The sequence below is a fragment of the Hippoglossus hippoglossus genome, chromosome 19 (genome assembly GCF_009819705.1).
Source record: "Hippoglossus hippoglossus isolate fHipHip1 chromosome 19, fHipHip1.pri, whole genome shotgun sequence".
Classification (NCBI taxonomy): Eukaryota; Metazoa; Chordata; class Actinopteri; order Pleuronectiformes; family Pleuronectidae; genus Hippoglossus; species Hippoglossus hippoglossus.
In genome coordinates this window covers 18172424-18316602 of record NC_047169.1, presented here as the reverse complement: position 1 = coordinate 18316602, position 144179 = coordinate 18172424, and the positions used below count along the sequence as shown (strand labels likewise).

At 40.5% G+C, this 144179-nt stretch overlaps 5 protein-coding genes and 1 long non-coding RNA gene across 12 annotated transcripts in view; 3 read left to right on the top strand and 3 right to left on the bottom strand.

The window, feature by feature from the left end:
* The first annotated feature begins 36351 nt into the window (after nt 1-36351).
* LOC117752506 lies at nt 36352-53753 on the top strand. Its single transcript, XR_004612094.1, has 3 exons — nt 36352-36361; nt 36600-36602; nt 53563-53753. It is a non-coding gene; the product is annotated as an uncharacterized LOC117752506 (long non-coding RNA).
* Nucleotides 40501-47822, bottom strand: dcxr (dicarbonyl/L-xylulose reductase). Its single transcript, XM_034569855.1, has 9 exons — nt 47738-47822; nt 47473-47563; nt 45094-45191; nt 44190-44344; nt 44017-44059; nt 43047-43146; nt 42867-42931; nt 41507-41624; nt 40501-40695 (listed from the first exon to the last, which is right to left on the bottom strand). Exons 2-9 carry the CDS (start codon nt 47522-47524, stop codon nt 40592-40594), a joined length of 735 nt encoding a protein of 244 aa, XP_034425746.1. The 5' UTR covers nt 47525-47563; nt 47738-47822; the 3' UTR covers nt 40501-40591.
* rfng (RFNG O-fucosylpeptide 3-beta-N-acetylglucosaminyltransferase) lies at nt 48712-62035 on the bottom strand. The gene is made up of 9 exons (XM_034569853.1): nt 61654-62035; nt 59103-59675; nt 55059-55107; nt 54434-54536; nt 53651-53804; nt 53418-53503; nt 52795-52960; nt 51867-51952; nt 48712-51448 (listed from the first exon to the last, which is right to left on the bottom strand). Exons 2-9 carry the CDS (start codon nt 59607-59609, stop codon nt 51373-51375), a joined length of 1227 nt encoding a protein of 408 aa, XP_034425744.1. The 5' UTR covers nt 59610-59675; nt 61654-62035; the 3' UTR covers nt 48712-51372.
* A 7440-nt stretch (nt 62036-69475) lies between these two features.
* LOC117752502 (V-type proton ATPase 116 kDa subunit a-like) lies at nt 69476-98915 on the bottom strand. 6 transcript variants are annotated; one of them, XR_004612093.1, is made up of 23 exons: nt 98818-98915; nt 96051-96207; nt 95731-95809; nt 95386-95483; nt 95122-95250; nt 94681-94763; nt 93890-94016; nt 93622-93704; nt 92158-92251; nt 90734-90946; nt 89821-89971; nt 89007-89146; nt 88731-88894; nt 88281-88371; nt 87733-87851; nt 86695-86911; nt 85158-85265; nt 84065-84265; nt 82667-82684; nt 77293-77410; nt 76964-77135; nt 70365-70555; nt 70217-70286 (listed from the first exon to the last, which is right to left on the bottom strand). XR_004612093.1 is itself a non-coding variant. In XM_034569847.1 (22 exons), the coding sequence occupies exons 2-22, from the start codon at nt 96165-96167 to the stop codon at nt 70462-70464; spliced, it is 2616 nt and encodes an 871-aa protein (XP_034425738.1). In that variant the 5' UTR covers nt 96168-96207; nt 98818-98915; the 3' UTR covers nt 69476-70461. The 6 variants fall into 6 exon arrangements, 5 of the variants coding, with proteins under 5 accessions (XP_034425738.1, XP_034425742.1, XP_034425739.1 ...); XM_034569847.1 differs by having other exon boundaries at nt 69476-70555; XM_034569851.1 differs by having other exon boundaries at nt 69476-70555; nt 84065-84172; nt 98818-98860.
* A 3108-nt stretch (nt 98916-102023) lies between these two features.
* On the top strand, nt 102024-121636 carry cavin1b (caveolae associated protein 1b). The gene is made up of 2 exons (XM_034569706.1): nt 102024-102551; nt 120247-121636. The coding sequence occupies exons 1-2, from the start codon at nt 102024-102026 to the stop codon at nt 121111-121113; spliced, it is 1395 nt and encodes a 464-aa protein (XP_034425597.1). The 3' UTR covers nt 121114-121636.
* A 6958-nt stretch (nt 121637-128594) lies between these two features.
* LOC117752427 (signal transducer and activator of transcription 5B-like) overlaps nt 128595-144179 on the top strand; it is a 19565-nt gene continuing 3980 nt past the window's right edge. For both annotated transcript variants that reach the window (XM_034569705.1, XM_034569704.1), the window contains exons 1-17: nt 128595-128793; nt 129712-129846; nt 130482-130638; nt 131123-131212; nt 131413-131590; nt 133961-134091; nt 137141-137292; nt 137550-137705; nt 138657-138836; nt 139096-139183; nt 140602-140724; nt 140967-141059; nt 141386-141592; nt 141736-141830; nt 142876-143018; nt 143297-143452; nt 143660-143711. In XM_034569705.1, the coding sequence (XP_034425596.1) occupies nt 129719-129846; nt 130482-130638; nt 131123-131212; nt 131413-131590; nt 133961-134091; nt 137141-137292; nt 137550-137705; nt 138657-138836; nt 139096-139183; nt 140602-140724; nt 140967-141059; nt 141386-141592; nt 141736-141830; nt 142876-143018; nt 143297-143452; nt 143660-143711 (2129 nt within the window). In that variant the 5' untranslated portion in view covers nt 128595-128793; nt 129712-129718. The remainder of the gene's footprint in view (nt 128794-129711; nt 129847-130481; nt 130639-131122; nt 131213-131412; nt 131591-133960; nt 134092-137140; nt 137293-137549; nt 137706-138656; nt 138837-139095; nt 139184-140601; nt 140725-140966; nt 141060-141385; nt 141593-141735; nt 141831-142875; nt 143019-143296; nt 143453-143659; nt 143712-144179) is intronic.

The window sequence follows — 144179 nt, the reverse complement described above, 5'->3', positions numbered from 1 at the left end:
CAAGTATAAACTCAACAAAAGCGATAAAACTGAAACTTATTAGTGTCATGATTCTGGGCCCTGAAGTCTATGAACTACTGAAAGACTATTGGACCTGAGCTTCTGTTGTTTGGGCTTTTTGGTTTGTGGACGCTATCTTGTTTTCCTTGTGTTCTGGATTCGTGTTGTGTATGTGGTTGAACGTTTCCTGTTTTATTTTGAAGTTTAGTGTCTCTTTATGTAAATAGTAGTTTTGCATTTTGATGTAAGTTCTGTCTCAATGTTATTTTTTAGTTTGTGTTACTCTCTCAAGATGATAGCCATATGTATTTATTGTAAAACCACTAAAACAATTATCCCAGTAAGTAAAAGACCTGTTGATTTCATAAGATATCAGCTGCTCCTAAATGTTTTAGGAGGATAATGAGCTATATTGTGTTTACTTTGACTTGATACCATCATATCACATTAGTGTGATCTGCAATATTGTGATCTAAAGGACTGAAATACTCAATACATTTAGTTGTTTGCATCTGAGAGGGGAAAAAAAACCTTCAACACCTGACACTACTGTCTGTTTTGTTTGTTTTACTATAGAAAAAAAAACTAATTTGTACTAACCCCTACAGCCTAAGCTTTGTTCAGTCCCTAGGAAGAGAAAAGCAGCACAAGGGAATACCTGGGAGCTGAACTGACCAAGAAGGAGACAAGTGAGGCAGGGATGGTTGCACTCAATGACAGGATATAAAACAGCCAACAGACACATGGGGCAAGTGATATCAATATATAACAGGAAATGATAAGACTCTCATTTACTATTATACTGAAAAGAAAAAGTGCTGCCCATAGATGCACTGTATGAATGTGTCTGTGAGTGGGTGAATGGCAATAACCTGTACTGTAAAGCACTTTGAGTGGTCATCTAGAATAGAAAAGCTCTCTATATATACAGACCATTGACCAATTGCAGGGTGCAAAGTGTTTGTTGGTGGTAAGCATGGACAATGTAAATGAAACAACTGACAGACATGTTGTGTATACTGTACACTAGTTTTAATGTAATGGCTTACTGGGATATCATTTACATTCTGATTCATTGTCCACAACTTGAATGAAACAGCTCAACTCAACTGACCATTGCTGAACTGCAGAGGGAGCCAAAGAGAGAGTTTAGAGCCTGTAGGCATGGTAATCACCAAACATTTCAACTATCTGCATCTGTACCTATGATCTGTACAGTGCTTTTAGTAAATATTAATTTAAAAACACACTACAATAAACTCCCAGCATGCAGAGTTCCATGTGTGTGCCAGCCTTTGGAACTTAACACTCTTTTTCTCCATCCCTCCAATAGACTGACTCTAATTTATTTGGTATAAGGGGTGCTATAAGGGGTTAGTGTATCGGGATACGAAATACACTAACATTAAATCATGATGCATTTTTCTTAAAACTGCACTATCTAAAGGCAAAGAGGAAGGCTAGAACCAGCAGTATAGCACAAATATAATTGATTGAGTACACTAACCAATCAGAGGGAAGGGGCACTGAGGGGCTGACCAACAATGAAAACTAAACTTTGAGTGACAAATTAGTTTTGTCAGTAAGAACAGAAGACAAGAAATTGGGCTGAATTTGTGTTTCCTGTTCTATAACCAAAATTGTAAAAAGGTAAAACAAGGCCTGGATTTGTGTCATCTGTACCGAAAACAAATGTTAGAACATTACTTTGTCTGTCCGGATCCTGAAACCTGTATTAATTCTGGACTTCAAAATGATGGGTTTAGGGTCTGGCTATAGGCAGGTGAGAGAGAGGATGACATTCAGCCTTTTGCAGCAAGATTCTTTGAGCATCCACTCTCAGCAGGACTGGGTTGCACCGCCTGGTAAGCAGCAGAAAAGGCTGTTTATTTGGAGAGGCAAGCGAGGAAGATGATCTGTGATCACTGCTAACATCTGTGTAAAATTATTTACCATCTGTCAACATTTAAAAAAGTCAGTAATGCTTTCATTCTCTGAACATTAATCAGTGTGTTAACAGTGTTTTTTGCATAAGTTTTCCTATCCGCTCTCTTTTCCTGCACATGCTCACGTGCAAAAAGTTGTCCAGAAACGTGTGTAATGGTTTCCATGAGCCGCTTGTTGTTCTTGAGGAAATCGACCTGCACGCTGCCTCACTTAATCCCTTAAACTAACTATGGATATAATTTTCCTTATTTTCATGACATTGCACACATTTAACTGAATACAACATTTAAGTGAGACAAGATGGAAAAACATAAATCTTTCTTATAAATATAGAAGCGTGTGCAAGGATGTCAATCATGGGGGTGCTTGGAAATTCAGCGGAATCATTTCATCTTTATTATGGTAATAGTCTATAAGGTTGTATCCTTTGCTTAGAATTCTATTGAAGTATGAACTAAAATTGTGATTGACCTAAATTTCCAGAATTACTGGTGTGTGTTAGTTTATATTAAGATGAGATGGAGGCGATTGAGTATTTTTATGGGGCCCTACAGTGACATCGAATGAGTGGAACACCTGGGACTGTGTCAAAGTGATGGGCTCTACTAAATCATGTATTAGTGCTGATGAAATAGAAGAAACAATTGCTCAGCAACAATCACATACAGCAATGCAATAAACGTTCAGTTTTGCGTGTGGATCAAATTGTGGCAAATGATGATGTAGGATGTAAGTCCATACAATTTATTTACTCTGTAATAACTAAGCTCAAAATGATTTTGGCAGAATTTACATTATTTTTCAATTCTGTTTTGGTTAAACTTTTGAACCACTTGGGGACAGCAGAACACCATGTAAACACAATTTACACCAACTGTATATGTTATTGTAAGTTTATATGAATGATTAGGCAAACATGTCAGCCAAGTGCGCACTAAGATTAAAGATTAGGATTCATTTGGAGTTGTGTTTTCATCCTGTTAATAGGTTCTCCTGAGAAAAATACCAGGCTGTTTAGCTAAATGCTTCATGTTTGTTAGTCTGCCATTCTCAAGTACAGTTGGAGTGAAGCCACTTTGCTTATAACAGTTGAGGGAAGCTGATGAGTAAAGTGAGAATCAGACAAACAGTGAACTGAATCATTAAAACCATAATCTGTACAGCATTAAAAGACGTGGAATAGAAAGTGGATTTTATAACAATGTTGATTATGTCTACTAAAATGCAACTTTATATTTTTTTCATATGATATGTGAAGGCTACATAGGGATTTCCTCTGCAGATAAATGGAAGGATCTATCCGTTTGACATTGACGTGTGTTGTTACAGTCTGCAGCAGCGTGATCTAATTCTAAAACTCAGCACCAAACAACTGGAGGCCCCGGGGCAAGATGACAGCACTGAGGTTACATCATGCATGAATCGGACTACTTTTTCCAAATCTGTGTGGCAAATTTGTGTGGGCTGTGGTTTTGGCATGAGGTTTAGTTTGCGTGCAGGGGATCAGGCTGCTAATTAGGGCCGGTGGGAGGCCCTATTGAAATTGTAAGGATTTTTCGTAAGGATTTTTCGTATTATTATTTCCCTTTTTTGGCTTTTTCAGGGCCTAGACATGCTAAAATCCTCACCAAAGTTTGCAGGAAGTACAAAGCCCAAAAAAGTAATTGTATTCTGGAGTAATTTGAAATGGGCGTGGCAAAATGGCTCAACAGCGCCACCTACGGAAAAGCCCCTCAATTAGCTTTCACTGATCTTCACAAAAATCGTAGCCCAGGTGTATCATGACCAGACAAACAAAACATGTCAGAGGTGCAATTGGAAAAAAGCAACAGGAAGCCCGCCATTTTGACTTTAGTGGCTATATTGGCCATTTTCCACAATTTTACTTTGATGTACTTGTCCCAGGGCTTTCATCAGATCAACTTCATATGGACATGCGTGTCATCACAAAAAGATGGAGATGAAAACTACCTCAAAGATCGATTTTTCGTCACACGGTGTGACCGTGGCGTGGCGTCAAAGTTTGATTACACGCCATCAAAACACGAGGTTCTGTATCTCGGACATACAAGGTCCAATCGAGTCCAAACTAGACATGTAAGACAAGATTCCCGGCCTGATGACATCTACACAGAAATTATGAATTGAAATCACAGCGCCCCCTGGTGGCAATAGGAAATGTCTTGTTTTTGGAACGTCTTACACTTGGAAGTATTCCTCCTCATCCACTGACCACAACCATGTCAAACTATGTCAAATGGGTCTCAAGACATTGATAATGTAGGCATAAGATTACTGTGACTTTTCTTCAAACGCCATAATAGTGGCGTGGCGTCAAAGTTCATCAACTCGCCGTGACACACGAAATTACTATAACTTCGGTGTTGGAGGTTCAACCTCCCTCAAACTACATTTGTGTAACAACAGCCCCCCCTGCAGACATTCAGATGGTTTTAAGGAATGGGCGTGGCAAAATAACTGACTAGCGCCCCCTCAGGCTGCACCACTGCTGGCTGTGGTTGTTCCCTTGGTGGAGCTGAGTCCAGATCAGGGTGTAGTCGGAGACACTGAGACTTGGAGATTAGTTCAGTCCCTGATATTCACTTCAGTTAAACAACATTCACACGCTCCCCAATCCGGAACATTGCAGTTTAGTTTTGAGTTGCTAAAACTGATTTAAACTCAGACTTCCCATGCTCGGAAAAACCCCAGTCATCCTCTCTATTCTTAAACCTATTTTCTCAAATAGGTTGTCTCAGCAGTTGTGAACCTGACTCTTATTTTTTATCAATTTAAACTCTGGTAATGTAATTATTTTTACATCTTTAAATCTAAATGTGGATGCTTAGGATACTGAATACCTGGCCAATAGAATGTAGAAACCTTAAAGGTTTAGTTTGTAGAATGTACGGGCAGCATAATGTTCCCCATGTGTTCAGTGTGAACCTGCTCTTCAGCTTTTAGTTAGTTACTGATTGGTACATATGCCACTACTGATATTTCTGTGAAGAGCTCGTATTGTTCAGGTTTTAACTTCTTGGCTTGTGTGATGCTGCGCTAAATCAAAATAAGAAGTGAAGAATCAGTCTGCACTAACCAGCGAATTGGTAGAACAAAGAAGATAAGCGATTTTTCATGAGAATTTGGAAAACACATCTTGAACAGCGAAAATAACAATTCGTAACACACATTGAAACAAACAACAGTCGCAATGGAGATCACTCAGAGAGTGAAACAAATGGATATAGAGGTAGAGACTGTCCGCCCGTACTGCGATTCCTTTTTTACGAAGATCAGTGCAGAGCAGTGGGAGCTGTTGAAGTCATGCAAACCGGATGAAGCTACAACATTTATGTTGGCAGATCTTCTGCTGAAGTTAATGACGACCGTTTCAAATGCCATTGCAAAGCGATGTCCCCTTGCACCCATGTCTGAGGAAGAAGTTCGGTCCATTCTGGGCGACACTCTCAACGACAGTCTTTCACCAGGCACAACAAAGTCTACGAGTTTGGATAAGCTCACAGACTTGGTTGTAGAGGAGGTGACGAAGACTGTCAACTCCACCTTGTCTGCAAGCTCCACCTGTGTGAGCTCTGAGAAGCCTATACCAACCCGCCTCATTAACCCCGCTAAAGTCCAGAAGATGATCTGTTATGCCTGCGAGACGTTAAAGGAAGATGCAAAAATCAAACTCTTGCTCGAGTGTCAATCGCGCAGGCGAAGTCAGGCCATTTCCTCAGAGGAACAGGACGCTTCATATGATCCCATTCGGATGTGTAGGACCTCTTCAAGCTCCCCCTCTTCAGGAGTCAGCTACAAGTCAGGTAGTTCCTCAGAGGGAGGTTCAACAACAAGCAGTATGGACAGTGGGAAGATGCTTGTCCAGGAAGCAATCAACAATAGTTTGACTGACATCACAGACTTCTTTAATGAGTTCCATGACAGCCTCTTTCTCAATTCATCGTTTTCTCCAGAGATTGATATGGCTTTAGATGAAATTATTGAGTCAATCAATAAGGAAAGCAAAAATGGAAAGGAATCTCCACAGCCAAACCTCTCAATCAGTAAAGGAATGAGGACGATCAATAGTCTTTTCATAAAGACTTTTGCCACAGCAGGGACGCTTCAAATACTGACAGGGGTCGCGAAAAAATTCAAGGAGGAGACCAAAGTCAATAGGAGGCTGACGATACAGTCATTGATGGCTAATATTGACGCTGTGCTTCTGGAGAAGGAGAAGCCGGGAGGTGGAAATGAAAGTTCTGCATTCCCAACACTGAAAAAGCTTCCATCTGAAAAGGTTCTTGTATTCACAGAACAGCTTTCAGATCTCATCTATGCGTACATCACACCTGGAAGGAATTCAGACATTAGTTCGGGTCCAGCGAAAAAGGTGGCTGTTCCTATGGCACACAGGGGCATATATGCAGAAATTCAGACCAGGGTGTTTTGTTTTCTGTCCTTGATAAGCTGGTGGCTGAACAACCAAGTTAACTGCCACACAAAAAGGGTGTCAGAGGCTTTCATGGCCATCGACTCACTGGAAACAAACAAGCAGTCATCATCATTAGAGGTCAACAGCATTGAGGAGAAAGGATCGAAGCAGACTTCATCATCAGAGGTCAGCAGCAGTGAGAATAAAAGATTGAAGCAGTCAACACCAGCAGTGGTCAGCAGCATTGAGGGGAAAAGATCGAAGCAGTCATCATCATCAGAGGTCAGCAGCGGAGGGAAGAAAAGATCTAAGCAGTCATCATCATCAGAGTCCAACAGCATTGAGGAGAAAACATCGAAGCAGTCAACACCAGCAGTGGTCAGCAGCATTGAGGAGAAAAGATCGATGCAGTCATCATCATCAGAGGTCAGCAAAGATCAGGAGAACTCAGCATCATCAGACAGGAACTCCAGGGAGGAGATTGCAAAGATGCTGGCAGTAGACAGATATAAAATGTATGTCAGTGTTCTCTTGGACCAGCTCATATCACAAATCTATAATAAGGCAAAGGTGACCAGGACTGATGTCGACATAACAGACACAAGTCATCATCTGCTGGAGAGAATATGGGCCGAGGTCAAAGACATTGACTCAACTTTCATCCCCAAAACAATCTTTGACGAGGTCATTTTCAAGGAGATTGAGGAGTCCTTTCTTTTAAGAGATCCAGAACTTGAGATATCAATTTGCTCCTCTTTGAAAAGACACCTGTGCAAAAAGCCTGGCTTCTTCTCCTCTTTCAGAGCAAGGTTCTCTTCCTTCTTCTGGAGATAAAAGGTGGATGAGGTTATTCCGATAGCTTCACTTTCAAATTTAAATATTTTCTGAACAGTAACGGTGCACCAACACAGTAGATGCACCTAAAAGTTATTTATCATGCTGTGACATTACTGTACTGGTACAACCCTAAGCCTAACCCTAACCTTCATTGTTTGACTGATGAGGTTTTTGATTTTCTTTTCTCTCTCCTAATCACCTGTTCTACGAAATGAAGGGGCAAAGCATTTTCTTTTATTATCAATATTCTTCGATTTTAATTACCTTTTACTAAGTCTAAAGTTTTGTGATGGGTTTTCTCCAGGTGCTCTGGTATCCCCACATTTATAATGAATAAAATGTATGAAATGGAATTATTTGCTCTCTTGTTGTGGCTTTCCTCCAGGTGCTCCGGTTCCCTCCCATATTTAAAACAGTTATTAAAAGATTCAAAATGGAATAATTTGTTCTCAGGATTTATTCCACTGAGACTAAAGTTTTGCTGTTTTACAAGCTGAAAATTCACTGTTTCACAGGTGCAAGTTTAGTTTCTTCCTTTAATTCATCAGCCATCAGCTCCTTCACCTGAACTTAGCTCCAACAAGCTGTATAAGGCAGAGTAGAGTGACCTCATTATGGCTGGTGATCAAATAGCGATAGTAAGCATCTAACTGTCAGATATTTTCAGAATAAGACAGTTGCTGCTGACTATCACCGTAAATCGATACAGTGTTACTTGATAGTGTTTGTCTTAATTTTGAAGGAAATTTGAGATCTCAACTAATTCAATTTTAGAGTTAAATTTCTGCAGGAAGATGGAAATATTACAACTGCAACATATTTTTTATATCTCACCTATGTAAAAAGCAACAAGAGTTTATATGATTCAATATATAGGATAAGATGTAGAATATCCCTTGTACGTCTGAAGGTCTTCTGCACAAATTACCACAAAAAAAACATTAGATGTTAGCAGGTGTTAGGGGCCACCAGCAGATGTTAGGGACATAACTTCAGTTGTGCACCTCAGCGTCATCAAGTGTTTTGACCTTCTGATCAATGATACAGGCCGAACTTGAGGGTACGCTGAGGATAAAGGTAAATCTGACTGGCTGCTGGGTATTATGGCAGTACTATGAAATCCATGTGGCTGCTCAGTAGATCAGACATCATTACCTCTTTAGCCTTTTTAAACTAAACTCTGTAGCATTTTAGAACATAGGACAAGATGGAGAATATTCCTTGTACGTTCGACCGCAGCAATTAATGCCTATTGCCAGTTGATGTTAGCGGATGTTAGTGACCACCAGCGGATGTTAGGGACATATCTTCAGTTGTGTACCTTAGCGTCATCAGGTGTTTAGGCCTTTTAATCACAAGACATCCTCTTTTAAGGCAGGCCCCCCACAGGTTGATCAGACCTGGGTGCATGTCCCTAGCATATTGGGGCCCAGTTGGGATCTTTCCTCCTGATCCAGAGCCATTGGCTGCAGCATTCTGCAGTGTGTGATGTTTCTTTCATGGTCCGGCACAGGGCTTGTCGATGGATCTCCAGATCTTTGTGCAACCTAATGGTGCAGCCAACCTCCACAGGGCAAGCTATTGCTTTCCAGCCACATTGCTGTGCCTCAAATGCAAGGTCTGCATACCACAGCCTTTTCCTCTCATTTGCTTCATCAACATTATCCACCTAGGGTACTGTCAATTCTAAAAAGTAGACGATGCACAGGGTATTAGACCAGATTATCAGGTCAGGTCTTAGGGTGGTAGTGACAATATGTGATGGGACTGTAAGTCGCTGGCCCACATCCACCAGCATCTCCCAGTCTCGGACTTGCTCCAACTGACCACTACTGGCCAGTGGAGGAGGCCCTCTCTTTCCCTGTTCCCTCTCGTGGATAAATGTTGTCCTTTAAACTGCATTCAATGTTTTGGATGGCAAGGCATTGGTAGCAGTTCACTTAGTTTCTAGTGTTGCTGCAAGGCATTATCTGGTTGTGTATCAACGTATACCTACCTTAGGAGATACTTATTTTACAACCAGTGAGGATGTGCCTGACCCTAGCGTAATAATGTTAGTTAGTTGTCTCTATATGAATCCATTCATGACACAAAATGACTCGAGTGAAACTGATCTGACTTAAATGATCTGATTATTTTACAACCGTAGACCATACAACAATTGACAGTCTGAAATAAAAGATATCAAACTGAACAAATTTAACTTTTAACATTCTTTAGTTTTCAACATGATTCTAAGCTGACTTCATGTTATCATTTGATGCAGTGTTAACCTTTAAACTCTGATGTTGGACAACATACTGCAAATGTGAAGAGGAAAAATCGGACATTAGCTTTAGAGAACAAACAAATTCAGATTAAATCCTGTAATTCCACAGGCAGACACTGGTTATTTCGTTGATGTACATTCACAAAAAGAGCCAATGAAATACATCGTTTATTTACATGGAAACATAACATTTTATAAGTTTTAGATCTTTTTCAGAAAGGCACTTTCCCAACTTTGGTGCTGACACAGATCAGACAGTGACATTCATCACTTCTCCAAATGAAAAATATGTGAATTTTATTCACAATTTATCTGAAGTCATTTGTTTTTCAACTGCAGAACAAATCCCTGACAAGGCACAAAGTATTATACAATGGACATGAAGGGTAACGTATTGCATAAGGAACTAAGTGAAGCAGTTTATTAGGTACACCAAGCTAAAACTAATACAATCCAACACCAACAGCCCTAAAACATGTCCTACCTTCATGAAATGTACAATATTTATATAATATATGGCATTTTGTATGGGACTGCATTAGTTCCACTCAGTGTACCTAGGCATTGGTTATTAAATTAGGCATTGCTGTATTTCAAATAAACACATTTTCAAGGTACAACTGGAATTGAAGATCTCTCACCTAAGATGGAGCACAAAAATAAGGGAGCATAAAAACTCTATGATTATATTTATATACATTTCCAAAGTTGGAGGACCTTAAAATATGTTGGGAAAGGGACTTTGATCATGTGATCCCAGAAGATTACTGTAAAAAAACTTCTTTGTGTCATGGTATTGTCATAGATTAAACAGAGTATTTTGGACTGATTACCGCCATCTACTGAGTTGGTGAACCGTTCCTAGAGGTACTGCAATACAAGGTCGATCCAAATGGATTCAAGATTCAAGAGTTTATAGTCAAATGCACAACAATTACATTAAGCAGTCGCTGGCAATGAAATGCGTGGGTCACAGGCTCTCTTATAGCAATGCTCCGAATATTACAAGCAAAAAAATATTGAATAAAATAATATAAAATAGAATATCAAAAATTTAAAATAGAAAATAAAATATATATATCTAAATATATATACACCTAAAGAAAAAAAACAATAGTGCAATTATGTGCAATAGTGCAAATATGCTAAGGTGCTGGTTTAGTGGAGTTATTGCAGATTGGAGGAGTTTAAAAGTCTTATGGCCTGGGGGATGAAACTGTCTCTGAGCCTGGTGGTGCGGGCCCGGATGCTGCGGTACCGTCGGCCAGACGGCAGCAGGCAAAACAGTTTATGGCTGGGGTGATATGGGTCTGTGATAATCCTGTTGGCCTTCTTCCTACACCGCTGGGTGTAGAGGTCCTCCATGGATGGTAGCTCCGTCCTGGTGATGTGTTGGGCAGATTTCACCACCCTCTGTAAAGCCTTACGGTTCAGGGCGGTGCAGCTGCCATACCAGGCGGTGATGCAGCCAGTCAGGATACTCTCTATGGTGCACCTGTAGAAATTGCAGAGAATCCTGGCATCCATGTTGAGCCTCCGCAGCCTGCGGAGGAAGAAGAGCCGCTGTCTGGCTGTCTTCCTGATGGAGTCTGTGTGGTGGGTCCAGGTCAGGTCATCAATGATGTGGACCCCAAGGAACCTGAAGCTGCTGACTCGCTCCACCGTAGTCGGTAAGCGCAAGCGTGTACGTGTATTGTCTGAGAAACAAAATGGATATAATAGTTCAATGAATGATTACCTTTTTGTCTGCCTACCAACTAACTATGTTACAGTCAAAGTTGAGGGGTGTGGCTTATTGTTACATCAGAGTTTCCTTTGATCTATTAGTCACATCATAGTCCTTTAACCCCCTTTGTTTGAATTTCTTAAACCCCCTTTGCTTCAATTCCTTTAACCCCCTTTGCTTCAATTCCTTTAACCCCCTTTGCTTCAAATCATTTAACCCCCTTTGCTTCAATTCCTTTAAACTCCTTTGCTTCAATTCCTTTAAACTCCCTTGATTCTTTTTCCCTTCCTATTATTTAAAGAGGCTCTTTATCTCAGAAAATTAACTAGTGAAGAGTCAGTCTGCACTAACCAGCGAATTGGTAGAACAAAGAAGATAAGAGATTTTTCATGAGAATTTGGAAAACACATCTTGAACAGCGAAAATAACACATTGAAACAAACAACAGTCGCAATGGAGATCACTCAGAGAGTGAAACAAATGGATATAGAGGTAGAGACTGTCCGCCCGTACTTCGATTCCTTTTTTACGAAGATCAGTGCAGAGCAGTGGGAGCTGTTGAAGTCATGCAAACCGGATGAAGCTACAACATTTATGTTGGCAGATCTTCTGCTGAAGTTAATGACGACCGTTTCAAATGCCATTGCAAAGCGATGTCCCCTTGCACCCATGTCTGAGGAAGAAGTTCGGTCCATTCTGGGCGACACTCTCAACGACAGTCTTTCACCAGGCATAACAAAGTCTACGAGTTTGGATAAGCTCACAGACTTGGTTGTAGAGGAGGTGACGAAGACTGTCAACTCCACCTTGTCTGCAAGCTCCACCTGTGTGAGCTCTGAGAAGCCTATACCAACCCGCCTCATTAACCCCGCTAAAGTCCAGAAGATGATCTGTTATGCCTGCGAGACGTTAAAGGAAGATGCAAAAATCAAACTCTTGCTCGAGTGTCAATCGCGCAGGCGAAGTCAGGCCATTTCCTCAGAGGAACAGGACGCTTCATATGATCCCATTCGGATGTGTAGGACCTCTTCAAGCTCCCCCTCTTCAGGAGTCAGCTACAAGTCAGGTAGTTCCTCAGAGGGAGGTTCAACAACAAGCAGTATGGACAGTGGGAAGATGCTTGTCCAGGAAGCAATCAACAATAGTTTGACTGACATCACAGACTTCTTTAATGAGTTCAATGACAGCCTCTTTCTCAATTCATCGTTTTCTCCAGAGATTGATATGGCTTTAGATGAAATTATTGAGTCAATCAATAAGGAAAGCAAAAATGGAAAGGAATCTCCACAGCCAAACCTCTCAATCAGTAAAGGAATGAGGACGATCAATAGTCTTTTCATAAAGACTTTTGCCACAGCAGGGACGCTTCAAATACTGACAGGGGTCGCGAAAAAATTCAAGGAGGAGACCAAAGTCAATAGGAGGCTGACGATACAGTCATTGATGGCTAATATTGACGCTGTGCTTCTGGAGAAGGAGAAGCCGGGAGGTGGAAATGAAAGTTCTGCATTACAAACACTGAAAAAGCTTCCATCTGAAAAGGTTCTTGTATTCACAGAACAGCTTTCAGATCTCATCTATGCATACATCACACCTGGAAGGAATTCAGACATTAGTTCAGGTCCAGCGAAAAAGGTGGCTGTTCCTATGGCACACAGGGGCATATATGCAGAAATTCAGACCAGGGTGTTTTGTTTTCTGTCCTTGATAAGCTGGTGGCTGAACAACCAAGTTAACTGCCACACAAAAAGGGTGTCAGAGGCTTTCATGGCCATCGACTCACTGGAAACAAACAAGCAGTCATCATCATTAGAGGTCAACAGCATTGAGGAGAAAGGATCGAAGCAGACTTCATCATCAGAGGTCAGCAGCAGTGAGAATACAAGATCGAAGCGGTCAACACCAGCAGTGTTCACCAGCATTGAGGGGAAAAGATCAAAGCAGTCATCATCATCAGAGGTCAGCAGCGGAGGGAAGAAAAGACCGAAGAAGTCAACACCAGCAGTGTTCAGCAGCATTGAGGGGAAAAGATCGAAGCAGACTTCATCATCAGAGGTCAGCAGCAGTGAGAATAAAAGATTGAAGCAGTCAACACCAGCAGTGGTCAGCAGCGGAGGGAAGAAAAGATCTAAGCAGTCATCATCATCAGAGTCCAACAGCATTGAGGAGAAAACATCGAAGCAGTCAACACCAGCAGTGGTCAGCAGCATTGAGGAGAAAAGATCGAAGCAGTCATCATCATCAGAGGTCAGCAAAGATCAGGAGAACTCAGCATCATCAGACAGGAACTACAGGGAGGAGATTGCAAAGATGCTGGCAGTAGACAGATATAAAATGTATGTCAGTGTTCTCTTGGACCAGCTCATATCACAAATCTATAATAAGGCAAAGGTGACCAGGACTGATGTCGACATAACAGACACAAGTCATCATCTGCTGGAGAGAATATGGGCCGAGGTCAAAGACGTTGACTCAACTTTCATCCCCAAAACAATCTTTGACGAGGTCATTTTCAAGGAGTTGTGTAAGAAGTGGCCTTGTCAAGAGATGCTAATGGTTTCCTTTCTTTTAAGAGATCCAGAACTTGAGATATCAATTTGCTCCTCTTTGAAAAGACACCTGTGCAAAAAGCCTGGCTTCTTCTCCTCTTTCAGAGCAAGGTTCTCTTCCTTCTTCTGGAGATAAAAGGTGGATGATGTTATTCCGATAGCTTCACTTTCAAATTTAAATATTTTCTGAACAGTAACGGTGCACCAACACAGTAGATGCACCTAAAAGTTATTTATCATGCTGTGACATTACTGTACTGGTACAACCCTAAGCCTAACCCTAACCTTCATTGTTTGACTGATGAGGTTTTTGATTTTCTTTTCTCTCTCCTAATCACCTGTTCTACGAAATGAAGGGGCAAAGCATTTTCTTTTATTATCAATATTCTTCGATTATAATTACCTTTTACTAAGTCTAAAGTTTTGTGATGGGTTTTCTCCAGGTGCTCTGGTATCCCCACATTTATAATGAATAAAATGTATGAAATGGAATTATTTGCTCTCTTGTTGTGGCTTTCCTCCAGGTGCTCCGGTTCCCTCCCATATTTAAAACAGTTATTAAAAGATTCAAAATGGAATAATTTGTTCTCAGGATTTATTCCACTGAGACTAAAGTTTTGCTGTTTTACAAGCTGAAAATTCACTGTTTCACAGGTGCAAGTTTAGTTTCTTCCTTTAATTCATCAGCCATCAGCACCTTCACCTGAACTTAGCTCCAACAAGCTGTATAAGGCAGAGTAGAGTGACCTCATTATGGCTGGTGATCAAATAGCGATAGTAAGCATCTAACTGTCAGATATTTTCAGAATAAGACAGTTGCTGCTGACTATCACCGTAAATCGATACAGTGTTACTTGATTGTGTTTGTCTTAATTTTGAAGGAAATTTGAGATCTCAACTAATTAAATTTTGGAGTTAAATTTCTGCAGGAAGATGGAAATATTACAACTGCAACATATTTTGTATATCTCACTTATGTAAAAAGCATCAAGAGTTTATATGATTTAATATATAGGATAAGATGTAGAATATCCCTTGTACGTCTGAAGGTCTTCTGCACAAATTACCACAAACAAAACATTAGATGTTAGCAGGTGTTAGGGGCCACCAGCGGATGTTAGGGACATAACTTCAGTTGTGCACCTTAGCGTCATCAAGTGTTTTGACCTTCTGATCAATGATACAGGCCGAACTTGAGGGTATTCTATGAAAATTCTATGATTATATTTATATACATTTCCAAAGTTGGAGGACCTTAAAATATGTTGGGAAAGGGACTTTGATCATGTGATCCCAGAAGATAACTGTAAAAAAACTTCTTTGTGTCATGGTATTGTCATAGATTAAACAGAGTATTTTGGACTGATTACCGCCATCTACTGAGTTGGTGAACCGTTCCTAGAGGTACTGCAATACAAGGTCGATCCAAATGGATTCAAGATTCAAGATTCAAGAGTTTATAGTCAAATGCACAACAATTACATTAAGCAGTCGCTGGCAATGAAATGCGTGGGTCACAGGCTCTCTTATAGCAATGCTCCGAATATTACAAGCAAAAAAATATTGAATAAAATAATATAAAATAGAATATCAAAAATTTAAAATAGAAAATAAAATATATATATCTAAATATATATACACCTAAAGAAAAAAAACAATAGTGCAATTATGTGCAATAGTGCAAATATGCTAAGGTGCTGGTTTAGTGGAGTTATTGCAGATTGGAGGAGTTTAAAAGTCTTATGGCCTGGGGGATGAAACTGTCTCTGAGCCTGGTGGTGCGGGCCCGGATGCTGCGGTACCGTCGGCCAGACGGCAGCAGGCAAAACAGTTTATGGCTGGGGTGATATGGGTCTGTGATAATCCTGTTGGCCTTCTTCCTACACCGCTGGGTGTAGAGGTCCTCCATGGATGGTAGCTCCGTCCTGGTGATGTGTTGGGCAGACTTCACCACCCTCTGTAAAGCCTTACGGTTCAGGGCGGTGCAGCTGCCATACCAGGCGGTGATGCAGCCAGTCAGGATACTCTCTATGGTGCACCTGTAGAAATTGCAGAGAATCCTGGCATCCATGTTGAGCCTCCGCAGCCTGCGGAGGAAGAAGAGCCGCTGTCTGGCCGTCTTCCTGATGGAGTCTGTGTGGTGGGTCCAGGTCAGGTCATCAATGATGTGGACCCCAAGGAACCTGAAGCTGCTGACTCGCTCCACCGTAGTCGGTAAGCGCAAGCGTGTACGTGTATTGTCTGAGAAACAAAATGGATATAATAGTTCAATGAATGATTACCTTTTTGTCTGCCTACCAACTAACTATGTTACAGTCAAAGTTGAGGGGTGTGGCTTATTGTTACATCAGAGTTTCCTTTGATATATTAGTCACATCATAGTCCTTTAACCCCCTTTGTTTGAATTTCTTAAACCCCCTTTGCTTCAATTCCTTTAAACTCCCTTGCTTCTTTTTCCCTTCCTATTATTTAAAGAGGCTCTTTATCTCAGAAAATTAACTAGTGAAGAGTCAGTCTGCACTAACCAGCGAATTGGTAGAACAAAGAAGATAAGAGATTTTTCATGAGAATTTGGAAAACACATCTTGAACAGCGAAAATAACACATTGAAACAAACAACAGTCGCAATGGAGATCACTCAGAGAGTGAAACAAATGGATATAGAGGTAGAGACTGTCCGCCCGTACTTTGATTCCTTTTTTACGAAGATCAGTGCAGAGCAGTGGGAGCTGTTGAAGTCATGCAAACCGGATGAAGCTACAACATTTATGTTGGCAGATCTTCTGCTGAAGTTAATGACGACCGTTTCAAATGCCATTGCAAAGCGATGTCCCCTTGCACCCATGTCTGAGGAAGAAGTTCGGTCCATTCTGGGCGACACTCTCAACGACAGTCTTTCACCAGGCACAACAAAGTCTACGAGTTTGGATAAGCTCACAGACTTGGTTGTAGAGGAGGTGACGAAGACTGTCAACTCCACCTTGTCTGCAAGCTCCACCTGTGTGAGCTCTGAGAAGCCTATACCAACCCGCCTCATTAACCCCGCTAAAGTCCAGAAGATGATCTGTTATGCCTGCGAGACGTTAAAGGAAGATGCAAAAATCAAACTCTTGCTCGAGTGTCAATCGCGCAGGCGAAGTCAGGCCATTTCCTCAGAGGAACAGGACGCTTCATATGATCCCATTCGGATGTGTAGGACCTCTTCAAGCTCCCCCTCTTCAGGAGTCAGCTACAAGTCAGGTAGTTCCTCAGAGGGAGGTTCAACAACAAGCAGTATGGACAGTGGGAAGATGCTTGTCCAGGAAACAATCAACAATAGTTTGACTGACATCACAGACTTCTTTGATGAGTTCCATGACAGCCTCTTTCTCAATTCATCGTTTTCTCCAGAGATTGATATAGCTTTAGATGAAATTATTGAGTCAATCAATAAGGAAAGCAAAAATGGAAAGGAATCTCCACAGCCAAACCTCTCAATCAGTAAAGGAATGAGGACGATCAATAGTCTTTTCATAAAGACTTTTGCCACAGCAGGGACGCTTCAAATACTGACAGGGGTCGCGAAAAAATTCAAGGAGGAGACCAAAGTCAATAGGAGGCTGACGATACAGTCATTGATGGCTAATATTGACGCTGTGCTTCTGGAGAAGGAGAAGCCGGGAGGTGGAAATGAAAGTTCTGCATTACAAACACTGAAAAAGCTTCCATCTGAAAAGGTTCTTGTATTCACAGAACAGCTTTCAGATCTCATCTATGCATACATCACACCTGGAAGGAATTCAGACATTAGTTCAGGTCCAGCGAAAAAGGTGGCTGTTCCTATGGCACACAGGGGCATATATGCAGAAATTCAGACCAGGGTGTTTTGTTTTCTGTCCTTGATAAGCTGGTGGCTGAACAACCAAGTTAACTGCCACACAAAAAGGGTGTCAGAGGCTTTCATGGCCATCGACTCACTGGAAACAAACAAGCAGTCATCATCATTAGAGGTCAACAGCATTGAGGAGAAAGGATCGAAGCAGACTTCATCATCAGAGGTCAGCAGCAGTGAGAATACAAGATCGAAGCGGTCAACACCAGCAGTGTTCACCAGCATTGAGGGGAAAAGATCAAAGCAGTCATCATCATCAGAGGTCAGCAGCGGAGGGAAGAAAAGACCGAAGAAGTCAACACCAGCAGTGTTCAGCAGCATTGAGGGGAAAAGATCGAAGCAGACTTCATCATCAGAGGTCAGCAGCAGTGAGAATAAAAGATTGAAGCAGTCAACACCAGCAGTGGTCAGCAGCGGAGGGAAGAAAAGATCTAAGCAGTCATCATCATCAGAGTCCAAAAGCATTGAGGAGAAAACATCGAAGCAGTCAACACCAGCAGTGGTCAGCAGCATTGAGGAGAAAAGATCGAAGCAGTCATCATCATCAGAGGTCAGCAAAGATCAGGAGAACTCAGCATCATCAGACAGGAACTCCAGGGAGGAGATTGCAAAGATGCTGGCAGTAGACAGATATAAAATGTATGTCAGTGTTCTCTTGGACCAGCTCATATCACAAATCTATAATAAGGCAAAGGTGACCAGGACTGATGTCGACATAACAGACACAAGTCATCATCTGCTGGAGAGAATATGGGCCGAGGTCAAAGACGTTGACTCAACTTTCATCCCCAAAACAATCTTTGACGAGGTCATTTTCAAGGAGTTGTGTAAGAAGTGGCCTTGTCAAGAGATGCTAATGGTTTCCTTTCTTTTAAGAGATCCAGAACTTGAGATATCAATTTGCTCCTCTTTGAAAAGACACCTGTGCAAAAAGCCTGGCTTCTTCTCCTCTTTCAGAGCAAGGTTCTCTTCCTTCTTCTGGAGATAAAAGGTGGATGATGTTATTCCGATAGCTTCACTTTCAAATTTAAATATTTTCTGAACAGTAACGGTGCACCAACACAGTAGATGCACCTAAAAGTTATTTATCATGCTGTGACATTACTGTACTGGTACAACCCTAAGCCTAACCCTAACCTTCATTGTTTGACTGATGAGGTTTTTGATTTTCTTTTCTCTCTCCTAATCACCTGTTCTACGAAATGAAGGGGCAAAGCATTTTCTTTTATTATCAATATTCTTCGATTATAATTACCTTTTACTAAGTCTAAAGTTTTGTGATGGGTTTTCTCCAGGTGCTCTGGTATCCCCACATTTATAATGAATAAAATGTATGAAATGGAATTATTTGCTCTCTTGTTGTGGCTTTCCTCCAGGTGCTCCGGTTCCCTCCCATATTTAAAACAGTTATTAAAAGATTCAAAATGGAATAATTTGTTCTCAGGATTTATTCCACTGAGACTAAAGTTTTGCTGTTTTACAAGCTGAAAATTCACTGTTTCACAGGTGCAAGTTTAGTTTCTTCCTTTAATTCATCAGCCATCAGCACCTTCACCTGAACTTAGCTCCAACAAGCTGTATAAGGCAGAGTAGAGTGACCTCATTATGGCTGGTGATCAAATAGCGATAGTAAGCATCTAACTGTCAGATATTTTCAGAATAAGACAGTTGCTGCTGACTATCACCGTAAATCGATACAGTGTTACTTGATTGTGTTTGTCTTAATTTTGAAGGAAATTTGAGATCTCAACTAATTCAATTTTGGAGTTAAATTTCTGCAGGAAGATGGAAATATTACAACTGCAACATATTTTGTATATCTCACTTATGTAAAAAGCATCAAGAGTTTATATGATTTAATATATAGGATAAGATGTAGAATATCCCTTGTACGTCTGAAGGTCTTCTGCACAAATTACCACAAACAAAACATTAGATGTTAGCAGGTGTTAGGGGCCACCAGCGGATGTTAGGGACATAACTTCAGTTGTGCACCTTAGCGTCATCAAGTGTTTTGACCTTCTGATCAATGATACAGGCCGAACTTGAGGGTATTCTATGAAAATTCTATGATTATATTTATATACATTTCTAAAGTTGGAGGACCTTAAAATATGTTGGGAAAGGGACTTTGATCATGTGATCCCAGAAGATAACTGTAAAAAAACTTCTTTGTGTCATGGTATTGTCATAGATTAAACAGAGTATTTTGGACTGATTACCGCCATCTACTGAGTTGGTGAACCGTTCCTAGAGGTACTGCAATACAAGGTCGATCCAAATGGATTCAAGATTCAAGATTCAAGAGTTTATAGTCAAATGCACAACAATTACATTAAGCAGTCGCTGGCAATGAAATGCGTGGGTCACAGGCTCTCTTATAGCAATGCTCCGAATATTACAAGCAAAAAAATATTGAATAAAATAATATAAAATAGAATATCAAAAATTTAAAATAGAAAATAAAATATATATATCTAAATATATATACACCTAAAGAAAAAAAACAATAGTGCAATTATGTGCAATAGTGCAAATATGCTAAGGTGCTGGTTTAGTGGAGTTATTGCAGATTGGAGGAGTTTAAAAGTCTTATGGCCTGGGGGATGAAACTGTCTCTGAGCCTGGTGGTGCGGGCCCGGATGCTGCGGTACCGTCGGCCAGACGGCAGCAGGCAAAACAGTTTATGGCTGGGGTGATATGGGTCTGTGATAATCCTGTTGGCCTTCTTCCTACACCGCTGGGTGTAGAGGTCCTCCATGGATGGTAGCTCCGTCCTGGTGATGTGTTGGGCAGACTTCACCACCCTCTGTAAAGCCTTACGGTTCAGGGCGGTGCAGCTGCCATACCAGGCGGTGATGCAGCCAGTCAGGATACTCTCTATGGTGCACCTGTAGAAATTGCAGAGAATCCTGGCATCCATGTTGAGCCTCCGCAGCCTGCGGAGGAAGAAGAGCCGCTGTCTGGCCGTCTTCCTGATGGAGTCTGTGTGGTGGGTCCAGGTCAGGTCATCAATGATGTGGACCCCAAGGAACCTGAAGCTGCTGACTCGCTCCACCGTAGTCGGTAAGCGCAAGCGTGTACGTGTATTGTCTGAGAAACAAAATGGATACAATAGTTCAATGAATGATTACCTTTTTGTCTGCCTACCAACTAACTATGTTACAGTCAAAGTTGAGGGGTGTGGCTTATTGTTACATCAGAGTTTCCTTTGATATATTAGTCACATCATAGTCCTTTAACCCCCTTTGTTTGAATTTCTTAAACCCCCTTTGCTTCAATTCCTTTAAACTCCCTTGCTTCTTTTTCCCTTCCTATTATTTAAAGAGGCTCTTTATCTCAGAAAATTAACTAGTGAAGAGTCAGTCTGCACTAACCAGCGAATTGGTAGAACAAAGAAGATAAGAGATTTTTCATGAGAATTTGGAAAACACATCTTGAACAGCGAAAATAACACATTGAAACAAACAACAGTCGCAATGGAGATCACTCAGAGAGTGAAACAAATGGATATAGAGGTAGAGACTGTCCGCCCGTACTTTGATTCCTTTTTTACGAAGATCAGTGCAGAGCAGTGGGAGCTGTTGAAGTCATGCAAACCGGATGAAGCTACAACATTTATGTTGGCAGATCTTCTGCTGAAGTTAATGACGACCGTTTCAAATGCCATTGCAAAGCGATGTCCCCTTGCACCCATGTCTGAGGAAGAAGTTCGGTCCATTCTGGGCGACACTCTCAACGACAGTCTTTCACCAGGCACAACAAAGTCTACGAGTTTGGATAAGCTCACAGACTTGGTTGTAGAGGAGGTGACGAAGACTGTCAACTCCACCTTGTCTGCAAGCTCCACCTGTGTGAGCTCTGAGAAGCCTATACCAACCCGCCTCATTAACCCCGCTAAAGTCCAGAAGATGATCTGTTATGCCTGCGAGACGTTAAAGGAAGATGCAAAAATCAAACTCTTGCTCGAGTGTCAATCGCGCAGGCGAAGTCAGGCCATTTCCTCAGAGGAACAGGACGCTTCATATGATCCCATTCGGATGTGTAGGACCTCTTCAAGCTCCCCCTCTTCAGGAGTCAGCTACAAGTCAGGTAGTTCCTCAGAGGGAGGTTCAACAACAAGCAGTATGGACAGTGGGAAGATGCTTGTCCAGGAAACAATCAACAATAGTTTGACTGACATCACAGACTTCTTTGATGAGTTCCATGACAGCCTCTTTCTCAATTCATCGTTTTCTCCAGAGATTGATATGGCTTTAGATGAAATTATTGAGTCAATCAATAAGGAAAGCAAAAATGGAAAGGAATCTCCACAGCCAAACCTCTCAATCAGTAAAGGAATGAGGACGATCAATAGTCTTTTCATAAAGACTTTTGCCACAGCAGGGACGCTTCAAATACTGACAGGGGTCGCGAAAAAATTCAAGGAGGAGACCAAAGTCAATAGGAGGCTGACGATACAGTCATTGATGGCTAATATTGACGCTGTGCTTCTGGAGAAGGAGAAGCCGGGAGGTGGAAATGAAAGTTCTGCATTCCCAACACTGAAAAAGCTTCCATCTGAAAAGGTTCTTGTATTCACAGAACAGCTTTCAGATCTCATCTATGCGTACATCACACCTGGAAGGAATTCAGACATTAGTTCAGGTCCAGCGAAAAAGGTGGCTGTTCCTATGGCACACAGGGGCATATATGCAGAAATTCAGACCAGGGTGTTTTGTTTTCTGTCCTTGATAAGCTGGTGGCTGAACAACCAAGTTAACTGCCACACAAAAAGGGTGTCAGAGGCTTTCATGGCCATCGACTCACTGGAAACAAACAAGCAGTCATCATCATTAGAGGTCAACAGCATTGAGGAGAAAGGATCGAAGCAGTCATCATCATCAGAGGTCAGCAGCGGAGGGAAGAAAAGACCGAAGAAGTCAACACCAGCAGTGTTCAGCAGCATTGAGGGGAAAAGATCGAAGCAGTCATCATCATCAGAGGTCAGCAGCAGTGAGAATAAAAGATTGAAGCAGTCAACACCAGCAGTGGTCAGCAGCATTGAGGGGAAAAGATCGAAGCAGACTTCATCATCAGAGGTCAGCAGCAGTGAGAATAAAAGATTGAAGCAGTCAACACCAGCAGTGGTCAGCAGCATTGAGGGGAAAAGATCGAAGCAGTCATCATCATCAGAGGTCAGCAGCGGAGGGAAGAAAAGATCTAAGCAGTCATCATCATCAGAGTCCAACAGCATTGAGGAGAAAACATCGAAGCAGTCAACACCAGCAGTGGTCAGCAGCATTGAGGAGAAAAGATCGATGCAGTCATCATCATCAGAGGTCAGCAAAGATCAGGAGAACTCAGCATCATCAGACAGGAACTCCAGGGAGGAGATTGCAAAGATGCTGGCAGTAGACAGATATAAAATGTATGTCAGTGTTCTCTTGGACCAGCTCATATCACAAATCTATAATAAGGCAAAGGTGACCAGGACTGATGTCGACATAACAGACACAAGTCATCATCTGCTGGAGAGAATATGGGCCGAGGTCAAAGACGTTGACTCAACTTTCATCCCCAAAACAATCTTTGACGAGGTCATTTTCAAGGAGTTGTGTAAGAAGTGGCCTTGTCAAGAGATGCTAATGGTTTCCTTTCTTTTAAGAGATCCAGAACTTGAGATATCAATTTGCTCCTCTTTGAAAAGACACCTGTGCAAAAAGCCTGGCTTCTTCTCCTCTTTCAGAGCAAGGTTCTCTTCCTTCTTCTGGAGATAAAAGGTGGATGATGTTATTCCGATAGCTTCACTTTCAAATTTAAATATTTTCTGAACAGTAACGGTGCACCAACACAGTAGATGCACCTAAAAGTTATTTATCATGCTGTGACATTACTGTACTGGTACAACCCTAAGCCTAACCCTAACCTTCATTGTTTGACTGATGAGGTTTTTGATTTTCTTTTCTCTCTCCTAATCACCTGTTCTACGAAATGAACGGGCAAAGCATTTTCTTTTATTATCAATATTCTTCGATTATAATTACCTTTTACTAAGTCTAAAGTTTTGTGATGGGTTTTCTCCAGGTGCTCTGGTATCCCCACATTTATAATGAATAAAATGTATGAAATGGAATTATTTGCTCTCTTGTTGTGGCTTTCCTCCAGGTGCTCCGGTTCCCTCCCATATTTAAAACAGTTATTAAAAGATTCAAAATGGAATAATTTGTTCTCAGGATTTATTCCACTGAGACTAAAGTTTTGCTGTTTTACAAGCTGAAAATTCACTGTTTCACAGGTGCAAGTTTAGTTTCTTCCTTTAATTCATCAGCACCTTCACCTGAACTTAGCTCCAACAAGCTGTATAAGGCAGAGTAGAGTGACCTCATTATGGCTGGTGATCAAATAGCGATAGTAAGCATCTAACTGTCAGATATTTTCAGAATAAGACAGTTGCTGCTGACTATCACCGTAAATCGATACAGTGTTACTTGATTGTGTTTGTCTTAATTTTGAAGGAAATTTGAGATCTCAACTAATTCAATTTTGGAGTTAAATTTCTGCAGGAAGATGGAAATATTACAACTGCAACATATTTTGTATATCTCACTTATGTAAAAAGCATCAAGAGTTTATATGATTTAATATATAGGATAAGATGTAGAATATCCCTTGTACGTCTGAAGGTCTTCTGCACAAATTACCACAAACAAAACATTAGATGTTAGCAGGTGTTAGGGGCCACCAGCAGATGTTAGGGACATAACTTCAGTTGTGCACCTTAGCGTCATCAAGTGTTTTGACCTTCTGATCAATGATACAGGCCGAATTTGAGGGTATTCTATGAAAATTCTATGATTATATTTATATACATTTCCAAAGTTGGAGGACCTTAAAATATGTTGGGAAAGGGACTTTGATCATGTGATCCCAGAAGATAACTGTAAAAAAACTTCTTTGTGTCATGGTATTGTCATAGATTAAACAGAGTATTTTGGACTGATTACCGCCATCTACTGAGTTGGTGAACCGTTCCTAGAGGTACTGCAATACAAGGTCGATCCAAATGGATTCAAGATTCAAGAGTTTATAGTCAAATGCACAACAATTACATTAAGCAGTCGCTGGCAATGAAATGCGTGGGTCACAGGCTCTCTTATAGCAATGCTCCGAATATTACAAGCAAAAAAATATTGAATAAAATAATATAAAATAGAATATCAAAAATTTAAAATAGAAAATAAAATATATATATCTAAATATATATACACCTAAAGAAAAAAAACAATAGTGCAATTATGTGCAATAGTGCAAATATGCTAAGGTGCTGGTTTAGTGGAGTTATTGCAGATTGGAGGAGTTTAAAAGTCTTATGGCCTGGGGGATGAAACTGTCTCTGAGCCTGGTGGTGCGGGCCCGGATGCTGCGGTACCGTCGGCCAGACGGCAGCAGGCAAAACAGTTTATGGCTGGGGTGATAGGGGTCTGTGATAATCCTGTTGGCCTTCTTCCTACACCGCTGGGTGTAGAGGTCCTCCATGGATGGTAGCTCCGTCCTGGTGATGTGTTGGGCAGACTTCACCACCCTCTGTAAAGCCTTACGGTTCAGGGCGGTGCAGCTGCCATACCAGGCGGTGATGCAGCCAGTCAGGATACTCTCTATGGTGCACCTGTAGAAATTGCAGAGAATCCTGGCATCCATGTTGAGCCTCCGCAGCCTGCGGAGGAAGAAGAGCCGCTGTCTGGCCGTCTTCCTGATGGAGTCTGTGTGGTGGGTCCAGGTCAGGTCATCAATGATGTGGACCCCAAGGAACCTGAAGCTGCTGACTCGCTCCACCGTAGTCGGTAAGCGCAAGCGTGTACGTGTATTGTCTGAGAAACAAAATGGATATAATAGTTCAATGAATGATTACCTTTTTGTCTGCCTACCAACTAACTATGTTACAGTCAAAGTTGAGGGGTGTGGCTTATTGTTACATCAGAGTTTCCTTTGATCTATTAGTCACATCATAGTCCTTTAACCCCCTTTGTTTAAATTTCTTAAACCTCCTTTGCTTCAATTCCTTTAACCCCCTTTGCTTTAATTCCTTTAACCCCCTTTGCTTCAATTCCTTTAATCCCCTTTGCTTCAATTCCTTTAACCCCCTTTGCTTCAAATCATTTAACCCCCTTTGCTTCAATTCCTTTAAACTCCTTTGCTTCAATTCCTTTAAACTCCCTTGCTTCTTTTTCCCTTCCTATTATTTAAAGAGGCTCTTTATCTCAGAAAATTAACTAGTGAAGAGTCAGTCTGCACTAACCAGCGAATTGGTAGAACAAAGAAGATAAGAGATTTTTCATGAGAATTTGGAAAACACATCTTGAACAGCGAAAATAACACATTGAAACAAACAACAGTCGCAATGGAGATCACTCAGAGAGTGAAACAAATGGATATAGAGGTAGAGACTGTCCGCCCGTACTTCGATTCCTTTTTTACGAAGATCAGTGCAGAGCAGTGGGAGCTGTTGAAGTCATGCAAACCGGATGAAGCTACAACATTTATGTTGGCAGATCTTCTGCTGAAGTTAATGACGACCGTTTCAAATGCCATTGCAAAGCGATGTCCCCTTGCACCCATGTCTGAGGAAGAAGTTCGGTCCATTCTGGGCGACACTCTCAACGACAGTCTTTCACCAGGCACAACAAAGTCTACGAGTTTGGATAAGCTCACAGACTTGGTTGTAGAGGAGGTGACGAAGACTGTCAACTCCACCTTGTCTGCAAGCTCCACCTGTGTGAGCTCTGAGAAGCCTATACCAACCCGCCTCATTAACCCCGCTAAAGTCCAGAAGATGATCTGTTATGCCTGCGAGACGTTAAAGGAAGATGCAAAAATCAAACTCTTGCTCGAGTGTCAATCGCGCAGGCGAAGTCAGGCCATTTCCTCAGAGGAACAGGACGCTTCATATGATCCCATTCGGATGTGTAGGACCTCTTCAAGCTCCCCCTCTTCAGGAGTCAGCTACAAGTCAGGTAGTTCCTCAGAGGGAGGTTCAACAACAAGCAGTATGGACAGTGGGAAGATGCTTGTCCAGGAAACAATCAACAATAGTTTGACTGACATCACAGACTTCTTTGATGAGTTCCATGACAGCCTCTTTCTCAATTCATCGTTTTCTCCAGAGATTGATATGGCTTTAGATGAAATTATTGAGTCAATCAATAAGGAAAGCAAAAATGGAAAGGAATCTCCACAGCCAAACCTCTCAATCAGTAAAGGAATGAGGACGATCAATAGTCTTTTCATAAAGACTTTTGCCACAGCAGGGACGCTTCAAATACTGACAGGGGTCGCGAAAAAATTCAAGGAGGAGACCAAAGTCAATAGGAGGCTGACGATACAGTCATTGATGGCTAATATTGACGCTGTGCTTCTGGAGAAGGAGAAGCCGGGAGGTGGAAATGAAAGTTCTGCATTCCCAACACTGAAAAAGCTTCCATCTGAAAAGGTTCTTGTATTCACAGAACAGCTTTCAGATCTCATCTATGCGTACATCACACCTGGAAGGAATTCAGACATTAGTTCAGGTCCAGCGAAAAAGGTGGCTGTTCCTATGGCACACAGGGGCATATATGCAGAAATTCAGACCAGGGTGTTTTGTTTTCTGTCCTTGATAAGCTGGTGGCTGAACAACCAAGTTAACTGCCACACAAAAAGGGTGTCAGAGGCTTTCATGGACATCGACTCACTGGAAACAAACAAGCAGTCATCATCATTAGAGGTCAACAGCATTGAGGAGAAAGGATCGAAGCAGACTTCATCATCAGAGGTCAGCAGCAGCGAGAATAAAAGATTGAAGCAGTCAACACCAGCAGTGGTCAGCAGCATTGAGGGGAAAAGATCGAAGCAGTCATCATCATCAGAGGTCAGCAGCGGAGGGAAGAAAAGATCTAAGCAGTCATCATCATCAGAGTCCAACAGCATTGAGGAGAAAACATCGAAGCAGTCAACACCAGCAGTGGTCAGCAGCATTGAGGAGAAAAGATCGAAGCAGTCATCATCATCAGAGGTCAGCAAAGATCAGGAGAACTCAGCATCATCAGACAGGAACTCCAGGGAGGAGATTGCAAAGATGCTGGCAGTAGACAGATATAAAATGTATGTCAGTGTTCTCTTGGACCAGCTCATATCACAAATCTATAATAAGGCAAAGGTGACCAGGACTGATGTCGACATAACAGACACAAGTCATCATCTGCTGGAGAGAATATGGGCCGAGGTCAAAGACATTGACTCAACTTTCATCCCCAAAACAATCTTTGACGAGGTCATTTTCAAGGAGTTGTGTAAGAAGTGGCCTTGTCAAGAGATGCTAATGGTTTCCTTTCTTTTAAGAGATCCAGAACTTGAGATATCAATTTGCTCCTCTTTGAAAAGACACCTGTGCAAAAAGCCTGGCTTCTTCTCCTCTTTCAGAGCAAGGTTCTCTTCCTTCTTCTGGAGATAAAAGGTGGATGATGTTATTCCGATAGCTTCACTTTCAAATTTAAATATTTTCTGAACAGTAACGGTGCACCAACACAGTAGATGCACCTAAAGGTTATTTATCATGCTGTGACATTACTGTACTGGTACAACCCTAAGCCTAACCCTAACCTTCATTGTTTGACTGATGAGGTTTTTGATTTTCTTTTCTCTCTCCTAATCACCTGTTCTACGAAATGAAGGGGCAAAGCATTTTCTTTTATTATCAATATTCTTCGATTATAATGACCTTTTACTAAGTCTAAAGTTTTGTGATGGGTTTTCTCCAGGTGCTCTGGTATCCCCACATTTATAATGAATAAAATGTATGAAATGGAATTATTTGCTCTCTTGTTGTGGCTTTCCTCCAGGTGCTCCGGTTCCCTCCCATATTTAAAACAGTTATTAAAAGATTCAAAATGGAATAATTTGTTCTCAGGATTTATTCCACTGAGACTAAAGTTTTGCTGTTTTACAAGCTGAAAATTCACTGTTTCACAGGTGCAAGTTTAGTTTCTTCCTTTAATTCATCAGCCATCAGCACCTTCACCTGAACTTAGCTCCAACAAGCTGTATAAGGCAGAGTAGAGTGACCTCATTATGGCTGGTGATCAAATAGCGATAGTAAGCATCTAACTGTCAGATATTTTCAGAATAAGACAGTTGCTGCTGACTATCACCGTAAATCGATACAGTGTTACTTGATTGTGTTTGTCTTAATTTTGAAGGAAATTTGAGATCTCAACTAATTCAATTTTGGAGTTAAATTTCTGCAGGAAGATGGAAATATTACAACTGCAACATATTTTGTATATCTCACTTATGTAAAAAGCATCAAGAGTTTATATGATTTAATATATAGGATAAGATGTAGAATATCCCTTGTACGTCTGAAGGTCTTCTGCACAAATTACCACAAACAAAACATTAGATGTTAGCAGGTGTTAGGGGCCACCAGCGGATGTTAGGGACATAACTTCAGTTGTGCACCTTAGCGTCATCAAGTGTTTTGACCTTCTGATCAATGATACAGGCCGAACTTGAGGGTACGCTGAGGATAAAGGTAAATCTGACTGGCTGCTGGGTATTATGGCAGTACTATGAAATCCATGTGGCTGCTCAGTAGATCAGACATCATTACCTCTTTAGCCTTTTTAAACTAAACTCTGTACCATTTTAGAACATAGGACAAGATGGAGAATATTCCTTGTATGTTCGACCGCAGCAATTAATGCCTATTGCATGATGATGTTAGCGGATGTTAGTGACCACCAGCGGATGTTAGGGACATATCTTCAGTTGTGTACCTTAGCGTCATCAGGTGTTTAGGTCTTTTAATCACAAGACATCCTCTTTTAAGGCAGGCCCCCCACAGGTTGATCAGACCTGGGTGCATGTCCCTAGCATATTGGGGCCCAGTTGGGATCTTTCCTCCTGATCCAGAGCCATTGGCTGCAGCGTTCTGCAGTGTGTGATGTTTCTTTCATGGTCCGGCACAGGGCTTGTCGATGGATCTCCAGATCTTTGTGCAACCTAATGGTGCAGCCAACCTCCACAGGGCAAGCTATTGCTTTCCAGCCACATTGCTGTGCCTCAAATGCAAGGTCTGCATACCACAGCCTTTTCCTCTCATTTGCTTCATCAACATTATCCACCTAGGGTACTGTCAATTCTAAAAAGTAGACGATGCACAGGGTATTAGACCAGATTATCAGGTCAGGTCTTAGGGTGGTAGTGACAATATGTGATGGGACTGTAAGTCGCTGGCCCACATCCACCAGCATCTCCCAGTCTCGGACTTGCTCCAACTGACCACTACTGGCCAGTGGAGGAGGCCCTCTCTTTCCCTGTTCCCTCTCGTGGATAAATGTTGTCCTTTAAACTGCATTCAATGTTTTGGATGGCAAGGCATTGGTAGCAGTTCACTTAGTTTCTAGTGTTGCTGCAAGGCATTATCTGGTTGTGTATCAACGTATACCTACCTTAGGAGATACTTATTTTACAACCAGTGAGGATGTGCCTGACCCTAGCGTAATAATGTTAGTTAGTTGTCTCTATATGAATCCATTCATGACACAAAATGACTCGAGTGAAACTGATCTGACTTAAATGATCTGATTATTTTACAACCGTAGACCAAACAACAATTGACAGTCTGAAATAAAAGATATCAAACTGAACAAATTTAACTTTTAACATTCTTTAGTTTTCAACATGATTCTAAGCTGACTTCATGTTATCATTTGATGCAGTGTTAACCTTTAAACTCTGATGTTGGACAACATACTGCAAATGTGAAGAGGAAAAATCGGACATTAGCTTTAGAGAACAAACAAATTCAGATTAAATCCTGTAATTCCACAGGCAGACGCTGGTTATTTCGTTGATGTACATTCACAAAAAGAGCCAATGAAATACATCGTTTATTTACATGGAAACATAACATTTTATAAGTTTTAGATCTTTTTCAGAAAGGCACTTGATCAAATTCTTGTTGCAAATTTTCAACAAGATTAAGGAAAATTCTGTTTGGTAAAAGGCACATAAAAAAGAAAAACACACGAGGAAACGACATGGAGGGTGTAAACAAACATGAACAGACCATTTTCAAACTTTGAATCACAGACAAAATGGCAATCACGACTCTATCCCAACACAGTGATGAAAAGTTGTATTTCTGATGATGGTTTAAGAACTTCAATGTAAAGTTAAAGGTGTGAGGAGTATTAAAGGGCCCTCGCTCCTTGGGTAGATCAGCACATGTAGGTGAAACAATGGATTCTACTTCTAATCTAGAAAACTTCTGCTTTGTAAATGGAGAACGAGACGGTGTGTAACATTTCAAGTAGAGTGACAACGGAATGGGCAGAAAGAGACAAAGATACTACCAATATGAGAATTCATTAGGGCCCGAGCAACTCCGTTGGGAGGCCCTATTGTATTTCGAAGGATTTGTATTTCCCTTTTGGGGCTTTTTCAGGGCCTAGACATGTTCAAATTGTTACCAAAGTTTGCAGGGAATTCAAAACCCCAAAAAGTAATTGTATTCTGGAGTAATTTGAAATGGGCGTGGAAAAATGGCTCAACAGCGCCATCTAAGGAAAAGCCCCTCAGTTAGCTTTCACCGATCTTCACAAAAATCGTAGCCCAGGTGTATCATGACCAGACAAACAAGGTCAGAGGTGCAATTGGAAAAAAGCAACAGGAAGCCCGCCATTTTGACTTTAGTGGCCATATTGGCCATTTTCCACATTTTTACTTTGATGTACTTGTCCCAGGGCTTTCATCAGATCAACTTCAAATTGAGATGAGTGTCATCTAAACAAGATGGAGATAAAAACTGACTCAAAGATCCATTTTTCGTCACACGGTGTGACCGTGGCGTGGCGTCAAAGTCTGATGAGTCAAATCAAGATGATTGAGCTGCACCTGCATTATTGGTCACTAGAGGGCAGTTTGAGACTATAGTTTGCCCATTGGACAAGGCTTCCTCCTCACCGCTGTAAGGAATTCTTTCACTTTCAATTGTATTTCTTGTTTCAAATGTGTTGACAACTTTATTAAACTTACTGATGTTTGTTAATTAATGTTGAGAGACAACTTTAGTTCACATTTAAGAGTAAAATGAGCTGTGACAGAGTTTATTTTGTGGTCTCAATACTACTTCAAATACCTTATACATTATTAAGTCAGTCAATCACATTTTATTGACATTCAACTAAATCACAAATCCGATTCGTCTCAGTGGTGTTATTTAATGGACAGAAATATTCACAGAATACATCACTCACAACACAAATGTGCATGAAATACATTGTTATTGTGTAGTAGAAAAGCAATATACATTTGACAACATAAATCACAATTGCCTCAGTAAGACTTACAATTGGCACCCTTTGCTATTCAACAAAAGAGCATATTTCTTCCTGCCTCATCTCCTACTGAAGGACTGTAGCTTCACAGTGCAAACAAAACTCAAAGCTTGATCCAAAACAGCTCAATCGACCGGTTCACCCTGCAGGGTCGGTAACACTGTTCACTCACCAATTAGAACCTTTAACACACCCTCTGTCTTTTGATGACTGCAGTTGACAATTTCATTTTCTTCTGGCCAGTAGGTTACACAAAGGATAAATATACATACAAAAACAAGTATAAACAAAGAATAAATGTCATATATAAATGTATCATAATAAATTTAATATATAAATAAATACATACATTAAAGTATAAATACGCATTTATTCAATTGGTGGTTGGCCTTCTTAGGGCTTTCATCAGATCACAAAAGATTCGGAGAGTGTTGCCTCAACACTTAAACTCACTATGCCATTTACCGGAAGGGCAGTTTCTTTGTATCTTTGTCTCACCTCAGTGTAGTGTCCAACCATCCACTAAATTTGTGTTTGGAAACACAGGTAACGAGATATTTATACAACAATTTTGATTTAAATGCAATGCATCATTTATTGGCACTGCATGCTTTCTCTTGCTGAGTAATGAACAAAGTATCCTTCAATTCATATTTGTTGTTGTTAATTCAATAATCACACTCATTCGTATGAATTGGTTTATATGATACATGAAATAATAGTTTGACAACTTCACACATTAGCATTGGAAATACTGCATCAATTATCAAGTCAATCAATCAAATTGTATTTGCATTGCTCAAATTCAAAAATGACATTTATCTCTGTGGGGTTTAAGAATCTTTCTTAAAGGACTAAAATACTCACATAATACACCACTCACAACATAAATTTGGCTGAAAAACCTTCTGACACTTGCCTACTACAAATGCAATATTATCTGAGCAGTCTTGTCCCCAACCAGTTGCCACCAGGATTAGTTGCCATCATGATCAGGATCCACCACCACCACATTCCACAATCCATCGGCATGATCCACTGCCAGCATCAGGGTTCACCATCATGAGGGATGACATACAAAGAACATAGGAGTAAAGACAATGCTGTAATGCTCCTAATGCATAAAAACACTTCATTTGACTATACATTGAATATATGACAGTGCACTCACATTTTATTTACAGTCACCCAAATCACAAATCACATTTGTCTCAATGGTTTATTTTAAAGGAAAAAAATATTCACTTAATACATCACTCACAACACAAATGTGGATGGAAGTCATCCTGACATTTGTATAGTACAAAAGCAATGTACATCTGACTACATAAATCACAACTGCCTAAATAACATTTACAATTGAAATGATAGTACACGATCAGCTGCCGTCACGATCAGGATGCTCCACCACAATCAGATGCCACCATAGTCCACAATCCATCGTTAGATCCACTGTCACCATCAGGATCCACCATCATGAGGGATGACACACAAAGAACATAGGATTACAAAAATGCTCTAATACACTTATTGGACAAAGACACTTCATTTTACAATGCATAGAATATATGACAGTGTACATTGTATTTGTAATTAATTAACTACTTTTACTGCTGAGTGTAGATTGCAAAGAACATACCTTTGTTTCATCAGCTGCCACCACGATCATGATCCACCACCACAATCAGATGCCACCATAGTCCACGATCCATCATGGTTAATGAACTAGTCTCAGATCATAAAATAGATTTATTGTCCCTCACTGAGACGTGGCTGCATCCTGATGAATATGTCAGTCTAAATGAATCTACTCCCCCAAGTCATGTAAATACACACGTTCCCAGAGAATTTGGTCGAGGAGGTGGAGTTGCTGCTATTTTTAACTCCAGTCTATTAATTAATCCTAAACCTAAACTAAGCTACAACTCATTTGAATGTCTTGTTCTTAGTCTTCCACGCCAATCAAAGAAACACCAACAGCCAATCATATTTGCTGTAGTTTACCGTGCCCCTGGGGCTTATACTGAATTTTTAACAGAATTCCCTGAGTTTTTATCAAACCTAGTCCTAAAGACCGATAAAATTATTATTGTTGGTGACTTTAATATTCATGTTGACAATAATAAAGATAGCCTTAGCGTAGCATTTATTTCGCAATTAGACTCAATTGGTTTCAGTCAGTGTGTACACCAACCTACTCATTGTTGTAACCACACACTTGACCTTGTACTATCATACGGTGTCAAAATTGAAAATCTAACAGTACTTCCGCGCAATCCAATTCTATCAGACCATAATTTAATAACCTTCGATTTTTCACTATCAGAATATATGCCACTAATAATGAACTCATTTTCAAGATGTTTACCTGATAGTGCTGTAGCTAAATTTAAGGAAATAATTCCGATTACATTTAAACCCGTACTATCCGTCGATATAAACAACAAATTCATTAAAAACCCTAGCTCCACTGAGATTGACCATCTCGTCGATAGCTCTGTAAGGTCATTACGATTAACATTAGACTCAATAGCGCCTCTAAAAAAGAAACATATAAAACATAGTAAATTAGCTCCGTGGTATAATTCCAAGACACATGAGTTAAAACAAGTATCAAGAAAACTAGAAAGGAAGTGGCGCTCCAGCAACCGTGTTGAAAATCTCCTAGACTGGAAGAATAGTGTTAAAGCATTTAAGAAGGCCCTCCACAAAGCAAGAGCTGCCTACTATTCAAAACTAATAGAAGAGAATAAAAACAACCCCAGGTTTCCCTTCAGCACTGTAGCCAGGCTGACTGAGAGTCACACCTCCACCGAACCCAGTATTCCTCGATCCCTAAATAGCAATATCTTTATGAATTTCTTTAATGATAAAATTCTAACCATTAGAAATCAAATCAACCATCTCCTGCCCTCAATTGGCACTAATACCCCATCAAGAATAGAAAACTCAGAAACGGCCAAGAATCTTACCAATTATTTAGACAGCTTCTCTCTGATCAGCCTCGATCAGCTGACCAAAATAATCTCATCTTCTAAACCAACAACTTGTATCTCAGACCCCATTCCTACAAAATTACTTAAAGAAATTCTGCCCCTAATTGACAGTTCATTACTGAACACAATACATCTGTCATTATCATCAGGATATGTACCACAGTCTTTTAAAATAGCTGTAATCAAACCCCTCCTCAAAAAACCCACCTTAGACCCAGAGGTTTTAGCCAATTATCGTCCGATATCTAATCTCCCCTTCCTGTCTAAAATCCTAGAAAAAGTTGTAGCCAATCAGCTGTGTGAGTTTCTCCAGGAAAATAATATATATGAAGACTTTCAGTCAGGGTTTAGAGCCAATCACAGCACAGAGACAGCCTTGGCAAAAGTCACTAATGATCTTCTAATAGCTTCAGATCAGGGGTTTGTGTCTGTCCTCGTTCTGTTAGATCTTAGTGCAGCATTTGACACAATTGACCATAATATTTTATTACAGAGACTAGAACAGTTAATTAGCATTAAAGGAACCGCCCTAAAATGGTTTAAATCCTATTTTTCAGACCGCTCCCAATTCGTGCAAATTAATGATGAGTCATCTGTGCGCACCAAAGTTAACCATGGTGTTCCACAAGGCTCTGTGCTCGGCCCAATTTTATTCTCATTATATATGCTTCCACTTGGAAACATTATCAGGACACACTCGGTAAATTTCCACTGCTATGCGGATGACACCCAGTTATACTTGTCAATAAAACCTGAACAAAGTAATCAAATAACTAAACTCCAAGCATGTCTCAAGGACATAAAAACCTGGATGACCCGCAATTTTCTCTTATTAAACTCAGATAAAACAGAGGTTCTAATACTTGGCCCTAAACACCTTAGAGATACATTATCTAACGATATAGCTGCACTAGACGACATTGCCCTTGCTTCCAATGAAACAGTCAGGAACTTGGGAGTGATCTTCGATCCTGATTTATCCTTTAATTCTCACTTAAAACAAATTTCTAGGACAGCCTTTTTTCACTTGCGTAATATCTCCAAAATCAGACATGTCCTTTCTCAAAAGGATGCAGAAAAACTAATCCACGCCTTTGTTACATCCAGACTTGATTATTGTAATTCCTTATTATCAGGCTCCAGCAGGAAGTCGTTAAAGACTCTGCAGCTTGTCCAAAATGCCGCAGCACGTGTCCTGACAAGAACCAAGAAAAGAGAGCACATTTCTCCAGTATTAGCTTCGCTACACTGGCTTCCGGTTAAATCTAGAATAGAATTTAAAATTCTCCTCCTCACCTTCAAGGCCCTTAACAATATGGCACCATTATATCTTAAAGAGCTGTTAGTACCATATCAACCCACTAGAGCACTGTGGTCCCAGAATTCAGGCTTACTCCTCGTCCCTAAAGTCTCTAAAAGTAGAGTAGGAGCCAGAGCTTTCAGCTATCAAGCTCCTCTCCTGTGGAATCATCTCCCACTTTCAGTTCGGGAGGCAGACACCATCTGTACGTTTAAGAGTAGGCTTAAAACCTTCCTTTTTGATAAAGCTTATAGTTAGAGCTGGTCCAGGCTTGTCCTAGACCTGCTCTTAGTTAGGCTGCTATAGGTTTAGAAGGTCGGGGGACACATGACACATGGAGCTTCTCTTTCCAGCTTCTCCTTCCTCTTCTCAATCTTTATCACATCAAAGTAATTCATATCCCATCAATACATGTTACTGACTTGACTTCTTCCCCGGAGTCCCTTTGCCTTATCGTCCGCAGATCCAGGGCCGCGGCTGTGGCCACATCATGGATTAGGATCTGTGGATCACGTATCAGAGGTCGTAATGGTGGATCCAGTATGGCGGATTCTGTATCGTGCTGGCTGATCGTGATAACAAAGGCAGATCCTTTATCGTGTTGGCATCAGATACTGGTAGTGGACCACGACCGAGGTGGCAGCTGATGATGGATCCTAATGGCGGCAGTGGACAATGACTGTGGACTATAGTGGCATCCGATCTTGATGGTGGATCATGATCGTGGTGGCTGCTGACCATAGACTATGATTGCAGCAGGACTGCTCGATACATAGTATTTCTCCTCAGATACTTGACCATTAATGACATTAATCCACCAATTCACTGACCTTCAGTTATACTTCAAAATGTTTACCCTAATCAATGCTGCTAAAACCTTTATCTTGATGTTCTCCTTTACACTTGACATCCATTGCACTTCTGTCCGTCCTGGGAGAGGGATCCCTCACATGTGGCTCTCTCTGAGGTTTCTACGTTCTTTTTTCCCTGTTAAAAGGGTTTTTTAGTAGTTTTTCCTTACTCTTGTTGAGGGTTAAGGGCAGAGGATGTCACACCATGTTAAAGCCCTATGAGACAAATTGTGATTTGTGAATATGGGCTATACAAATAAAATTTGATTGATGGATTGATCATCTTGATCCACTGTCACCATCAGGATCCACCATCATGAGGGATGACAGACAAAGAACATAGGAGTAGAAAAATGCTCTAATGCTCTTAATGCACAAAGACGTTTAATTTTACTATGCATTGAATATATTACAGTGGACATTGTATTTAGAACTTATAAAATGCCTTTACTGCTGAATGTAGTTTGTAAAATATATACTTTAGTTTGGATAATGACAGCAATTATTTATCTTAGTAAAAAATTCAAAAAGGCCTTTCATGTAAATGCCAAGTCATCAAGTTAGGACACCGCAGGGAATCGAACCCTGTCTCCAGTAAACTGGGAATTCCATCCGGAGCCTTTAGCTTTTTGACATCACAATCAAGGTATAGCAAAACCTGCGTCGTAAAAGCATTTCTGTGTAAACATTGTTTATTACATCAAACCTACAAAATTTGTTTCAATAGATGTAGCTGCATGCACTAAGCATGTTCGAAATGCTTTTATGACACAGGGAAAAAACCTTCAACAATACACCCATTAACATGACATGCAGAACTAAATATCAATGCAAGTAAATAAAACTAAGTTTTCCTGTAAAATAACCACTACAATGCAACCACCTACAGCTGTTTTAATCCATTGCCCTGTCTAACGACCTAGATGTAAAAGAACATGCAATCCCCTCGTGGTCACTAAAATATGTTGGCAAAACTACAGTTTCTATGTCATAACATGTAGTTTTTATATAGATATGGTCAATTAATGTACCCTTCTCAGTTGTTGCTTGTGTGACATGTTGGATATATCCTTTGTCTGCCATAAAGTTGGAAATATTAGAAGATTTGTAAATATTATCATTGAAATCTCCTATTACAGCAACTGTGGTACTTATCGGATCTAACCAATCAATTAACTTGGTCAGATTGTCTTTGAATTGAGACATAGGACATGATGGCGGTCGATAAATGACTGCTATCAGTATCCTGGATGTTGTGTAGTTGTACACTAAACATTCCAAACTCAAATGTGGTACTTTGATGACCTCATATGGTAAACTATCTAAACTATACATGCCAACTCCACCATGTTGTTGTGCAAACCGCCCTTATTGGTTACCCTTTCCTCCTCTGGTCTAATACCAGTAGAGCCCATCTCGACTGCTACAGAATACGCACAGCGTTTCCTAATCTCTGCACCGACTTCATTGTCATCAAACTTGACATACACTGTGTCAGGAAAGTTTTTATTATCACTCGGGTACACAATATGGGTTACAATGCCACATACTCCATTTACCAGTCCGTCTGCTACGTCTACATTCTTAATAAGCACAACACGAGCATCTATACCCAAAGCCAGTGACTCATCCAAACACGTATTCTGTACTCGTGAATGATGCCCACTCATCAACTTCAACTTGCCTGTTGTCTTACAATTGACAAAATCTCGAGCCTTTATCTCAACAAAATCAGGACAAGTCTTTGCAAGTTGGACAACATTATGCTCATTTACCTGTTTGTTAGTAGAAAATATGTGTAAAGCTGAGCTGACTTCACCAGTTTCACAACGTTTCAAAATCTCAATGTCACCAGCTAACATTGGGGTCCCTTTTGAACGAGTTCTAACTCTGTTCAACAACTGGGCAAACGCGTCATCTTGTTGCCTAACAACCGTTTTTAACTCTACAACCTTAAATGTATTAGACCACAAATCAATACCTACATTATTTATATACAGCGGTTTCCCTCTAACAGGAGGCAACTGAAAAAAATCTCCAACTACGACTACACTCACATTACCAAATGGAGCAAAATCACGACTTTGTTTCATCTGACGTAATCTTCCATGGATATAAGCCAACAGGTTATGACTCACCATGGAAATTTCATCAATGATCATCAATGACCTGAACAGCTCCATATATTAATATTACTGCAGGGTCATAGCGCCACCTACTGATCAGTGTGATAATTAAGTTGTTGTAACATTGTCCAATTGACACAAAATTGCTCACGATACATCAGAGCCCCTACTTGAACAGATCTATTAGTCTGTATGTAATAGTGATGGCACCACCTACTGGCAACAGGAAGTAAGCTTTGTTTTACAACTATCATTCGATTTACATAAAATTTTCACAATGTGATGTGCAATTGATAGCATGGACCGTAATGAGCAATTAGCAGGCAAGGATCGACATCGTGTGACGGACGCAGGAAGTGAAGCGTTTATCCTTGCCGCAGTGCGCAAAACGTATGCAACGCGGAGACGTGCGCTTGGTCATTGATCGCTCTCTCCACTAACAGCAACAGGCTTCGTGCTCGGGCCCTTCGTGCTCGGGCTCGTTCAGTGCTACAACGTAGCCCTAGTTCTGCTTGTATCCATTATATTTGTATCATCCATGTAAAAAACTAGTGCAGTGCCTGTTGTAAACCTGCATGTTTGGAATGGGTCCTGTCCTGTGTTAATACTCTGGAGCTACTTCAGAATTACTCCTCCTAAAAGACGACAAAAGGAACGTTGTGCTTTCGGAGATCAGCACCCAGTGCACCCATCACTGTCTATGTCAGTCCGATATGGTGAAATAAAAATAATAAAATTATCCAAATGATCGGGCAGCGATTTTGACCGACTGCTGTAGTTTATCCGATGACTTAGAAAAAGACATGTCCAAATGGTCCGCTGACTGAAGACACACTGTCCCGCCCCCGCTGACTGCTGTGGAGTGCTGGTCACCTGTTTATTCAATTTCTATTAATAAAGAATGAATCTCGTGTCCAAATCGCACAAAACTTGGTCCTGCACTTTCTCGGGCAATTTGCAATAAACAGGATAAGTGTAAAGGACATAAGAACGGTTTGAGAGATATTTTTTCCACATACAGACAGATGTTTGTGGAAGGTAGATGCATATAATCAAAAATAAATGTCTACATTATTACTCAGGTTGTGTCTTAACTCATTCGTATGACCCATATTTTATTTTGGGTTTGAATGACGTAATACTCCTCCAAGCAGTAGGTGGTGTGTGGTGATGCCAGGTTGGAGATGCATTTTAACCTGATGCTCTTACATAAGTGTAATTAACACAAGAAATCTATTGGTTGTGCCGTGGATGCTTTTATTTAGTAAATAATACCAATGAGACAAGTAGTTTTTCCTCTAAACGTGTTGGAGTGTCCTCATGTTGGTCAGCATGCCAGAAAGCCTCCGTCCACCGGCAGAGTGACTCCATTAGTCATGTTGCTCTTATCGCTGAGCAGGAACAAAATACTGTTCACTACGTCCTCCACCTCTGCACACAAACACACAGGGAGCAAGTTTACACATAACACATTTACAAAATGTGTGTGTACACTTCATGATTGTAGCGCTGGGAAGGAAACAGTGCAACCTTCCATTTGTTGATTGTGATAGCGCACTGACTAAAACTTACATTCAGTTTATAGACACACTGACAAAAATATTCGTTTTATGTTTGATTATTCTTTGATTGCACCTGAACATCCTCACTGTGAAAAACGACCAACAGAATAAATGAGTCAGCACAGTCTTGGTAGAGAACAACACTAATCAAGAACTTTCTACACTCACTCCCTCCTCTTATAAGAGGACACTATAAGCAGGCAAGGGTGAACAGCTGCTCCATTGTTCCACATCCAGGATGGAATCCACATTCCTGAATCTGAATCAACCTTCAGGCTTCTTTTCAGCGCCTTGGTATGAACACACACCCTCCAGGTCCCTTCTCTACAGGGGGGCCACCTAAACGTCAAGTTCAACATAAGGGGAAACACTTGCTTGATTTGATTTTATATTAACTAGTGTCATATCTGTGTATTAAATCCACATTTTATTTTATCTCAGATTTCACTTTTGAAACGTCAGTGTATTTTCCAAAAATTATGATCTATTCCCTAAAGATGTGCAGATATCAAGACAGACTAGTGACCAGTCAAGGGTCTCACCTGCCTGCCACCTAACGTATGCTAGGATAGGATAGCTCCCATGTCCCTGTACCTCAGAACAGAACAGAACTGCAGTCATCTGCAGCACCCTGCTGTACTGAAGTCAACAGTATGTGTTTCCAGTCTGCTGGGTCTTACCTGCAAAGCGGCCCAGGGGGATCCGCGCCATCATGGTCTTGGCTTTTTCGGCGTGACTCCAGCCCAGACGACCCATCTCAGTCATCACCACTGTGGGGTTCACGCTGTTCACACGGATCTGATCACAACACAACACTGGCACTTTAGTTAAAACTCCTCCATTCACTCAGTGAGAGCTCCATGAAGATCCATTCATTGAGATTTAACATGTCTTCACTTTAAATAAGTATAAAATGGTTATGAATGAAGTAAATTCAACTCTGCTCTATTGTCCTCTATTCAATCAAACTGAATAATTGTCATTATTTAAAGTTGCAATACTATGTGTATAATTTACAGTAGTATAATAACAATGACAATAACAATGATACAATGTAAATGTGATAATTGTAATAAAATTTGTATCAATGTGTGTTGAATTGCATTATAATATACCTGAGCACCTATTTCTCTAGACAGTAAATTAATATAAACTCTATAGACATAATATACGGTCAAAGGAACATTTAGGTCTCAATTTAGTTCAGGGGCCCTGCCTCTATACCTTCTGAGGATGGTTTACTTTACAGACAATCACAAACTAGACCTCTGGAGCGTACTGAGGAATCTGGGTGGGCTTACAGAGCTGAATACTGAAGTGGTCAATTACGCTTATATGCTGTATATAGGCTGCCATATATACTTTATATATATCCTATATTTGTCCTGCCAGAGTTTCATAAAATTTACTCATAAAGGTCTCTCACTTGAGCCGAGTTCACACTACACGTCTTTCAAAGTCATGGGACAGACTACATGACTTGCGGTCCTTGTGGGTTCACGCTACACTCACTGGCAACAAGGGCTCACACACTAAATGATCTTTCACCAGGAGATACCCATTACTGTCACAAAGACACAGTGAATCCTACTGATCCTGGTGCAGTTCTGTTCACATCCTGCTCACAGAACCACACCTCAGGCTGGAGGAGGTGAAACACCATAGTGGACGAAACAGGTGTCCCAAACCCGTCAAGCATTCTGTTTTTTGTCTTTGTCCAAACCCCCATGCAGTTAATAGCGGGAGCAACTCCGGACAACTTTCTCCACAGTTTCCCTTTCACAAATTAACAATGCAGCAGAGTATTCAGGTGAGGGGTGGTACAGCAGGCAGAGGCAGGATATAATGTTTTATTCCACTGCAAAGATCTCATGTTTTTGTTCACAGCACATCAACACTGGCGTCGGCCCTTATCACCAAAAGCTCTCTTGACATCTTTGTTAGTGTCTTCTATGTGTATGGCCTGAGATATTTGTTTTCTTTTACTGATTTCAGTTCCTGGGATTTATAGGTCAAAAATGGGATTAAGAGTGATGGTACCTGGTGAGGTCCGAGCTCTAGAGCCATCACTTTAGTCAGCATGTCCAGGGCTCCCTTGGTGGCACCTGGGACACAGAGACACAAAGAACAGAACAGGCTGTTCAAAAACTGAAATAATCTTCTTTTCCTGAAGTGTACTTGAGGTGAATGTTTGCCCATGGCTTTTCCTCTCTTACTCACAGTACACAGCATGGTTGTTGAGGGCACACTGTGAGGCCTGGCTGGACACATTGACAATGGAGCCTCCAGATCCTCTGGCCTTCATGCCACGAGCCACTATCTACCCACGGAGACAGAAGCTGTGTTTGATTAAGCAGAATCAGTCAGACATCTGAATTTAAACTAATGGTGTTATTCCTGTTAGATCTTTTCTATTTGACATGTTCAGGCATTACAGGAGAGAAAGATGAACCTTTGCTGTACTTGCCCTGACCAGAGTAAACCAGAGTTCACTGTACATTTTCTGAATGAAACATGAAATGAAGGGCCATCCAATCACCGATTTCTGAAACGTAATTTTCGAGATTTGCAACAGGGATCAGACCCTGAGTTAAAGTGGAGATATGAGGCTGTGTCATCTCACAGGACTGGACACAGTTTCCATATTTGCAAATAAAGAATATTATGTCAAAATGGCCCAAAGAATGAACTTTGAGCCACACCTCAGTATTAACAGTATTAACTTTCCCTTAAGGGAAGCTCCTCACTTATTTTGTAAGAAAGAAAAAAAACGATTAAAAAACTAGAACGTCTTTAATATCAGAAGCTTGGTGACACTCCATGATTTACTATGGATGTGTAAGGGTGTACAGAAATGTAGATGTATGGATGTAAAAAATTTCTTTGACCGTGTGTGAGAGATGAACAACAGAGAAAGAGCTGCACATACATGCGCTGTATGAATGTGTGGGTGAATGGCAGCTTTGAGTGGTCATCAAGACTAGAAAAGCACAATATAAATACATATATAATATATAAATTTACCATGGATGGATTTTTCAAATACAGAGTTAAAGCCAATAAAGTCTGAAAGCTTAAGAACTAGTTCAAAACTTTGACACTGCATCTTAACCTTCATCTACAGAATGGAGGTGATGATGCAAATGCAGTGCAGTGATCTGGGTTTCCTTTTTAATAGCCACTGTTTTACCTGGGACACATGCAGCACCGCTTTCACATTCACATCGAATGACCTGGAAATAAAAGACACCTTAGAATACAGCAAACACATGCCACATGACATCATTATACATTGCACTGTGACTATTTGCTAGTGTAACCTCGTATTTGACGGTACATAGAAGTATCTCATTTTCATCTTACTGGTCAAACTGGTCGGGTGTGACCTCCAGAAACGGCTGCAGGCTGGCAAAGGCTGCGTTATTCACCAGCAGATCGATTGGGCCGATGTCCTGCAGGGCTGCCTCCGTGGCCCCCCAGTCTGCCAGGTCCACGCACACAGGAGTGATGGATGCACACTGCGAAGGAAAGAATGAATGTCTCAATGAGATTCATTTCTAAATTGGGTTTTGGTGGGCAACAACATCAGATTATACAATGAACAATGTATCTAGTCAAACAGAATCCGAGTCAATCAGAAATTCTGTTAGGTCCAAAATTTTGTTTTCTTGATTAGGTGTTGACTGACTTACTAAAACAGTACAGTACTGTAACATACTGTGGAGATATGAATAAAGCACATGCCGTAGTATTTAGTATTTAGTGATCGGCTCCAGTATTCTCACAAAATTTTGATCAGTGAGTGTTGTATCCAGAAAAGAGGCTAAAATGTCTCTTGCTTTCTCATTTGACTCTCGTGCTTCTCATATCAAGCTTTACAAAAGTCTTCATCTCACAAGATTTATCTTTCAAACTGTAACTTTTTTTTAACGTTTGAAATTACTTAAAGAATATATTTTTCTTTTGGTATATTTATAGATTAACTTGGTTTTTACAAGCAAAAACTGCACAAAGTCACTTCCTTAAATACCAGCTTCCAATGTCAACATCCAAGTCTTATTTGAAAAATAAATAATAATAAAATAAGATAAGCAGAGCTGTGTGTTGGAGAGGAAAGTCGACACCTTAGATGATAATGAGTGGAGAGATGAAGTAGAGGCGCAGTGGGTGGGATGAATCAGAGAAAGGTGGGGGATGAGAGGTCAGAGGTGGGGGACCGAGCCCCCCAGTTGGGTGACAGGGTATGTGTGTGTGTTTGGGTGTGCACCTCCTGCATTAGCGTGTCCAGGTCAGCCTGTGTGCGCGTCACCGCCGTGACCTCCGCTCCGCAGCGTGCCAGAGCCAGAGCCGTGGCCCTGCCAATCCCTGAGACACAAAACATCCATAAACACAAAGACTTATTACTGAGTGGATCTGCGGCTGTGACACCAGAACTGACACACACACATTCCACACATGTCTCAGACTATGCCAAACTGCACTCCGTGAACAAAGCGTTTTTTTTATTCCATTTTCTCACAGTCTGAACTGGCGAGGCTCTCTCAGGGCACATTGGAATTTACATTCATCATCATTACTTCAGCTTTCATTACTTAATGTTTGTTAACACATTTATAATAATAATAAGTCCTAAGCAAATTTTTAATATAAACATCGTGTTTATTAATTTAAAGTAATTGTCAGCAATGATCTCAAACAGCATTTTATCATTGGAAAAACATTTCCAAAGTGAGGCCATTTCTCTCTCTGAGCAACACAGAGAGACTAATCCACGCTTTCATAACCAGCAGGCTAGACTTTTGCAATGCTCTCCTTTCTAGTCTGCCAAAAAAAACACAACCAATCAGCTACAGTTAATTCAAAATTCGGCTGCACAAATGCTAACTAAGACAGAAAAGAGAGCACACATTACACCTATATTCAAGTCCCTATACACTGGTTGCCTGTTCATTATCGTATTGATTTTGTATATTAGTTTATAAAGCACTACATGGCCGTGCACCTGTCGCTTTTGGTTTATGAACCAGGGAGGCCCCTCAGATCCTCTGGTGCTTCTCTTTTAGCTGTTACGCAAAGCAGAACAAAAACATTTGGTGATGCTTTGTAAACATACGTGTATAAAAACCCTTTTTTTCAGCCTGGCATCATGTATTGTTTTATAATTTGTATGCCTTTTTTAGAATTTACACTCGTTTTATTAATCATGATATATATATATATATATATATACACTATTATACTATTATTTTGATGGTATTTTATGATTTAATTCTTCTTATTATTCTTCTCATTTATTCTGTCTTGTTTTATGAAAATTTTTCTGTTTGATTATCATTTACTTTGTAATCTTTTACAATGTATGTACGAGTGTATTGGTTTCTGAACTTATTCATTATTTTTTAACATTTTGTCAATCGCTTGTTAAGCACATTGAACTGCAATTGATTTGTTTGAAAATTGCTATATATATATATATAAAGTTTGATTGATTGATTGATTCTTTAACATGTGTTTTAGGACTTTTGTTTGACATTTCCATTGATTTCCCAGAGAATAATGGATTTTGATGAAAAAGACATATTTTAGGGAATTGATTTCTATGTATGTGTGATTTGGTGTGTATTTTGGTGGGTTTGTTTTAATTTTAGGGGGGTGTTGGGCCTTGACAGAGGTATGCGCTGTACTTAGTGCCATTCTATTCTTAACATTGTTCCATAATCTAAACTTTGACAGTTCCTATAGACAAATTAACACTTTTTTATACAACAATTTGCCTTTTTCTGGCTTCAGCAGCTTTGCAGCAGCAAGAAGGCTCCTTCCCTAGCTTATATCAGCTTATAGCTGTCAGCTCACTCGCCACAAAGCCTGCCTGTATAACATTGTGTCTGTCAGAAATGGTCCAACAAGTTGCTAGTTGAAGTTGAGTTAACTTTACCCAAGAACATTTGAACTTAAACGCATCCACTTTAGCTACATGTTTCCATCAATGACCCTCAGGTTTGGCCTTTTTCCATCAATGTGTCTGAGTCCGCACGATCTAGAAACACTGACTTGTCTTCATTTTTTGTCGGTTTCTCTTGGAAAGCAAGACAATCTGCATCCACTTTTCTATTCTTGATAATTGCCAGGAAATATGGATGCAATCCTACACACTTCTCTGCGCTCCCTTTAGATTAGTCACACAGCCAAAACCCCATAGAGACTGAGTCTGCCCCCTGCCCAATTAAATTATTTAATGTAAAAATTAGCAGAGGAGGAATTTCACATAAAAACCTAATACAACTGACATAAAATCAATTTGATCGATTGATAATTTGTCAGGTTAATCACCCTAAGAGGAGGCTGGTCAGGGTTAGAGATGAGCTTAGATTCATCAGGTTCTCCAGAATCTACTCCCAATTAATTCTCAGACTCTAACACTAACCATTGCTGCAGTCTGATACTATTGCATAGGAAAATGAAGATAAGTAAATAGAATAGTTATATTAATGAACACTGATCAGAACATTTACATGGTATTTTGTGAGGGTTGTGTGGACTAGCCACAGCAAGGCTGTAGTTCTCCCAGCAGCCTGCAGGTGTCAGTGCACTCTCTGAAAACTTCTTGCATGGGTGTTTGTGTGAGTTTTTGTTTTACGTATTTTACCTTTACCAGCTCCGGTGACCAGAGCTCGTTTACCCGCAAAACCAATCTCCATGGTCGTTCCTGTGCGCAGAGAGATCCGAGGCAGACTGACCTGGAACAGACACAGTTAACAGCTGAACAGACGCGAGCAGTCATGTGACTCCTGCAAGTCTGACTTCAGCGTTGATCGAGCTAAACTTAGCTGATCGCTCCTAAATCTTAAAAACCACGAGCCTGCATCCAAACGCAGTTTCCTATGGTCTGTTAGAGGTAGTGAGATACTCACAGGTAACAGCAGCAGCAGCAGCAGTAGACGTGTCTCAGCTCCGGGCTGCAGGAAACTGAACAAGAAACCTCCACACTGTTAATGTTTGTCTTCCAGGTCAGACCTGCACAGTCACTGGGAACACTGTGAACCTCCTGTTAAGCATATCCAAATAACAAATAAGCATATTGTGATATCTCCATACACTGTATATGGGTTCATATCCGTTAACGAAATAAATACATAAGTAAATCCTGTGCGTTCTGGTTAATCCACTCACCTCATCAAATTTAATTTTCACTTTACTCTTCAGTACATAATGTTTTTATTATCATGATTCACACTCAGTCACTGAGTTCACACTTTTTCATCATTATGGTGTTTTAACATTAATATAATAATCTATCATCATATTAACTAATATGTGGATACAATGGGGATCACAATCCTTGCTTCAATGTTTTCACTGTAAAAGCTCAACTAAAAATACTATATTTGAGATGAATGTACAAATAAACTTGAGATTTGGTGGATTTTGACTAATTATATTATGCTTATTCAAACCTACACCATGAGTGGTTTCCATTAAAATTCTCTTAAATTCACATCTGTAATCAGCTGCTGTGATAAGTGAATATTGTTAATAATATTGTTATATTACTGAGCGCACACACACACTTTCTACATTCAGGATGATACCCATTGACATAATGCATTCCTTTTACACACACAGATATGAATGTACTCACACCCACTTTGTTACATAGGAGTGGAAAGTCCCACAGCACCATCTTTATTCAATCAAACACACATCCCAGTGAGCTCATCATCCTTTCTTACAGCATTGTTATTTAGGCATTTATTTATTGTTATATGCCATTTCATTCAAATTGTACAAGTTTGCAATGACCACATTACTGCCAAAGCACAGTCTTCCCGCTCTGACCCAATAAACACAGACATCGCGGCAGTTCTACAAGCAAACAGTCAAACACTTGAGAATGTAGAAAGGTTTTATTCTTAAAACAAAATAATACATCAGCGGTAAACAGTTCAACCACCTCTGTCCTTCAGGCTCACTCACTGACCTGCAGTGACACACAAGCTCTGCATTTTTGTCTTGTGTGCAAAAAGGAGGACAGCTGTTTAAAACAAATACTTTTTACAGGCACAAATACTGCAGCTGGATTGTGCAACATGTGTGGGTGCTGCCAAAGGAACCAGTTTATTAAGTCAAGGCCACAAACCTGTATTTCAAAAGGAGAAAGGGTCTGATATAATGGTTCCAGAGATTTTAATTTTGCCATTTCTAAAACTAAAGCATGGCTGTGGCAGTAAAGGCATTTCCTCAGGTAGGTCAACAGCAGGGTTTCAATGTAACGTTAGCTCATCAGATACCTAATCATCGACCAGGAAACTTCATGCTAGGACTAAACAGTCAATTATTAGCAACCATCCTTGAGGGACCCTTCATAGCAAACGTTGAGATGTTCTTTGGCTCCACCCATTTAAGTCACATGGTTCAGTTGCTATCCCTTCCTGCTCTTGACCATGTCTCAAAGAGGTGACCACAGAGCTACAATTACAACCTACGGGGGGAAAAAAAGAATATACAAGAGCCAACAAAGACATGAACTAATTTAGACATTTAGCTACAGTCAGTAACTTATAGGAAGCGATAGTCACAGTAGTGCAAAACCATAGATAGGGACCAGTAGGAAATAGGCTAAAACAGGGAGAGGGTGTTAGGCTGAGAACATGAGGGACAGAACAGTTACAGACTGAGATAAATGTGCACACACAGCAGACCAAACAGCAAAGTCTCATTTCTGATCATATTAAACTGCAGTTCATGTTTGAAAGAAAGAGAAATAAAAAACGTAAATACATGCTCAGGCCCATTTAAAGTACCTCAATCATTTTTCACTACAGGTAACCATAGTGATGCTATGTTGACTTTGGGCGGTCACGTCACATCAACAGTAACAGAACAGGGAGATGAAATGAACTTGAAAACATCAACTGATTTGTTGCTGAGTATTTCATAACAACACTGTAGCCTCCTTCACATACAAGGGCCTCGACCTGATTGTATCATAGATATTTACAACCTCAGAGCCATCACACTTCAGAGCACAAGACAAGCTGGAGATCATGCAGTGAAACTCTTTTATGGTCATCTCAAACCACGGGGCAGCATATGAGTTTTTACTTGGCTCTGCTCAGTAACCTGGCCCAGCTTGCTGCTCTACTGTTAAAGTTAAACCACAGTGGATCAGCGTAATCTTTCCCAATTCCTGCCTTTATCATTGAACCAGTGACGGAAGCAAAGAAGATAAGCCTTCTTAGGGGGCTAGCATCACATTCTTTTAATTAGCAAATTAGCAGTCACGCAATACTGTTGGACTAGCTCAGTAAACTGTTAAGCTGAAAGGATAGGTTTCAGACTTTCGATTTTCTCCTAATACAACCCTCACATGACTATGAGACCGAAAAACAGATTGCAGTCAAATCTTTGTGGTATGAAATTTTGTGTGATTCTGTCTGAGCTGTGGCAGGGGCGTTCCTCAGGGTTGTCCCATGTAAGGTTGCTGTCATGCAAAAAAATCCTATATGGTATTGCCAGAACAAAAACACCCACTTGATTTGTTGAAGCTGGCCCGCAGAGTCCTTGTAATAACTTGCTCTATGAAAGTATTGCATCACAGTGACCCATAACTAAATTGCTGCTGTAGACAACCGAGAGTGCATGTCTATGGTTAGGAAGAGAGGAAGGGTTTAGTCTTCTCCAATCAATGCCTTTGTCACTGAGCCACAGAAAATCACTTGGATCCTCCCACTGTGGTTTCACTTAACCTGTCAAATAGCAGAATTTACTGTGACAGGGTAGGGTTACAGGAATCTCTAGGGTTAGGGTTAGCTACATAAGATGACTGGCCAACTGAAGCTCGCACTTGGATGGGCATGCAAATCTATGAGTACAAACAAATCCGCTTCATTGAACATAATTCAAACATCCAAGACACATAACATCAGAAGAGAAGTTCAGAGGTTGAGCTTTGTAAAACTTGGATTAAATTCAGCTGCTTTAATTTCCTCTTGTATCGTGGGTCAATTTAGAAACCATGTTGCAGAGTTGGTTTCTGACTGCAATAGCAAAGTGAACATCGTCTTATGCTTCATTGATACCTTGTCAACATGAATGGGAAAATGTACCATTATTAAACACAGATCACATGACTTGTAGAAAACACTTGGTAAATAAAATGAAGTAATTTAACAACATGTATCAAAGGAAAAAAAGTTTTACACAGTGGCATGAACTTATAAATTGGCTAAATTAACAAGGGCACTGTTACGTTAATAGTCACCTTTCAAAAGCTCACTTACAAATGTCGCTCCAGACACGAATGGCTTCATCCACGCTCATGCTCTGTTAGCCAGAAAAGGTCCTTCTTTGGTTCCACCTGTTAGATTCAGCTCTGCCTATTTAAAAGCTTCTCACATGAAGCATGAGGTGAGGCTGCTTTGGGGCGAAGGCATCCACTTCATGACACGTGAGGTATTCCCAGCTACACGTGGCTCGACCCAAACATGGCAGAGTGAGGCAAAGCTCCAGCAAGTGTCAGTGCTGCACAATTAAAACACTGTGGCGTTCAGTTTGTGTGGCGAGGTTTGATCTTTGGACACCAGTCAGTAAATGGGTACAGATGGCAGTGGACTGTCTTAAACCTGCAGGATTAAAAGAGACCAGAGTCAGGTGTTCAGTGTTTCCCACAGTAGACGCCTTAGTAACATCAGGCATACAGAGCAATGCACTGTTCTACAATCAAGCACCAACACTAGGTAGAGATCTTTTGTGTTACTATAAGTGCATACGAATTTTTGATCATTATCTGTGTAGGGGAGAAATGATGTTATGTTATATAATTAATGTGAAACAGACAATGCTCACAGCAAAATGCTCACACAAAGAGCTATGGTTTAAGACCAAAGTAAGAGTTTTACTGACATTGAGGCGAAATACATGTCCGATGTAATCTGTCTCAAATAAGAACCAACTAAGCATCACATTACCATTCAAATAAGCTTTGATGACATATGGTATTAATAAGACAGCTTCAGAGGTCGGCCACTTGAATTTGTTTACCTTGTGGGATCTTCAGCCAGTGAAAATCCTCCAACAATACTGACCACATTTCTTCTGTTCTCAAACCCTCCGTAGCTGAGAGTCACCTGGAGCAAGAAGCAAGAACACAACAAAAACAGTTTTGAATGCCAATACAATCCTGGCATATTCATGTGAAAGTGCCCAAAGTAGGACTTAATAACCGCCATGAGCTTAATCTAGCTCATGGCGGTTAATTTGGTTAATACTTTACTCCCTCCACACCCGCTGACCTGCGCTCACTTTATACGTTAACAATAAACAACACTAAATCAGAAGTTACAGGACCTGAACAGTGCTTGAAGTTTACGAGACACGTATTTGAACACATTGCTAAACACGAGATGAGACGAGGCATGAGGTGACCACAGCCAGGACATCAGGGTTAAAGTGACCGGAATGATGCGGATTCATGATCAGACACCATCGAGATTATAACTAAATAAATGTGATCGTCAGTTTGTGTGAAAAGCGACAGAGAAGAGCAGACACACATCACAGAAGAAACGACACCCTGTTGATCCAGGAACATGAATAAGAATTCAGTAGGTTATTATATAGATCAGTTCTACGTGTGAGTGACAGAACAGGAGGAGAGTCGCTTGTTGACCGGCGCCGGTTAATGCAGCGTTAATATTTCTGCAGATTTCCAATACAGTCCTTTTCAGAGAATTATGAGAGCAAAAAAAAATACAATAATAGTTCAGTGATCTGTTAGAGGTATACATTTGAAATAACCGCGATATTGATTTGAAGGCATATCGCCCAGCCCTAGCCTACTGCAGATATTCTGTCTGTCAATGGGCACCTTTTAGGATATTAGGTTGTTAAATGGCAAAGGTCTCAAGTCTTACTGAACATGAATTATAAACAACAAAACAACAGCCATACACGCACGCATACTACTCACCTGCTCCAGGACAGAGTCAATGGGCAGCTTCTGCAAGTTCTCCAGGTGAGAATGGAAGAGGTGTGTGTGTGTTAGGGAGACCTCCAGCAGCGCCTCAATGATGTAGCCGATGGTGCAGTCGTCTGGGAGTCGGATCTTCTCTGCTGTGCTGATGAAATTCCCTAAACTGAAACCACAAGACAACAAGCCTAAACAACAGAGCAAACTCAATGTCTTCCTATGGGTCGAGTTAGGTTTTGATAAAAGAAATTAGCTTGTACAATGTGTTGTCCAACCACATAAGGACATGAAATGACAAACAGAATGATCACTACAACGCCCCCTGGATTATATGTCAGGGGAATGTAAATCTCGCGGGAATATAAATCTATCAGAGATGTCAAAGGTAGTGGTGGGTTTGCCTAAAATCCACAGTTTGTGTACATTTTAAAAGCAGCAGGGATGAGACTTCCTACGAGGGTTATGGAAAAACATTCTATTTGACATTTTTTCTCATTTGGCTGCTCAGGTTTGTGTTGTTCTTACTTTTCATAAGAAATTTACAAAATGCAGCTAAATGACTACCCTAGCTTTGAAAGGTTCAATAACTTGAATTAGTTAAAAGAGCAGAATCCACGACCTACCTGGCCCAGGGGCTCATTTTCAGTGCCAGACCTCTGCTGATACAGAAACCTGCTCCACCTGTAGCGAACCAGAACTTAACCGACACCTGAAATGAGACAGAAACAGTCAGATGAGCAAGTTAACCGGGTTTCTGCAGGAACACAGATCTAGAAAGATAACTATCAGTCTCCAGTGGGTTAACGTAAAAAGATAGTGGAGTCAGAAACTCCTAATAGGTTGTAAGTTGACTGACTGATCCGTCACTCTTGACTCTCTCTGAAGCCTCTATAGGGTGATCCAGACTGGGCCGGCCCAGGTAGACATCCTGGCTGTGGTGGTAGGAGGAGAGCACCCGCAACAAGCTGGGCAGAATCACATAGTTATCATCATCCACATGGCAGAACCACCTACAAAAAAACAAAACACATACGCACAAACACACGACAGCATACATTAGTTTGTGCACTACATAGTCATACGTTTTTAGTTTGGGAGCAAATATTAAAAAATTAAAAAAATTAAAAAAAACTAGAATTACTGCCTCATGCTTGTATCCATGTGTCTCATTTCAGATACTTCTATTATTACACAAACATTGTTCAGAAGTTCACACAAATGTGTGGCACTGTTAGGTTGTTTTACTTTCACCTTGTGTCCAGTTCACATCAAAGCAACATGAGGTTACAGTCTAGAGTCTGTGCTGCTCTTCATCATGCAAAGCCTCCGTCTGCTTCTCTTCCTCTATTGTTGTGGTTTATTATGTGGCTGCAGGATGAAGCTCTGACCAACCAGTCGGTCTTCTGCTATACTTCTCTCGACTCAAGTCAGTTCACTGCAGATCTTTGTAACATTTAAGGTAATCCAAAATCTGTGAAACTGGTGCTGTTCGAAATCTTGTGACCCTTTAAAAGCATGCAGCTGTTCATTGCGTTAGTGGGCTTATAATCAGCTCCAAGAATATCACTACATAATCAACTAACTGTTCATTGTGTCCCTGCTGTTTATTGGGACCAGGGACAGACCACGATTCACTCACTTTTTCTGAGACTCAATGAATTTGTCGTACTCCACAGACATCTTGCAGCACAAAGCCTGGCGGGTGTGAGCTGCTGAGCAGTTTGTGTTGATGATGTTGGCTCCTGTGAAAGACACGGCAGAGGACAGAACAGATCAGCTGCAGGCTGCTGTGTACAGGATATTACTGTGAAGTGTGTATGCTGGTTGCAGATCATTCATATAATTATCATTGATTTGTTCATACTGCTGTGACAAACTTCCTCTTAGTTTGTCTATGCTGGTGACCCATGAGCAGAGATTGAGAGCGGCCCCCTGTCAGCCAATTGGCTATATAGGCGTTCTAAACCAGTCATAATTTGTAAATCTATTTGCACGTCTTTTGTTTTTGTAGATACACACAACATGCACAATTACTCTAATCTAAATAGCCCATTTGGCAAAATGTTAAGCAGAGTGTAAAAAAAAATTAAGATTATATTTATTTACACCGAAATGACCAATCAGAATACCATTCTTCGCTGTTGCAACAAAGGGTTATTCATGTTTATTGTGATTTGACTTTGTAACCACATAATATGGCCACACAAAAGGAATGAGGACACATTGTAAATTTCTTTGACCTATGAGAACTGTTGGCATCTTACCTGTTCTCATCCGCAGCTCGTTGTCCTCACCATCAGTGAACATGAAGGTCTGAAACAGACATAGACACAGTGTTAAAAGTAGACATATAAACACTCTCCTTTGAGTGAGAGAGAGTGAGAGTGAGAGAGAAGGATCATTGTAGATCTACAGTGAAGCAGTCTAAAACACTACATTAGAAATGTTCTCTACATAAGAATAACAAATACATTGCTACCCCAAAAAACTTTAACAGGGGAAAAACCATAGAAACCTCAGAGAGAGCCACATGTGAGGAACCCCTCCCTCAGGACGGACAGAAAAGCAATAGATGACACGTGTAACTGAGACCATAACAGTATTTACAACATTGACTAGAAGATAGTTTGTAACAATGTGAAGTCATCACATGTGACAGGTACAATTATCTACTTCTTTAAAAAAAAAAAGTATTACAACTGATTATTCCAAGATGAGAGTTTAGGTCAGAGTCTCTGACAGTGAAACTATTCCCCACAGACCTCTGCAGAGGCAGCTAGTGGTGTACAGTGCAGAGAAGACAGAGACAGACATGCTCAACTTGCTCAAAGCCCTGCAGCCAGGCTTGTAACTTTCACCCACCATAAGTCAAAGGGTCATTTGAGTTAACCTTGGCCTTCTCATAAATAACCAGCATCTGTATCTCTAGCAGGGATCCAGACTAACTTTTTACATTGGTTGCACTGATGCGCTTAATTTTTTCATTTAGGTGCACCAGCGCATAATTTAGGTGCACCTAAAAAATGAGTTTAAAAACATGTCTCATAAACTCTCTAGCAAATCAAACACACAGATAGTAAACTTCAGTACAGTTTAGATCCTAATAACTTGTGATGAGTGTTGGTGTTTATTGGTAAAGTGTTGCTGTAAGGTGAGTCGCACTCTGGAGCCCTGTTTGTGTAAAGATACCTTCTCCATACACCAGATGCACTACTGCAGTGGAAGAGCTACACCGACACCAACACAAATTTGTATGAGCAGCTTTTAATTTTACTGCGAGTTGTTAACACAGGGGGGGAGACTTTACTGACCTGAGAGCAGTAAACTAAGACAGTAACAGTATGTGAGAGAAAATGGTTGGTTAATGCCGACAGCTTATACAGAACAGACTCACTGCGTAGCCATTTCACAACAGACCTGAGACAGAGCCAGTATGAGACAAGCTGTTGATACTGGGCACAAAAACGAAACAGGAAATCCCTCAGGCATGAAAACAGGCTATACGACTCTGCCTGCATATTAGAGTCAATTTTTTGGCTATGCTCATGCTGTTGAGTTTGAGTGACAGATCACAATGTGTGTGCTAGGTTCATTCAAGTCTCCCTGTGAAAGGTGGTGCTGGGAAGCTTGGTGGCACAGTGACTGTTGGTGCTGTGTTGTTAAGTCAATAGTAAGTGAACACAGTTATTTCAAGGGAACATACTACATTTGCAGCATGCACTTGTGTCACATGTCTGACTGAAGACCGTGCACCATCTTGTTTGTGGAGCAGCATTCTGTAAGGTACTGGTGATGGTGCTACACATCATCACCAGGACTTTTACTGATGATGGTTTGCACTTCTGTACTAACATCTGATAAACGAAGAGATGGTGGTGATTCAATTGCAAGTAATACATTTTGATGGGTTATTGTTAGAATACTCTTATCAAAAATTGCACATTTAACACTCAGCAAGACAGCTTTAGATTGTGAAAAATGAAAATAAAGCCACCACTTCAGTCTAATTTAGTGCTATCAAACTGAAAATGTCTGTGCTGGTGAGTAAGGTAATAAAACTTAGTTTGTACATGCAGTTGTTTAAAAATGACATACAGTATCAGTATGGTCTAATCTACATGATTTATTATAAGTTTAGATGCTTGACTTAAACCTCAATTCATGGAGACAGGAGAGGTGGGTGAAAAGAGAGAGGTAGGGGGGGAGACCAGGAACAGTTGTGTAACCGTCATATTTAAGCTCTTTCGGACTGTTTGTAATAATGAAAATAATAAGAGGGATATTTATAGATGTAATGATGTTATAAATGATAGCAGCACCGGTCAATAATGATGCGAATAATAAAAACTGTACCATATGGTCTTCATCAGCTACAGACTTTGCTCAGCTTTCATGGAAATGTATTTAAAACTCTGAGTCTGAGCTGCACTGTGTATGGAAATTCTCACACACACACACACACACACACACACACACACACACACACACACACACACACACACACACACACACACACACACACACACACACACACACACACACACACACACACACACACACACACACACACACACACACACACACACACACACACACACACCTTGATCTAACAGAGGGGGTTTGGAGATGAGGGGTGAAATCAAGATTTATTTTGGTAGAAACATGCTGTGGTTCCACTAAAAGGACAAACTAACTGCAACCAGCGCAAAGCCTCTGGCAGTGATAAGGCAACGCCCTGAACATCGGCCTATTATCAGACACAGAGTGTACGCTGACAAGAGTCCGATTCATGGCGCTAACATCAACACTGTACCCACATGTACCCGGTGTCAGTGTGCAGCTGACAGCTTCACTGATCACAACTCATCAATTATCATTAGAAATGGCTTTTAGTTCATGTGCTACACCCCTCACAGCAACAGTGGAGGGCTCTGCTCTTGAGAAACCTCGTGGAGAGCAGATATATTTCTAATCGAAGAGTAGAGCAAATGTATTAAAGATGTGTTTTAGACAATGGAATGGGAACTGGATATAAATATGATGACCGTTTTATTGTCAGCGTGGACGCAAGGTAAATAGTAGTTTAGGTGTGTGTGTCCACAAAACATGCAGCCGCATCACAAAGTATCATACACCTCAGTACTTCAAATGTTTGTACTAATCTGAAAAGGGAAATGCACTCTGATGGTTTCTGTTGGAGCTGGATTCCTTTTCACTAGTGTTAAGCGTAGCCATGTCCTCCTTGGTTAGTGTTAGACCTTAGGTTATGTCATGGTCAAGCCTCAGACAGCTAACTATTTAGGGAGAAATCTATGATCAGACTTGGCTGAGGTTATTGATTGTAGAAGATGACCATTCGGGGTCAGGAAACAAACTGATGAGGAAACAGACATTCCCATAACACTGCCATAACAATCAACCCAAAGCAAGTAACGTCACCATTAGCAGCTAACCCTACTTCCATCTCACATGATCCCCGAAATCCTCCTTACTGCTCAAATGGCATGCATGGCTCCCACGTCTGTAAGCAAGTCACTTTACATAAATACGTCAGCTAAATTAATGTTATGTAATACATATACTGAAGCTGTGAGGATGTATACCAAGGCAGTTTTGGTAAAAAACTATGGTGAATGACTCTGACCCTGGAACAGAGGTAAACCCTCAGCTGGCAGCATTTCAATTAAAACCCATTTTATTTGGACACAACTAAAACATTACATAAACCATCACTCCCCATGTTTAGCTGGAATACTATACCAACACTCACAGCAGCTGGCTTTTGTCAGTGAGGCTACATCCACAACATCTTAGTTTTAAAACACATCACTTCTAGGTTTAACCCAGGTCATCTACACTAATCCAGAGTTTTCAAGCTCCTAATAAGGAGAAGTTCTGAATCATTGCTGGCCTTGATTTAATTTGAAAAATCTGGGAAATGTTTGGAAACAATGCAACAGTCTCCATCTGTAACGTCTGTGACTCTTTGGCATCTCGGCAACAAATTCCGTCTCTGCTCAAGCAACGCTGAATCATCGTGCAGTCAGCATTGAGTTTGAAGAGACTGAGGTAAAACATGAAAGGTAACTACCACAATGATTGTAAACAGAAGCTGGAGCAGAAAATATTGTGTTTGATAGATGACTTAATGCACTAATAAATCCTTTGTGCACACCAGTAATTGAATCAGTGTGTGTAACTGTTACATGTTAAAAGGGATAGAGCCTTTGGGGTAGTCCAGCCTTATAAAGAGCACAGTGCTGTTAAAGCTACATCCACAAGAAAAAAATGACAGCAGCTCTACTCACATGTTCTTTAGCTTGGGAAACCCAGGTGTGAATTAGCAGCTCCAGTCGGGACTTGTGGTACTTCTTGGTAGTTTTCACAGCAATAAAAATGTCCTTCAACTCTAATGGGTCATGGGATGTAGATCCTAAAGGTCCACCAGCTTTTCGTGCAGGAAAAGCCCCTCTTTCAAGGCTTTTTGGGGAGTCCACCCCTCTCTTATCACCCCCGGTAACTTCCATCTCCATGGTTTCCCCCTGGCCCAATGAGCTTCCATTTAGCCCTGTGGCTTTGTCAGTTCCCCCAGCATGGACAGACACTGCTGGTACCCTGGTGTGGTGTGATGAGCCTGCATGTGTGGGTCTGATTTGAGGTCGGGGCTGAGGCAGGTCCACCTGGCGAGCTGGGGGCTGGAAGGCCGGGATTAACAGAAGCAAGAGCCCACAGAATGCAAGGGAGAACAGGAAGCAGAACTTGCTGACACCCACTGAAGCTATGTGCATCCTGACTGGCCGAGGGAGCAGGTTCATCAGCCTCCAGGGCTGCGGTCACACCCAACACCACGCTGTCCCATCCTCACACCATCACATGGAATCCTGCACAGAAGAGGAGAAGATTCAGCAGCATATACTTGTGCACGAGTTAATAAGAGCTTGGTCAGCAGGTCGTTTTTTGAAAGTGCCCACAGAGAAAGAACGACAATAGTTTAAATCAACCCATTACAACAAAGACATGAAGGGGTTTAAAGCTTTAGTCTGATGCTTTTTTAATCATGACAGAGGGTTCTTATGTGTACTCGGTATGACTTTCCCATACAACAGAATGTAAAGTGTTCTTTTACCTCAGCTCTTGATCTAACTGTTACTCTGTGTGTGTCTGTTCGTGTGTTTCCTTAATTGTCCAATTGCTCCAGGCAATGTAGAACCCAGTACGACTATATCTTGTTGTGTGGACAATTTTCATTGAACAAAAGCACAGCAAACAAAGTAGTACTTAGTGGCACATTCATTTCATTTCCTGAAGCTGCTTCACAATAACGTCTCACCCACAAAGCACTGATAATTTTCTGTGAAGTAGTGACAAAAATATATTACAGAGAGGTTAAAAAACACTCTCTGGGATGCACAACTTCTTTGTCTTCTCACGTTAGACTCAGAGCAAAATGGACACTTTGGTAACTCCCCATCGCCTCTACAGGTAGAAAGTAGTATTACAAGATGGATGGGTTGGCAAGGCGCTAGCTGGTTGCAATGCTAACTTCAGTACATATCTTTGCAACACAATACATAGATGTCTTTAAGATATCATCGAATGTTTAATGAATTTTTGAATGTTTTAAACTAGAAATACTCATTAAACACATTTAAAGTCTTTGGCTTGTCTTGGACAATCTCATCTTGATCGACAGGTTTTTTAAAAAGATTTCTTGCAAGTGTTTTTGTGATTAAACGTAGTTTGAGGATCAGTCAGGGATTTATCCTGGTGAAACATTGTGTAGTGTGTGACCCCGTGTGGCCAGTCAGTCCCAATCACAAGACACCAGGTCATGTAGCGCGAACTGCGCAGTGATCCGATGCTCTTGAAAGTTGTGTGTTTGTGAACTGCATCGTTAACTACTTTCATCTGCAGCACTTTGTGCAGCTTGGCCGCTCCTAAAGCTGGCTCGTGGGCTACATCTCCAATCCTGGGATATGTTGACTGGAGAAGGATCCACCCAGTGGATGCATTGCTGCTTGGGTAAAGAAGGACGCATTTCTAGGCCCAGTCTGAAGGGGACAAACTACGTAGTTGCAATTGGCCTTCATACGCAGCCTCTGGAGGGTGGAGCTTGTCAGTGGTGCACTGTTTGCGCCTGCATGATGCTAAATGAAAAGAGTTAGTTGGACATGCTTTTCGTAGTAAATAATGAAAAGTGTGTCCGACTAATTATGAAGAACACATCACATTTCATGCTCTCACATTTCAAGCTTAACACGTCTCATTTAACAGCAAACAAATGAGATGCTTACTTTTGCTCAGAGTTGATCTGAGGTGGGGGGGGGGGGGGTCAGTGTGAAAATCAGCCAATGAAAAGAGAAAACTTCAGCTAAGTGCAGTTAACATGTTCATGGCCTGAGACACTGACACAACCATAGCTAAGAAAACAGTAGTCTCCATACACACACTTTACTACAGTGCACTCCAGTAACACAACATTAATTTACAGCTGAGATTAAAGCACTAACTTTATTTTTAAATGAATATGAAATGTGTCCACGAAAAGCAGTGGTGTTTTAACTAAAGTACACATACACACGGGTTGAAATGTGCACAGAGGACGATTTGAAAAAGCTTTTGGCAGTTTCTTTTCAGATTCACTTCCATGTCCTACGACGCACGACAAAAGTAAATGGAGACGATTCCCGAGTGTGGACTTTGTGCGGAGGCAGCTTCAGAGAGAACAACATCCAGGCTCCTCCGCGCCGCCTGTAGCCCCGAACACCGGGGGACACGCGAAGTGGCACGGCGCCGTGAAACGAGTCGGGACGTTAGGAAGAAGCCAAACAGAGACTTGTGAAACAAAACAACGCTTACTTGAACACCTCTGTGGGGACGGAGAGAAGCGGCGAATGCCACCGGAGCCACAGCTCGACTCGCTGTGTCGCTTTTGTTCGGACGTGACTTTAACTTCACGGCAGCCTCGTTAGCTGGTCTTTTTCATTCTGCGTTCAACAACTTATTCACAAGTCGCGTCCACACTCGGGGTTTCGTCCACTGCAGCTTTCTTCTCAACTACAGATGCAAACATTCAGCCGCCTCGAGATGGCCCGAGTAACCGCCGCCATGTTCCGGTCCGGCCCGTCAAAATAAAAGCTTCCTCAGTAAGATAAAGCAACTGCTTGGGGGCCCCCAGGCCATGAAGGGGGCCCCCGAGGGCTGACAAACCTTACTCCACAGCAGTGTCTCATAATGTGGCTACTAACTTAACCCCCCTCTTTCTTAAAGGGATAGTTCACCCAGAAATTGAAATCCACTCATTATCTACCCACCACTATGTTGATGGAGGGGTGGGTGAAGTGTTTGAGTCCACATAACGATTTTGGAGTTTCAGGGGTTAAACAGTGTTGCAGCAAAATCCAATACAATTGAGGTAACTGGTGATCAAGTGTCCTCTGATGTCCTCTTCTGGAGCTGTGTTCATGTGTGGATCACAGCGGACATTAAGGCTAAAAACCTGGTGTAAAGAATGCTGTTTCCAGTCAAATGTTTTGGTTAACTATCTCTTTTTGGGTGAACTATCACTGTATGTATCACTATATGAAAAATGAAAGTAAAGGAAAATGAAGAGGAGTCAAAAGAACGAAAAAACGAAATGATGAGGAAAAACAACGAGCCTAGTAGAACAGAAAGTATTGAAACTGTCTGTATTAATATTGTCTCTGAATAGCCTTTTCCTATGGGACACCAGTACCTAAAGCACTGGCCTTATAATGTGGATTATCATTTTGTATATATTTATATTTTGTACTATATATATATATTGTTTTTATTTCAAGTTGTTTATGATGTTTTATACATTTATATTGTGCCAACTTTTAAATATATGTGGCTCTTTTTCATTTGTTATTGGTGTTTATATTTATTTAATTTTTTTAATGTTAATGTTTTCGTTTTTTTGAAAAATTTACTTATTTAAGTGAAAATGTTTAAATAAAAAAATGTTTACACTTTCTCCCCTTTGTTGGTGTAAGATTATTTATAACATAATGTTGATTTACATTGCACCCACTATCATCTTGTATATCCTTCTATGTCAAAATATTTAACCTGATTCATTACTATTGGTTTAAATCTGTCATATTACCCACTTATTTAACATTAGGGTTGTCCCAGCCATGTGAAAACGGGTATGCCTATGAAAAACTGGTAAGAGTATGCAATCCTTTACAAATTTGTCAAGAAAGAAGAAAACTGTCAGACTTATGACAATGGTTGATGGCATGCAAAATGTAATGCTTTTATTTTTTCAAAACGTGCAGTGGTATGTTTATGGCTACACTCGTGAGTTTGACGCAGCTCTCAGTCGCTGCTCTGTGCTGTGATTATTGTTATTTTCCAGCTGAAGCACAGTGGTTGGTCATGATGCTGACTGCACACTAGCTTCACTCATACAAAGACGAATCCATAATTATCACATTGCCAAATGCCAATACTCATATTATCTGTGTTTATCCCACAGCCATTAAATGAAAATGAACCATCATAATATGCAGTACAGAAAATGTCAACTGTTAAATTAACTTATTTGTAATATGCTGGAAATTTTGTATATTTTTCGTATTAAACAACACAGTCCAGGGACAGTCCCTCCTAACTAAATTGAGCATGTTCCCAAACCCTGATGAATATTTTTCCTCTATGTCATTGGGCCTCATTGCTGTTTAAGAAATATTACAGTGAACACCATTGTACTGTGTACATGCGACTTTATTACAGTGTAATTTGTTTAGACTCAATCCAAAACACACCATCCTGCTGCCAAAATTATGCACTGCACTGGTGAAACTAATGTAAATGAATTTACTCCCGAAGAAGGGCCTAAAATGTCACAACTTAGAATGGGGAGGAACAGAAGGACACATCTCAGGGATACTTAAAGGTTCAGTGTATAAGATTTAGGTGAAAGGGATCTATTGGCAGAAATTGAATATAATAAATCTTAGTGATACCCCTCACCTCACCCTCCCCTTCCAAACATGAAAGAGAACCTGTGGTATCCTTCAGGTGTCATCAAAACTCGAAAGGTGTTTAGTTTGTCCAGTTTGGATGACTGTAAAAAAAACATGCCCTCTGTAGAGGGCATGTTTTTATAAAGTGCAATGTAAATATAAAGTGCTTAAATACAAAGTGCCTAAGGATTATTTTATATTCAATATCTACCACTAGATCTCTTTCACCGAGAGACAAATGCAAAGCACGTCAAGAATACTGGGACATAAACGACACAGGAAGACATCTTTATAATCTACAAAAACAAATTGGTATGGGAAGGAAGCCGAAGAGACAAGAGTCATTGCTGGTGTCAGGACAGCTCATACAGGGCTCAATCTTGCACTTGATAATTCATATTCAGAATCTCAATGTAGGGAAGCTATAGTTTTGTTCCTAAATCTCCCACTGGATCAGTATCTATCTATCTATCTATCTATCTATCTGTCTGTCTGTCTGTCTGTCTGTCTGTCTGTCTGTCTGTCTGTCTATCTATCTATCTATCCATTTTATCCCCTGCCGATCCATATCCAGTCCGGTAGGTGGCGGTAATGCGCCTTTAAGCTGGTTTGCAAACCTCCAATAAAAGAAGAAGCAGGAGAAGCAGCCGCAGAAGAAGAGTGGTTTGTTTACCTTCATGTCCATGTCGAGGAGACGCTGCGTTCTCAGCTGTGAGGGGACGTCCTCTCGGTTTTCTCTTCCTAAGGACGAGGAGATGAAGACTCGCTGGTTGAGAGTGACCTTTGACGCTCCTCCGCCACAGTACAGTCTATATCCAGTCCTGTGTTCACGTCACTTCACCGAGGCCCCTTTGTTTGGCCCATTGAGAGGTACAGGAGATACAGGATCACCACCTGTCAGTGGGATTTATTAGCTATTGGCTCAGCTGCAGGACAAGTTAAAAAGTATAATGAAATGGAATCTTTTTTTTTTTTTTCATCAAGATTTAAGGCAAAGTTGGCTCCTTTTTTTATTATGGCACTCGTAACTTGCTCATATTAAATATGACCATAAAGTGGACAAAAGTAGTCAAATTTGCTTTAATTTTCTCAGACATTCTACAGTACAATCTACTGACAGTGGGGTCAGAGGTTAAACTGAAACACTGGAGATGCATGTTGTTTGCCATGATAGTCATGACCAGTAAACAGCCGAGATTTACAGGCCACTCACTTTCTACATCCTACAGTTCAGTCCAGAGTTAGACAGCAGGGGCTGTGTTTATGTAAATAATAATAATAACATGATGTGCGGGGTATGTGCACATTGGGGGGGGGGGGGGTTGCGTTATTGTTTTTTTGATTTTTAGATTTTTTACTTTGTCTCTGTATTTCATAGAACATCACCACCGACTCCCGTCCCTGGACAGAGTACAGCACACCTAGCATCTATAGCCATGCTCCACGATGTGGGATACCAGGCGGACCCTCCACAAACCATCTCAGTGCGCACACAGACTGATCCTCCATAGAAGGTGTCAGTCGGCACACAGCTGTCCTGGGGAACTCTTAAGGTGAAGCATGTGAGAAGCAACAGTATCATGCATATGCATTTTATGTGTATTTGCATTTGAGATACAGTAATTACAAATATTCTAAAGCACTGAAAGACTCATCTGTGTGCTGGAGCAAATGCAATGCATTTGACGTTGCCATGAAAACGACACACTATGTGAAGCTTTTGAGCTTGATAAAACTTTACTCTTTTTATTCATAAGTATCAGTTATCTCTGTCTTGTGTTGGCACAGACACGAATTCCAGCGTGCCATACGTCCCTGCTTTCTTCTACATCTACAAAGAAATTAAGACAGAGCACCAAGACATGCCTCTTGACTTGATTTTTAACTTCGGTGACTCTGTCACAGAAGAGTCTGAAGTGTCGTAAGTTTCACATTTTGGCCTTATGACACAGAATTATCAACATACTTTGGAAAAAAAAATATTTTGATCTTCAGCCTATTCAGGTGTGTTACAGTTTATGGTTGTTTTATTGCTTGCACCACATAGAAACATTATTCTGACTATTACTAAGATTTGTATCATATTGTCTATGCACCACCAGAGCAATGAAGTTGGTGGTAGCTACCATATGGAGAAGGAGGGGCTGAAGCGATGCCTGGATCTTCTGGAGTCAAGTGGTTTGGCAGTGGAGTACATTGTCACTGACCGTCATGCACAGATCCAGAAGTTTCTGAGGGGGAACGCGGTATCACACAGTTCTATGAGGTGTGGCAGTTTGAGAAAGGTAAATATTCATCCCTTTATGCTTCATAACATGCAGTGTTACACATTGACTCATGCATATTAAACATTCTTTTTTTGTGTGTACTTCCTATCAGGTTTGTCCACTAAACAAGGACTGTGAGGTATTGAAGAAGTGGTTGCTAGGCATACAGAACCACATCTACTGGACTGCAATATCTTCAACTTCAGGGCCGGAGAAAGTGGCCAAGTGGACTTCACTGGTCAACCACATTCCAAACATCCATGAGCCTGAAGACCCCCTCTTCTCCAAATGTGCACATCCTGACAGAGTATCAAGGGATCAAAAGAAATGGTTCAAACCAGGTAAACAAACTTTCAGTAAAAAGTTTAACCTTTTTTCCTTTCACAGCATCAAAGATAATATATATATAAATATATATTATTATATAATATAAAATCTTTTTGTTATGTTACTCAAGGTTCAGTATCACTGAACAGAGTGGAGAAGACCCTGAACAATAAGAGGGTCCTCAAGGATGTGGAGAAGCTGAGCCACCATCATCAGACATACTGGAGGCGTTCCACAACCTGATTCTGCACTTCACTCCCAAAAATGTGTTTTTCCCATTCATGGGAATTTTGTGCAGGTATACTTTATAATGTATTTTATACTATCATATAAATTATTTACTAGATAATGTACCATCTTATAAAAAAGTTACTGAAAAGCGGGGGTAATAACTCTAATGACATAATTGATTTGTGTGTCTTTTGGTTTGCAATTCCAATATTGTAGGTTGTACCTTGCGGTCATGCATTATAATGAAAATGCAAAGCGCAGGCAAGCGATAGCCTCCCCAGGACAAACAGTCTTAGTCTTTGTGTTCCCAAAGCCTGTTAAAACAGACCCCACGTACAGTAAGTTTCAAACACTTTTTTACTACATTTTTTTATCGACTGGATTTGGATATAACATAAACAAAGCAAAATAAAGAAGATGGAGCATAATTTAAAGAAATATACAAAGGTAGATTCTCAAAAATGTTTCACAGATTATGTTGGGGACTTGATGAAGCTGGTGTTTGAGGAGGTGTTCGAGGACACTGCCATTTGTGGAGGAGCTTGAAAAAATCCCCATCCCTGAGCATCTGACATCCCAGTACGACCGACCCTCAGCGGAGGAAGTGGTCGCTTGACACCAGACTTGCTTCAGTCAAGTGGCGGCACGAAGCCAATATAATGGCCAACCAGACCAGGAAACACTCCTGGTGAATCCGGAGAACCACACACAATGGGATGACTATCCTGTTGTGACATCCACTAGCACCAGCTGCCAAAGCAAGATGTCAAAATCCCCTTTGGGAATAGAATCAGACATTATTAGAGTTCTAAATAAGAAGTTGCACTTTTGAATATTTATTTATTATTTAGTATTTGTTTAAAAAAATTAATTTTTTGGGGAGAAAAATGTATGTCTCTCATTTCTTCATGAGTTTTACTCATTCTGTGGTATGATGAAAACATTACTGTATCTGTGAAGATTCTTATTCATCCAGGTCGTGGTATCTTCAGAAAAGTGTATGTAGCCAACTGGACTTGAAGACGTTTTGTACGTCTCATCCAAATGGCGTATTCAGTCTGAGATCTAACTGTGTCCAGTTGCCTACATACTGTACACCTGTACAACTTCTGACGATACCATGGCAGTTTTTATGTTCTGCAGTTGGATCTCATGACAGAAATCAACAATTAATAAACATACTCCTCTTCTGCTCTAAGCCTCAAAGGTCCGTAGTCTGCTCTGTAGATATTGTGGATGTTCTGCAGGGTGCAGGGGTTGAGGCTGTTGGGCTCTAAGCCTGGGTGGTTCATCATGGAGTTGATTGGGACTGGAACCAGGTTCATTTGTTGGATAACCTAATAATGAAAATTATACTTTCTAATAATAAATAAATGGTAAATGGTTTGTATTTATATAGCGCTTTTCTAGTCTTTATGGCCACTCAAAGCAGTTTTACATTCACACAGTGCATCTATTAGCAGCACTTTTTTGTTCTATGAGGGGCAATTCAGGGTTCAGCATCTTGCCCAAGGACACTTCGGCATGCAGATGGGGAAGACTGGGGATCAAACTGCCGACCTTCAGTTTGGTGAGGACGACCGCTCTACCCCTCAGCCACAGCCGCCAATAGTGTAATGTAATAAAACAAATAATGACTGAAGTGGCAACATCACTTCATATGACAAATATTGATCTAAGAAGCAACATGTTTCACATTAAAACAAGTCTTAATCATTTTTTTTATGAACACGACACATTAACTCAACCTGCTCAAATCGCAGTTCCAATAATTAAAAAAACAATCTGAATAAATTAGTATTTCCCTACAAAAGCAAGGTTAGTGTGATTCAATAAAATAAGTGCTTTACTATGTTGCATATGATGTTAGGTGTGTACTAATGTTGTTGCAAGGTAGTTAGAAACAAAATTATGTAACTTTTTGAAGTAGTGTTAGATAGCGATACCTTTCACATTTCTCTGCAGCAGATGTTTTCCACCTTGCTACTGTGCCGCACTTTCCACATGTGCAGCTACACACAGTAACATACAGTCCAGTCAGCCGGCAGGACAATGTTACTTACCACTCTGAAACATCCCGCTCCAGTCCTGGTTGTACATTCTCTGGACTAATGGCTTCTTCCCTCCACTTAGTCAGAGTCGGACTCCACGGTCAAATTGGAAAGGCTCGAAATGGGCAAATTATGGGCAATGGGCGTGACACCTACATGTGACCAAATCACATGAGACTAGGTCAGCAGGCCAATCAGAGCAGACTTAGCTTTCTAGCAGCCTGTAAACCTTTTCAAGTAGTTCCAGATAAAATGTATGAATCCCAAATACGAGTATAATAGGTCTCCTTTAATTAATGCACCAATTGCACTGCCGAGCTGACCTGTTTCTTCTCGTCCGACTCTTCATTGTACAGTCAACCTCTGTTAAAGGTTCAGTGTGTAGAATATAGCCACATCTAGTGGTGAAGTTGCATATTGCAGCTGAATACCCCTCACCTCATCCTCCCCTTTCAAACATGAAAGAGAACCTGTGGTAGCCTTCAGTTATCATAACAACTCAAAGGGTGTTTAGTTTGTCCAGTTTGGGCTACTGTAAAAAACATGGTGGCCTCTGTAGAGAGGACCCGCTCCTGATGTAAATATTAAGTATTTAAATTTAAAGGTAAATGTACAATTTAGATGAAACACACAAGTGAAAACATCACTGGGATTATTTTATAATCAATTTCTCCCAATAGATCCCTTTAACATAAATCGTACACACTGAACCTTTAACTCACACATGACAAATTCAATTCTAACACTTGGGACATCCATTGTGGTTCTAGATCAAATACACTGACAGGACAAAGAAAACACCAGAAATCCCAAGTCTCTGTTTATTATTGGCCACACACACATTACTGTCCATGCCACAGATCACTGTCCATCATCAGCTGTAGATTATGTCTGTCGTCTTTCCTAAGCTTTTCAAGAGTGATGTTATTTTGACTTGAAAGTAATTCTTCAAACATAGACCTTGTAGAATAAATGAATCAGCTGAGTATTTTTAACAGATTTACAACAATTCATACAGAATGAGCACAAGGAAGCCACAGATCACAGCACGAAGGGCACAATCTCCGCTCTGTTCTCTTCTCAATGTAACACAACTTTATGGTCGGATAGTAACAACACATCCACCTTATTCCATACGCTGAGTTTTTTCAAATTGAATGTACACTGCTCAAATACTGGGAGAATCATAGTGCTTTGCAGTTACACCAAACATATCACCAGACTTTCACCAGTTCAATGACCTTTCAACTCCACATTATGTTACTTCATGGTGAAAGCTATAATACCTGTAAGGAGATGGCACACACAGCACAGTAGATGATAATGTTAGTTATTTTATGTTTAGATCTTCATTTTTGTAATTCTTAAGATTTTTGTTAAGAAACGTGTCCAAAAATGAGAATAATTGAGATTTTTGAAAGTGAAAAGTTTGGATTTTTAGGTATATGACCTTTATTTCAATGGCATTTCATTGCTCTAATTTCAAAATATAATTGGTTATTTTCTTAGATGTGCACATTACACTGTTATAGGTGGAGGAGATGTTATGACAGCGGGGGGGGGGGGGGGGGGGGGGGACCATGTTGAGTTTTCAGTACAGTGATGATACTGTGTCATATCAACAGAAACTCCTTCGTGGATAGAGCGCAGCCTCATTCCAGACCACATTACAGCTATGATGCACAGGTTTCACAAAATACCACTAGAGGGTGACAGAGGGCTGCACATGGGTTCATACATTCAAACATACACAGGAGGGAGGGTAGGACTGTTCATGCTGGAGGGGCTGAGGTCTGATCACTCGTCAAATCGCCCATCCAGGATGCTCTCGAATGAGAAGGGGAAAAACTTGTAGCCCTGGCCACAGTAGAACTTGTTCTGGAACTCCACCCTGAGAGGAAAAGACAAACAGAAGGGCAGTGGTGGTCAGAAGTGTGATTTGAAAAGTATGGCAAAATATACCAACAATGAAAACCAGTCTTAATGATTGAATATTGTTTTTAGCCAGGAGAAGTAAAGAGTATTATTCTCAAGCTGAAACACACTGAATGCATGTGAAGTTCGGACGGAGAGCATAATTTGTTTTGTCCTGTTTGGGGCTCTTCGACCACACCCACCATAGTTTCTCACACAAGGTTGGCCACCAAACACAGGCCAGGAAAAGAACATGGCTGAATAAGCTCCGAGTGCCTGTCAGATAATGTGCATGCCAGAGTGTGTATCCTCTTTGCTTTGTCATCATGATGGTATGCCTACAAATACTTCACAATAAGAGTCCTGCTTAGAAATGAGGGGTTTCTGTCCACTGAGAAGCTAAATGGCTTTCAATTGTAAACGGTTCACAGAGTTTTATGTTTGTAATAAAAGTGCAAAATAGAACAAATGGGAGCACATCAAAAGAGTTTAAAGTTACAGCACATTTTAAAGGAGACCTATAATGCTCACTTCCAGATCCCTATATTTTTATTTTGAGACTACACTAGTGAAGCTTTGTATTCTTCACAGTTCCAAAAAGTCCTTTATCCCAAACCCCCTGTTATGCAGCCGCTCAGCTGAGCCTCTGACTTAACCAGGGAATGTTAGCTCGGGCCTCCTTTAAGATGCCTCCTTAAGAGCCAACTTCCCTCTGATTGGCTAAACATCCTGAAGCCTGTTGAGGGTTAGACTGACTGCGCTGCCACTTCAAAAGTTGAGCTTGAGCTGAGCTTTTCTCAACTTCCACTCTACTTAGCAACAGCAAGGCCAAGCAACTGGACCACAACAAATTTCAGCAGCACATGACACCAGCCCATTCAAAGTGAATGAGCAGCACAAGCTCTTCGCTTGGTGTGTGTAGGGTCCGCAGTAGCATAGCTGCATAACTGCAGCTACTGCTACCTTTAACAGTCTGACATCACACACACCTCTCACACCAAGCGAGCATGTAGGGTTAGAATTTGTCTCTTTTGTATGTCTCACTCTCATTCCATGCATTACTGTCTCCCCCCTCTCTGTGATGACACACTCCAAGTGCAGTCAGTTGGTGCAGGTGCAAACACCTTTTCCATTGGACATGAATGAAGCGCCATCTAAATGACTTGTTTGAAAGAGCTGATTGTAATGAAGAACAAAATGTCAGAGGGATGAAAGGCGACATTGGACTTCAGCTGCTCATGTTTACCTTTGTGGTGAACAATATTAGCGTGCTAACATTGGCAACATAATTAGCGGTTAACACAAAGTAAAACTGAGGCGGTTGGAACGTAGTTGTACGGGTATTTGTATCTAAACCAGTGAACAGGACAAAGTGACATTTTGAAAATAACCATGACAAAATTCATGGGGCTGTAATGACTTTAGGGCAGGGCACATTCCATGAAAGTAAGATAAAGTAAAATCCTCCCACACGTCACATCCATTTCTCCTCACACACATGTTCTCTTCCAGTCTATTTGAAAAGGCTTATATTGTATGAAAAATAAAGATGACAAGGATACAATGTTTAATTACCACACTGCGGTTGTGTGCCTTCGCCAACAGTGCAGTTTCTGTGTATATATTTCTACACTTTTTTTCCAGATTCATATAAAGGTCACTGTAACCTTTACCTTTGACAACTAAAACATAATCACTTCATCTGAGTCCAAGTGACATCTGATCAAAAGTTGAAGAAATTCCCTCCCTAATATGTCACATTCACAGTAACACGAGGTCACTGTGATCCTGACCTTTGACCTCTAGGCACCAAGGGAAAGTTTGTCCCAAATTTGAAGACATTCCCTCAAGCTGTGTACATACATACGAATGGACGGACGAACAACCCGAAAACACAATGCATGCAGCCACTGGCTGTCACCTGCGTGAAGGCATAAAAAGTACATTATGGTGACTGTCTGATATATGATTTCAATAAAATCAGCCTTGCAGGTCACTGGATAGGCTAGATTGGGCTGGCTGTAATTCTAACTTAAGTTTAAGTGTCAACATAAAAACCTGCTGGTACAGGATGTACCACAGAGTACTGGCTCATCACAGAAAACATATTGTTTCAGCCTCTGAGCCTGAGATTATTATGAACCTATTTTTCAGTCCGTTCTACTTATGTGCCGTCAATAAATGGTTTATAAGGATTTATGGATCGTAACTGATGCAGGGATGGGGAACATGGAGGCAGCTTGATCCAGCCTATGACACAGTTCATGTTTATAAAAAAAGCGACTTAGAAATACAAAAAAATTCTAATTCTTTAACCAATTCTGAGAAATAAGATAAGATGAATGACATAAATAAAAAACTAAATTGTAACTAAAACACATTCAGTGTGGTCCATTCTTTTACATGTCATCTCTGACAAAGACAAATGACAAATGTTTTGAGATAAAAGAAAGTAAACGTTTCTGGTCTGGTAAAACCTCAGGTAACCTTGAATGTGGGCCTACATTTCTGTCTGGAACAGCTTAGCAGACAAAGGTGGGAGGAATCAAAGCCTTTTAGAATTCCTGAGCTGTCTTCACCTTCACTTCTTGTTTAACATGTCACAGACATTTGCACATGAAGAGATGACAGAGGTGGTTTGTGGAAATGAACTGTGAGAGTCAGTGGACCTCTGCCAATGAAGCTGGACTCTGATGTGCTGCCTCCTCATTACGTTCAGAGAAGTCATGCTCATGTCATACTGATAATTAACTTCTCAACTAACAGAGTGAGTGTGACAGAGTAAATCAAGTTCTGTTCCTTTCTGCTACAAACACTAGAAAAAGAGAAACACAAGACCCTGAAAAAGACTCAATGCACATCAAAAACTGCCTCTAGATAAAAAACATTCACAGCACAAAAGAGAGTAATTCAAAGTTTTTAAATCAGGGGTTAGTGGTGACTAGAGAAAAATCAGGCAGAACATTCACATCTGACAACATCTTTGAGACAAGGGTTAACCTGAGATGCAGCAACAGCTCAGAATTGCTCCAGACATTTGAAAATATTTTATTATTAAATTCATTGTAGTTGCTTAATTTAAAAATAACTTATATACTCTGCTTAATGTTAAATTTAATAGTCAGTCTTTTAAAAAACTTTACTTTTGACCTGTAATGGCTGCAAAATAAATGAGCAGGTTTATTAACTTTTTACCATAGTCTGTTTTACTAACTAAATACACAATTACTTTCTTTTTTATGACAGTATCAACTGTTTAAATGGGAGATTTAAATGGGAACATTTTGTATTAAAGTTAGTTAAACGTGCGTCTGTTGAAAACATTGCAGGACAAACTTCAAGGCTTTTCTACCACTGAATTTCTCTTCATTTTGTGATAAAAATGACAGCACTGCTTATTTTGTGTCAATACATATTGGGTTGCATGTTTTCAGAACAGTCCTTGAAATTCTCAAATCCTGACAACGCCTGACATCTTCATTTAAGAGGGTTTCGGTTCCTGCTGGCTCCTGGGCTCAGCAGAGAGGGGAGTGCTCAGGAATGTCTCCTGGCCATGGCAAATATTTGGCCTGCGAGAGCTGTGCGAGAGGACAACACTTAAAAAGAGGAGAGAAATGAGAGAACCTCTCATCTACCTCTGCACACAGCTGTGGAGGTGGAAAGAAACACTTGTTCCTAACACACACACTAAGCTGGACCCACTCTGGTGTGCGTTTGTGTTGATAACTCATCAGCATGGGTGTGTGAAGAGTGGACTGCAGAGCAGAGGCTCCGGCTTAACTGCTGTTTACTTGTAACATCTCCATTCACTCCCCTCTGTGAAAAATACTCCACTACTCTTTTTAACCTTGGCGGAGACCTGCTGAGCTGACACGCTGCTGCTTTATTAACAAAGTGCCTCACGATCACACAGTTACACACACACACCAGAGCCTGAGAGCGTTTTTGTGATGCTGAAGCATTGAGCTCTCGCATTCAGATGGATAGTTAATGTATTGCATAAAAAGAGTTGTGTGTAAAAAGCCTCAGCTGTATCTGCTGATCACATGTTACTCATTTGTTGGGACTTTTCAGTGGTGGATTCATTCTCAAGTGAGTATTTGGGACAAAAGAACAGAGTGTGTGTGTGTGTTCATGGTGAATGGACAACGTTTGTTTAGCCAGGGACGGAAACACTGATCTTCCGGTTTGTGTTCAATTCAGATTTCTTCACGAGACCACTTCTGAGCGTCAGTAAGTCTATGAGAGGGTCACGAGTGGCCTTTCATCCAAACCCATTTCTAAACACTGACAGACATTTGAAATTGAGCCACAAATTAAATATGACCACCCCTCTGGAATTTTCCTGCCGGTCTTGTCACTTAGCTCGTTACTTATCAGGCAACATAAGCATCAGTATCATATCTGTGAGGTAATACTGTCTGATAATGTTTCAGATTATGTCAGAATTCAACATGCAGCCAAACAGTTCCTATTTTGGTTTGCGTGACCACAACCTTTTGTGAAACTTTGTAGAAACTAGGATTTTCTTTAAATAAAATATGTAAACTAAAATATGCGCTTCATGTGTAACCCTTGAATCAAAACAGGATTTTGTTCAGGTTATCCAGCAAAGATAGATTCTTGATAGAAAGATATTTCAAAGATATTTAGACAATCCCACAGATGTTTGATATCATATCATTATAAAAGGTATTTTGCAATGAGATATCTTGTTGCCTCCACTTGTCTGATCTCTTTAAAGTCACTGCAGCTGCTTCCAAGCAGACAAAGTTATGTTTGGCCTGGAGTCAAGCTTTTGCCTTTCCATCTTACTTTGTGTTAATGAAGACTGCTTGTGGTCAGCTGATTACACCTGCTTCCATAACAGTCTGGTTTGCATGAAAACCTCTGTCCCGTAGGACCGCCTGTCTGGAACAGACAGTATGGTCCATGTGTGAGGCAGCTACTGCAGGTAGGACTATGTAAAGGAACACAGAGGTGGTTGGCCACAACTAGCCTGCCAGCCATAACATCTGATCATTTGGGCTTTTTCTTGTTTTTTTATTTTTCAATATCGGACAGACACAAACAGTTGGGTGCTACAGATGCTGATCTCCATCATGTTAGCAACAATTTAGCCTACAAAGTAAAAGCGCGAGAATGTTAAATTTTGGCTGCATGAATTTTGAGCTGAAGTATTCATAATTTAATCTGAAAAGTTGTGAACTTGCGTATGTGTGTGTTGTGTTTGCTTAACAAACATATGAAATAGCCGACAAGCAATTTGTGGTAAGAAGAAATAACACGAGTTGAGTAAAATATTCAAACTTATGTATATGACAGTTGGTTTGGTCTCTAATGAGGAAAGAACTAATGACCACATTTAAAGATCTGACTCACGTTAGTGACAAAAAACTTTTTTTTACATTCTATCTACACACCACTATAGGTAAGTGTGAAAATATAAATAAAATACTCTTTCACTTTTGAAAAACACGCTCTCTCTCCTTCACAGTATGTTTCTGCTTTACTTTCTTTAAGCCATTTATACACATCTATCTGACAGAGAAGCCCACTGTGTATATGAAACACTCCCTGTGTGCTCATGAATCACTGGATTTATATCATTATGTGCTCTGTGCTGAAAGGGATGTTTTCCTCCTGGAATACTGAACATTTATCATCCCTTTCACTATACAGTGCCTCCTGCTCATAGTTCTCTGTAGAACGTAATCTGTGTGAACATTTCAAAATACTATTACTGAGAATCCCATCTGTTAAAATGTATTAATATGATTCATGATTACAGCTGCTATCTTCTAATAAGCTCCTGCTACCTGTTAATACATATATTTGTAATGCTGCATAGTTGTATCTCAGGGGTAATCGCCCTGTGTCAGGGTTATCCATGATTTCTTTACACTGGATCTCCTGTGATCTATACAGTGTAGCTTCCCTGTGTGCCATAGCAGTTTACACTGGGGCAGGCCGGCTCAGCAGGGTGGAGGTGGTGCTAGGAGGCGATGGAGCTGGGTGTGTGTGAGGTTATCTTGAGAGCTGTTGCGATCACAGTTTGGTAAACCACTCTGGGTCAGGAATGTTTCATGTTGCATTCCTCATGTACATGCAAAACTGAAGAGCTACAGCTCTGGCAGGGATACCTGGTTCGAGAGGTAAAAGACAACTCACTGTGTGTATGTTTTCAATCAATGTGGAATTCAATGTGCAGGCATATAGAGAGTCTACTGGATATAATGCTCTCTCAACGGGAAGAGTGTACGCATGAGTGGTTTTGCTCACCTTGCACATTCACACATATAATACCAATTTGGTAGCATGCATGTCGGCTGTGTGAGTGTGGGTGCTGTATGTGTGTGTGTGTGTGTGTGAATGTGTGACTAACCAGTGCAGACGCAGGGCGTGCAGGAAGGCTGACAGCCCCTCCATGACAAGCAGGATGGCGACAGTGAGAGTGGCAAAGGCCGAGAAGATGATTGACAGACCAAAGAACCCGCCCCCGCTCCGGGACGACAGACCCAGGTGCATGACCATGGACCAGAGCACCTCCGACAGCTCTGCACACACACAAAGATAACAACATGACATAAATGGACTGGACTTAAATAGGATTGTTATATAGTCCAATGTCACTGAGCTGATTTACTGCTATACCTATCTAATGCAGACAAATAGGGTTTTTAACTACAACCTCTTAAGACATAATGTACTTACGTGCATGAGCCAGGCTGAGGGCCCAGAGGCGCAGGTAGGAGGCCGTGTTGGAGATGCATCCCAGACAGTATTCTATGGTATGGATAGCCTGGATGACTGCAACATCTCCAAAATCAAACTGAGGATAACCAAGATGATTAGCACAAACACCATGGGTACAGTCACAGTAAGTCTGACTGTAAGTCTTCTTATGTAGAATATTAAGAGGTTAAAAACAAATAAATGGTATATAATAGACCACAAATATAGTTATGAGGAGATATAGGTATATGCAGGTGGGGGGAATTTAACCTCCACAGTCTATCTTTCTACTAATTCTACAAATGTCAGTCAGTCGGTTTGTCTGTCTGTCTGTACATCTGTCTGTGTGTATGTACGTCTGTCTGTCTGTATGTAGGTCTGTCTGTGTTTATGTACGTATGTCTGTATGTATGTAGGTCTGTCTGTGTTTATGTACGTCTGTATGTACGTCGTTCTGTCTGTATGTACGTCTGTCTGTAAGTGGAATGCATATCTCACAAACAGTTCTTCTTACCAGCTTCACACTTGGCATGTGTATTGTAAATTGCCAGAGAAAGTGACGTGCCAAGTTTGGTGCAATTTGGACATGAAACATGTTCAATATTAATAACAATATTCAATATTCAGTCTGTGGACCAAGTTAGCTTTTTCCTCAGATAGACTAGCAGCGACCGGCAACTGACAGCCTGCGATCGATAATATCTGTCACGCCAGATGATTTAGATGGTTGGATTAAATCAAATTCAGTTTCATTTTATGAAAAACACTGACTTTAAAATCCTCATTGCAGATAAACCAGGTAGGATGAACACAAAGTTGTCTAAACTCACTCTGTTCACAAAAAGCTCTGCACACAATGTCCAGCACAAAAACAACAAGAAGTGGCAGTACATTGTAGAACTGTTTGAGGAGGGCTAACTCATGACAAGGAATAAGTAGCTCCAATAACACAGGCAACAGCCCATTAAAAACAGGCAGGTTTACAAGAGACTCTGTCCACATGTGGGTATAGGAGAGGCAACAAATAGTAATATTTATAACACTGCCCAAACATTACAATGTCATAAATGATTTATTTATTCAGTGCTTATAAATGCTGAAAAGAGAGACCTACAGTAATTTTTTTTAACATGTAGTGGCATGCTGGTTCTAATGGGACATTCTTAGAAAAGGAATGATTTGAGTATCTTCTTAAGACTCGCTATTCTCATAGAAGAAAACAATGCACAGCTGTTAATGGACCTATTACACTTTTTGTAAAAACATATTTAATCAGAAACACATCACCCACTACCCTTACATGCACATAAGAAGAATCTGAGAAATCAGGTTAAACTACACATGCACTGTAGTAACCCGATTACTGCAAATGCATGTGTACATGCTGTGAACCAAGCACATGTCCATCCATCCATACATACATACATACATGCACACATACATGTCTCCAAACTTTATGAATACATGTTTCAGTTTAGATGTTTGTTAAGGTTCTCACATTCCATCTGATGTTTCTGCTAGTTCAGTATGTTCATTGTCTATGTTTCAAGATGTTTCAGTATAAATGAAGCAGCATGTGTTTTAAACATATTGAACGCAATAGTAAACATCCCAAAATAAAACTAAAAAGTACAATTCTGCGTATGTTTACGTTTAAAACTAAGGCTCCACCTTCTACTTGACATTGAGAAATGGTTATCAACCAGCTGTACTATCAGAATGTGGCCAATAATAACAATGAGCAGTGGAAATGACTTAAAATGGAAATCATGACATCATCTCAAAGGTCTAAAGACTGTGTAAACCAAAATCAGTCATTTGTCTCCTAACATGCTATACATGTCAGTAAGTGATTACAGAAAACGTGTGAAAGGAATGGGAACTATGTTGTCCTCAATTATGAAGTTTGACCGTTTTACAGCAATTCCTTGGTTCCTGGTTTTTAAGAGAGTCTGAGCAGTTGATCGCACAACATCATCATATATTTGATTGGTTGACATGATGAAATGCGGCCCTCATTAGCATAGCCCGCCCCCCAAACTATATAAGAGCTAGAGCACTGCAGCATCAATAGTTCCCTCTCGCCGTGGTTCTGCTGCGTGAAGCGCCTGCACCGAAGCACACATGCAGGTGATGAGTTCAAGTACGACGAAAGGAAACTTTGAACAGACGACGCTGCAATTAAACACAACACTGACGATTCTTTTTAAAGATATCAGTGTAATTAATTCAAAATATGTCCAAAAACAGTTCAACAGCCCGCATTGCTTTAGTAAATGGACAAACTGTGTACACCGGGAGACTTTAGCTTGGTTGTACTCTGTGTAATGTTTTGGTTTTTCAACAGCACCTAAAGGCAGCACTCGGCCCAGGAGCCGCGGAAGCCACGCCCGGTTAGGGAGAACTGTGTGCGATTTTTTTAAGCAATCAAATTTGTTTGGGTGGTTGATAACACATTGCTCTGTGTTGTGACAAACTCAGAAAATATATTTTGAATTGCTTCATACGGTCTTTAAGAGTGCCTGCTTTGACCTTTGACCCTTGGCTGAGCCTCCCAGCAGAAAACAAAGAGCAAAGATGTCAGGCTTGTTTGAGTTTGTTTCTTCTTTTCCCTGAACAGGATCACAGTGCAGCGACTTGTTTGTGTATTGTAAAGCCAACAGAGTTCCTCCGTTCTCTCCATCCTGGAGCAAGACGAGCCTTTCCTGTACGAAGTGGGCTGAGAGTGGAGGAAACATGGGAGTCTATTGCTCTACGTTGCCCCTGTTGGGTTTGGCTTGGCCCGGGTCTGGTTTCCTCTTTCCATGCTTCTCTTTTGTCCTTGGACTCATGAAACAGAGTTCAAGGAAGCAGTGCTCATTGTTCCCATTCAAAGGCGATCTGAGTCAAGTGGCGTATGAAAACAACGCATGCATGCTGTAATGGCAAAATAGAGGGAAGCACTGCTTAGGAATGTTGTCACTAAATATTTCAACTGAGTAGAGTCACGTGATTTCATAGCATATAGTTGTAATGTACAAGAACGCAGGGTGGTTCCCTAGGTCTATTGCAAGCCCTGTAAACCGCCAGCCCTATGTTGCCCCCCACATTTAACAGTCCTAAGCTTGCAGGCTTTATTTCTTGATACCTTTATTTCTTGATACCAAGAAATAAAGCCTGCAAGCGCCTCATACTCTGAAATACTGCACTATGGCTGCATGGCCCAGTGGATAGAAACAACATTTTGTTACTGGGCTTTTCTGTCTCCTTAGTGGTCTTCTCTAACTTCCTGTCATTCAGCGTGTTGCGAACGTGTTCCTGAACTGGACTCCCTCGCCAGTCATTGTTCATAATCACCCTGCAGTCATCAGCTCTGTCCCATCACACAGTAAAACCTCTTGTCCTGCAGCTCATTAACTCCTCATTAACTTGAGGATACACGAGCTGCTCCTGGCAGACCCTGCGTGATCGTGTAAGTGGCGGTGCCCAGTGACAGAGCTTTCTTCTTTACACACAACATTACACAAACAGTTTGTGACTCTGACAGATGAGTTATTTCTGGACCACCGCCCCCCCCCCACCCCCAACAGTTTGGTGACACGATGTGCAGTCGCCTACGTCAGTTCCACATCTGGCTACTGGATTACTGCGGGAACAGAGATATCGCCTTTGTTCACCCGTTTTTTCTAACGACCTCCGCTTTTTTAAATTTTTTTTTAAACCAGATGGCTTCCATCCTTCCCAGGAACGCTCACACCTTTTATCAACAAACACTGAACTGTACTGCATTCCTCTGAGGCTTCTTGCTGATGGTCAGACAAGCCTCCTTCTTCAACCTTCACTTCATTTTTCTTGTTCAAATGACGACAGCTTAACCAGTGATGTTGCTTTGTTGATACCAAGTCCTATTGCCGAAGTGACTAAGCAAACATTGGGTTATTAACTACTGACCATGATTTACTGTCACTAAATTATGATCAAGTTTACTCCCTCCCTAAGCAACTTCCTCCAGCTTCAGAGTCAGAGAACGAACGAGCCTGTGGCCATTATAAATCATATTATTTCTTCTGGTCACCTGTTTGAAAATAAAATAATTTCAAAGTCATTTTGTTGAATGATTTTCACTTAAACAGTTCTCTGGAGATATTTGAAGCCTTGGCTTTGACTCAAAAAGGCTACTGGAGCAGACCTTTTGAGTGCAAGAGTCAGACTGGCTGCACCTACAGTATTATAACTTATTATAGTATTATTAATAACACATACTTTTAATTTAAAATAAGAGAATGTTCCTTCAGTGTAGAAAGCAGCATATGTGGTGCATCTACATAAAGGCAGTGACACCAGCTACCAAAACCGTTAACCTTTAACCTGTCATGCTTAGTTAATCAATAGCCACTTTCTATCTGAGCATTACATTTTACACCCCCATCAGTCTGGTTTCAGACCTACACATGACACTGTGGCTGATAGAGGAGAAATAACTCAGAATCCAAGATGTAGATACAAATATCCACAGTCTCGCCTCAGTATAAAAGGCAACAGGACCAGAATACACCAACACAAACCCACTGCCACCAGTGCAATACAACAATACAACACTTGAAAGTCACAACATTATTGTTCTATCTTAAGTTAGGGAAAGCTGTACAGTTAGTAAAAACATGGGCCTATTTGATTAACTTCCTTCAGCATGTGTCATGTGACTATCGTTGTCCAATCATAACCGAGTGATCAGGCCTGTGATTAAAGTAAGGCTTGTTAAACTAGCGCAAGATTGATGATAAGCCTGACAGTGCAACCCCCAACAACCCCGCCCCTTAAATCAGGGTGAGAACATTTGGTTATTTGGTTAAAATTGTATTATATAAAGAGCATACTCTATAGAACGTACTCTCGAACTAACCAAACAGGCACAGACAGAGATTCCTCCATTTATTATTAGGATGGCTAGTGTATTAACCCAGTCTTGTCTCTAACACGTCAAACTATGGTTGGTATGTGTCGGTGTCCAGTGGAACATGTAGTCTGCCATGTCTCTCTGCCAAATCTCATTATTACTAATAAGCACCTGATAGGAAAAATATTCCTGATTCTTTAATTTCACACCCGTTCATACTGTGACTTGCTCCTGACCTGACCTGAGGTGAATTGTTCGACAGCTCTCTACAAGTTACCCCATCAGTTAGTTTCTCACTGATGTCTTTGCTTGTAAAAAATATGATTTTTACAAGAATTATTCAAATGAACAGTTGTTTTCACAATTCACAAGTTCAATTCTCGTGTTTTGTTTCCACAAATTACAGTCAGGAAAAATCACAAACAGATCAAGACAGCATCCAGACATGCTGAGAAAATACCAAAATCAGGCTCTTACCGGCTCCTCCTCTGATTGCTTGAAAGTAAATGAAAGTCAAAGATTAGTGGCAAAATTCAGGCACTGCATCAGTCCAGATGTTTCCATCCTACTTCGGGATCATTGTTATGAAGTTTCTTTCCACTAGACTCTAAAGTTCTAACATTGTTCGAGATTGATCGAGATTGCGGGTCAGATTTGGACCATGTGGTTGGGTAAATAATAATAATAATAATAATAATATCAGATCTTTGAATATGGACAGGCTCAGATTTCCTTCCTTATACAATAATCTCATGCCATATGTACTGTATGCTTAAAGCGTTATTGGTCACTGTAGTCCAGGTAAATCAAGTGTGTACGATCTAAAGCTACAGCTTTTTCATATAATATAAGTCCTCACATATGAGCCACCACATATACATACAGAACATGCTGGTAGTCACATGTGGCCATGTAATTGAGCACACAGGACTGTCAGAGTGCATTATGAGGATGACCTTGGAAGTATGGATAAGTCTGAGTGCCAGAACTCATACACCCCACACCTTGAACTAGGTGCTCCTCTTAAACCAATGATTATAAGTTAAAAGGTCAGTGTATGTGCTTGATAATACACAATAATACAAACAAAAGTGATACAAGTTTGGGTTCTTTAAGATGAACCAATATGAATCACATGTATGTGGATGTTAACATTTTCTGTGGCCCAGCCTGATACTGTTACAGTTATTACTGCTCTGAACATTATGTAATATCAAATTCCATCACCCAGTTGATAAGTCATGGCTCCATGGCATATCATACAGTCTGAATAATGATAACAAATTACAGACTTTACAGTTATGCAATATGATAACCATAAAGACTCAGAGATCTATTATGCAGGTCAACTGCGAGACACCAAACCTCTGAGTCACAGAAGGAAATACTGGGAGGTGTTTTCAGAATTCAGAAATTCCACTTGTTGTTTATGTTACTGAAATGGAAAATCCATCTCTTATCAGCTCTGGTCCATACCAGCCTTGCCTTTCCCTCTTAGGCCCACATCTCTCCCCTCTCCCCTTCCTACCCAGGAAAGACTGTTCTCCCATATGAAGATACAACAGACAGCTGGTGAATGGGCGGGGACACACAATTTCAAATTGGTACATTTGTTTTTTACTTTTAAGCCTTTAACTGAGACTACAAGTTTGTTAGTTAGACCAAAAACAAGTGACTGTACTACAAAAAAATATACAATTTAGGTGTGTGAAAGATATATCCACTCTTTTACTGCAACAGGAAGTCTGATATAGTAAATCCAAGTAGTAAAAGCATATAGTTTGTATAATAATCCTCCAAAAAAATTTAAATCATACATAATAAAGGCCTGGAAAAGGGTTTAAATCTAAATTTGTTGATGTTTAAAGGACTCACCTCTTCTCCCTCCTCTGAGTGCTGGGAGAGGTGGTCGTGATCCATGATGCCAGCCTCATCCTCCGTGGGCCCGTTACCCACCCGGACACCTCCGAACTTCTGTGTGCCCTGTTGGGTGAGCCCGGTGCATGATGAGGACACGCCTGTTTGCTCTAAAGACTGCTCTAGATTCTCTGCAGGGGTTTCTTCCCTCTTCTGGGACTAGATACAAAAGCCACAAGAGCTGTGTCTAGCTTAAAGCAAGCCTTAGATAGAATTTTATTATCGTAATTTGCTTACATTTTTCTAGTCAAACAGGACACCCAGTACAGTGAGTGAAGGCTTTCATTCCAAAATGAAATATATCCAACAGCTATACGATAATAGGAAAGACGTATGAATGGTTCAAGTAACTACTGTTTCATTCAAATTGACTGTTCAGTTCATAAACAGTATAATCAGTAAAACAGTAACCTCTCCTGCCCTGAAGAACATATAGTTCTTCAGATGTGGATTTAGCTGCTTCATCGTGTATCATTCCAGCAAATAACGTTGACTAATGTTACAAGTTTTGGAAAAGAAAAACTTTTTATGGACTAAATGTATCTACAAACTACTGCAAAAGCTCACATTTCACAGAGTTATTAATTCCATTCAACAGCGAAATGTTCCTATGGATGTGACCATAATTCCTGTGAACAGGTACTTGTCTTCCTTCTGATGGGACTGCAGCACTTTGAAGTGTTACACAACAAGGAGCAGCCCCAGGGTGCTATATTTCACATTCCATGGTTAAATTCAAGCAACAGGTTTTTGTTGGATACATAGCATTTGGACAGAAACTTGCCAAGAATAAAGACTAAAATGGCCGATCACACACTGTAAGGGTGTCCTCAGTCTGTTCAGTTGCAAATTTCCTTTCGAAACATCTTTTTTTTCTAAGGCAGGCTTTAAGCAGTTGTCATGGCAACACAACCAACCACATTACACGATACGATATGCATTGAAATGAATGGCAGAATAGGGAAAAAGGGTTATATCAAAGGTTATAATTGTTACTCATCAAAGGTGGCATTAAGGTCATGGGGGGGGGGGGGGGGTCAGATCCACATACCAGGTGCTTTTTCCATAGGTGCTGACGCCGAAGCACCATTGTTTTCACAATCAGCATACAGGGTACACATGCAAGGGCAATCAGCACCAACAAAATCTGGATCCCCATCTACAGATTTAAACAGAGAGAGGTTAACAAGGTGTTGGTGATGTGCAGCAGTGATCAGAAGAATCCTAAACCAGGCCTGAGTCCCTCCTCCCTCTCACTGGTAGTACAGACACACCACGGAACTGTTATACTCTGCTTTCTTACAGTAAAGGTTCTTGTCACAGTTAATTGTAATGTGCTGATATGTAACACATGTAGCAGATGTCGCAGTTCCTGGCGATTTCCATCTACAACTTCATCTCACAAATGAGGAGGAAATGAATACTAGCTACAGCAGCGCCGATATATTGTTAGCAGGACTGAGCGGATGTGAACCTCTGGGATAAACCTCCCTATGGCTGACTTTCACATTCTGCTCTCCTTCCCAATGGCTTCTTCAAACAAAGAAAATAATATTCCCTTGATATTAGAGACACCTTAAAATTACAGTACAGAAACAAGTCTCTCCGTCTAACCAATCAAATCAAGAACAGGCAGCTCATTTCCCAAATAGGCACAGCAGGGAGTTTGTTAATCACAAGCCTAACAGGCAGAAGTGATGAGCATATCAACGACCTAAACAGTACCTAAAAAGTATCGTTGTGGATGAAAATGGCATTCAGGAAACAGGAACTAACGGCCCTATTTAACGTCACATGGATGAGACACAGGGCTAAGTGAGATGTAGTCCTGCTTGGAGATAGGGACGTTAACCAGTTTGCATTTTTGGGGCATTTCTTTTAGTTCCCAATAAGAGCTAAGAAGACCCTTTTCTGGCAAAACCAAATTTAAAAGTGCTTGCAATAAAGCATAATTTTCAGCATTGTCTGAGTATATTTGGCTTTTACAATACATAAGGATTTAAGGATGAGTGGTTGGTTTGGAAAAAAAATAAATATATAATGTTAGATATGAAGAGGTTAGGCTACTTGTAACCGTGTTTGAATCTACAGCATGATGAAAAAATGTATATAATTTTGCCATCACCACCCATACTGTCATCTGGTGAGCTTGATAGGTAGATTGGTAAAAACATAGCTGTGCAAGTTCCTTGATAACGTTTCCCTTTTGCACTAAAGTGTTTTAAAACTTACATCCAATGTGCTGTAGTAGAGCTAAAACAATGAAAACCACATTACTGTCCCAATGTTTTGTGGCGGAACTGTAGATCTCGCTAGCAGAATAAAGGTTACTACAGTAATTTGAAAGACTGTTCTTTCACTAGCCTGAGAAAAAGCACGTGAGTGAGAATTACTTCTACAGAAAGAAGTATCGATTCACAAACTCCCTGCCAAATCAACGCTGCTGTTCTGTGATCGCGCCTTGTCTTTTTGTGGACTTGTTTCCTATGAGCTACTCTGCACCTCTCTACCAGTGTTCAACCATGTTAGTGTGAGAAGGAGAGACAGGAAGCTGGGAGAAGCAGAGGGGTGGATGAGGAAGGGAGCACCTGTCCCCTGTACAGGGGCTTGTTGGTAGGGTCATTGTAGTTAAAGAGACACATGTTGATGAAGTGGATGAGCAGGCTGGGAGCATCCTTGGAAGTAAAGGCGTCATATGCCGTCCACTTGTAGAAGACCAACAGGGCAAGGTATCCAAACAGACTGAACATGAAGACGATCTCTGGGATGAACCCCAGAAAGATGTTCAGTGGCTTCTTGAAGTACCTGTAAGAGCAGTGAAGACATTAAACACATCACACAGACAAAACACATCTGTTACACGCTCCCTTTGTGTTTTTGTCCTCCTCCTTTTCCTCTCTCGTTTTCTCCCTTTCATGCGTGTGTATGTAGATAGATAGATGTGTGGCAAAGCGCTTTGTTCAGGCACAACACAGGCTTATCTGCGTGCACCTCGCTTTTCCACATTGTTAAATTCTACGTTGTGTTGCGTTTATCTGGTTGACAGCTAAAAAAACACCCTGTCACAGAGACGAGTCACAGGGGTCTCCTGCTTTTTATTTCATTTTTGCATCTGTCACATGTTAGAAGTGTCATCACCCACTCCAGAGGCTCTCACTCGGACATTTGCATTCACACATAAACGTCCACTGGAGAAAATGGGGAGAAAATCTGGAGTTCAGTTCATGTCTGAAAGCGGCTCAAGTGTCAAAGTAAGTCCAAATATAACATGACAGGAACTCTGCTTGTTGGTGATGGAGCGGTGTTGGAGAGTGTGGCCTTTACTATGGAGTTTTAATTTTCTGGTTTTCTTCTTAACCGGGCAGGTCATATGCATGTGGTTAGATAGAACTGTCCAAGTCAACCAGAGGAGCTACACACACACACACACACACACACACACACACACACACACACACACACACACACACACACACACACACACACACACACACACACACACACACACACACACACACACACACACACACACACACACACACACACACACACACACACACACACACACACACACACACACACACACACACACACCATTCAGTGTTATCCCTGAGTGTAGCTCTTACAGGTGGTTGAAGAGACTGAGAGACACTCCAAACAGCATGTGGATGACACCCAGGACCACAGACATCTTCATTTTGAAAGAGTTGAGGAAAGTCAGCTTGTTGGTGGCAACATTCCAGATCTGCAGAGACCAAACAACAGGGTCACAACTGAGACCCAACCACGGCAATCTGTTCCGTTTTACTCCTCGTTTCTATAAGAGCACACTAATATATCCACTGCATTATTTGTTCCTTTATGTTTTCTATTGTTGCCACTCTGGTTTGGCTCTTTACTCTTTACATTTCTTCAGTTCAGCACTCAAGAGGCCTTTTGGGTGAGAGGTGAAACGTCTTCAAGAAAAACTAGCAAGTCCAGTTGCCTTTGAACAAATCCTACAGATACCATGACCTCTGACTAAGAATCTTCACAGATACGTTCACAATAAGAAAAATACTGAATATTTCTAGCCTTAACCATTTAAGCTTTCAAACCAGTGGATCAGTTTGCGCGAGTGAAAATAACAGCCAGCTATTCATTTTGGTTGTTTTAGTGAGTGTGCAGGTTTTACCGGGTCGATTCCAAGCGGATATGGCCCGTTGAACACACCAGGAACAGCAGGGTCTAACTGGAGAACAGAATTTCCATCCAGGGTCTCAAATCTAGGACAGATCAGGAGGCCGTGCATTATTCTCATGATATGCGTTTTAGAAAACAGAACATTTTAGTACCTGAAACATCTACATACAATCATATGATTGTCAGACACATGTTGTGCTGTATGATGACAGAACATGACGATACCTGAATTATATTTGTATTTTAGTATATACTGAATAGCTAGGTAGTATCTATAATGGTTTCAAACAATTTACATATTTCCAAGTAAATTAAGATACTTCAAAAAAATGTCAAAATGTCAAAGAAACCGTTAATATATCACTAAATTAACTTGAGGTTTGTAATCAGGAATAAAGAACTTCTCCGACAGTATCAGTCCAAGCAGAGTTGGTTGACTTACGTCCAGTTTGCTCCTTTGGGGCCAAACATGGGCCTGACACTCCATCCAGAGCCAAACATATTCAGTGACTTGGAGAAGCAGTCGTTGTAAATGATGCCGGTGTAGATGGAGAAGAGCCCCATCAGAAGGATGATGTAGCGACCAGCAAACACCATGTTGAAAATCTACAGAGGCACACAGCAACTTCACATGTTTAATGTTTCTAATATGTGCACTGTGAGATTGAACTGTGAATCTCTTGTATCATTGGATTGATTGTTAACATCTTTACTGCACCTCATTGTCACACTTCTGGGCGACGAGGCGACTCTCTCGGATGACCAGGTAGAGGGCAGCGCAGGTCATCAGCGCGCCGTGACCCATGTCACCAAACATCACCGCAAACAGGAAAGGGAAGGTAATGATGGTGTAGGGAGCTGTAACAGGCGACACACAGGATGAAGCCATTAGACAAACAGATCACTGATGAATGCTGAAGTTGACAAGCTGCTGGGAACTTAAGTGTTTGTCAGTTAAGGTCAAGCCTGTTCATGTGCAGATTTTTGGGGAATACAACTGACCAGCATTTTACAGCCAAGGTAGTAAAGACACATGTATACAACTTGTATAACTCAATAATATATAATCACAATATTTGGAAAATGATATAATAGATGATGTACTAATAGAAAATGATTGAAATCACATTTGTCGAAAAAATTGGAACTGCAATATACATGAGGATGTGAGGAAGGTGAGAGAAAAAATGTTGTGTTTAAAAGTATAAAAATATTTTTCTTCGGATAACAATTTAAATTGAAGACCACAAATTCTACAGATCGACCAAATATAGCCACACGGCCATATCTGATCATTTTGGTCAAATGGTAAATTTGTATTTTTGATGCACTGATTATTTCTTGTCAGTTCTAGTTTGGTGCTTTTTAATCACAGTGAAGCTCTGGTTTCATATAGATAGAGGGTTTTTGTACTTTGAGTTTCTGAAAGGCTTTTTAACAGTTGACCTGTTGACGGGGACAGGGGGAATTCAAATATGCACTAATGTGATGACTAATGAATTCAAACACAGACAAAGAAACTCCTGTTTGACCTGGATTGATCTCCCGGTAGTTCCCGATGCCATAGGCATCAACGATGTTCTGGAAACCTGATGTGAACTTGTTGGTCTTGTTGAATGTAGGTGGAGTCTGCTTGGTCTGCATCCGGTTGAGGATGGATGGCACTGTGGAGCCACTCCTCTCCTGCCAAAAGAAGCCTCACACATCAATCACGTATTCAATTCCAGACCTGAACAATTACAGAGAAACCCAACAATTCACACAATGAAGAAGCATTGTGGCGACTGTGGAGAGAAAACATTCCCTCATTAACTGGAAGAAGGCAATCTTGAACATCTTGTCTCATAAGTTATAAAAAAATAAAAGCTAGGGAGACGTCTATACATTTAGTTATCACCCAAAGAGAGAAGCTGGCTCATGCAATTTAGGTAGTGTAACCATGTAATAGTAGCATTGTGGGCAAATGTGCTTTAGCTAAAATAAAAATGTAAGAAACCACATTAGCATATAATTCGGGTTAGAATATAATGGAGGCTTCTGAGACGGTTTTCAAGGGGTCAATTAGGGGATATTAACTCGAGTACATTCAAAATAATCCTGTGGGAAACAAGTTCCGAGCCTTTGTATGAGATCCCATCTGCCTTGACTGCTTGGTACTGTCCATGTTGTAGGTGTATGAATTTGACAAAAAAAACATTACCCAGTCACTCGACTCAATCTGTGACCTCTGTTACCATTTGTGATGGGATCTTACTTACCTCCTCTATATGCAAATAAGAGACATAATGTCTGTTTGCAAAGACCAATTATGTTTTTTTTTAATTTTTTTTTTTTAAACAGATTAAATTTAGAGCCACGGAGAGATGCTGGGATAAAGTTCCACCAAAATAAAAGTACAAGATATAAGGGACGCACACAAACAAATACTCAACCAAAATAACTTACCGTCCCTCTGCGCAGAGCAAACTGGATGGAGTCCAGGTCTGAGACGGGACACCACACCTCAGCGATCAGACACTTCTGGGTGACGTCGATGTTACAGAGGTTGAGCGTGTGGTAGATGGCTTTCATCTTCCTCACCTTGATGAACCACACCCGCATGGTCTTGGAGGCGGCCTGCAGCACTCGCTGACGGTGGTCCTCTGTTTGGTTCAGCACCTACAGGAGCAGACTTGTTTCGTTACATTTCATTACATATCATTTATCTGACGCTTTTATCCAAACCGACTTACAATGACTGCACTAACCGTGAGGGTATAAACCCAGAACAGCAAGAATCATGTATTTCAGACTGTAGATCCTGTTCAGTCAACACTGGGTGTTTGGATGGTGTTGGGCCTGACAGCTCTAACAGCTGACCTGAGGTAAGGTGCAATGATGGCTATTTGATTTTTTCGTATAAAGAGAAAATGTTGATTCACAATGAGACAAAAGTCTATGACTATGACTATGCGCTGATATGTCAATTCAATTTTATTTGTATAGCGTCAAATCATAACATACATTATCTCAAGGCACTTTACATAGAAGGTCAAGACCTTAAAAGTGTTTTTATAGAGAAACCCAACAGTTCCCACAATGAGCAGCACTTTGGCAACTGTGGACAGAAAAAACTCCCTCGTTAACTGGAAGGAACCTCTAGAACCAGACTCAGTGTGGGCGGCCATCTGCCTCGACCGGTTGGGGTGAGCAGAGAAAAATGGGGGGGAGAGGAGAGATGGGTGGCACTGATCTTTGACCTCTTTACTATTGATCGAATGCGGCTTCACCATTGGGATCTCCTCTCTGGATCAGTGTGTGAGCTGTATTTTAAGTATTGAATTTGAAATGTCAACTGTCCTTAGACTCAGGTCATGTTTGTACACATAACTCAATTTGAAATGTCAACCTGAGTAAGATGCTCTATTGTAGTCTCTCTCAGGCTGGAGAAAGAGCTGTCAAGCAGAACCAAGGATTTTTTTCCAGGCTTAATAAGGAAAAAACTTAAGGAACCACTTTGAGACAGGACAAAGGTTTTTCACAGATAAACAGCTAAACTGAGCAGGCGCCTGAACACAGACATCCTGCTGTGCAGAGTTAAATTAATGTATTTTGATTCTGTGGACAGCAGCGTTACAAAGACTACAAAGGCGCTTTGAAAGAAATATTAAATTAATAAAGTGAACTGCCCTGCTGATGGTAATGTGACTCAAACAATAAGCAGGCTTTACTCCAAGGTTAACTACCCTCACCCGACTTTGTTTTCATTTTCAAAAACCTTTTTAATCTATGTATGTGATTCCCGCCCCTCTTCTGATGTCACACTCTGCCTCACTTTGATACAGTAATGCTGATGCGGAGGTAAAGCTCCATTGCAGTGACAAACATACCATCTGGAGGTCGTCAATTCGGCTATTGACTCCAGCCAGCATCTCCTTCCTCTCCTGTGGGGTCTCTGGACATGGGTAGAGAGAGGCACGGAACCTGGAAATATATACACCAGCCAACAGAGTCAAGCATGTGTCAACTATATTCTCCCCACACAGGCTTTCTGTTAGAAATGTGTCGTGTCTACTCCTGCACTGTGATACGACAGTCCAGCAAGCACACCCAGACAGTGCTGAATGTCGCTCTTTCCACCAAAGTGAACAGAGTGCTTGTGCTGGTTTGGACGAAACTTTAAGAACCAGTTTGCTTTTCCATGGGCTAGAGCCGCCTTATAGAGCCACTTCATTATGTCACCATCACTGTCTACGTCTATGATTTCGCAACACTTTTACCGACTGCAAGCCAGGGTTGGGCAATTGGACGATTATATCATCTATCAGTGATTGGCTGAGTCTATCGCTGTTTTTTTTTGCCGATTATATTGAATTACATATTTATATGGTAGTTTTTCCTTAATCTTGTTGAGGGTTAAGGGCAGAGGATGTCACACCTTGTTAAGTCCCATGACACAAACTGTGATTTGTGAATATGGTCTATAAAAATGTAATTTGATTGATTATTTGATTGATATTCATTCATTCATTCAGTCCATCCTGACTCTACTCGCTCTCTTCTCTTTCTCTTTCTCTTTCTCACTCTCTCTCTTGCGCTGACAGTTCATCAATTTAAACAGTTCTTACTTCTAGGCTAAAGAGTTGGTTAAACCCTGAAACCAATTTTTCTGTCCGAGAGCCAGTTGTTTGGCAGTCGAAATACAAAGAACTTTTTTTTCGAGTTTAGGCACTGGCCTTGGGACTGCCTTGGTGGAAAAGGAGTAACTATATAATTTTCAGACCACAATTTCATTTCACATGCTAACTTTTAATGTAGGCACTGAATATACCATCAACAACATCATAACATCAAGCAGCTCTCTTGCTTTTTGCCAACACACACTATGCGGCTGTCATAAACACTGCTGTGTCTAACTGCTGCAAATACAGCAACAAAAAGTGTAGCTCACACACAACACACTGTGCATCACATAAACTGGCGAAAGGATTCAGGGCATAAAAAGTAAAGAAAATTACATATTTATTAAGCTGTAAATGTGGAACCAGCTGATGTGCCTAGACAACTTACGACATTAAATTAACTTCTACAAACACTAGATGCCGGTATCATCATCATTACCATCTGACACCAGAGGGAAGCAGTTCCAGCCATCCCATCAGAGAGGTTAGTGCAATATATGCGTTCAATAATTCAGTATGGCCCTCGGATGTTATAACAATTGATCTTATAGTAGACCTCTGTCTGTTGACCTCTGCCCCTCCTGTGGCAGAATCTAGGAGGCGACTCAAGGGCTTTACTTTAATCCTAAAATAGTGTGAAGTAAAGGCAGGAAGACAGAATGTGACACCCACCCCTCACAGATCTTCTTCACCCTGTTCTTCAGCTGGTCACCTTGGAAAAAGATGATGAACACCGATTTGTGGACTTGGTCTCCCTGTTGGAAAGAAAATGTCTTAGAAAATGTTGTGGTACAGTATGTGTTTGATTTCAATATGCAAGTATTCAAGGTAGACAATTTCCTACATTAGTGTTTGCTACCTTGTACTTTTGTACAAGGACCATGGTGCAATATTTCTACTCTCTTTACTCCTCTATGTTTTTTTTGTTTTGTATGCTGACCGTGGCTGGGTCCTCCAGGGGGTCCTCAATCTCTGCCTTCCTTAAGAAGACATTACCACGACACACCCTCCACAGCATCCTCTCAAAGGTGGGAATCCTCTCTCTGCTGATCACTCCAGCCACAAACCTGTACAAAGTACATGCAAAACTGAGTACACTACTTATATTATATATAATTACATTTGTATTTTTTTATTATTTAGTCCTTGCTAGCTAAATGGCCTAAATGGATACTTGATGATACTTGACAGCCAGATTATAACCCCAAACTCAGCCACGGCTCACTTACAGAGCCCAGAGGTCTGGAATTACATTTATATCATGTGTGCAAAAGATTTCTATTAAAATTCATTTTTCACTTAGCCTCCAGGGTTGTCTCCATAAATCAGCTGAATACCTGATTGACAGGTTTTGTTCCACAAAAAATATCTGAGATGATAAGTCACTGTGATTGTGTTACGAACAAGCTACTTGTCATTACAGAAAAACAACTGCATTTCTGACAAAGTATTAAAATACTTTGGATGTGTAGAGTTTGATGTGATTATTTGGTTGCTCTAATCATTGTAATCTGATAGTCTGCTGAGGGACAATAATTCAATTAAGTAAACTGGACAAATCTTCCATCCAATCAACAAAAACCATCACGTGATTTAAGTCAAGGACATGTTTACTGATGACTGCAGTCAAAATACCATTAACTTTTATGTGTTGCCATTCATGTGAGTTAATATTTGCCAAAACAATAAATTGTGTTTGTTAAAGAATACGATGCAGCCCTCATGCTTTACCCCAGTCTGAGCGGGGCCCCGCGACCCCCCTCACTGCCCTCCATCAGAGATGAGGACTCCTCCAGCAGGTTGGGATCCTCCATCTGTCAAAGACAGATCAGAAAGGCCTCATTTACTAAAGCATATACTGTATATTTATATAGTGTATCCTGACTAAATGCTTGTGGTACTGTTCTGTAATATTAAACTAATAATACAACTGATGTACAACTTTCAATTAACCAGGCTCACTGATGGTGTGGACATATGAATGCATATAAAAGAACATCAACTGCATCACTTCTGGTCATATGGTGCAGTGTGTGTGTGTGTGTGTGTGTGTGTGTGTGTGTGTGTGTGTGTGTGTGTGTGTGTGTGTGTGTGTGTGTGTGTGTGTGTGTGTGTGTGTGTGTGTGTGTGTGTGTGTGTGTGTGTGTGTGTGTGAGAGAGAGAGAGGCAAACCTCATCAAAGAACTGCTGTGTTCGACGAAGGATGTGTTTGAGCTCCGTCAGCTCCAGGAAGTTCTTCTTCAGGGCTTCCTGGTTGGTGTTGATCTCCTTCAGTTCATTCTCCAGCTTCTCGAAGGTGGCCTGCCAATAACAAACAACAGACACTCACTGTTAGAGATTCACTATGAGCATTATGATACATTTTGTATGGATGTGCTTTAGGCTTCTAAATTTGTGGAACAACTAAGGCCTGGACTGAACATGGTGATTGTTTACCTCAAGATCGATCATGTCCCTGGGAAAAGGAACCTCTGGATTTTCTCCAGTGTCCACAGTCGGGATGAGGGCCTTCTTGATCTCCTTCTCCACAAACCCTGTTCACCAGAAACAATTCATGTTTCAGCAAAATAACACATTTTCCCAGAGAGGCTGATGAAAAAATAAATAAGAGTAACTGACTTGATTGTAAACACTCACTTGAGACAAACATAAACAAAATATCTGAACCAAATTTATGTGGTTTTCATCTGACAGGAGGAGGAAGAGGGGATCATACAGTTGAACATGGAGCTGCACTGTGTCTTTGCTTGGGCCTGATGGTTCATATGTCTCATTACTTACTCAGTTTCCTGTCCATCTCCTCACACCTCCTCACTTCATTCACAAACTTGCGCTGGAACACGTTTACATCTGGGTTCAGCTGCCGGTGGAAAGAGACAAGAAAAAAATAGTTTGGCACAATAACTGTCAAGATATTTGGTTAAACCACATAAGTGACCCAGGAAATGAACTCTAAACTAGTTTAAATACATGAATTATCACATGTGTGATGTCAAATGTCAGCCACATGTCCTGTCTGACCTCTCACTTCATTCACCGGCTTCGATGTAGATTATTTCTTCCTTCAGACAAGATCATAACTTGAGAACATTTGTACTTACATCTCTAAACTGGACCATGCCCAGTTCTCCCAGCTCACTGACACAGCAGTAGGCGGCCTCTGACTGGAGAAAGAGCTGGGCCAGGGTCATCTCCTCGCTCCGGAACAGTTCCCCCATGATGACCACAACACTCCACCTCAGCTAGAATGAACAAATGCTGCACACAGGGCGGGGACATACATAAACAGGAACTATTAGAAGTCTTTAATATCAATTAGAGATGTACTGTGATGTTCTGTACCTTACTGTTGATTGCAGAACTGTACAACACAATATACTTTACTGTATAAAAATTGCTATGCTATACTATACTCTTCTGAACTATACTACACTATGAAATTCTTCTATAATACACCACTATATTACACCTTACTATACTCTACGGTACTACTATGCTTATTTTCTCTACTCCTCTATACTATACTATAATAATATAAGCTTTTATACTACACTGATACACTATATTATGTTGTAATATTCTATATGATGCTTTCAATAATATAGTTAGCTATACTATTTCATATACAATATTACTACTACTCTATAACTTAACTACTATACTTTACTATTCAATACTGTAATCTACTACACTATACGATATTACTATTCTATTCTATTATACCATATCATAATGTACTCAACTATTGTACTATACTATAGTATTCTACACTATATTGTTTAGGTCAGTGCAACACAACAAAGGAGAAGTATCATAATTGCATTCCACACTATTATGTTCCACTACACTGTACAATATAGTGTTGACTTTAGTCGATGGTGAATTATCAATCTACCAATTATTTTCTTAACTAACAGATGCATATTTTGTGCATAACATGTCAGTGTCTAAGACCCACACAGGCCTCAAACCCCCTTGTTTACTCTTTTTGTTTTTCACCCAGTGTGCTTGAAATTCAATTATTGCAAATTGTCTGAAAAGTATTGATTAAATCCAGGATATGGATTTTCCTTAGCATATAAATTCCTGACATAAAAGGTTCTCTACTCAAATGTCTACTTGAGAAAAACTGACTGGCTACAAAGGAATGTGGTTTATCCATTGTATTAAGCTTTGTTGCAAGGGGGCCAAATAATAACAATATTTTAAAGTGATCAAATGACCTTTGAAAAATAATTTTAATCAAATCATCTCTAATAAACTTGATGACCCTACCAACAAGTTAATACAGCCTTGATTGTTCTATCCCTGTACAACAGAGATAGAACCCCCTAACCCTAGCCCTGGTCTAACCCTAACCCACTGTACAGTACAGTTACATGGTAACTAAGGTTAATATCCATTCACTGCTCATGATGATTGCTGTGTGATGAAATTGTAAATGGACTGTAGCGCCTTTCTAGACTTAACGACAACTCAAAGCGCTTTACACTGCAAGTCATTCACCCAGTCACACACATTCAAACAGCATTACTTCCTGCTGCGCTTTTTCTGTCACACACCACACACTGCCAGCAGAGCCATCAGTGGAACTTTGGCGATTCGGTGTCTTGCCCAAAGGATGCAGACTTAGAGGGATCAAACCACCGACCTTCTGGTCAACTCACTCTTCCTCCTTAACCATGATTATGACTATGATTATTATGTTTACTTATGACAAAAATACACTCATCGATGTCAAAAAAGGAAGCACAGGGGTTGAACAGAGGGACAACATCTGTCATCTCAATGTGCAACCTTGGGCTGCTTAATCATAATTACATTGAATCTTGAATAGGCTGGCTCCATGGCGATGCGAGCCTTTAAAATAATAGCTCATACATCCCCATGACAACAACAATATAAAAACAACGTATTCAAAGCCCCAGATCAGCACAGGCCTGAAGAGCAGATAATTCCTGGTGTGGCAGCATCCCTCCTCATCATCCTCCTATTCTCCCTTTCCCCCCTCCTCCTCCTCATCCTCCTCCTCTTCTCCCTTTCCCCCCTCCTCCTCCTCATCATCCTCCTCTTCTCCCTTTCCCCCCTCCTCCTCCTCATCCTCCTCCTCTTCTCTCTTTCCCCCCTCCTGCCCCTTTTCCTCCTGCTCTTCCTCCTCTTCTTCCCCCTGCTTTTCCTTCTTCCCTTCCTCCGTCTCTTCCTCCTGCTCGTCCTCCTCTTCTTCCCCCTCTTCCCGCTGCTCTTCCTCCTTCTCTTCCTCCTGCTCGTCCTCCTCCCCCCCCCCCTCCTCCCCCTCCTCCTCCTGCTGATGCTGCATCTCTGCCCTTCACGGCTCAAGGACGCCATGATGCTGCTCGGCCTGCAGCTCTGTCAGCATCGCTCGCCTCCTCTCACGCACTCCAGCTTCACGAAGGACCCACCACCATATACGATACATATTATATTATGATCAAATCATTATATTGTATTACTATACTCACAGCAATAAATCTAATGTCCGGATGTTTTCTCCGCTATACACCAACACCGAGCCGCTGATCCGGTGATGGTGCGAACAGGCTGTCACGATCTGAGCGATATATCTGAACGGAATCTACCCGGTTCATTCGAATAACACATATGTCATTATTGTCATTTGCGAATTGTCAGATTATCATCATCTTCATCATCATCATCATCATCATCCTCATCATCATCATCGCCGTCGTACTCGCAGCAAACACGTTAGGATATCATGGTTCATTCATTCATTCCCTCACACACACACACACACACACACACTAACAGCACATGTGAGTCTCCACATGAAGTCAGACGTCGGTTCAATATGAAAACATGTGTTTAATAGTAAAACGTGTGTTGACTCACCTGTGCTATGTGCGGCCTTTGGATGCTGTGGTCCTCACTGCGTCAAGCTGCACACAGTCAGCTGGCAACGTAACGGAAATCAAATCATTTCAAAATAAAAGCACTTCACTCCACGGACGTCTTGTACGAAAGCGGTTTCCGAAATGATAATGATACCAATATGTTTCAGATATTTTGCATTGTTATTATCTCACAGCGGGGCTCTCCGGGTTACATGGTAATGCTGATAAACTTGTCAATTTTGATTTATTCTGAAAATCACAACCGTACGCTTCTTTCGAGGATTCCGTCATTTTCACCACCTTGATACAGGAGTAGAAACTGTGGAATAGTGACTCTGATGGAACATGACACCCTATGACACATCATGACACCCATCTATACACTGTTCACATTTAGGAAGCTTTTATTCAAGCGTCAAAGGGAATTAAGTCCCACACACTCCTGCATACAGGCTTACTGGGAGGTCTGTGTGTGTGTGTGTGTGTGTGTGTGTGTGTGTGTGTGTGTGTGTGTGTGTGTGTGTGTGTGTGTGTGTGTGTGTGTGTGTGTGTGTGTGTGTGTGTGTGTGTGTGTGTGTGTGTGTGTGTGTGTGTGTGTGTGTGTGTGTGTCTGTGTATCCTCATACCAACCTTTCCCATCATTTCATTTGATTTGTTATAAAAAATATTGATAATAAAGTAGCTTTGATATTCTGCCAATATTCAGTTTGGAGATTCATTCCTTTACAGTCTGCACTATTTCAAGCTCTGATTAGATAACTACCATGAGCAAACATGTTTTTATTAAGATGCTTATGACACCTAATTTCTTGTCAGTACCACCTTAAGTAAAGTGCTCCCAAAACCCATTTTCTAAATGTCCTTACATAAGGTCTACCAGATGTGGTGGAACAGTCCACAACCAGCCAAGTGTTGAGTCAGTTCTAACAAGTTCCTGCTGAAATTTTCCTCTTACAAACAGACGCAGTAGAGTTTCACCCACTCTCGGTTCCACATGGTTCAGGGTTTAAACCAGGACACTGGCCAGCTGCCAGTGAGCAATTTTGGAAACATGGAACTCCCATAATGTACATAAATTACAGACAGCTATTAAAAGATTGCTTTCTGCCTCGTTCCAGGGTGCCATGTGGTTTTCATAGCTTGTATGCATCAGGCTGTTTTTTCCAAATGTTTGCTTACTGCAGAAGACCATAGAGCAAAAAGCACCACTGAGATCCACATGGAATAAATTGTGAGTGTAATGACTGAAAGGTCCACTTTGGAAAATGGTTTCCAAGGAAAATGACCCAAGAACTTTTTTATCCCCAAAATATATATATCTTCCTTGTAGACGTTGATGACTTTGGGTCATTATCAACTACAGTAAAAAGGCTGCACTGATCATTGAAGAGGACAGTTTTCACATGTAAATGCAGCTACTGACTACTTTCAGAATAAATACGGCCCAACTGTAGATTATTTTTAGTATTGCCATTAATATAGTTTAAGACACGAGAAACCACTCTAAAACAAACCTTTCTTCAACTGAGATGGAGATGAAAGTCGGCTCTACGTTTCTAGTCAGGCCTGTAACCTTTATTTTCCTGGTGTTGGTGAGTGTTCTTGGTCTACTCTGACTTTAATTAGTCAGTGTTATGCAATGATTGACAGTGTAGTAATTTTTCTGTGAAAGCATCTGTTGGTTGAAGAGTGTTCAATGAGCTACAGACCCAATTTGAATCATTTAAAGTTGAACTTCAATATCACAACTTGAATAACTGCATCATGAAGTGAACAAATTAGTTATGCAGTAAATTCACTGGACTAGCCCTGACGTGACGATATAAAAAATAAGCGAAACCAAAAAATAGCGAGACACATTCTCTGCCAAAATAGCAACAACCCATTTATAAACCTTCCTGAATAGAATAGCATAAAATCCAGATCTGGTGAGGGTGTTTTTATTGCTATTATTTGTTATGGAAATTCTTTGAAAGCGAATGTAAAAAATAAATTAAATTTCCTTGTTTTGCCTCACTAAATGACTGGAATATACATTTAAGATTGTAAGATTTAGGTGAAAGGGATCTATTGGCAGAAATTGAATATAAAATAATCCTTTATGTTTTCACTAGTGTGTTTCATCTGAATTGTACGAATAGTTGTTTTCTTTACTCTAGAATGGGCCCTTTATATTCAAATACTTTATATTTACATCGGGAGTGGTTCCTCTCTACGGAGGCCGCCATGTTTTTTTACAGTAGCCCAGACAAGACACTTTATGACAATTGAAGACCACCACAGGTTCTCTTCCATGTTTGGAAGGGGAGGGTGAGGTGGGGGTTTTCAGCTGCAACATGCAACTTCACAACTTAATCTTACACAATAAACCTTTAATTCTAATTATATAGAATGGAACTTGAGTTGTTATTTTTGATGAACATTTGTATTTCTATGTATATGAATATATAAAGTCAAATTTTATGTTAACTTTTACAACAACGACAATCAGTATAATTTTGTTGTCAATCTTCCTCGTCTTCCTGTCTGGTGTCATCCATTTTAAATCAGGCCCTGCCTTCCATATGATAAAAATGTAGAAATTAGTGGAAACAGGAACAGATCCTGCCTGACATTCCTCCTTCTGCTGTGCCTGAGCTTGTATACAAGCAGATCAGCACAGCTCTGTTCTAACTATTTAAACCACTCTGAGTGAGGCTAGACCAAGGGGGTGTGTCATTGAATCATCACAGGGCTGGGCCTTTTATTGTAGGTGGAGTTGCACTGATGTGCATGTGTGTCTATATGGGGAGGAGATGAGGGAGGGGTTTGTAGAGAGGTGGGGAGTCCAGTGGAAAAAAGGGGGGGCTGGAGAGGAAAAACCCTGCCAGCTCTAGCTTGACTGGAGGGTTTTCTCTCCCTGGTGCTGCATTCGCACTCTAATGCTCATGTGGTAACATCCAGCACTGCTTGGCTTCCCCTGCACGTTGGCCTGATTCCAGTGATTTCAAGTAGAAAGGAGAGAGAGAGACAGAAAGAAGCAGAGACAAAGTGTATGTATGCTGGAGAGAGACAAGTGAGTGTAGAAGCAGGAGGGAAAAGCAGAGATCTGGAAAAGGGACGAAAAGAAGAAGCGAGTGAGGGAGAAAAGAGTTGTAAAAAGTGATCTAGAAGAACCAGTGGTGAAGAAACATTGATTAGCTGACTGACAATAAATCCACCAACATGGCAACCATGGAACCACTGGAATCCTCAAGTGCCCTGCTGGAGCCTCGAATGCTCACTGAGATCTCAGACGACGAGATCAATCTCGCACCCTCAGATGATGAAGATGATGCCATTGTTGCAGCCAAGAAAGAGCTGTCCACCATGGGCACGGAGGGGGATGCTGCTGAAGACAAGGAGGAAGCGAAGGTGGACACACAGGTGAACGGGGTCATGGTGCTGACTTTGCTTGACAAGATCATTGGGGCAGTGGACCAGATCCAGCAGACCCAGAGCGGGCTAGAGGCCAGACAACAAGAAATGGAACGTTCGGTGACCAGCATCCAGGGCGAGCTGACCAAACTGTCCAAAAGCCACAGTACCACGTCCAACAGCGTAAATAAGATGATGGAGAAGGTGCGCAAGGTGAGCGTCAATGTCAAGACAGTGCGGGCCACCCTGGAGAAGCAAGGAGGCCAGATCAAGAAGCTGGAGAACAACGAGGCTGAGCTGCTCAAGAGACGCAACTTTAAAGTCATGATCTACCAGGTAGGACTGTGTGTGTGTGTGTGTGTGTGTGTGTATTATTGTGTGGTTGTAGTTTGTGTGTTTGAGGTCTAAGTTGTTTATGTAAAATAAATGACACCTTATTGGTTTAGGGATGGGTGTGGCCCATGGGTGAACCAAGCACATGTAAAGGTTCTGGAATGAAATCATTTTTATTACCTCATCACATTTTCCAAAAAATGTTGCTGAAAAGGCACGAGTGATGGTTTACTACAAGTAAAAGAGGGTGTTTGCAAAAGATGTTTCTCAATTAGCTGAAATACATTTGAAGGAGTGGTCCGAGGTTACCTTTTTAGCATGTGCTGAAGTGACAGACTGTGCTATATCTCATCACTGAACCTACAGTACCAAAAACACTGATCTCAGAAAGTATTGTTTTCCAGGAAAGGAGATATTTAGAATTTAGAATCATTATTTCTTCTTTTCCAACCAATCATATTAGATATTTAATACATTTATAGTCTATTCTCTGGAAAGTCTATCCTAATGCTAATCCTACGGTAAATAAACAACAAAAAGTAATATATCAAGAGGGTTTGTAACAATATGAACATATTGCCATAATCATTAATTATTAATTCATAATTATTTATTATAATTCCATAGAACAAAAAGAATGTTGAGACATATACACACCTATGGAAACACTGAACAGCTTGTAGTCTTTTTCCAACTCCTTTTTTAAAAAATGTAAAAAATGTGTTGAAAAACGTTAAATACTCCATGATGTTAGCCTACAGCAGCATAATATATGTTCTTACAACACACAGAAGCAGTGATCATGGGTGTATGTCAGTGTTTGTCCCCCTCTACCCGCTCCCAGATCTACTGTACGCTGGATCAATAAGCATTATCCACAACAGATGGCTTCCAGATATTTTCCTTTCATGGCAGGCCATGTATAGGACTAGAAGAGTACGACCTAGCCAAGTTTGCTAGCTGCCCACCTCATACGGAATTAATTTGGAAAGTCATTTCACTTATTCCCCTTTTTATGCAAAGATGGAAAATACCACAACTGAGTGCTAGGCCCTGTTAACTGCAGAGAAATGTTTCATTTGAAGAAACTGAGCACATTTTTATTCGTTTGTTTACTGAGGGGAGTTGAGGGGAGCCCTGTTCCTTTTTTTAGCCTTTGCAGTGTGATGTATAATAGCTTTCAGGTTTTTGCACTGTGGTGCAAGAACATTCAGAGTTTCCACCCTTGACTCAGACATTTGGTTTTCACTGACCCCCCTCTCTCTGTTCCTCTCTGTCTCTATCCTGCGACTGGGCAAAAGTATAATAAGAGCTCCATCTTAGGCAACCCAGACTGTATGACTGTAAATGGTTGTGCATTTCTAACACACTTACACAGTATATATGGCTTCCTCATCTTGGCATACCTGCAAAAGAATTTACATGTAATGATCCGCAGATGGGCAGGGTAGAGCTCTCAGCAAAAATAAGCATATCTCCATCAGTTCATCTGACAAAATCCGATGACTGAACCATTCCTCAATCTGAAAGGATCATAAATCCACATTTCAATTAGAACAAAATAAAGTCTTGAAGCTGAGGGCTGCAAGTTTTCAATACAATCTACCAGAAATACCCCACACTGAAAAACAAATGGGTAGGGATTTTGCTGGCATCAGCCAACTGCTTGGGCCCTTTGGCAAGAGAGACTCCCCCTGAAATGCCTATCTCTATCGCTGGCTCCGTCACTAACTCAAAACACTGGCTTTGTTTACGGTTGCCAACAATGACATAACGTCAGATTCATCTTCATTAAAAAAAGCAAACCACAATGGGTTCTGGTTTCACTTTTCTGTGCTACTTTGTTGCCCTCCAAGGGCAGATCCTTTCAATATCAACAGTAAACACCCCCAGTGAGCTGTAATACTGTCTAACATTTGTCTACTTAGGACAGTGTGTCAACACATGAATACTTGGCCTTTGCTGGTGACTTATTTCTCAACGCACATGTCACATGTCCACCTCCAACAGTTTCAACACTGGGGAGTTGATAGAAGTATCTGCAGTAGATAGTTGTGTGTATATGTACTTCAAACCACAATATTAGCCATATATATTGGTGTATTGATTATGTGTGTACATTTCAGTTGACAAATCTAATACATATATGTTTCAGTTCATTTAGAAAAAGTGTCACCATAGTTTGTCCACCAGAGAGCACTGACAAGTACATTTGTTACATACATACTTCTCTGTATGTTCCTTGGTCATATTTAAAGGATTGTTATAAGAAATAAATGTTACGTTATGAGTTTATGTTAAAAACAAATATCAAAAGGTCATCATCAGAATTTAAAGTATCACTATTGGTATCACTGTTTGTGCTTTATCAAAAAAACATTCCCATTGGGGCTTTATCAACCCATGGTATATTTGAATGGCTGAACATTTATTTTGAAAAATACCCCAGTGGATCAAACTGTGTAAAACAGTAACATAAGTTTTATGCCGGTATGCTACAGTATTAGTTCTCATAAGATCTAGATTTTGGGGGTTTTAATTAATCTGTTAATTAATTAATTTTTTTTAAGAATAACACTCATAAAAAGCTCATAAAATTGCCCCTCCCATAGCTAAGATCTCCTCATGAGCAGTGTGAACTTGAATCGGCAAATCAACATTCCCTTATAGGGTTTTCTATGTAATAATCTTATCCACCCCGGGGTTGTGACCTGATATGAGACTGTTTATAGGTTTGTGATACATGTAACCTAGCAACAGATCATGTTTTCTGATCATTTCCAGATATTTTTTTACAGACTGCTCCACACTTGTCTGTCTGTGTGAGGTGGGAGTTTAGATTTACTCAGCCATGTTTTGTTCTGCCTGTGCCCCGAGGAAAAGCCCTGCCCTGGTGCTCAGTGGAATATAGTAACCCAGTTACTGAGTGGTGTTTACCCTCACATAGGGTCACCTCACATAGGGGCTCCTCAGCACGAGGGCTTTGTAGTGGAGCAGGGTGTTTAATCTCTGCCTTAGTGGCCCAGCAGTCTGTGCTCCACTCCCTCCTGGGCCCCCTTCATAAATGTGATCCTAACAAGACTTGTGCTGATGAGATTCACGACTTTGCTCATCTGGGTTACTTGTGAAAGACAAAAGATGAACTCCTTAGATATGATGAACATGACAACATATGTAAAACATATTTACGAAACCTTAACGAACACTTAGTCTCCTGATTCCACATGTTTCTCCCCAGATTGCATATTTCATTCTGCCACAATTCATCACCGTCAGTCAAACACTAATATCAGCCAAACCAAACCCAGCTGTTGTTGAAGCCAACGATGCAAACAATACCCCATAAAGCCACTGGTATGTTGGATCAGCCCAGGCTACTGTACGATGTGTACGTGGAAAAGAATCAGTGGCAGCTCTGTCAGCACATCAGTTGGAAAAGACAATCTCCTTGTTAGCATGAGCAGCTGTGCTTCTCTGGGTGAGCCTGTTCACCCGGGGGGGGGGGGGGCTTGGCTCCTTTGGCTCCTTTACAACTGTATTTAGTTCCTTGACAGTTGAGTGCATATTGTGTCAGATAACAGAGATTACTGAGGACTTGATGTGAAATATGACAGTGTATGAGAGAGAAACAGGGGCAGCAATTAGGGCAATGTTTGTTGATTAAAGCAGCACTAATTCCTACTCTTTGTATTATTAACAATTGATCAAATGAAAAAAACAGAGCTAAAAGCAGACCACAAAGAAATGTTACTGCTGAATGGAAACTGTTTGCTGATGATAGTGTGTCATTGTTGTGTTTCCTGCTTGGTCCTAAATCAACCCAGAGAGCAAATCATTGAGCGGTAACAGAGGGAAAAGATCAATAAAAACTGAGAGAAGAGGAGATGTCCATCCACTTTGTACAGGGAGTGCATGGGTGTGTTGCGGTGAAGAGCATATTTAGACAGCTGATTCATAGCACAGGCATCCCCAGCGCTCCATGCTAACCTCCTCTTTCCTCCGCCTCCTCATGTGGAACCAGTCACAGCCGTGTTTCTCCCTCTGCCCGACTCCTCCACCCACGAGGAATTCACTCCACACCCTGCCCCGCCCCACACACCGCCCCAACTCCCTTACCACTCCATCATTTTCCTCTCTCTCATCTCAATTCACTATTTCTTTGTCCAAGTACAGTTGATTACATTTGTGTTCTTGAAGAATCGGGTCATCTAACTGAGACTGAAAAGAGATGTGAAATAATATATGATCAAAGATCAGCATGCTCATGAAAAGCAATTCTGAAATGCTATGGAATCACTATCTTTGACAGAGAAAAAAAAATCTCCGAAAATCTCTGTCAGAACAGAACTCGCAACTTCTATGCTGTAGCCTACTTTGCACCCCCACCGCCACCCCAAACACCTGTTGCCTCCACACTCCCTACATTTCAATCAACACCACAATTTTAAAACTTCACTCAAATAATTTTCAAATGAGCTAATCTGGATGTTCGGTCCTCAAAAGATTAAAATCAGATTTGCAAGACTTTTGAAAAGAGCCTTGAGATAACTTCTGTTATGTTGGCGCTACATAAATAAAATTGACTTGACTTGTCTTGTACAGATGCAACACATTTCACCGACAGCCTGGGAGCGATCAGGCTCCCAATAATGTTTAGCGAGTAAGTTCATCAAGCGCGAACCTTTTCTTCTCACACAGGTCGATCCAGGCCCATATATGGACATGTGAGCCAGAAATGTTCCCGGCTCGGTTTACAGGGCACATTGTGTCTAACATTGTTTCAGCTGGGAGCAGTGCTCTTTGGTGGAGTGTTTTACTCTGTGGCACAGTACATACAGTACTGGTGGTGTGCATGTCAGGTAACATGGTGAAGACATCGATGAGAGCTTGTTGACAGTATGGGGAGGAAGGAAAAGAGAGAAGGAGAGACGACAAAGGAAACAGAGTGAGATAACAGAGGGCTCATGGAGACTGAGAAAGAGCCATCTAAAAATAGCAACTATCGCATACTTGTTTGATTGTGAGAAGGAAAGGCCCTTTTGGAGATCATGTTCCTGTTTGGATTTGAAGATCCGAGGCAGCAGCTGCTGACACTCAGGCCACAACATCTGCTTGTTTGATACATGCTAATATATCATCAACCACAAGTTTTCAAAAAGGTTTTCTCCCTGACTTTGATATCCTGGCAGGGAACTCCAATGACCTTTTTGTGTCTGTTAGACTTTCCTGTGCTCTTATTCAACTTCAGTACTGTTTGAATTGTTACTAGGATCCATTTGTATTGTACAACTCATCTTTACTTTGCCCTGGGTTCACATTGTTACACAATAGTGCCATAATATGGACATGATCCATCACCTGCTTCTCAGTTCTCCCATGCAAATCATTAACAAATATTTTCAACGAGGCGTGGGTAACTCTGTGTGGAGTAATCTAATCTAATCTGATGGCAGGCAGTTGCTTCCCATTACAAACCTAAAAGTTCCGCTCTTTTGTTACCACACATTTAGCTGGAGAAGGAAAGTGGAAATTTTGATTTTAACACACCAAAAGCTTTTAATGTCTTGTAAAGTATTGTAAATTACTATTATGTTGCTTCAACTACATTAACTTTGGGGAATGGAGAATTTATTTGTTGCTGAAACTGGTTAAAAACTCAAAACCAGCCTTGTCTCAAAAATAGCATCATCATTTTGTAGCTGCTGTGAAATGCATGACAAATCTACTCTAATGCCGATCACTTGACATCAATACAGAAATGATCTTTCAGATCAAATCGCTTTTTATTTCTAAGGTGAAGCTTTTCCACATGAGTCAGATGTGGATGACTCACAGTCAAAAGCTGTGGTTAGTCCAAACATCAGTTTGTTTGCTCATATGATCCACACTGTCATATGATTCTAGCCTTGAATCCTCTCATAGCTGCTGAAATTATTGGGCCTGAACAGAGGAACGCTTGTAATAAGTTACCATATCATCTCGGTCTATGATGACTTGAATATTAAGATCGCTTTTTCACGTCTCTTTGTCTGCGGGCTGAATGGAAAGATGTCATGATGAAACTCGCTTAGACAGACTACAAAGGACAGAGGCCTGGTATCCTGCCATAATGTTATACTGAAGCCCTGATTACTGAGAAAAATATTCAGATAAGATCCCTAAAAAAGCTGAAAACGAGGATCTTGAGATAAGAGAATGACGTCATTATGACATTCTCATTATTAAATTCTTGTTGCTCAGACAAAACACTGCAGTTTATAGACAATATTCTCAACGATGTAAACTTTTTGTAGCCATTTCATTTGTAGTAATTGACTCTTTTGAGATGTAAGTTACATATTATACTTGCTTTGTACTGTTTAGCAAGAGCTTATAGATAATTACACTATTGAATGTAATAAATAATAATCTCTCCATATATTTACATGTGTCCAACCACATACATGGCTCAGGTTAGAAAATAAGACACCACAAACAGACAAATAGTAGGCTGCATGCAAGGGTAGCTGACTAATCATTGGCCTGTGTGATCATGGCCTTCCTGGCTAAGAGACCATTCATCGTATGTACACACTAAAATGCAAAGTGGTAATGGCAGTACACAACTGTGTCCATCAGGGGCCTAACGTTAGTGTGGGGGTTTGAGGGTTAAACCCGAGGACTCTACACAAATAGTAGAGGAAGAAGCAAATTCTTTTGCAGATCCATAAACACCAAACTCCTCCATTGTTATTGGAAAGAGTAACATGGGGTGGCCATGGGAACCACCAAAGTCTTCCCTGACTGTCCCAGTCCCTCTTAGTCGAGCAGGGGGAGCTCTTCACGCAGTGAGAGGGGCCAGAGAGGAGGGGGACAAGGCCGCCAAGCTTCAGCTGCTCATCCCATCACAACAATAACTACACCCCATTGTTCAAGGGTGCAAGTACAATGAAAATATTCCTCTTGTATATTGGCATAAAGTTGTCTTTGGATATGGCAATGGAATAGTACACTCATCATGTGACATGGGTGGGTGTCATCACTACGAACTGGGCTTCTGAGTGTTCATAATACAAAGGATTGTGTGTGTCTATGGGACCAAATTTGTGTGTGTGTGTGTGTGTGTGTTTGTGTGTGTGTGTATTTGTGTGTGTGTATGTGTGGTCCTACATGAAAGTACATGATCAGAATGCCCACGAACCAAAGTATGTCGTAAAAACAGCCTGCAATGATAGTCAACAATGGCAAGCTGTGTCTTGCAGTGAGAGCTGAAAGGAGAGCGATTGAAAACAACACAAAGTGCCTGACACACATGTGTCAGCAGCCTTGGAAACACTACAAGAAATCTTTATTTCTACTTCATTCATGTGTGCTCCCTCACAAAAACCCCATGTTTAAGTGGATGGTTTATGCAAACGGGTGTGGTCTGAAGGTCCACATCCCGAATACACGCAGAAGCTGCAGGAAACTGTAGCACTGTAGGAAATATTCTCATTACATGTTGGCCACAAAATAACGCAACAAGCAGAAACATCTGACCAGGAGAGGAGAGGATGTGATGATAATTGGTGAAAAATGAAACTTTCCTACTTTCACATCTTAATGGAAACCATGACTTCTTTATGAGCCAAACAGTAAGTAGTTAAATACTTGTTGACTAAATGAGATACTGCTTGTTGCTAACAACCCAGCATGTGCTATTAACATCTATACAGCAATGATCAATATAGAGTGGGGGACTGAAATGAGTTGCAGATAAAGAAGGTATTTCAATCCAAACCCAAAACAACTATCGACACTACGAGGCACTAAAACGTGCAGGTGTGAGTGCAGGCGGCAGCAGACAGGAGTCATATCCACAGGCTAACAAACACTGAGTCAGGTAACAGGCAAGCCCTGAAGCCACCAAGCTGTCTCCTCTACATTCTTTGGAGTATGGGCTGCAGTTCAACATCTATCAGTCAGTCACCACCTGCACAGCTTACAGCTACATTTTGTCACACAGTAACAAAGTGAGTTGTTAACACTAATGTTGTATACACTTCCATTTATATGGCTTTGATTCAGTTGGGTAAACATGTAACAGAAATCAAAAGCTTGTGTTGGACTGAAAGAGTAAGTGTGACTATTTCCTGGAGGTAGTACATTGCTAGAAGAAAGGATTCAGTCATTCAGCACTAGTATTCAAAGACCAATGCTAACAAGGCTATGTGCTCTTTTCTGTGTTGGGAGAACCATAGCTGCAGCATCCTTAAACTGCTGCATAGAATACAGGAAAGAGGGATAGGACGGAGACATGGCTAGTTCTCGCCAAGTTCTCCACACCTATATTTATTAGTAAAGCAGTCTTTTGTTGCCGTATTCATTCTCCTTTGTTATCCTTCAGTATCCAACACTACTGTGCTTTCTTTGTTTCTCGAAACCCATTTCCCATGGTCATTAAACAGAGTCCAAGAAAACAAAAGGCACAGTGAAGTGACAAAATGAAATGATAAACCCCAACAAACACATTTATCATAAATGCACTGACACACTGATACTATCCAGTATCATTGGGACTTACATTACATTACAGCAACAAATATTACACATTTATTTATATAGACGTCTCCTAACACAATTGAAAATATAGTATACCTCCTAAACATGAGAGATTATTTGTGGAGCCAGCCAGTATAATGTATGCAGGTGATACTTGACTAACCGGTAAACAAGCCCGCCACTGCTATTTCTGTTACTCTCAGCGGACATTACTTAAGTGAACTTAGTCTACTGAACTCCAACAGAACATTCATTATTTAGAACCATATTTTGTCCATTCACTAGTTCATACATTTAATTTGGGGCTATACAATGGGTTTACATGCTGTAATGTTCAAAATGCAGCTGCAGTGAATCTTTTCCCCCTTTGTCTACGTGTTAGCTCATGGCCCCGCCTCCCAAATAGGCAACTGCTCTGATTTTCAGCAGACCAACTCCTGTGTGATTGGTCACAGAGCATGTGTCGGAAATGTCACGCCCTTTACACAGAGCCTTCCGGATCAGCTGAAAAAACAGGAGCCACGGTATAATTGCATCAAGTCTGCCTTACCAATTTCAGCAAAACTCGCGGTATAAGCCGTGTTACATGTAAGTGGCATGAAAAAAAGGCCAGGGCTTGGCTTTAGCAACTTAGCTGAATTTGTACATGCACCTAAAAGCTAACACTAAAGAAAAGGAAAGATACAATAAAACCAAATGATTTGAATTCACTCAAATGCGATCACATGCTATTGGGCATCAAATGAGGCTCCAGATTATTTCCCCACTCCATTTCTAGTGAATACATTGCTAAAGAGCTAAGAACAAGCACAACTTTAAAGTAAAATGTAATGCACTTCAACAGGCTGTGTAGTACAAATTTCACTTGTTTCCCTGCTAATCAGCTTCCTGATTTGATACGGTATTTAAATTAAAACTGCTTTTTTTGTCCGTCCACCCTGTCTTCTCTGTAGGGAAAGAGTATCTAGCACAGGAGTATTTGTTCTGTTGCCATGGAGCTGTAAACACTGATCTCTCTCATTCCTCAGTGATCCAAGAATCTAAGTTCATTCTCACACCATTGACTGAGGACAACACGTAAGGCAGAAGGAGACAAAGAAAGGGGTGGGAAGAAGGTGAAAGGCAGATAACAACTAAGAAAGAAAGAAAGAAAGAAAGAAAGAAAGAAAGAAAGAAAGAACGAAGGTTGCTACAGTGCTTTAAGGCAACGACAGGCTTGGTGACTCATCCATCTCTCCCTCCTCAGGGACCAACAGCATGCCATCACTTTATATAGAAATTTCTCTCTCTCTCTTTCTCTCTCTCTCTCTCTCTGGTCCCATGTCACTGATTAAAGGGGGTGAGTGGAAAACAGACGGAGAGTAGAGAGTTCTCTCCCCAGAGTTTTTTACTGTGTGACTGTGGGACTATTACGATCTTTCTCATGGCACTTACTTAGAACTGTTCTCTCTCTTTCTCTCTCTAACACACACACACACACACACACACACACACACACACACACACACACACACACACACACACACACACACACACACACACACACATATATACACAGAGAGAGAGAGAGAGAGAGAGAGAGAGAGAGAGAGAGAGAGAGAGAGAGAGAGAGAGAGAGAGAGAGAGAGAGAGAGAGAGAGAGAGTGTATGCCTGCACATCTATCACCCTGAGTCTGATTAAGATTAGACTGACATTGGTTTGCTGTTACTTAGTTAGAAACCGTATCAAAACATGAGTGACATCTCTTGGGTATTATGAGCTTATTATAAAGGCCAGACTATGTAACTTTGGAAATTGGTAACACAACATTGCATTAATTAACAATTACATTCCTAACCATGCAGTAGATACTAGGCCTTTCTACATCTGCATTGTTTCCCTATATTTGTGTTCTGGACTTGTGAAAACGTGTGATCCAAATCCTTTGAATTTATAACCATTACCATAACCATTGATAAATAATCCCACAAATGTTTGTGTAACATCCCATTTACAGGTTTGACCCTTTTCTTCAGCAAGAAATTAATTGTTTCAAATGTACATATGAGAAACTGAGGCGGAGCAATCCATGCCCAGCACACATACACACACACACAACAGTCAGTGCCCATGGTCATCCATGGGTAATTACAGACCATGCTGACTTTATGACTCATGTCCACTTATGTTACTTTTACACAATGGTGTAGCATGTCACAGTTCACTATTTCAATGGTTTTAATACAATAGTAAAACACAAAGTGCATAGACAGTAGCAGACATGGTTAGTTTTCAGATAGTTTCTTTAATTTGTCCAGATTTTATATTTCTGCTCTATTTCTGAGATTTATTCTTGTGCCCCAAAAATGTGAGGGATATTGAAACTGTAGTTTTTAACTAACCAACCTTAAATGATAGCAGGTTGAACATGTTTTTGATGCTGGAAACACACATATAAATGTATTGTAAAGGTATCACAGCTCCTCCTTTACAAGAGGGATTACCCTTTCTCTATCTACCCCTGGTAAAAAATACAAAATACTGAGCCGAGACCTGGCTTCACTAGTGTTGAGTGTATCCAGTTGTATTTAAATGACAGTTTGCTATATTCTTTTGTGTGGAAAAGAAAAGCGCTTTGTCAAAGAAAAAAAAAAGAGTATTAGAGCCTGAGGAAGATATTTGATGACCCATTTTTCTTCTGTTCCTTGTGGAGCCTATGAAGCACGAGCTACAACATGTACGAATTACTGTGAGTTAGACTCATTCTTGAGCTTGAAAACAACAGCCTCATGACAAATTCAATTCAAAGCTCTGAGTCATTTCACATAATATGAACTTCATTATGAAGTTGTTACATTTTTGGTAAAAAAAAGTAGCAACAACTTGTCCATGACAGCTGATCAAAAGCTACAGATCAGCAACTTATGGACTTTGTGGTGAATCTGTTTTCTCAAGTTAAAGGGTTTTGTAATTTCAAAGCTGAAGAAAAAGAAAAACTTGTCCTCATTTGACTCTCAGTTCCTTTTGAAATCAGCTGTTGTATCATGAGCATTTGCCTTTTTCATGGATTTACTGGAACATCCTGTCACTGCGTGTGTGTGTGTGTTTATGTGTATAATGGAATGCACACTTCTAAGCTCATAGCAAGCTTACTCCTTATACAGTTACATCACACACACACACACACACACACACACACACACACACTCATGCATATATCTTTTCCACAGCAGTAGGGGAGTTCTGAGTGGTTTGAGTTTAAACAGGAAAACAGAAACAGAGAGGGGTGTGTTACAGCGGGATTCCTCTCCCTCTCTACTTTGGGCTAATGAGTGGTTGCAGTGTGGGCTCAGAGTGGAAAGCTTCCATGGTGTGTTTCATATCCCACACACACACACACTTACACACACGCACCTCCAGTCGGAGTAGGTCTGTCCCCTGATTCAAATGTTTTCTCATGGAAAATCTTTTCCCCTTCCTCTGAGGCATTAGAGTTAGGTTCACCGCTGTTACCATGGAGATACAAATACAACTAAATGTTATGACCGAAAAACTGTGGCGGCAAAACTGTGAATGGTTACGATGGTATGATTTTTATTTGTATATTTTATAAAAAGAACCTTCAGAGACCAGTGACGTGCTCTCAGGACATGGAATCTTGTCATTTACTGCCCTCTTTTGGCTGTAGCAGGCTGTTATCTCTCGAAGCTAACTTGATGTCTAGCCAATGATATAAGTGTAAGGGGGTAGGAGCGGAATGTAAAGGAGCAAATGACGCTGTGAATTATCATCTCAATTTAATATAAGTTGTTTTATTAATCACCATTGCCAACATGTGTGTGGACGAGCAGCTTTTAATAACGAACTTTAATAACTACTTTAGCAAATTTAAGATACATTCAACGGTTTTCAGTCTGAGGCAGGAAGTGAATACACACACTTGCCTGAGGTAACTGCTCTGGCATTGTTGCCGATGCCATAGTTCCCCTGGGCTGGTGGATAGCCAGGTGTGGTTCACCACTGCCTACACTGTGGAAATTCTAATATGCCCCACAAACAACATCCTCAACATCTTTCAGGAAACACACAGGCACAGGCCCGAGAGCAAACTGAGTCATACATCTGTCTGTCTGTCTGTATGTGGAACACATCTCTCGCTTTACACTTTGTATGTGAACTGTTAATTACCCATGGAAGTACAGTGCCGAGTTTGGTGCAATTTGGACACGTTCGATATTAATACAAATTTAATGAACATAGTTATACTAAGTAAAATTGCAGCGCTTTTATTTTGAAAAGTTGTGAACTTGGGTCTGAAATAGCCAACATGTAATGTAAGAAAAAATAACACCAGTATTTCAGTCAAACTTATATATAAGGTACACACATGAACAGTAATAAACAAAATTCGTTTTCATTTTATGAAAAATATTGACTATAAAATTGCAGATAAACCATGTAGGAAGAACACAAAGAACAGTCCATTAGAGACAGGCAGGTTTGGAGCGGGAACTGCACTAGTAAATTATAATGGTCAACAAGATGTTGACCATTATACACTCAAATGTATTTTCTAAATCAGGACTGTACTAGACACTCATTAAGACCAAAAATGGTTCAATGGACACAGAGTGGCAGTGTTGGTTATTTCCCCAGTTTAGTCCAGACCAAAATATCACATTTGCTTGTCAGAATATGTTTGTTTGGTTACAGGTAATGTACTCAACTGATAGAACAGTGAAAATAGAACAAGTGAACTTGTTCTATTTTTTGAAACTGTTGGATGTATTATAATAGTATTTGAAAATCGGGCCTAATATTCATATTACAATTTGGTTTTCATTACAGGGAGCAGTAGAGCCCCACAGATACTAGGTCACCACAAAGCTGTAGACTGTTGCTCTTTTTTCAAACATTTTTAAGCCAACATGTATTTGAAACAGAAATTTTAAACGAGATAAAATCACACATTAAATGAGATGTAAAGAAATGTAAATGTAAAGGCTTGGGCCTAAATGCTTGTGCTGAGTGGATGGTGGGACAGATTCATCATGCACATTCATCATGTGAGAGAAACAGTGCATTGTGCTGACAACACAAAACATCATCCAGCTGATCTCAGCAACTGAAGCACACACAATGGTAGGCTTTTGTAAGGACTATATGCATGCATCATATTGTTAGCTACCTCTTCTGTTCAATTGCCTTGGTGCCGAAGCCATGCTCCTCCAGAGGTTAGGGTTGTAGCTTCAACTAGACACTCTGTATGCATTACACTTGTTGCACAGCTTTTCTATCTGTAACAATGTTTATATGCATCTGTCTAGTAATTGCACTGTGGGACTTCCCTGACTGTTGCCAAAAGAAAATTGTATTATTTCATATGTTGCAGCTACAACCACTTTCGATGAAGCTGTGCTGTGATGAATTTGGCTGCAGAACAGACCATAGTTTGAATAGACTTTCTTTTTTTTCTTCTTTTTTTCCTTCAAAGTAGGATTGTTCAACGTATATAGTGTTTGCATTTCTCTGGTCTTGTCAACACTGTCGAGGGAGCAGTACTCTTCTCTGTGCTTTACGTGCTCGGTGCTTACATTCATTATGAGAAACCATGGTTGTGGCCGGACAGTAGAGTGTGAAGAGGTCATATTATGGTTGTTAAAGGAAAACTTTGGAGGATTTAGTGGCATCAAGTGGTGAAGTTGCACATTGCATATTAGTACCTGAATACCCCTCCCCTTCCAAGTGGGTAGAAGAATCTACAGTGGCCTTCAGGTAACATATAAATGCAGAGCGGTCCTCTCAGAGTTTGATTAGTCCGTTTTGGGCTACTGCAGAAACGTGGGGGCTCAACATGTCGGAGTCTGTGCAAAAGGACCTGCCCCTGATGTAGATGTGAAAGGTTCATTCTAAGGTGGAAAAAAAACGTCTCTTAGTGTCAGGTGATTATGTAATAAAACAATCATTGTGAAATTCATAGTCTGCCAATAGATTGTCCTAGGTGCGTCACATTGGACCTTTAACATGTCTGTTGTGAGTTAAAAGAAAGAACAAGTATGGCAGTTTTAACATAACCAATTTTGCATAGAAGTGAGGCAAGCTACCAGAGAGGTAAACTTCAGTGAAATAACAGGAATAAAGACTAGAAACCTGGATAATGTCCAAATCATATGTACAAGGAGATCAATATCAATGTTACTCATATTCCATGTAAACGTCATCCTGTCAGGTAAGGTGAAGTTCCAGAGGATAATGTCTGCTATATACTAACAGTAATGGAACAGTGTAATGCATTGTGAGCTAAGAGGTGAGTATGAGAGCGTGAGTGTTCATGCACGCACACAAAGTGAGTTGTTAGGAGAGAGCCAGAGTAAAAGCACTGTAAATGCCTCTCAGATGAATGAGTTTTCCACCAGCCATGAGTCACTGCAGCAACATGTCCACCACTGACAGATGGAAAACGGGAAAATGGGAAAGGACCTCGACAACCAAGTAGGAAAGTTGATGTGAACAATGCAGTGATGTAGTTTATGACTATGTGGGTATGTCTAGGTAGTGGCAGAATGGAATGCAGCAGTGGTTACAGAAATCGAGTGCACACACACACACACACACACACACACACACACTTATAATCACAACAGGATGGCATAAGAGATAAAGAGCAAATTGCGAAGCCCCATATTGTGATGAAATAAATCATGAGATGACTACCCCCATTGCTTCAGGACACGCTGACACATACTCTCTCTCTCTCTCCCTCTCCCTCTCGCTCTCTCTCTCTCTCTCTCTCTCTCTCTCGCTCGGTCTCTCTCTCTCTCTCTCTCATGCACACACACAAACACACACATTGTGGTCTATTGTGTTTTGCAACTGACTTGCCTCCTGACAGTCATTTAGTTATTTAGGAACAAACCAGACATGGAAATTATTTCCTTATGCATCTTTTGCAAGACTTCAGGGCAAAATGCAAACTCGTTGGCTTGCTCAGAAAACCAAACACGCAGACACGAACAAAAACACAATCGGGCTCACAGAACCATTACATACCACATTCGTCTATTTTCCATGCCTGTGAGTGTACCTTCCTGTCTTTGGCCCAGCAGCCTCATCAAGAACAATGTCCCATTAAATTAGGAGGGTCAGGAAGTCAACACACCAAGGTGAATGCCTGAACTTCCCCATACACTCTTTCCATGTACTTTGGACACACACATGCATACAGCACAGAATTCCCTCCTGCACCGCAACTTCTTTTGAATCCATTTCATGCAAACACATCACATTTGGGGTTTTCCCAGTCATACACTGGCTTCACCTCATTTCAAAAGCTAATGGTATTCGACTGTATTATCCTTTTTCTGAAGTGCACAGTGAATTATTTAATATATTTAATGAAAGTACGAATTACTCTACAGCATTCCACATTCCACATTCTTGTGCAGTTCCACAAGAAAGATCAGCATGCAAACATTTAACTGTGCTGTCCACCTTTAATGAGAGCTCTTGTGATGAACTGTGGGGCCTGGTCAGACACTTGGACTACATGTTGCTTAAGTGATTTGCCATACCCACTGCATTGTCTTTGTAATCAAAACAAGACGTAATGAATTTGAGCAAGAACAGTTTTTTCCAACCATCCCCCTGTCAACACAGCTGCTCAGGCTGAGATCCCTCATCCAAGGTCAAGTTTACCCAAGATACTGCAGTACAATACCTTCATAAAAACTGCCATGACACGGAATAGCAACAGAACACAATAGGCACGGGGCCCACCCACCGTTTACTCTCGTACCTCCACCTTCTAGCCTACACTTTGACGTTACCATCTTCCTGCTGAGCAGATGGTTTTCCAAGAGTCAGAAGCGTCATCCCACTTGTGCTATTACTCAGTTCATACGACCTTTTCCACACCTTACAGCTGCCCCCCCCCTCCTTCCACCCTGTGGTCCTTTGTTCTGGCTCTGCTGTGTTCCTGTTTTGACCATAAAGGCATGTAGAGGGAGAGGAAAAGACAATACGTACAAGTTTTGGCCCTTATGCAGACATTCAGGAGCCCAATTGGAGGAGGATTTGCCGTGATGGAAAGAGGAAGACCGCCCCCCCCCCCCCCCCCCCCCCCCCCCCCCCCCCGAACCCCTGACGACTGTGCTGTTCTCATAGAAAAAGTGCTGCCGATAGATGCACTGTACAAATGGGTCAAGTGCTCTGAGTTGTCAGCACTATAAGTGCTATATATATATGTATCTATATATAAATATATAAATATATATATATATATATATATATATATATATATACAGACCATTTACTATTAACTAGATGATGTATTGGATGACGTACAACAAATCTGATGTACTGTGTAGTAAACACTGAATGTTTAGTCATACTTATCACTTGAATTAGTTTGTACCCATGCACATAGAGAAAAATATACTGAAATTAACATAATATACTATATATAATATATTTGCATTTTATGATATTAAAGACATTCCATTCTTATTGCCCTATCACAAAATGTTAACCTTTAAGCTGCTCTGATCAATTGTTTATATTAACATTGGTTTCAACGACTGGTTTAATGTTTTTAGCTTATAGTGATGAACCCAGACAGAACCACCGAACTGCAGATTCCCTGAACTCTACAGAGTGTTTAAGCATATTTTGAGTCATTGCTGGTTTTAAAGGAATTCATACCACTAAAGAAACCTTGTTTCAAGCATCAGCAGGCAGCAGTTTCCACGGACAATTCTCTGAACCACTACAGCAGATAGATAAACTTAGTAGTTGGTTATCGAATATAGCCTATTATCATTAACTATATGATGCTCCACATCAGGCAGTTGAAGTTATGTTTTTCTCATGAGTTGGTATCAGGTTAGGTGTTGTGGGGTGAGTGTCCTGTATCCTCCAACAACTCCTGTTTTTTTAGTACATACAGCACAGCACAAAAAAGTTGATCTGTTGTTCACTCTGATTTTCCCATGACTTCCCAGTTACAATCTTTTCTTATATATGTTATATATCTGGCTTACAAAATAGTTTTTTCTGCATTTTCATTAGCTCTGCTGGACCATAATGTCATGTATAAAATTTGAATTTCGACCAGGCATTATTCTTCTTGATTCCTGAACTTTGAGAAACTTCTACCATTTACATTAAACAATAACAGTCGTTGTGTTCTGTTCTTCACAGGATGAAGTCAAGGTTCCATCAAAACTCAGCATCTCTAAATCCATGAAGGTTTCTGGGTCTGTGGCAGGAAGTAGAGGAGGCAGCTTGATAGAGCTTAAGGAAGCTGTGGAAGAGGAAAGAGAGGGAGAGGACACAGACAAACCCCATGTAGACCTCTCCTCAGACGAGGAGGGATTGGAGATTGAGGAGACAATTGAGGAAACTCGTGCTGAACGGATCAAGCGTAGCAGCCTGCAGCGCGTACAAACCCTGAAGACCGTCTTCTCAAAGGAGAAGATGGATAAGACAAAGGCAAAGACCAAAGAGAACCTGGAGAAGACCAGACAAAAAACCAAGAACAACCTGGAGAAGACAAAGCAGAGGACAAAAGATAACCTGGAGAGGACCAAACAAAAAACCAAGGACAACCTGGAGAATGCAAAGCAGAAGACCAAGGAGAACCTGGAGAAAACACGTCACAACATTGAGAAGAAGATGGGAAAGCTTGGAAACCGCATGACTGTCAACCCTGAGCGCAAGCAGAAGATGCAGACATCCCAAGACAAGGTGAAGAAAGCCTTCACACCAGACCATGTTGTTTACGCCCGCTCCAAGACTGCTGTGTACAAGGTGCCGCCCTTCACCTTCCATGTCAAGAAAATCCGTGAGGGTGCTGTTGAAGTGGTACAAGGCACTGAGATGGTGGAAGTGTCCCAGGATGCCGAGCCCTTCAGTGACGTGGATGAGGCAGTTGAAGAGGGCGGAGAGGAGGTTGAGATGGAGATGATTAATGGAGGAGAGGATGAAGACGAGGCTGAGGAGGACGAAGAAGAGGACAGCCACGATGCCCTGCATGAGAACGAAGACAGAGATAGAGACAGCGATTAGATAAAGAATGAGGAATTTGCCAAGATCCTGACAAAATTCTGTGCAACAACCCAAAGTCTTCTGTAAAAACTGAATAAATTGGGAGGATCAAGAAGATTTCTAGAAAATAATAACAGTTGACTACATATTGGATCTTATTTTCACTATTTTGGCCATTATTCCTATCAGTTATAAGAACTTTGTACCCACCATAGTAATTGTTGAGATCTGGAAGCATGGTGATATTGCTAGTTGATGACAGATTCGTCAACCAGATAGGTATTAAATAAATTAATACATTTTCCAGATTATCCAAACCACTTTATTTGGAGGCAAACTGCTTCCAAAATGTCAGTAATAATTGATTGCAAAGGTGTGCACTGTTACCTTGGACAAATTCATTTTACAATCTGGAGCAACCGATTGTTACTATATAAATTTATGGGAATTTATGGGGCAATTAATTTGAGTGAAATTAACTTTGAAGCTAATTGCTTCATGACAACCCAAATTTGTGCACTTAAAATCTGTATAAATACGTGTTTTTTGCTATAGACCAGGTATTCAATTTAAATGTCAAACATTGTTCTCTGCAAATATATACAAGACATTCAATGTACCATGTCAATCTTAAATACATTATGCTCGAGCAGTATGTAGTCTACTGCACTTGGTTTCGTAGACTTTGAAGTTTGTGTAGGCCTATCAGCCTACCAAGTTCTGCACCGGCTATTGAACAAAGTCAAGGTGCTGGGCCAGACAGGAGGATCATTGTTCCACACTGACAACACATCCAAGATGATTTCTGCTTTTCAGGGGTTCAGGTGTGAATAGGTCAAATTTTGAGATTAAACTTCCTGAGGACAGGGGACTCATCAGGACTGTGTTTGAAGGACTAAGAGAAACATGGAGGGACATAATATTAGTTCAGCCTGCATTTACCAAATGTTACATTATGAAGAAATTGTTTAACACCTGTCTGTTTATCTTTATTGTTTTCAGTGGTCATGTTTTTGGTCAACATGGTCAATGCTTTTGACTGCAGAAGGCGGGACTAGATTTGATCCACTGCCGAGGGAGAAGGCACTCACTCATTGATATACAGACCAACCATGTGATAAACATGACATTTCTTTTTCTTTTTCATTAATCCAGTCCTGGTCATGCCATGCTCATCTAAGTGAATAACCCAATTAGGGTCCCAAAGCAGTGCAAATGAGAGGGTGTTGTCCAGGAGAAAAATACATGTACTTAAGTCTGTTCAACTCAAACAGAGAAAACCATCCAAAAACAACAGTGTAGCCATAATAGCATAATATACTGAGAGTGATTGATTATTGCAATCAAACTGTATTTTTAAGTAATTCCTGACTAATAGTGTAAATGCACAACTATGGTAAATGTTGTACAGCAGGTCAAAGTTGAACCAGGAGGCTGGAAATGCTTGCCTCTGTTTTCTCATCTGAATAGGTTTGGCTAATGTTGAGGGGTTTGTTTGTTTCCTTGCTGTCTGATTGGTCTCCTCATGTCACTAGACTCAACAAACAGTTCAGCAAGGTTACCCATGTTTGGTTAACTAAGTAGACAGGGCAAGCAACTGCCCCAGAGGGCCACTGGCCCACAGTTTCAGTCTCACTCATTAACTTTCATTCCAGCAACAATAGGCACGAGTAGTCATCGAGGCTGGATGTGTAAATAGGCAACTCTTTGCTTAAATGTTCACCATAACAACTTAACAGGGTGATACTATGTCAGTGTTGTATTCACAGCTTGTTGTACCTTTAAATGGACATAAAATATCAAAGAGGAAAGCTAGTGCCAGATAATATTCTGGTGTAGAAAAACTGTACACATTGCACAGAGAGTGTTAGCAATGAGGAGTCAGGTGCCTTGCCCCCATCAGTATAATCTGCTTGTGGGTCTCAGCATTTAATTTGGTCAAGACAATATATTGTCTTGTCTATTACTTATCAACAATAGGAATGATGGCCAATATTACAAGTAAGACTCAAGATGGGGCTAAAAAATAAAATAAAATTGATAACAGTTACTTAAAAATCATAGTTTAAAGAATTTAAGGAAAACAGTCCCATATTTGTAAAAGCATTTCAAGGGTTGTTTAGAGTCCATTTGTGTTTGGATGGTGTAGATGATCACTAAAAGTGAAAGAAGAGGAGGAAGAAGAAGAAGACAGAAAAAGGTAATAGCCAAACTGACATAAATCATCAGGAGGGTTTCTCTTTGTGAGAAAGTGTATTCTTTTCAGTATTTCATTTTTTGTTTTATTTTAAATACATTACACTTACCACTCCAACTAGTGGAATGAGTATATGACTCAACTTCTGCCCATTGAATTTCCTTTGAGTTCTCATGAATTGCTAAAATGCAGATTCACAATTATTACATTGATAAACACATATATGAGAATATGAGTACATATTCATGCTTATCCATAAATTCCTTGTGTTTTAAAAATAGCACATATCACACATGCAACATATTTTTACACCCCCTTTGTTGTTAAGTTGTTTGAATTCTTTTATCTTACTCTGTTTAATGTACGCGTTATATAGAAGTCAAGTGATTCTGTTGCAATTTTTAGGTTTTCATGAGCTCACAGTTTTAATGTATGATTTTGTATGTAATCACACTTCACATTCTGCTGATGTTATCTCCTTTTCATTACTGCAGAATGTAACCCAATTACTGTCTTTTATATATGTTTTATACCTACTTTCATGCAGTACTCTTTTATTAGATTTTACTGCCAGTGTTCCCAAAAAATAACCTGCACCCAAATGAAGGTCAATGAAACACAAGATGAGGACAGTCCATTTCATTTCACTCAACAATCATTTTCACCATTATTGTTTTCCCATGAGTGTTTTGCTCTTATAAAAACCTGCCATGTATATCTAAATATGTGTTTCATAAATGAACTGGGATAAGGACCAATTCTTACGGTAAAAACGTACAAACCTCTGGTCAAAGAAGTTTGTGTGTTAATAGGACCTTTCTATGCGACCAAGTTTCTTTACATGTGCATGATATTGCTGTGGTCTGAGACTGACCCCTAGTGTTCAGTCGTCTTGCTGTAAGTTTCTCTTGTTCCAGATTAAAGGAACATTTCAGCTCCAACTTTTCTCTTTCAAATAACCATTTCATTGAAATATTTCCCAAGAGCAAGACTCTATTGTCCACATTTGCCTTTTTGTAATAAGATGTAAAAATGTGTTTCATTCTGCACAACGATTGGTGGAATTTTATGAATGCTTTGCAAGAATGAATTTTAAGAGTTGATGTTTTTTGTTGTTGAATGACCTGCTGTGACTGCATTACTTTTGGCATAGTCAAGATAATATTCCATCCACTTTCATTTTTACAAACTAATGCTGTTCAGATTAGTGGGGCCTATCTTGACATAATTTGGTGTGAAGAGGTGAACACACTAAACAGGTCAGCAGTGTATCCAAAGGCTATCACAGAGACAGACACAAGAAACATTTATGAATCAAAGAAAGAGTTTTTATATAACTTTTGACCATGTCACCATAGTATTTGTACTGTCCAGTTTCTATCTTAGACAAACATTACACTTTTATTTGTGTTCATTTTTTGTATATAATGTGAATCACTGCCAATGCAGATCACAATGCATACTGATTTTATTTACCAGAGAGCCTCTTGTCTTCTGTTGCATAACTTCTTCAGCATTTAGAACCGCTTGTTAATGACACTGGCACTCATGTTTGCAAGGATAAAGCATTCCAGCCTTTTTGATCCACGGTTGTGGTACAGACATTTGGTGGTTTAAGGCTCAGTCCTTGAAAGTGAATCAACAATGCCATGTCTGGCAAGGCAGTGACAACATGCAGCCATGCTGAGGCCTTTGTCAATGGAGCACAAAATGTAGTTCACATGTAACTGTTTCTTTGCTTTTGTTTTGTCATTAACAGATGCTAGTATAATGTTTATTGTTTATTTCTTAACCACTAATGATTTAATTAATAAAAACTACTTGGTTCACAGTGACTGTGTTTTTATTTCATGTTAGCAGACAAAACTGAAGAACTAGCATGTGGTTAGAAAATGCATTCCCAGTCAATGTGCACTTCAGTGTAGTATTGTTGTCCAACCCAAGATAAATTATGACTGTAGCTACCAGTTGCAAAAACAAAAACACTGTTAGAATGTTGCTGAGGTAGAACCTAGAAAGTACAAAAAAACATGTGGAATGTTGTTTTTGTTCTAACAATCATTTTCTTAATCATTATTACTGTGAAATATTTGGATCAACCACATATCCACAAGCAACACATCTTATATGTATCTCAATATGACCAGTGGGTGTCCAGTCTTCTGTGTGGAGTCAGATTGACTATGTGTTGCTGGTTGTAGCAGCTGAGCAGTTTTCAGTTGGCAGAGATACCTGCAGAATGAGGACAGAAAGAGATGACCAAAAACTTGACATGTCGTATGTTGTGCAGGAGGTAGAGCGGGCATCCACTACGGCTCCTCCATTCCGCTTGCCTAAGAGTCCCTGTGCAAGACACTGAAAAACAGACTGTGATAGAGAAAGTGTTGCGTATGCACTGTATGAATGTGTGTGTGAATGGGTGAATGGCAAAAAACTGAACTGTAAAACTCTTTGAGTGGTCATCAAGACACACACATCTGTAATTAAACAACATTCACACACACCTGTAATAAAACAACATTCACACACACCTGTAATAAAACAACATTCAAACACATCTGTAATAAAACAACATTCACAAAAATCTGTAATAAAACCACATTCACACACATCTGTAATAAAACAACATTCACACACATCTGTAATAAAACAACATTCACAAAAATCTGTAATAAAACCACATCCACACACATCTGTCATAAAACAACATCCACACACATCTGTAATAAAACAACATTCACAAAAATCTGTAATTAAACAACATCCACACACATCTGTAATAAAACAACATTCACAAAAATCTGTAATTAAACAACATTCAAACATATCTGTAATAAAACAACATTCACACACATCTGTAATAAAACAACATTCACACACATCTGTAATTAAACAACATTCAAACATATCTGTAATAAAACAACATTCACACACATCTGTAATAAAACAACATCCACATACATCTGTAATAAAACAACATTCACACACATCTGTAATTAAACAACATTCAAACATATCTGTAATAAAACAACATTCACACACATCTGTAATAAAACAACATCCACACACATCTGTAATAAAACAAGATTCACACACATCTGTAATAAAACAACATCCACACACATCTGTAATAAAACAACATTCAAACACATCTGTAATAAAACAACATCCACACACATCTGTAATAAAACAACATTCAAACATATCTGTAATAAAACAACATTCACACACATCTGTAATAAAACAACATTCACATACATCTGTAATAAAACAACATTCACACACATCTGTAATTAAACAACATTCAAACATATCTGTAATAAAACAACATTCACACACATCTGTAATAAAACAACATCCACACACATCTGTAATAAAACAACATTCAAACATATCTGTAATAAAACCACATCCACACACATCTGTAATAAAACAACATTCACACACATCTGTAATAAAACAACATTCACACACATCTGTAATAAAACAACATTCACACACATCTGTAATAAAACAACATCCACACACATCTGTAATAAAACAACATTCAAACATATCTGTAATAAAACAACATTCACACACATCTGTAATAAAACAACATTCACACACATCTGTAATAAAACCACATTCACACACATCTGTAATAAAACAACATCCACACACATCTGTAATAAAACAACATTCAAACATATCTGTAATAAAACAACATCCACACACATCTGTAATAAAACAACATTCAAACATATCTGTAATAAAACAACATTCACACACATCTGTAATAAAACAACATTCAAACACATCTATAATAGAACAACATCCACACACATCTGTAATAAAACAACATTCAAACACATCTGTAATAAAACAACATTCACACACATCTGTAATAAAACCACATTCACACACATCTGTAATTAAACAACATTCAAACACATCTGTAATAGAACAACATCCACACACATCTGTAATTAAACAACATTCACACACATCTGTAATAAAACAACATTCACACAAATCTGTAATAGAACAACATTCACACACATCTGTAATAAAACAACATTCACAAAAATCTGTAATAGAACAACATTCACACACATCTGTAATAAAACAACATTCACACAAATCTGTAATAGAACAACATCCACACACATCTGTAATTAAACAACATTCACACACATCTGTAATAAAACCACATTCACACACATCTGTAATAAAACAACATTCACACACATCTGTAATAAAACAACATTCACACAAATCTGTAATAGAACAACATTCACACACATCTGTAATAAAACAACATTCACAAAAATCTGTAATAGAACAACATTCACACACATCTGTAATAAAACAACATTCACACAAATCTGTAATAGAACAACATCCACACACATCTGTAATTAAACAACATTCACACACATCTGTAATAAAACCACATTCACACACATCTGTAATAAAACAACATTCACACACATCTGTAATAAAACAACATTCACACAAATCTGTAATAGAACAACATTCACACACATCTGTAATAAAACAACATTCACAAAAATCTGTAATAGAACAACATTCACACACATCTGTAATAAAACAACATTCACACAAATCTGTAATAGAACAACATTCACACACATCTGTAATAAAACAACATTCACAAAAATCTGTAATAAAACAACATCCACACACATCTGTAATTAAACAACATTCAAACATATCTGTAATAAAACAACATTCACACACATCTGTAATAAAACAACATTCACACACATCTGTAATAAAACAGCATTCAAACACATCTGTAATAGAACAACATCCACACACATCTGTAATAAAACCACATCCACACACATCTGTAATTAAACAACATTCACACACATCTGTAATAAAACAACATTCACACACATCTGTAATTAAACAACATTCAAACATATCTGTAATAAAACAACATTCAAACATATCTGTAATAAAACAACATTCAAACATATCTGTAATAAAACAGTTGTGTGTTTGTCATACAGCTTGGTGCGGGCTGGGGGCGGGGCTCCTAACGGAACTGCACCAAGTTATCTAAAGTTATGGATATAACCGGATATGAGGAACCTTTGTACCTTACCTCAAAACACCTAAATGATCTCTTAATTGTCTCACAACAACAAAGTCCCAGCATTTTGTTCATGCAGCCCATTACCATACAGATAAACTACAACCAGAACCACCGTGTGTTAAATACATATTGGACATATCACCGCGGTTGAATCAGACTTTTAGTGTGAAATTTGAAACAGGAAGCTGGTTTTTAATGCTGGCTCTCGACTCGGTGCTGGTCAACAACAGCTGCTTTACCAGAAACCAGGAGGCGTCAAAGTTGGCGATGTGACAATACGAGAACCGACCTGTGAGATCTTTAATAGTGTGAGTGAGTGAGTGTGTGTGTGTGTGTGTGCGTGCGTGTGCTGCTGCTCGTCCATGGTGCAGCTCTGAGCTGCCGCAGCCTCTGAAAGGTGAGTATCTGTGAACCACTTGTGGAGCAGGAACTTTCAGCGCTGTCCTGTCACTTAGCTCCATGACTATGCTAGCTAGTAGAATGGCTCTCCTTCGCTAGCTTAGCTACGGTCCTCTGCGTTGCTTCTACCAGAGCAATACATGTAACGTAAATTCACCACCGCCACACACGCATTTGCACAGTTGTTCGGTAAAAAGACAGAGGTCGCTATTTGCAAGTTTCTCCTGTTAGCCAACGAGCAAACCTCAGCGTATAGTAAGGCTAGCAAGCTAAGCTATCTGTCAAAGTTGTTGCAGCGCAGCTTCCTTTCTATGTTCCGCTCTGTGGTGAAACATCAGAAAGTACTGTTATCAAACCCATACACATGTCTACATGTGTGCTAGTGCAGAACATAGACACATGATGGTTGTACATATATATATATATACATATTTATATATATATATATGTTCCTGTTAGATCTCTGAGTGAGTTCAACACTGAACTAATGACACTGGTTACATTAGCTTTGTCCTAAAGAGAAAGATTGTAGAAAACGATTCTAAATGAGATATCATTCTAAATGAGTTTAAATCCATCTGTCCTTGTTGTGTCAGTTTGTCGGATGGAGGAGAGTTTCTCTAACAAATGACCCGAAGCTGAATTTGTGGAAGTGCACAGTATCTTTTTACTGGTGAATCAGGAAGTTTAGAAAGTGGTTTTGTCAGGATTGCAACTTGACCTGTATCTTGGCTCCACTCGGAACTGCTCACCAGTTTGGCAGGCATTGTTTAAAAAAAGTTTTATGCATAAATTCCTGCTCTATTTACTCTCCTCCCACCATCTTTTCTTTCCAAAATCTCCCTCTGGTCGTGTTGTTTATTATTACCTCATCCTGTCCCTGACTTCTTGTCCTGCAATCCCCCGGCTTCCACAGGAGCACCATGGCAATGTGGATCCAGGCCCAGCAGCTCCAGGGTGAGGCGTCTCACCAGATGCAGGCGCTGTATGGCCAGCACTTTCCCATCGAGGTGCGGCACTACCTGGCCCAGTGGATTGAGAGCCAGCTGTGGTATGACAGACACCATTACCTTTACTTTTACTCGAGTCGCTCCCAACATCTGGGATTGATCAATGGCACTATATCTCTTTGGATATAAGATGTCTTAAACTGAATTGTAGGTAACATGTAATATATTTATACCATTGCACCTAGTGTTGAGCTGTTTTCAGACATGAACTTGTGTCAGACGCGTTCACAACAACAGGAAGCTTTAAGGAACAGTTAGGCGAGGGGTGGAGCCCAGGTAGAGCATGCACAGGGGCTGGACAAAATATATAGTCTCCTGCAGAAAGTTCAGTGTTTCTGTTTACACCACATCGACTCTGGCGTTAGCCCCTATCACCAAAATCAGCTCCTCTTTTCCACCCACAGATATTTATAATCTTTCAGTTTTTTGCGTCCATCTAGTGTTAGAAACGTCATTAACATCCCCTCTCACTCGCTGTGATTTCTCTGAAAAATGTCCTGTTGTATTTTCGCATGGCTTCACTCAGACATTTTCCTTGCATTCTCACATATAGAGAGAAATCTTGAAATTTTCAGGAACATTTCTGGTGCATGTCTGAAAACGGCTTTGGTTGAGCAGCACTGAGCTTGAGATTGGCCTTGCATTGGTCAATAATCTAATGATGAACATTTCAAAGGGATTCTGTGGAGTTGGACAACCCAGCGGAGGAGGCCAAAGCCAAGCGTCTGCTGGACAACTTGGTGGCCGAGCTTCAGAGGAGAGCCCAACTTCAGGGAGGAGAGGACGGCTTTCTTCTCAAGATCAAGTTGGGCCACTGTGGCAACCAGCTCAAGGTACCAGTCAGCTACAGTAAGACAGAGGAAAACTAGATCGCCCATAATTCTTGTTTTTGGACAGTGGAACATTATGCTGAAATAATTTGACATCCTTACCTTACATTCTTTTAATAAATAAATAAAGAAAAGAATATAAACAATACAAAGTAATAATTCTCCTTCCCGAAATGAATTTTTGGGCATATCCATTTCACATGTACTGGTGTGCCCTCAGCATCACTACATTTCAAGCAGGCTGCAGATACTTTTAAATCCCCCAAAAAATCCCCAAAATAGATTTCTAAGTTCTCTTAATATGAAAATAGACATAACTTGATCATAAAAACAGGGAAAATTCCGTAATTTATTCTGCCGCTCATCACAGTCCCGTGTTTCAGGGACATCATATGTGCATTTGGAGCAGATGTGTTGTAATTATATCAAAAAATCCTTTCTCATCTCACATTTAGTTAAAATTATTTGTGTTTGTGTCCGCATGCAGAGCACTTATGACCGCTGTCCTTTGGAGCTGGTGCGCTGCATTAAACACATCCTGCACTCAGAGCAGAGGCTGGTTCAAGAAGCTACAAATGTAAGTGTTGAAGAGGTTGCTGATGTTTCATTTTTATATTATGAATCAATGGCTGAGATTTACACGTTTGGAAGATGATAAAAAATAAAAGAATAAATATATGAATTGGCCCCATGGTTTTGTTTGTACCAAACTGAATGGGGAAAAAGGGGGGAAAAAGGATTTTGACGTTCTAATATGTAAAATGTTTTTGTGTAAAGGCCAGCTCTGAGAGTGGCGGCCAGGCAATGGACAGCCTGTCACAGCGGCACCAACAGATCAACCAGGCTTTTGAGGAACTTCGTTTGGCAACACAGGAGACTGAGAACGAACTGAGAAAGCTGCAGCACAGCCAGGAGTACTTCATCATCCAGTACCAGGAGAACCTTCGTATCCAGGGTGAGAGGCTCTCTCCCTCACACACACACACACACACACACACACACACATAAATAAATAAAGTCTATGGCCTTAATGTAGTCAATTTGTGCATGTAAAAATCCCAACCAAAGACCGGGTGCACAGAACAGTTTCTTCAAGCGCAAAACCATACTCGCAAGCATTACTGCTCTGCATTCATAACTGTGATTCTGCAAGCACTGGGCTGAGGCAGTTTGCCCTTCCCTACGCGCTCGCAACTGCTCAAAATCACCAAACCCCAACACCCAAACACCAACACCAAACACCAAACACCAACACCCAATTCGACTTCCTTGTAAGTCGAATTTTGAGACTTTGGAGGTGGGGACAGTGGCTGATGCTCCCCTTCAGGGTTTACGCTTCATTCATTTTGCAGCAGCTACTCCGGCATGGCGGCAGACGCACATAATACCGTGTACCATGCTGTATTACCCTGCCGCATGTGCTCCCTCAACACTCCACCGCTCACCTGCACTCACTTTACACGTAAACAATAAACACCAGCACTAATCAGAAGCTATAACGACCTGAACAGTACTGACGTTTACTTTGTGTTTGTTTGATTTGCTCTAGAGTTTATTAGACACATATATAAACATATTGAAAAAAAGTCCAAGATTTTGCACCCACACAGTTCACCTGCTAACTACAAAGTAAGAGATGTAACGTGATGCTCACAGCCAGGGTTAAAGTGACTGGAATGATCTGGATTCATGATCCGACATCATTGATTAAAAACTAGTGAATAGACGATGTGAAGAGCCACAGAGACGAGCAGACACACACTTCTGCAGATAAGAGAGAAGTTCTTCCCGCAGATAATGACCCAACGCTGTGTTTGAACTTCATTGTTGCAGAAGAAGCGACGCTCCATTTATCCAGGAACATAAAAGGTTATTATATAGATCAGTTCTATGTGTGAGTGAATTGAAAATAGCAGAGGTGCAGAGTCGCTTGTTGACCGCCGCTGAGTAGGCTAATGCGCCTCGATGCAGTGGCGCTGCCAAGAGGGGGCCAGCAGGGCCACCCAGATGCTGTAAAGAAGTGGTGACCAACCTTTTCGAGCCCAAGATCACTTTTTTATTCCAAACGTAAGCCGAGATCTACCACCCCGATATCTTAAAAAAAAAACACTTAGGAGGGTCATATTATTGTTAAAGGCTGAATGTACGAGCATAACAACTCTTTTCAATGCACAATATTCAATCAATTCATATTTACAGCATCTGCTCAATTCACAATATTTAGCGTCTTAGCTTGACAATATGTTTTGCAGAGGAGCTGCTACTGCAGCACAATGTTTCTGCATATAGGCTTTTCCTTGAATATGGCCATAAATATGACTATTTCCTTGTATAAAAGTAGTTCTGTGTACTCATCAATACCAGTACTATACAGTATGAAGCCATGCATCTTCCGCTCCTGCAAATATTTCACATTAAAACCACCTTTGTAAACAAAAGAATCGATTTGGTAAACAGGAACACTGGAGTGCTTTCATTTTGAAACGCATACAGAAAGTGTTGCAACCATTTGTTTGTGACATAAATTCAACAGATAAACATCCAAACTCAGGTGAAAGATCAGTTTCTCTGTTTATTCTGCTGTGAACCACAATGTTTATCTGTCTATGTCACAAACCGTTTCAAAGTAAAAGCACTCCAGCGTTTCACTTTCTGAACCCATTCATTTGTTCTAACAGGGCTTTGATTGTTATCTACAGACCGGAAGATGCCTGTCTTCATACCATAGTGTCCTGACATTTAGTTTAATACATAACCCAACTTGTATCAAAGGTAATGCAGTAGATAAACCTCTAGCGCTGCATTAAGCACGTGTTTCCCATACACACATTGAAAAAAAGTCCAACATGTAGTGCGCACACAGCTCACCTGCCACACACAACATGAGACATGCACAGCCAGAACACCAGGGTTAAAGTACCAGAACAATCCAGGTTCATGATCCGACACCATCGATTAATAAATATAAAATGTGATATGAGAAATGCGCTGCAGACAGGAGAGAAGTTCTTAAAGTACAAGTAAATACTGCATAAACAACATGTAACATAGGCCTTTTATGTCAACATGAATATTCACGCACCATAGCTGCTTTCAGACATGCACTGAAGATTTATGTTCTCGGGAGGAGGTGCATGTGAAAACGCAAATGTCTGAGTGAGAGCCTCCTCAGTTTCTGCTGACTTTCTTTGCCTGGCCCTCTAGTATAAAGTCTGCAGAAAGTCAGGAGAGTCCGATGTGTGAACACAGTGGGAGACCCCCCCACAAGTTAGCAGTGATTTGTGTTAGTAATGTTCTGTCTGTTATCTGTTTCCTGCTATTTTAGCACAGCTCAGCAACTTGTCTTCACTGCCTCCAGCCGAGCGCACCCAGCGAGAGACCACCCTACAGAGCAAGAGGGCCACTGTGGAGGCCTGGCTCACCAGAGAGGCCAGCACACTACAGAAATACAGGCTTGTAAGGAGACGCAACACTCGCACACACACAACATATATACTGTGGCTCTGCAATATCACAGGTTTGCAATGATACAAAATGCGGCAACAGCCACTCTAGGTCTGTCACAGTATCAGATTTTGACTACACGGTTATTGTGACACATGGAAGACACAGACGAAGATGACAAGAGAGTTTGTGGTGTAAAGAGCTGACACCGGTGTCCGTGTGTGTCACGTGATTTCTGCAGCTGAGTTAATATCTCACTTCCTGCATCTCTCTGCTGCACCCGGCTGCTCCACCTCTCGCCTGAATAATGTGGAGGATTTGATGCTGTTGTTAATGCATCTGTGCAGAGAATCTCCCATTGTGCTGTGCATGTGTTAAAAGGCAAACTCTGGGTAAACTCTGTAGCCAATTCTCCAGATTTAACCATGTTAAGTCTAAAACTGCTTAGGCAGCCAACTGCAGAGAAGACAATCTGCTTTCTTTTCACACTGGCATGCCCAGTGTGCATTAATGGTCACATAATTTTTTTAAGTGTGTTAGTATGGATGTAGATTATTTTAAAACTAAGTTGTATCAGTGTGGACATACACACACACACACAGTATTGTAAACACAGAAACCCTTGAGGACAGATAAGGTTTGAATCCTACATGTTTTAAATGCATGTTCACACCTTCAGTCTAATAGCCTTCTATGGGCTTTGGCGGGCCGACACAGGTGCAAACAGTTCTGCAGTTTAATTTAAAATAGTTGTGACTGAGGCTCAATGAAATAATCAGCTACTGTCTCACAGCTTCCATTTGACAAAAAATGTATGTCTATACTTTATAAGTCTATTCTTGGTCCTATTATTTTCAAATGTTATGTCCCTCTGCTCATAATATAACTCTAATATTGGGATAATAAATCTAAATCATAATAAAACAGGAAAACAACCAAATAAATACATTGTATTTTTGCTTTTAAGTTTTAAACAGAGCATAACATAATTGTGGGCTGCAGTACAAAAAGCCGACCACTTATTCTACTATTCAAGTCCAGCCAGTTACTATATTATATTAAGTTTTGAGTCTTTGGTGTTGGTGAACAAGCTCTGTTTCACTATGCATGTACATTCTGTCCTCCAGTTCAAAGGAAGCGCTGCATGACTCCAGCTGATCTGACACTTGCCCTAGTGGACTCTTCTATGTAGGAACAAAAGGAGATTCCCAAAAAATCCTACCTACACTTTTGACAGTTAATAACTTTCTGTGCCAAGACCTTGTAAACTTTTACAGAAGAGTAATAGAAAACATCCTAACTGGAATCACCACAAGCTTGCAGTGTGCATGGCCCAGGACAGGAAGGCTCTGCAGTGGGTGATTCAATCTGCTCATCTATCAGGAGTTGAGATGCGTATAGATTAGTGATATTGGTGAGGTGAGATGCCTGCTGATTTTAAAGGATACTTAAGACTTAACCACGGTCTGTTCAGCCTGTTGGGGCCTGCCCTCTTCCATACCATCAGACTGTAGAGCACTTTCTTTCCTCAGGCTGTGAGACTAATGAATTCAGTGTCAAATCCACCACAAAGAGTTTAAGTTCTTGACGTCATTATTTATTAATACATTCATATAACTTCTGTTTTGTTTGGTGACTATCATGAAGGCACTATATGTGGCATTTTTTATTATACAATTTTGTGTTGCATATGAATTAAATTAAAACTTGAGTCTATTTACTTTCTATTTAAAAAATGTAACTTATTTAATGTTTTAATGATTTGGGCGGGCTCTTGCAAAAATATATATTTAGTCATCATGTTAACATTTGTTTATGTAGACAGGGTACTGTCTGCTTTTTGCAGTAATCTGATTTCTTCAATATTATATATGAGAAGATCATTATCATCCTGGGGAAGGTTACCGAAGAAATCTGACCACCCCAACCAGATTTCCCCAGGGAAATGTTTTTGTATAACCGGATTTCTATTCTGCTTTTTACATGTGTAAGCATGTTCCTATCAAAGACCTCAGGAAGAGAATATGGCTGTGACAGCAGAGTAGTAGGATGAAAGGAGATTCAGCCATGTATTTAAAACTATTTCAGTCAGACTAAAACTAGACTAAAAGAATATTACCTTATTAGAGGCAAAACTTTAGACTCCTCAATTCCAAAAGTTAGCTTCTTATCCACCAGTACTTCAAGTTCAGTTCCAGACGTGTGTAACATGTCTAAAAAAAATGGTTCACCTTGATCACAGAAAATATCGTCCTTCATATTAAAATCTTCACAGCCGAGCAGTTCAAACAGCAGCACACCCGGTTCCTACACTGTAACCTCATTTCTCCCTGGATCATTATTTCTCTGGTGTATGTTAATAGGGCTGTGCGATATGACGATATGTATCGGGTAACAATTGAGAAAAATATTGTTTCATATTAATCTCTATTGTTAATTTCATTTTGCTGGAAATCACCTTTTACAACATTTTTTGTCATTTTGATGACACTTTCTATTCTTCCACACAACATGGATACAGGAAAGGAATTTACACCAAGAAACCACATCGAGAAACAAACATAGAGGAGAGTGATAGTAATATCGAATCAGCTGAGACAAAACCAGCAGCTCATACCTAAAAGAGGAGCTAATCCTACTTTTAAAGAGTACTACATGTATTGAGCTAGTTCTTTCACATGGATATGGTTTGAATCTGAAAAGTTTCAAATGGATGAGTAAACCTCTACAGACTGTTCCCCACCCTCTGTTACCACCTATGCAAGAATCCTGTCAAACTGTAGAGAGGACAGTCGAGTGATCAACACAAACCCCAGACGTTACAAGATGCTTTGAACTTAGACACAATATATGTCAAAGAATCATGAAGATGGAAGGAGACGACTGTCAAAACTTGACATGGAAACAACTTACATGGTCAAGAGTCACGATATGTATTAATATCTGGATATGAAACAACCTATCAGGATACAAGATTTTTGTCATATTGTGCAGCTTGATATGTTAATGCACTGAGTGAATGCAAAAGTTACTCAGCATGTGGCTGGTGATGTGTTTGCAGGACCTGTCGGAGCAGCACCAGAAGACCCTGGGCCTGTTGCGGAAGCAGCAAACTTTAATCCTTGATGAGGAGCTCATCCAGTGGAAGAGGAGGCAGCAGCTGGCTGGCAACGGGGGTCCTCATGAGGGGGGACTGGATGTCCTCCAGTCCTGGTACGTACTGGAAATGCATGTTAATTAGTTTGACTTACATAATATATTACAGGGATGGATGGAACAGTTTCAACTGCCTCCAAGCAAGTGCATGTTTTATTATGATAGAGAGAAGTTTGTATGAAATGTTCTCTTTCAATAAAGGCATTTAGGTTGAGAAACCAAATCTATAAACACATGGGATTATAGAGGAGTGACTGATGATTTCCCCCCCCCACATGATGGTGGTATCTCCAAATCTTCTGCTTGTCCACAAGGTGTGAGAAGCTGGCTGACCTGATCTGGCAGAACCGGCAGCAGATCCGGCGCTGTGAGCATCTAACCCAACAGCTCCCCCTGCCAGGCCCGATGGAAGAGCTGCTGAGCAAGCTCAATAGTGACATCACTGATATCATCTCTGCCCTGGTTACCAGGTGAAAACTTGACTTAACCTCTTCCTCTTCTTGTATGAAAGTTACTGACCCCACCTGTGCTCTGGCAACATGGGTGTTAGTTCCAACTGTTGAAAAGCCAAGGGTGGAGACTCTAGCCAACTGATTCAGGAGAAGCTATACAGCTAGTGCCCTGACAGTGAGGATGTCTTTACTCTTGTGAGGATTCTGGTGTTGTCAAGGAAGTTTGCTCAAACAGTTTATTAGTGCTTTATGAATGTGAATAAGCCCTCCTGGGGCATCTTCTGAGTGTGCAGGAGTCCAGGGCTATTACTACTTCAAGCCACCCATAACTTTGATGTTTGTAGATTTAGGGCTTAGTCAGGGATTTGACTGCTCATCAATTCTTATTCAGATTTTTGTGGACACTGTGGCCATAGCCTAGGTCAAGTGAACTTTTCAGGATTTCACAAGATTACTTTTTGGCTAAGTGGTATTTGCTCTTACCCCCCTTTTAGTTTGGTGTTCTTTTGTACTGTATGTTAGTACAGTAATCAAATTTTTGTCTGCAATGATTTTGTTTCCGTACCATGAAACTTCACAGCCATCTTAATCACGTAATTTAGTGGAATCTTTTGATATTTTGGATTTTATGAGAGAAATGTTAGTTATTTGTTTGACAAATTACATTACTTTCTAATGGTTGTGTCACTCATTTCATAGCAACAATCACACATAGTGGTGCAGGTCATTTTTTAAATATCTGTGCTCATTGTGCAGCAGAATTTATTTATGACGGAATATAGACACATTTGCTATTTCCAAATGCCCAGGATCTTCTAACCTGTTCATCAATCATTAACCTATGTTTGTATAAATTATTGTAACTCCATATGTGAACATACCTTGGACAATGAGGGGTGGCGAATGAATTACGCCATTGAAAAAATGTTTTAATGTGCTCATCATGTCACTGGCCCCTCTTTTCCTCAGCACCTTCATCATTGAAAAGCAGCCGCCCCAGGTGTTAAAGACCCAGACCAAGTTTGCAGCCACTGTGCGCCTTCTGGTGGGCGGAAAACTGAACGTCCACATGAACCCACCACAGGTCAAGGCTGTCATTGTTAGTGAGCAGCAGGCCAAAGCTCTGCTGAAGAATGAGAGCACACACAGGTGAGTGGCACAGCATGCAGACAGATGCATCCCACTGGTTTTTCAGATGCATTGGTAAAAACAAATTGTGACTATACAAGGCTTAAAATAGTGGGTGACTATAGCAGGTACTTTGTTAGATATTAGAAGGCATTTCATGAATGTACTAAAATGGTTCATCATGCGAGATTAATAGATTAATTTGTTATTTTGTCTCCTTTTGTTGAAGAGCTACAGGATGTGTTCAATTATTTCTAATTGCTTTCTACTGCCTTTGTAGTGAAAGCAGTGGAGAAATCCTCAACAACAACTGTGTGATGGAATATCACCAGGCCACTGGCACCCTCAGTGCACACTTCAGAAACATGGTAGGCTCTATTGGACATATTTTAATGTACTACTAAGGAATGTGAGAGGGATACAAAATATGTTTTTTCCAAAAAGCTTGCCGGGGAGGAATGATAAGGCTTTTCTCTGCAGAGAAGACAGCTGGAGTAGCTGCTTTAGTATGACTGCTCGTACAAATAGATAACATTAGTTAAAAATATTTTCAGAGTCAAAAGGGCTCATCCTGGGGGGGTACAAAGTCTGGGCCAGAGCTACTAGCAGAACAGAGTATCTCAAGTCTGAACAGTCCAACCAGTTTGATAGAATTGTGTCTATATATATTCATTCACATATACATTCATTCCAGTTACCGCTCTTTTCACACATCCTTCACACATCATAGGCATGTGGCTCAGGAGGTAGGGGGGGGCGTCAACTATCTTCAACACCGGTTGTTCGATCCCGTCCACCTTCAGTCCACATGCCGAAGTCTCCTTGGGAGAGATTCTAAACCCTAAATTACCCCTGATGGTGGGTGTGAATGTGTGATGGAATAGAACAGCTTATAGAAGTGCCGTATAAACAGTGTGACTTGTAGTGCAAAGCGTTTTGAGTGGTCGTTCAGACTAGAAGAACTCTGCACTGTAAATGAGTCAGCATTCCATTTTCTATTTACACACTACCATCGCACTTTGGGGTTTTGTATTTATTTACATTTGTAGTGTAGGCTCACATGTTTACTTGAGTAACACCTGTAATGGCAGATTTGCATTTGTGTAATGTTTAATAGAAGAACAGATATGTATTTAGAAGAAGTAGATAACAAATGTGTTTCTGTGACTTACAAGAGTTGCAGAGGGGACTATAAGTGTTTATGGCCCTCACATGTGTGTCTTAGCAAATGCTTCACTGCAGGGGTTACTTAGTGTGTCTGATAGAGATGGGTGAGGGGAACTCTGCATTGTATACAGGACTTGAGTCTTTTGATGTTGTAGATCTAGATAGGGGATCTCGGAGACAGATTGTCTCACACCAGAAAGGCACACCAGGGGGCTGAGACGGAGATCTGAGACAGGAACTCTGCCCAACCTGGTCAGACATCAAGAGGCTGAAGAATACCTTTTGGCTCCTCGCGGGGAGGGGCTTCTGATTGTATAAGTGAAGTGATTCTCCTATGCTCTGTGCTCATTCTGTACACGTCACACTAGGTGGATGTGTGGGGTGAGCCCACCTGCAGGTGTAAATTAAACTTACCAGAGAGACAACTGTATGATTTGTGCTTGACTTTAAAATTCCCATGACACACCTAAATCTGTTTACACAGTTAGTTGAGTGACGTCCAGCTTCTCGCCAGAAGCTGCAGAGCTGTTTCTCTATGCACCACATTGGTCGTGTTAGTTGAAATGAAGCGATGTTCTTCTGATGCTTTCTCATGTCTTTGCTCTCTGTGTTTTTACAGTCACTGAAACGGATCAAGCGCTCTGACCGTCGGGGTGCAGAGTCAGTGACGGAGGAGAAGTTCACAGTTCTGTTTGAATCACAGTTCAGTGTTGGGGGAAACGAACTCGTCTTCCATGTCAAAGTAATTAGAGGGGACACTGGGATCTGTAATACAAATGATACCACTGATTATTACTTTACTCATCTTTTATGGATTTCATCTCTATTGTGTTTCTCTCCTTTGGAAGATTATTATTACCCAGCACTATTTAGCAAGATTATGGCTTTGTCCAAGCTTTCTGTAAACCTAATGTTTTTTAGCATTGGTTTGAATGAATCCAGAAGAATCTGTTACCCACCTATTGTTGTTCTTGTAACCTGCAGACCTTATCACTGCCTGTGGTCGTGATCGTCCACGGCAGTCAGGACAACAATGCTACAGCAACAGTCCTGTGGGACAATGCCTTTGCTGAGCCGGTAAGTTGGCGGCTCCTGTACTGTCGGTTTCCACAATGGGCTTCCTATATTTCAGCAGTTGAGATTGTGACCATATTTTACTGATGTTTCTTAGAATAAGAAACATCAGTTATTTTCTAAGCTCGAGTTTGTTATATGTGTGATCACTGTCTGCTTTTTGACATATGTTTTCATGTGTCTCACTCTCGTCCTTCAATGTAATTATTTAATCTTAGAAAATACCATAAAGGTGCAATTTTACAATGTTTCACCAAAACACCAACTGAATCTGAAAGGCCTGTGCTTCTCTTTCCATATTTTCCCATGACACCCCTCTCCCCCCTCAGGGCAGGGTGCCGTTCATCGTGCCAGACAAGGTGCTGTGGCCCCAGCTGTGCGAGGCCCTGGATATGAAGTATAAGGCGGAAATGCACAGCGGGCGTGGCCTGTCAGAGGATAACCTGGTCTTCCTGGCACAAAAGGCTTTTACAAGCAGCAGCAACAACCCTGAGGACTACAGCAAGATGACCATCTCTTGGGCCCAGTTCAATCGGGTGAGGCCGGCTCCTTTCCACGGCTGATTGTAAATTTCAGACTCATGTGATGCAAGAAAAAAAGCTGTGCCATCACTACAGAGTGTCAGCGGCCGCTTCTTGTGCATGTAAACATTCTGTTCTAATGTGCTTATTTTGTACAGGAGAGCTTACCTGGACGCAACTTCACCTTCTGGCAGTGGTTTGATGGAGTCGTGGAGCTCATGAAGAAACATCTCAAGCCTCACTGGAATGATGGGTAATGACTTTTTTAATGTTCACCTCTAAGACTGCAATATCTCATTAAGGATAAGACTTTGCTTGGTAGCACTTGTAATCACACTCACTAGCGATGTCATGGCGTCCTACACTCGAACATCACTGCAGCCACGTGAGACGTAAATCCCCTTGAAGGCAGCAAATACAAGATTTACAGAGAGAATTAAGTCACTCTACAGACTAACAAGTACTGATTTAGCATTACACTGCTATAGCATTGTCTCTCAAAAGAGACCATTTCATAAAAAACAATTTGAAGATTGTTGCAGAAGAAGCAGAGTAACTGCTCTGTATTTTTGTGGATATGATACAAATATGTGGATCATTAAATATTGCTGGATCATGGTCCTGATTATTGGCTCATTTTCTGTGCATTACAATGATTTAAGTCTAATGAAAGTTCTATAACAACCCCCCAGTTTACTTTTCAAACACAACCAAATGTACTCCAGTATCGCTTGAGGATATTCATCAGACTTTGCACAGCTCCCTCTGGAGACGCTACAAGCTTTGCTCCCGAGAGAAAGTGGGTGTTTTCCCCAAGACCCAAACTTACAAAAAAACATAATAAATGGCATAATATCTACATTTGTCCAACAGGAACAAATCTCCCAAACAAACCACTAATCCCCAATCTCACTTGTCACAGCCACAATTATTTATTGTTATTATTTCCTTACTTTTCCTAAAGTTTGTGAAGGACCGGAACTTGCACTTCTACACAAATTCAATTAAATCAAAAAATGATGAGTGCTGAAACAAAACACATTTCAACAGAAGACATAACATCAGCTTTGTTGGTGTTATGTCAGTTCTGAGGCTTATTAGTGCAATGGTCTGATTTGATGCATTTATTGAGCAGGATGTCTCCTTGGAAGAACAAATGTAAACTTTACATATTACAATTTGTGAAAAAACAATTAAACAAATACATTTTAGCCTTCACTTGCTATGACCAGGAAGGTGCTCACACGTTGAGCCACTGCATGAAATAGTTGTGTAACAATGTGTGAATCTGTATGCAGTGCCATCCTGGGGTTTGTAAACAAGCAGCAGGCACAGGACATGTTGTTGTCCAAACCCAACGGCACCTTCCTGCTGCGATTCAGTGACTCTGAGATCGGAGGTATCACCATCGCCTGGGTGGCTGAGAATCCCAACAAATCAGGTACATAACTGCCCTTTAAAGTGTTTCTACTCTTAGTTTGAATTTGTAGGGCAATTCATTATAATGTCATTAGAATAACATAAAGCAGAATGAAGGCTGGGCAAGATTTTGTAGCATTCTATATAATATAATATAGAAAGCTCAATATTGAGCTCCTAATTCCACTAATTAATGCAAATGTCAGTACATCAGCCATCTTCTCTGCAACATTAATAATATATGAATCATTTCTTAAGTCCTGTGATTGTAATCTGTGCTGGTTCCTGTCTTTAATTAAGGGGAGAGGTTGGTCTGGAATCTGTTACCTTACACAACCAAGGACTTCTCCATTCGCTCCCTGGCTGATCGCATCAGTGACCTGAACCACCTTCTGTTTCTCTACCCTGACCAGCCCAAAGATGAGGTTTTTGCCAAGTACTACACCCCTCCACTCTGTATGTATTATTATTATTATTATTATTATTATTATTATTATTATTATTATTATTATTATTATTGTTATTATTGTTATTATTATTATTATTATTAAGAGGCACTGAATTATTTACACAATATTATCCTATGTGCATAATTAGCTTGATGTCAATAATATAAACAACATTTTTATTAAAATTCCTAACCTCAGTTAATGTCTCTTGCAGCAAAAGCAGTGGACGGATACGTAAAACCACAGATCAAACAAGTTGTGCCAGAGTAAGTAGATCTCTTTCTGTTTTCTAAAATTGCTACAGGAAACTCTGTTCACCTCACACCCTCCAGTGAACCTGACAGGACTGATAAAGTAGCAAGTTCCTGAAGCCTGATTTGCATTTGGTGTAAGACTCGCTGAAAGATGACATGCCATCCATCCATCTAAAATAACACTGTAAAGCATTCAGACTCCTAACAGATGTGTCATGCAATGTTCTGAAAAGTTAATGGTAACAAACCTTTGAAGGACTGAAACACCTTTACTCTGACTCAGACTGTTGCATGACTTCTGGCAGGCTTATTATTTCTGGCAGAAATATTGCCATTTTCTAAGATGGCCAAATTCCCCTGAAGGTGTCTCTACAGTACAAATGAAACCAGATGTTTAGCAATTAAAAGTGTGCAAGTATTTTTACTGAAATATTTGGAATTGTTTTTACCAGGTGGATCTGAATTTGTATGAAAATATAT

Bases quoted from the DNA above. Each gene is read 5' to 3' on its own strand.
- dcxr (XM_034569855.1), bottom strand. From the start codon at position 47,524: ATGGAGATTGGTTTTGCGGGTAAACGAGCTCTGGTCACCGGAGCTGGT. The intron at 45,192-47,472 runs GTAAAATACGTA...TTTGTGTCTCAG, and splicing joins GGTCACCGGAGCTGGTAAAG to GGATTGGCAGGGCCACGGCT. The intron at 44,060-44,189 runs GTAAGATGAAAA...TTTTATTTCCAG, and splicing joins ACACCCGACCAGTTTGACCA to GTCATTCGATGTGAATGTGA.
- rfng (XM_034569853.1), bottom strand. From the start codon at position 59,609: ATGAACCTGCTCCCTCGGCCAGTCAGGATGCACATAGCTTCAGTGGGT. The intron at 53,504-53,650 runs GTCAGTCAACTT...GTCTCATTTCAG, and splicing joins GAGTCAAGAGTGACGGATCA to GTGTCGGTTAAGTTCTGGTT. The intron at 51,953-52,794 runs GTGAGTAGTATG...TTCTTGCTCCAG, and splicing joins TTGACTCTGTCCTGGAGCAG to GTGACTCTCAGCTACGGAGG.
- LOC117752502 (XM_034569847.1), bottom strand. From the start codon at position 96,167: ATGGGGGAACTGTTCCGGAGCGAGGAGATGACCCTGGCCCAGCTCTTT. The intron at 95,251-95,385 runs GTAAACAATCAC...TGTTATTGGCAG, and splicing joins GGGACATGATCGATCTTGAG to GCCACCTTCGAGAAGCTGGA. The intron at 84,266-85,157 runs GTATGTGGATCT...TTTTGTATCTAG, and splicing joins ACCTATGGAAAAAGCACCTG to TCCCAGAAGAGGGAAGAAAC.
- cavin1b (XM_034569706.1), top strand. From the start codon at position 102,024: ATGGCAACCATGGAACCACTGGAATCCTCAAGTGCCCTGCTGGAGCCT. The intron at 102,552-120,246 runs GTAGGACTGTGT...TGTTCTTCACAG, and splicing joins TTAAAGTCATGATCTACCAG to GATGAAGTCAAGGTTCCATC.